The 144179-nt window shown below is 40.7% G+C and overlaps 5 protein-coding genes across 10 annotated transcripts in view; 2 read left to right on the top strand and 3 right to left on the bottom strand.

Annotated features, from left to right (window-relative positions):
- Positions 1-5237, top strand: part of asap3 (ArfGAP with SH3 domain, ankyrin repeat and PH domain 3) — a 21773-nt gene extending 16536 nt beyond the window's left edge. Inside the window, exons 18-26 of one of the 2 annotated variants that reach the window (XM_034231734.1) lie at positions 485-570; positions 678-793; positions 884-951; positions 1725-1832; positions 2107-2323; positions 2661-2928; positions 3123-3327; positions 3481-3608; positions 3926-5237. In XM_034231734.1, the coding sequence (XP_034087625.1) occupies positions 485-570; positions 678-793; positions 884-951; positions 1725-1832; positions 2107-2323; positions 2661-2928; positions 3123-3327; positions 3481-3608; positions 3926-3938 (1209 nt within the window). In that variant the 3' untranslated portion in view covers positions 3939-5237. Of the gene's footprint in view, positions 1-484; positions 571-677; positions 794-883; positions 952-1724; positions 1833-2106; positions 2324-2660; positions 2929-3122; positions 3328-3480; positions 3613-3925 lie in introns of both variants that reach the window. The other variant, XM_034231733.1, reaches the window with a different exon arrangement.
- A 24057-nt stretch (positions 5238-29294) lies between these two features.
- rps6ka1 (ribosomal protein S6 kinase a, polypeptide 1) lies at positions 29295-79427 on the bottom strand. 3 transcript variants are annotated; one of them, XM_034231718.1, is made up of 22 exons: positions 78798-79427; positions 71466-71510; positions 38495-38611; positions 38322-38403; positions 37268-37348; positions 37046-37125; positions 36786-36892; positions 35785-35822; positions 35161-35303; positions 34963-35033; positions 34742-34830; positions 34582-34646; positions 34161-34263; positions 33766-33890; positions 33301-33426; positions 33070-33159; positions 32684-32842; positions 32386-32547; positions 32173-32249; positions 31957-32074; positions 31716-31853; positions 29295-31014 (listed from the first exon to the last, which is right to left on the bottom strand). In XM_034231718.1, exons 1-22 carry the CDS (start codon positions 78858-78860, stop codon positions 30892-30894), a joined length of 2202 nt encoding a protein of 733 aa, XP_034087609.1. In that variant the 5' UTR covers positions 78861-79427; the 3' UTR covers positions 29295-30891. The 3 variants fall into 3 exon arrangements, with proteins under 3 accessions (XP_034087609.1, XP_034087610.1, XP_034087608.1); XM_034231719.1 differs by lacking the exons at positions 71466-71510; positions 78798-79427 and adding exons at positions 42358-42411; positions 43519-43690; XM_034231717.1 differs by lacking the exons at positions 71466-71510; positions 78798-79427 and adding an exon at positions 41012-41435.
- A 6555-nt stretch (positions 79428-85982) lies between these two features.
- Positions 85983-123774, top strand: cnksr1 (connector enhancer of kinase suppressor of Ras 1). Of its 2 annotated transcripts, none has more exons than XM_034231751.1 (21): positions 85983-86215; positions 87416-87573; positions 94691-94893; positions 95290-95374; positions 105253-105294; positions 105418-105537; positions 107803-107862; positions 113162-113230; positions 113430-113555; positions 116032-116153; positions 117264-117409; positions 118078-118238; positions 118366-118399; positions 118882-119057; positions 119285-119358; positions 119745-119816; positions 120328-120398; positions 120942-121003; positions 121098-121188; positions 121453-121637; positions 122327-123774. In XM_034231751.1, exons 1-21 carry the CDS (start codon positions 86164-86166, stop codon positions 122759-122761), a joined length of 2544 nt encoding a protein of 847 aa, XP_034087642.1. In that variant the 5' UTR covers positions 85983-86163; the 3' UTR covers positions 122762-123774. The 2 variants fall into 2 exon arrangements, with proteins under 2 accessions (XP_034087642.1, XP_034087643.1); XM_034231752.1 differs by having other exon boundaries at positions 121456-121637; positions 122327-122761.
- A 1988-nt stretch (positions 123775-125762) lies between these two features.
- Positions 125763-130287, bottom strand: si:dkey-221l4.11 (claudin-23). Its single transcript, XM_034231754.1, has 3 exons — positions 130010-130287; positions 127821-127873; positions 125763-127484 (listed from the first exon to the last, which is right to left on the bottom strand). Exon 3 carries the CDS (start codon positions 127324-127326, stop codon positions 126619-126621), a length of 708 nt encoding a protein of 235 aa, XP_034087645.1. The 5' UTR covers positions 127327-127484; positions 127821-127873; positions 130010-130287; the 3' UTR covers positions 125763-126618.
- A 444-nt stretch (positions 130288-130731) lies between these two features.
- Positions 130732-139720, bottom strand: grhl3 (grainyhead-like transcription factor 3). 2 transcript variants are annotated; one of them, XM_034231777.1, is made up of 15 exons: positions 139538-139720; positions 137876-138050; positions 137707-137768; positions 136659-136914; positions 136315-136554; positions 135632-135743; positions 135374-135468; positions 134728-134886; positions 134553-134622; positions 134333-134454; positions 133558-133583; positions 133362-133447; positions 133161-133246; positions 132859-132923; positions 130732-131730 (listed from the first exon to the last, which is right to left on the bottom strand). In XM_034231777.1, exons 1-15 carry the CDS (start codon positions 139552-139554, stop codon positions 131616-131618), a joined length of 1686 nt encoding a protein of 561 aa, XP_034087668.1. In that variant the 5' UTR covers positions 139555-139720; the 3' UTR covers positions 130732-131615. The 2 variants fall into 2 exon arrangements, with proteins under 2 accessions (XP_034087668.1, XP_034087669.1); XM_034231778.1 differs by having other exon boundaries at positions 139529-139704.
- Positions 139721-144179: the final 4459 nt, after the last annotated feature.

Raw genomic sequence — 144179 nt, 5'->3', positions numbered from 1 at the left:
TCTTGTCTTAAATCATATTCTACCCTGCCTGTCATACACTTCCTGCTCACCATAAGGAGTCAGTGTAACACTGCTGACTAACTGTGTGTGTTTGTTTGTGTTGGACGGCCCTCGTTTATTATTTCAGCTTTTAGGTCATAGCTCACGTCTCTTGAGAACAAGTGAGACCAGCTCATTGAATTACGCAGGCACTTCCATGTCTTTCTTCTGCCCCTCCTTTCGCACTTCACATAAACAGATAATGCTTAAAGCTGTAGGCACGCTTTTACTTTTCAAGCACACAGACACAAATTAATTGTTTCAGCTTCAACCTCTGACATTAGCTTCTCTGGTATGCATAACTAAAGCCTTGATTGTCAAAAACAAAAAGCAGCCACTTGAGGCCATGACTGACAGTGAACCTGGCGAAACAGTTTTGATAGATTTAACCTCTTTCAAGGGTCACTCATTTGGCCTCCTATGTGCTCTTTTCTTCCTGTTTAAGGGGATCAAAGAGACAGCTCTCCATCTTGCTGTGCGTCTGGAGGAAAGGAGCTCTCTGGGGCTGGTGGACTTCCTCTGCCAGAACAGGTCAGACACTGACAGTATCCTATCTACTTTGCATTAAGTGGATTAAGCTCTTCATCAGTATTGTTTGACAGTTGGCCATTTCTCAATACTGTATGTTCACTCTACAGCAACTGTCTGGAGAAGAGAACAGCAGAAGGAAACACGGCTCTTCACTACAGCGTTCTGCATCACAAGCCGGAGTCTCTCAAGTTACTGCTCAAAGCAAAGGCAGCGCTACAAACAGGTAACCTTAACTCTGGTTACTCTGTTTATCTTTCACCCAGTCAAATCAATAAAAACGTAAACAATGTATTTATTTTTAAACCTCCCATAGTGAACACTGCCGGAGAGACGGCCCTTGATTTAGCACGGAGGCTGCAGCACGGGCAGTGTGTGGAGCTGGTGAGAACCTACTTTCTTTTTTTTTATACAGTTTTATATTCCAAGAACGCACACAGTCGGAAGGTGCACTCAACTGAGGAATCAAGTTGCAACATTAAAATGCCTACCAGAAAGCCAACTCCAGAAACAAAACAAGACTATTTCAACAGCTGGAAATACTACCTTGAAATAACTCCCCATGCAGCACAGCTCTGCTAAGGACTCACTCCCAGGATAGGGAATCTCATCCTCATCAGGTCCCAGTGTGTATCATTTATAAACTGGTTTTATTTTCTTACCGGCCATCTGCCCTGCTGAATCAGACCTGCGTTGTAATATCCTGTTTGATTATACACAACCTTCGTATACAGCCTTGTTATGGTTAGGGTTATGGGTTGACACGTAAGCAGCTTTAAAATTCCCCCGGTTTACTCATTCGCTAAATTAATAAAAAAATTATGAGATTTTCTTTCTTTTTATATATCTGGAAGCTATAGTTTGCTCTGGATTCAAGAGACCTTTTTTTGTCATTTCATTAAAAACCGGTTTGCTCTTTCGAAATTGTTGTTGATTTTTTTAAACATCTGCTTAACCCAAGGTCACACTGATGATGGTCAGGAGGGAGTTTTCTGTTGATAGATGTTCCCAATATTGCTTAAGGATGTGTGCAACACTGTATGACATGTTTATAATCCTGTGCTTTAAGTCTTCTTCCTTTGTGTTGCTCTCCAAATATCCCACTGCTAATATAGAATTATGAAATACCCCTACATCTGTGTTTGTGTGTGTTTTAGTTGGAGCTGGCACAGAGTGGGAAATTCAACTCTCAGATCCACGTGGAGTTCATGTGGGAGACGCAGTCCCAGGAGTTTTATGACAGCGAGGATGACCTGGATGACAGGGTATAAAACACACACACACACACACACACACACACACACACACACACACACACACACACACACACACACACACACACACACACACACACACACACACACACACACACACACACACACACACACACACATTACTGACTCTGTCTCTCTGCCAAAAAAGCCTTTTTTCGGACCTTTTCCATAGAAATATCCTCCACTAGCAAGGAAAGGCTATATACACATTTCCTTTTTTTACAGTTGAGTGGAAACTAAAAATGAACCTTCTACTTTTTTCCAGGTGAGCCCATTACCCAAAAACCGCTCCCCTGCGCCCTCAACTGGAGGCAGTGGATCTGCTTTTGCCCGCTGGAGTGTGAACGGTGCCAACGGTAACGCTGGGATTAGGCCCTGTCAGACATATGAGAATCTAGACTTCTTATACAAAAGTCCTCCAGCCAACAGCGCCCCCTCTGCACGACCAGCGCCCCCACTGCCTGTTAAATCCATTCAGAGAGGTGAGCTACTGCTGTGGTGTAAATGTTGCTTATCTGCTTTAAAAACAACATCCAAACCGTTCCTGGTTTTGATTTATTAAATTATAGAGTTAAATAAGGTTGCATTCACTTACATTACATTTACGATACGATTTAAGCAGGTGCAAATACTGCCAAAATAAATAATGGTTTGTTCAACCTGTTTCTATGATTGCATCAGTGCCTGCTTACATGAAAGATGATGCCAGCTCAAATAACACATACAGAGTTTATTAAAGGTCATTTTTGTTCGTATTGATCTTATTTTACATTAACAATAATAATAATATTTATTTTACATTGTTCTTCCACTCCACAGGTCGCTCTGACCCCCAGATTTCGGTCACAACACAGGAAGGTAACCCCCTTCCACGACGGTGCTCTAACCCGCCCTCCAAATCCTCCAGTCCTCAGGCACAGGCTAGACACAGTCCTCCTTCTCCGAAAACAGAGAACCAGGGCCAGGGGGCGAGGGCACCCAGGCCTCACAACGGACAGGCAGTGGTGCTCAGGGGGGGCCCACCTGGTGCTGGTGCTCAAGTCAGCATCACACCTACATCCTCGCAGGGTCGCATAGGGCCTGTCAGGTGAGAAAGCACTGCTATGATTGGTCAACAGATTATGTTTAAAAGGGTCTCTGAAAAATACGATTCAAGTTATCTTTTATACCTCAAAGATGAAAACAATGATACAGCTGTGCCTATTTTGGACTGTTGGAAACAACTCTATATGACAGAGGCCTTGTTTGATTTGACATATGCTATGACTCCTCCCCCTCCAGTTCAGAGAAGACCACATCGTACCGTCGGATCAGCAGTGGAGCGGGCAGCCAGGGGAAGTGTAGTGTGATGTCTCCCAGCTGTGTGGGCAGCACAGAGGAGCTGTACTGCAGCTTAGTGGGGAGTAACTCCAGCCTCACCCCAGCTCCTGCTCCACAGGCCTCACCCACCTTGACCTGTGTCCCCCGATCCCGCAGTAACGCTATGGTACAGTCACACAGGAACATCTTTCGATTGCCTTTAGAAGTCCTCCATATTGCAACCTTTTTCTGTGGAGAATCAGAAAAGGCCTGTAACATTTCACAGTTAATATAAATGTACTATTAGCACACTAGAAACTATCTGACATGTCTCCTACAGGTTTCTGGCAGCAGGCCACCTCAGAAGCGTGTCAAGGCTCTCGTGGACTGCAGGGCCGTCAGCTCGGAGCAACTCGCCTTTTTCAAAGATGAGATCATTGTGGTCACAGCCACTAATGACCCCCACTGGTGGGTAAGTGTAACTACAACTTTTGGATTTCATTTTCTCCTCTGGGCAGCAGTGTGAAGGATTCAACAGGAAGTTAAATATATAAGATGGACTTTTCACATGGGCTCACTTCGTAAATATGACTTGACTCGGTTTTTATTATCAGAATCAAATCGGCACCACTTGCATTGTGCATGTCTTGACACATATTGTATGTACAGAAAAACCTCCCCTACTTATTTAAGTTATTATAAATAAGTATTTTTTATATGTATTGTATATTTAGCTTCTAATTTCCTGCTGGGATTAATTAAGTAACCTATTTCTGTCCTAACAGGTTGGCCACATAGAGGGGGACCCATCCAGGGCAGGGACCTTTCCTGTCAACTATGTACACAAACTAACAGACTGAAGGGACGTGGAAGTGTGAGAGAACTGTATGGAAACATGACGGAGGAACTGAACCAGCATGGGATGCTTACTGGGAACTTAACATCATCACACAGTGGATGGAATCTACAGGAGAGGACGCTTTTATTTTCCTGGATTTAACTCAAACTAGAGGTTTTGACTAAACTGAGAATATTTCCACATGCAGATACACTAGCCAAGAGATACCCGAGGATATAAATGGCTCTGTTTTAGGGATTTCTTTTTAACATTTACTCATTCTGGAAACCAATAAGGGAACTAAGGGCTTCAGAGCCCTATGACACTTATTCCAAGGTCAATATTATCCCACTTTTGGTCTGTCCTTGCCTTTTTAAATTGCAGAAAAACCATTAACAGGTACAAATTCATATTTGGCTTGGGTAGAAACTGCCTTTAAATGTCCGTTTTAAATCGTTTTCAAACAATGTAATGCAGATGTTTAAGCTGTCTATACTGATCTAGGATTTGTTACTAGAAGAAAAACGTACCTGCCGGGAGAAACCCCCTTTAAGGCACTTTAAACTCAGAGAGGAGATATCTTCTGAAGAGTTGGCAGGGCTGTAAGTGTGTACCCTGCCAGCTGCTGTAAATAAAGATGTAGCTGCTTTTTGTTCTAAACGGAAACTTTTAAGTCTTTTAACTCGCAGTATAGTGAGACTTTGATTGGAGGTTGAAACCTGCCCAGTGTCTGTTGCAGCCTGCCCTGGGACTCTAAGGGACTCTGTGCCTTTCAGTCTGCGGCCAAACGGCAGGCGTCTGGGCAGAGATCTGAAACTCTAGCCCAGCCATCTTGACTCTGGGCACAGCTCAGAGTGAGAGATCCAGTTTCTCCTGGCTCCAGGCATCTGTCTCTGGAGAACCTGGAATAACGACAGTGTGTTGTAAAAAAGAAAAGACTCTGTGTTCCACCAGGAAATGACTTTTAAAGAGAGCTTGTTAGTAACAGCACCCCGCTGCAGTAATTTGTTCGGTGAACACGTGTGCATCAGAGGATACACACTCGCACACTTTCACTTACTGTACACACACAGGAGCTCTGGGGGAGAACGGAGAGTTTTAACTGCTTCACTTTTTATAGTAGTAACACATACACACATGTAACACATTTCACTAACACAAATTGTTGTACATACTTGTATGAACATGTAATGATGTACAGTATATATATAACCTGTTTTCTTATATGTTGTCCTCTATAAAAGGATTGTTACACATAATGATACTCCCTGCTGGTTATTTGATATCCTCTTATTTAATGTTATGTGTCTTGTCTCTTTATTGGTTAACTAAACGGCTGTCAGAGAGAGGAAAAAAGGGAGTAGACACGGTTGCATTATCAGTGTTCAGATAGGATTGTGTCTTAGCAAACTAATACAAAACATCACAAGAAAGCTGTGTTATCAGATAAATGTGACACTGTTATAGTCGTACATTAGGGTCCGACTATAACTAGTAACTGTCAAATATAAACAATACTAAGTTAAGTCAGTGTATTTGTAAATACACACAAAACATGATAAATGAAGTGCCATACAGTCTCTAAAATAATATCTTCTGTATGTGGAATGAGTAAAGTGGACTTGAGTATTATGACTGACTCAAAGCCAGAGCACTGCTTCAGACCCAGAGGTACAGAGTGCTGAATGCTCAAATAACCTAAATTATTCAGCGAGTGTGGACGCATATAAAACCTCTTCCTAGTAAAGTGCATACGCATACGCACTTGAAAGGCTGGATTGTGCAAAATGTTCCACTAGTCTTTGAGACCTCAAGGTCTTACCAACTTAATACTATCAAACTATCTAATTTAGCTATTCTCTAATAACAAATATCTAACAAAGATATGTTCTTCCCTATGCTTACAAACTGCAAGAAACCTCAAGTTCTGTCTACACTAAAAGAGTAGAGTCTTAGTATCTGTGTGTAGATAAATGCATATACGTGCTCTTTAAAAAAAAAAAAAAAAAAAAGCATTACTCAATGCAAGGGATGAATTAAACAGTCAGACCCTGTGTATATAGGTTTTGACAGTTGCATTTTAACATATTACCACTTCTGGCATCCTTTACACCTTTTTCCTTTCGTCCTTACCTCCCTAAAAGCTTCCTCCTTCCTTTTTCTTGGCAGTCTCCCCTGCAGCTCTGTGTCCTCGCCTCATTTTGTCCCGATCCGGATGTTTCTTCTGATCCCCTGTACCAGAACAAGGATGATAACGTTTCAACCGGTCACCTCTCTAAAAGCCAGGATAACAAATCCTACTCTGCCAACTTAGAATCCTATACACACAAACAATTATACTTTACCATTATGCCTGCCTGTGTGTACTAATGCATACAAGCACTCTAAGACATACTGCATTGCAAATGTATTCATGCCCTAATGCCCTGATCCATTTTATGATTCATGCACACTACACAAACATCCTTTTAATGTAATGTACACGCTGTGGAATATTAATAATCCATGACATGCAGAATAAAGCCTGCACTAATCTTTAGATTCTAACGGCCCCTGGTGGAACAGTATGGCTCGGAAGAATGATCAGCATGTTTACTCTAAAGAGGGTATATGCAGCAATCCTTACTTCAAAGTAAATACCTTTTAAATCCTTCCACCACCTCTAAATAGAATGGGTTTAATCATTAACACATGGCATTGACTTGGGGCAGAGAGCAACCAAGTCCACCAAAACAATTAATGAATTATATTTTTGATATTATCACTTTTCTCTGAAATACTGTGTTTTTTCTTTTATATTCTCGACATAATATAGTATGGCCTTATTTTTCTGATCTTTCCGACATACTATTATGTAACTTTTTTGCGACATAGGCTACTACAGTGGTTCTCAAACTTTTTCTGTCATTCCCTACTTTGAACAGGTGGGCCTTTTCAAGCCCCACCTGTTCTTCATCGCTCCAATAAAATGGTAGGCCAAGCTTAAAATTGTCAAATGTATCGTTCTATAACAGGGGTCTCCAACCTTTTTTAGGACGAGGGCTACTTTCAAAAAATAAAACAAGTCGTGAGCTACTTTTACTCCTCTTTTTTGTTTTTTTGCAGTGTATATATTTAGCACATTTTAACATTATTATATGCTACCTTTAACCTTTGTGTGCTGTTTGGGTCTGTGGGACCCGTTTTCAGTGTTTACTAAAATAAAATGTATGCAATTTAATTATTTTAACCTGCTTTATTTGGTGGTGGACGTCACATCCTCTGGGTCCGGGGGCATGCACCCCCAGGAAGATTTTTTTTAAATGTTGAAGTTAAATGCATCAATCTGGTGCACTTTGAGCTAGGGCTGCTCAATTAATCGTATTTTAATCGCAATTACGATTTTGGCTTGCAACGATTATGAAAACAACATAATCGAAATAAAACGATTTTATTTTTTTTTAAATAGGTTTTTCAGTTGAATTATACTTAAAGTTCAGGGTAATCAACTGTTAAAAACATACTTTTCAAATTATTTTCTTCAATAAATTGATGTTTTTCAAAGTAAATGGTTAATCGTTTTTAATAATCGTGATATCAATTATTGACCCAAATAATCGAGATTATGATTTTTGCCATAATCGAGCAGCCCTACTTTCAGCCCAACATGAATTTATGGATACAGCTCTCAACACTCAGATGAAAGGGAGCTGTATACTTTTCAATAATCCAAACATCTTTAGAATATGATCACAACAAATCATTTAAACTTGTTTATTCTTATCTTATGTTACATAGTTAGCATTCTTTCTTTTTTATTTATGCATATTTGACTAATCCCTCCCCTTTTAAACTTTTTTACTGTCCTATAGTACACATTGGAATGATTTCTTACTTTATTTTTTACAACTTTATTAAATAGATAAAGGTGTGCTCTCTCTCTTGCTCTCTTGCTCTCTTGCTCTCTCTCTCGCTCCACATTGCTTTTCTTCCCGACTGCAACGCTGTTGTGTGTGTCTGTGAGAGCATTTCACGTGTGTATGAGAGATTTTTACCAGTGGCGAGCCTGTCTCTGAGGGCCTAAAATATTCTACAAAATAATATTTAAAAACATTAAAACAAATTATATTTTTCTTTATATATATATTTTTAATATGTTTTTAGTAATATTTGTCATTAGTTTTACCAAAAATAACTTTATTAAATTGTATTTAAAATAACATTTCCAAATAAATCCTTTGAATCTGCCTATTCAGTTTCTGTTTGAATGTGAAGGGTTAAATGAAAGAAGCTCCTCTCTGCGAGTCTGTGAAGACAGGAGCTGATTGGACGTCCAGCTATGAATTCACAGAGGGCCCAGCTATAGTAACTGAACGAGAGAGTAATGTCAAATGACAGTACAATTGACCAATCATATCTTCCCTCTAAATGGGTGGGCTTTATTATCGCGGACTTTATGACAAGTTCCGCCCGCTGTGAAACGTTTCTTGTTTCCATAGCAACAACAAATGTCAACAGCGTAAACTCGCCTTCAAAATAAAAGCATGCCAAATTACACTTAAGACATACAACTGCAACGAAAGTAACAAACACAATGCAATATCCTTTTCAATTTCAAAGAACACAAATTGGGTTATCTACAGGTGTTGTTTTGTGTGGTAGAGGGTCGCTTTCATTGATACGTTTCCCCCACCTGGCGGGTTGTTTTGATATTCCACTAGTGTGAAAAAAAATCCTTTTTTTTTTTTTCGCGACGCACCTATCACATCTCTGTGATACTTTGAGAAACGCTGGGCTACTATGACGTTTTTTTCAAATAATTTCAACTTAGGCTACTGTGATTTTTTTTCCTGATATTTTTGGACATTCTAATTGATACTATGACGTTGTTATCCTTTTTATACACGTTTTCTAGTTTCCAATACGATTATATTTTCAAACATACTTTACTACGTCGCTTGCGCTGATATATTAGACATAATTGACATATTATACAATGACTACACTTTAGCATACAAACTCTTTGAACGCTACATTATTTTTAACACGGTGAACCATCAGATCCTCCTTCGCACTCTCCAAGAACTTGGAGTTTCAGGCTCTGCACTTTCCCTCCTCACCTCATACCTCAAAAACCGTATATAAATGCAATGTAATGTAATGTAATGTAACACCATGAAGTATATCAAGTTTACATGCATCAGGGTCTGTAAACCCTGCATATCAAACATAATACAGGATGTTTTACTTTCTAATACCCTAGATATCCCGATATGCCTTTCTAAAAGCCATCTGCGTAATGCCTTTCATTAAGGGAGCAATAACATCAGCTTAATGCAACTTCACAAATCCTGGCTTGCATTAATGAGCTCTTGGAAGTGGGATATGTTTCCAGTAATTCTGCCTTTTCCATCAGAACACAGGGTTATCTAACCTCCATTTCACAGAATTTAACAGCATCTTGTAACGTCACGTAGCAGTTTCTGCTGAGCGCTGCTTCAATGTGACCCCGATGCTATACCTCTCACGCAACTGCAAAGGATATCATATGTTCAGATCTGGCCTGAAACACTTCATGAAAGCAGTTTTCAGCAGAATGGGAAAGAGGGACATTAGCATACTCAGGATTTTCTGACACATGAAAAAAACCCACAACATTTTAGTAATTTTGTCAATTTATTCTAATAGTTCAGCCTATATTACAAAACCTGATAATAGTCATAATGAAATCTATCATTTCATAATTACTAGTGGTGTACATTGTAGCTCTGTGCTCAAGTAAATTAATCAAGTGGTAGCAAGTTTAAGCGTTAAACATAGCAGAACATTCTTTCACTGTGCAGCAGAAAGCAAAAGCCTTTTAAGAAGTACATTAGAAATGTTTGGAGTCAACTTACTTCCAAAACAGCTGTGTTTGAATTACATTTGAAAAGTCGATTTTCCTTCCTGTGTCAGGGTCTCATAACCGTAAATCTGCCAGAAAGTATTGAAAGTAAAGCTTTGTAATTAGGCTAATAGCTGTTTCGAATCAATTGACTCCAAACATTTGCACACAAGTAACATTTGACATTCATAAAGTAGAATATACAGCTTCCAATCAAAATATATATTATAATAATTAGAGGTAATAAACACCATTTAAGGAAAAATAAAGTTCTGTGCTTATTTCACTACAGCACAAAAACATACCATACCTCACATCACTTAAATGAACACAAAATAAGAACAAAATGATATATTTATAAATAAATAAGCATCAGTTCAAGTCTTATTGGACCTGTGCTTGGCCAGCATGTGAGTCAGTAAAGGGCTGTGAGAGCTGGAATTCTAGTTGGTCGCTGTTTCCAGTTTACTTTGGTTTAAGTGTTAAAATCTCATGTATCAAAAGTCATGTGACCTTAAAAGTCATTTCAATGGCCCAAAAATGAATACAAGAAGATGTATTGCCAACCACAGGTTCAACAAAGATAGATGTGATTATACCGTATATCCAGTGTTAAGGAAAAAATACACTTCAGTTACAATTACATTCATTCTGCAAGTGGGCCCAGAGATCTTTGGGAAACAAAGTGTTATTTTTCATTCATAAAAAACACAAAAGGTGCAGTCGTATATCAGTGGACGAGTTTTTTTTCTTTCTTCTATCCAGATAATGATGTTGAGGTCTGTGATGGTTGTGAGTTTGGCTGTTTACCATCGCCATCACCATCAGTATTATCACTGCCAATGCACAACATCGCATAAGGCTTTTAAAAAGAGATATATAGGCCAGCTGTATATTCAATAATAAGCTATTTACATAGGACCATGAATACATGTTTAAGGCCTATTAGACCCTTTTGTTCTGCACAAGGTCTCTCTAAGCGACTGCCTTGGCTGAATATAGTTTGGTATAGATGTGCACAAAGACGGCAAGCAGTACTTCTCCCCATGGTCGAGTGGAATGCTTATAGTGTTAGTGTTAGTCAACATTCAAAGATAAGGTCATCATGGCTGTCAGAAGTCTGAAAGCTGAAAACATCAACAGAAACTTCTAATATGTTACTCCAGCAATATAGCACTAGACTTCATAGATTCAGTCAGATTTGGATTCTGAGAAGCGCTGTTGCACCCTGAGATCATGGATGTTGGACAACAATGGATTCAAAAATGGTATTCGTGCAGCCCTAAATGTAGGATCCAGAAATACTGGATACTTCATATTTCTGCATACCATCTTCCATTAGACCTCCAATGTTTATGTTAAATAAGACAAAACAAATCTAACCTTAAGCCCAAGCTAAGATTTGTATTTAAGACGTCCCCTACTGAGGACAATTTTCCTTTTTCACAGACTGCCATTTAAACTTAGCTGCCAATAAGCTTGTTGCCCTTATAATCAATATTTGAATTTAAAAACAAATAATACATTAATTTGATTTTAAAAAACAAGTTATCCCGTAAATTCATTCTCTTTGTTTTGCATTATCCTAAATTATTAAACTCTAATTTCACATGCAATGTGTGTCCTCCGCTCATTTTGCCTGCAGGGTCCCTGATACAGCCTGTTCTCAGAGAAATACATTAAGGTCTTCTCCTGCCACCCTTTACAGACAAAGCCGTTTCTAATGCATCTCAAGTGATGCAGTAACATGTCCCAACCATACGTGTTCTTGACTGGAATATCTAAGTAAACCTGATGACTTTGAGGAAACCTAAGCAGTCAAACCATGTGTCTCTCTCGTAAACAACCTTGCTTTGTTCTTCGGTGAGGTCATTTATGAAAGGAGGGCAAACAAAGCACCATCAGGGATTCTGCGTCTGCAAAGATACCTTTTCATTCTTTGAAAAAGCAGCAGTTACAGAAGAATACCAACAAGCACTTACATTCCTCAAATGCTTTTCCCCCAACAAATTCTACGTTGAGATTGAATTCCTTCCTTTCTGCCATAACCTTCAAATTCCAAAAATAGATATCCCTGGAGTATTGGCTGTGGATTGGTGGAGTAGCCGAACACAACAGATACTAAATCATTGCTAATCCGAGGAGAGAACACATTTTAAGATTTAGGCCAAAAAGTAAGTAGGATCTATATGTAGAATGTAGGTCAAACTGCACATGGGACAAAGACACTGCTGCACTACTCTACAATGACTGATTGATGAATCAGATAAACCAAACACACCGAACGACTAGACATTCAAACTCTGAATCAGGACAATATCGTCTAACTTCACTATACGCCACAAAAAAGGCTGATTATCATACCAGTGAAGCTGTTATTGTGCAAACTATAACACTTTACTACACTAATATACTATACAACACAATCAACAAACAGTGATGGCCTATCTTGGCTTTCCTTGCTAATACATGCATGGCTTATCTTCAACCCCTATCATGGAATAAATGATCAGCAAAAAATACAATTTCCTAAATCATTCCGCTGACCTCTAAAGCTGTCTAATATTGTCGTAGTTACAGTGCTCCGCTGGATACATTCTGTATTTTTGTAGAGGAGGATTTAGGATCGAGAGATGAGTGGTTGCTAGGTGACCGGATAAAAAGAGGCCACAGGTGGAATCGTCCCAGCTTGTGTTGCTTGCTTTGCCTCGATGATGCTGCCAAAAACAAGAGTTGTGGTAGAGGGCGAGTGGTCACGGAGAAGCCAAGGCACGTTTTCTACGTCTCAGCCATCTGAATTCCACACTTTGGACATTTTCTCATTTCCCGTCTCTTTACTGCATCCTTGGTTTTATGTAACAGTGCAGCAATCCCTATGAAAGCTTCACCTTTGATTCTCTCTCACCGCCCTTCCCTTCTCTCTTCACTGGAGAGGCAGACTGTTCAGTGCTTTCTCCTGTCTCTTCCCTTTCCCTCTCACCCCCCTCTTCTGATAAGGTTAACATTACATAACAATAGTGTAATCCTGTTTGGCGTTTCATTCATTGCTGCATAACTTAAAAGACATACAGAAGAGCTCCTGTTTCCCACAATGCTGTACCTTTCCCCCGCATCACCTGAAAAATGACTCATCCATGCACCATGGATTCTGTATCAACACACAATCTTTCCTATGCAAGAGCAACAACACATTGAACTGCACGAAGCAAAGCATCTTTGAAAACAAAACGGTAGGCTCCTTACAAGCATTTGTGATTATTTGAGGCACTCTAAAGACCTGGAGGACCAGCCTCAGGATACAAGAGCAGAGAGGTGGAAACTGGAGAGCAGCCGTGTCGATTAAAGATAGCTAAAGATTGGAGGTCTATCCCCCGTTTATGTAAAGCACAATTCTTAAGCAATGGTGGAAAAGCATGTCTCTATTGTCCTATTTGAGCTTCACAGGCCAGGGGAGGCACGTGCGGAGTCCCAGCATGGAGGCGAAAATGATCGTGGGTCGATGTTTCTTGAACTTCAGGCCTTTCTTTAGCCGTTGGGTGTTCTCCACCACGTACAGCTCCCCCTGCTGGGCTGCAGTGGATATCCGCGACACCACCTCCCCGTGAATCACCACCTCCTGCTCCGAGCTCACAAACACCTCCCTGAGCTCCTCCAGCCGGCGCTCCATCTCTCTGATGACGCGTTGGCGCTCCTCGACCTCCAGCAGGCGCCGCCGAGCTGCCTCAAACTCCATGCTGGAGCTGGGGGTGACCAGCTTGGAGGAGGGGGCTGTGGCGGAGGTGGACGGGGGCTCAGAACCATTCAGCAGGGTCACCCTCCTGAAATCTCCCATGGAAATGGAGCGCCTGGTGGCTGGAGAGGCCAGTGCCAGGAGAGCAGAGGCAGATGTAGAAGGTGGCATGGCGAAAGGAGGAAGAGGAGGAGAAGATGATGATGAAGAAGGTGACTCCGGTGGTTGGATATCAGGATGTGGGTCCTTGTTTTGAATTGCTGCTGCCATGTCCTCAGTTGAGTCCTCATCATGCGTGCCTGTGTTTCTTTGTCGTCTCTTCATGGCCACTGTTTATCTCTCTCCACGCTGCTGGCGTCCTGGTTGTTGATGTCTTCCCCCTGTCTTCCTGTGTCAGAGCAGAGAGCAGCGGAGCAGAGAGTGTGTGGATGTGCCGTGATACAGCCTGGGAACAGCTCCATTAATAAGAGATCGGAGCCAGACTAGTGCCGTCCCTGCATCTGAGTGGCTGTGCTGGGGAGGAGCATCATGGCAGCTCATTGGCTGCTGAACTCATGAGCACGTCAGCTGATGATTGGGCAGCAGGCCTCTGTGCTGCTGATGCTGGCAGTCTGTCCTCTCTCTGCTTGGCGGTTTTGCTTCGTCGTCGTTTTCGTCATCTGGTGCTCGGTGAGGCGAGGCAGAATGAGGCAAGACGTGCAGATCTCTCTGTGCTGAGGATCTGCAGTCCTTTTACCTGCACGTCTCTGTATTTCTCACATTCTATTGCTCAAATGGTTGCCCGTAGCAACACCGTCTCAAACACCGCAAAAAGCAGGAGGGAGGGTTGATGCTGTAATTTCTCTCTCTCCTTTATTACCTTGCTGCTCACCCTTTCCTGTATACACATCCCTCCCTCTCTCCCTTCCTCCTCTGACCCATTTGGTAGCTCACAGCCTTCCTGCAAACGATATCTCCCTCTTTAAGTCAGATAAGTTACACAGTAGCATACATGTCCAAAAACGTACAAATAAATACTGAGCAAACACACATGCACATTTAGATTTCCTCTAGAAACAAACATCTATTAACTAAGCAATGCAAGCTGTGGCTAAGAAGCTGTAGGTGGTGAATAAAATGTATTCAAGTGTTTGAATAGTTGAATTCATTCCATGCTGTGGCACAAAACATTTGTACACTCACAAAGTCCTGTGATAACTAATATTTTAGAGCATTTAACATAATAGCTGTTGTAATGTGTGTCAACCTATTTGTTGCTTGTGCCCTGTATGTGAACAGATCATTCTGTCTTCAATTGTTCTTTCACATTTTGTAGAAGTGCTGTAAAATGTTAAACAGAAATCCTGATCTCGTGTTTAACATCTGAATTGTTGATGCAATAATGGGCAGTTTCTACTAACCCTGGAATAAATGATCTCGTAAATTAGTAGTTCTGAAATATCATCATGAAATAATACCTTTATTTTCCTCTTCATGCTATAATATCTAGTCCATTAGCAGCTAAGCTTACCCTCTCCGTCTAGACACATAATGACTGGTTCTGCGGTTGCTTTGCAGAAGGGATATGATAGACGGATGATTGAAGACACAGGATAAGTTTACTCAGATACTGCACACACAGGCACAAATAAAAAGGGTAGCAGTGGGGTGATAAGAAGTGATGTTTTAAATAACTGCTTTCAGCAAGAGTGAATCAAAACAATGAAGCTTTTAGTGGGTCAGAGCTTGTGCTCTGCACTTAGACACATACATATCTAAGCACTTAGCGCTCCACTTTTATCTCAGGCTTGGCATGGCATTAGCAGTAGCAATGACAGCTCTCCCCCTGCTCGTATCTGTACTGATCCACTGATCTCTAGAGAAAAAGGCAAGAAATACAAAGACAGAGAAGCAAAAGCAAGAAAAAAGGGAACGTTGTACTTTATGGTTAAGGAGGAATAAATGATGGGGAAACCCTAAAGACGTTCTTTAGGTCTTCATCATTATGTACTGTTCAGAAAGGCAGAAAATAAGACCCTTGCAAAATGATGAAGACAGCTGTGCTGCTGTGGAGGAGCATGAGACAAAGCTTTAAAGTTAAACAATATAGTATTTTGATTTAGTTAAAACGACCCAGAAAACACATTGACATGCAAGTGTTGCACATTTTCTCTTCTATACAGTCAGGCAATATATGCACCTGCTTGAGTAAGTACAGATGTTAGGGATACAGGCAAGATGCTTCAGTGGAGTAAACATGATGCACATATTTTGAAGATTCTAGTGAGTGCGCAGCATCCCGCAGTTAAAAGCCACTCACTCTATACTGATCCCCACATGGTGCCGCCTGAGCTCCACACACAGATTGCCATGATCATTGGCAGACATCTTGAGCAGCAGGGCTTGGCCTGCCTGCAAATACACGAAAAAAGTGTTTTGCTATGACAAAGTCAAACACATTTACTTTGATACAATCGTCTACATTTACAAGCACTCAAACCGACAAGCACATACAAAACAAGTTGTTTAGTCTGTTTTTTTAGATTGCATAATTAATTTGAGAGTTTCGATGCCTAATCCTTCCAAAATACAATTATCTCCCCTTCAATCTATTCCTCTCTCTTCCTGCTTTAGCTGAAATTGTGATGAAAGCCTGCTCTGAATCTCCAAAACCCTGCACTCTGTTCCAGATTAATTTAATCTGTGTGTGAATTTGGTGTGCACGCACATGAAGGACTGCGAACATCTGTCTTTGTTTTCCATTGTCCAGTTTGGTTAAAACAACTGTGTTTCAGATTTTGAGTTTCACTCAGCTATTTGTCTTAATCAGCTTCTTTTGTGTGTGTTTTTATGTGTACAGTATTTATCTATTGAACTGCATAGCAGGGTTGCAACGTGTCAGTGGTTTAACAAAAAAAAAGATTACATCATCAGGTTTGATGATGTAACACTGCAAAAGTGAGGAATGGAAAACAATTGCAGCTGTTCTGTGCTCACAAATACAAGCAATCAATTCCTTACCAAATATACAATAAAATGAAAATACTATAATGACTAGGATTTTACTAAGGGTCAGGATTAAAGTGATTTTGCTGAGTGTAAAAAATGTTATCAACAGACTAATGTAATCAAATTTCACATGTCGTCATGTCAAATTCATAATAATCAAAAGTACCATAACACAATGACTATTATATTATGATTGTAAAACTATATCAATTTTTTTTTGTAGCAATTAATTAATGTTTGGTAACCTTCATCGCTGGTGCAGCTATTATCATATACATTGCATGTAAGGTAATATATTACATGGATCTATTAACTGGATGACAGGTACACCTGCATTATTTCCTTCCTCTATGGATTGTTCAGTGTGTACGCATGTAGAAAAGCTAAAATGGTGTTTGTGAGCAGGGATAGAATGAATCATGGGTGACCATGGTGGAACCATAAAAATGATACATTGCAGTTGGAGACGTGATGTAGAGAGAGCACGAGGGAGATTAAGTATCAGTCTTAGTTTTTGTGCTTGTATTTTCAATTTAACAGGACCAAAAGGGATGCTATGAGCAGTAAATCACAACTATAACTCACATCAGCCAAAGAAAAACTAAAACACAAAGACCTTCCATTAAAACATTTTGCCATGGAAAGTATCCTGTTCCAGCTCAGTTCAGAAAAAGACTGTATTCACTTTCACACACACGCAAAAATCAGCCTTCATTAGGGCAGAGCGGCTTTGGCTGACAACTGCAGTAAACTGAGGAGGCCGACCGGAGATACAAAGCTGCATTACTCTCTTCAGAGACAGGACGCAGAGGATTGGGATGATGCTAGTTTTCCACCGTTCTGTAATCAATATCAGGAGCCGTGCTCTGCTCCTGCAAGCTGAGTCAGTAGGTGTGTGTGTGTGTGTGTGTGTGTGTGTGTGTGTGTGTATGTGTGTATAAAGCTAAACAGTCCATTGTGTAAAGGAGCAGGAAGTCATTCATTGTAGTGTGAATGATTTTCACGGTGACGTCAAAATAAAGAGAGCAGAGCCCAATGGGACTGGGAATGTGCGTCAGCATATAGATCATTTAAGAATGCATTTCTCTTGAGTGAGAAAACTAGCCACCGAAAAGCAGGACATGCAGTTACTGTGTGACGGTTATGCAAGTGTGTGCTGCGGTGCATACAGAGGAAGAAGAACTGCATGTGTCGATACTACAAGATGATATTGTGAGACATAATTTGCTGCAATGGTTATGGTGTTACAATGTTTGCATGGTGGTGGAATAAGAGAGCACAAGGAGGAGGAGGACATGGCATAAAATGACAGTTAAGATGCTGCAGGCAAGAAGAGACAGATGGTGGTACTTAGGCAGGGACTCATTTAAATACAGATGTTGTACCCTGTCTCTATGTATAAACATAAATCAATACATTTAACATGATACAATGTGCAATAGTCAAGTGAAGCTGTCATTTTGAATATGGCATGTTCATTTTCAATCAGGACGTTACCACACTGTCAACACAATAGTCAAATAAAGAGTAAAGAAAGGTCAGTGGTAGAAGTCATTGTCAGTACTGAGTGGTTGGACAAAAAAGCATTTAGCAAAACCAGCCAGGATTCACTTCACTTTTACATAAAAACAAGCGTGCACTGTATCTCCCTCCAGTGTCCAGATGTGGAAACACACCAAGCCGGGAGCCCACATGTGATAAACAGGCAGTCAGGCACAAAACTGGTTTGCACCATAGACTGTATATATAAATGGACGTAGTGTCCGTGACGTTTGATTGATTGATTGATTGAAAAGTTTATTAACAGCTTGTATATTGGGTACAGTACAGTACAGCTCAAAACATACAATTGTTAAGGGGATGCAGACCAGAGAAAGACTTTCGTCTTGTTTACATCAGGGTCCCCCATTTCCAATTCATCATGTCATTTAAGACATATAAGACATATTTGACATACAGATGGCTTATTTACAATTTACATACAGGTGGTTTTTTTACATACAGATTGCTTGTTTACAATTTTCATTTTAGATTTCGTTCTAATACATCCTAACCGGACATTTAAGACATACCAAGTCTACAGATATACAGTTAGTAACAGAGTCTAAAATGCGAGTATATACATAGATTGGGGGGGGGGAAGCTGTCCATTGAACGACAGGTTGAGATTTGTACCATTACCGGGGCCAGTTTTGCAATGCTCTCCCCCGAAGGTGCTCTTTAAGAGAGGTTTTGAAGGTAAGTATAGTTTTACTTTCCTTTACAGTTGTGGGAAGAGCGTTCCACCTTGATCAAACTGTTTCTCTCCTGATAACAATTGTGCTGCCACAACATATCTGCAAATACCAAGGACCAGGCAGTCTGATGCCAGCCGTTTATTTTTCCATAATTTAAAATATGTATACCCCTCTGCCTAGAACTACCTGGAATATGTTTCAAAATAAGGACAGTGATAGCTGTGACACTAAACACTTAATCTGTGGCCCGCCATCACATTTAACAGAGTTTACGTGTATACTTGATATGGATCAGTCATGTCATGGCCGATACCCGATTCTCTTGATAAATTGAGTATCAGTGCAGATACAGACCCAGTGTATTGCAATTGCAGGTATATTAATCTTTTTTTTCCATTTTGCCAAAATAAAACAAAGTTATCAAGAGAAATGGTGACAACATGCCCTTCATTTAAAAATGGTACACTTAAAATATGTTGGTTCTGCAGACCCTGAACACAACCTGATCCCACTATTCCCCTCCGTAGGCCCTAGAGAACTGCACCAAAAAAAGCAGAAACTAAAGCAGTTTCTTTCCACAAGCCGTCCCTCTGACTGACAGAGTGTCAGTTTATGCCCAATACCCGTGCAAAAGACTATCTGTAAATGATATAGGCAGTTTGCCTGCTCTAAATACAGTTTATGCCGTTATATCCACCTGTATAATACAATATGACATGTAATGGTGTGGAAATGGTGAGGAAATAAATACGCTTCACACTACACAATTAGAAATTGTGTGCATATGCATAATATTTCCCGGACATTTAAACACAGGTGATATGAAACTGCGCCCGTATTGTTATAATGCTCAATTCCGCCTTTCTGTGCCGTCAGCGAGGCATGCAATCCCGATGTTACCGTGTTTTCTTGATGCTTTTTTGTCCGGTAATCCCCTGGGTGGAGAACTTTTTTAACTGGTGATTTAAACGATAATCCGCGGCTGCTTATATGGGATTAGTTTTATATCATAAAGATAAAGCAACACTTTCTCAGAATAAAGCAAAACTATGAGTTTAAAAGAAAAAAACCCTGAGTCAAGCAAAAATAAAATCAATTCCAAAAATAAAACTATAAATTGCAAACAAATCATTTGTGTAATCATGTAAACCATAAGTATTTTGTCTTTGTTTTAACCTTTAACATAGGTTTTTGTTTGCAGTTCTTGTTTCTTCTTTCTCAATGATCAGACTTTTGCTCTCGCTGCAGCACTCTCTTTTCTCCGAACACTGCCCTCTCTTGGTTCACATCATACCTCTCGGACAGAAACCAGTTCATCTACTCCAGGGATGGGCAACTTTGATGGTGGTGGGGGCCACATCATTGATGTACTGGCCACCAGGGGGCCGCAGATTCACTTGGAACACACACACACACAAATTCCATGTGTTGTATGTAATTATTAACAAATATACTAAATCTGACATCTTCATTGACATTATTTTTACAATCAAAGGGAACATCCCCAAAAAATGGGAACATCCTCTAATAAGCTCACTAAACAAATATCAGTTCACAGAAATGTTATTTCATTTTTACAAGTGGCATGTTTGTATTGAACAGCTTATTAAACAGTGGAATACAACTATTTGAAACTATTGGAACGGAAAATGTGTGTGTATTGAGATTAACCATTAGATGACATACACATGAAGTCATGAACACTAACCCAGACATTAGTTGTCTAACTTGAACCTAAAACACTTGTAGCCAGTCTCTGCATTCCCCTTATTCCACAATAATTGGAATGTCCACACAGACACCTGTCAGCCCGCACTCTGCTGTTCCTCAGCACCACTCCCCCTCCCTCCCGCTGAAATTATGAATGAAAAGCGTAGTAATCATAGATAACACGGCAGGGTCCGTGACAGTTCGTTTTCATCTGATTTCAAATAAACAAAGTCTTGGTTTTAAGAATATTAAACTTGTTTCGCCAAATTCAGATGATAAAAACAACTTTTAAGATTGTAAAGGCATAATTAGAGGCAATTTAACGTCACAGCAGGCATAACAACAGCCGGTGTTTCTTGTGAGGGTTTCCCCGGGAAACAAACACAATACACACAAATGCGTCACAGATTATTTCGCGGTATTTGAAATCATCTACACAGCTCGCGACGTAACTAGGAGTATAGTGGACGGTATCAGTACTACAAGTAAACTTTTTTTTGTTTGTTTATAAATTAATCTGAGGGCCGCAAAAAGAGGAGGTGGGGGCCGCATGCGGCCCGCGGGCCGCCATTTGCCCATCCCTGATCTACTCAGAGGTGCTCAGTACGTCGACCGCGGGGCAATGCTGGTAGTCATTCATAAAAAAAAAAATCCAGTTCCGTTAAAATAGACAAAACAGGTTTTGATCCCTCCTCCCTTGGCCTCTCTGCCACTTAATTCAGGAGTTTACTTGATTGACAGAAAAAGCGACCTATCGCTTTTGCTTTCCAGTCTGTTAACCCAGAATGCAAAGCTATACAAAATCAGTCAAGTGCCGGAAAAACTCCATCCATCCATCCATCTTCTCCTGCTTATCCGTGGTCGGGTCGCGGGGGTAGCAGTTCCAGCAGAGAGCCCCAAACTTTCTTTTCCCTGGCGACATCAACCAGCTCTGACTGGGGGATCCCAAGGCGCTCCCAGGCCAGCGAAGAGATATAATCCCTCCACCTGGTCCTAGGTCTACCCCTTGGTCTCTTCCCAGCTGGACGTGCCTGGAACACCTTCCTAGGGAGGCGCCCAGGTGGCATCCTAACTAGGTGCCCGAACCACCTCAACTGGCTCCTTTCGACGCGAAGGAGGAGCGGCTCAACTCCGAGTCCTTCCCTGATGACCGAACTTCTCACCTTACCCCTAAGGGAGACACCAGCCACCCTTCTTTCGGTCATGACTCATCCTTCATGACCATAGGTGAGGGTAGGAACGAAAATGGCCCGGTAGACAGAGAGCTTTGCCTTCTGGCTCAGCTCCCTTTTCGTCACAACGGTGCGGTAAAGCGACTGCAGTACCGCTCCCGCTGCTCCGATTCTCCGGCCCATCTCACGCTCCATTGTTCCCTCACTCGAGAACAAGACCCCGAGATACTTGAACTCCTTCACTTGGGGTAAGGACTCATTCCCTACTTGGAGTGGACAGTCCATCGGTTTCCTGCTGAGGACCATGGCCTCAGATTTGGAGGTGCTGATCCTCATCCCAGCCGCACTCGGTTGCGAACCGATCCAGTGAGTGCTGAAGGTCGCAGACCGATGAAGCCATTAGAACCACATCATCTGCAAAAAGCAGTGGTGCAATCCTTAGTCCACCGAACTGCAGACCCCCTCCCCCATGACTACGCCTCGAAATCCGATCCATGTATATTACAAACAGGATTGGTGACAAAGCGCAGCCCTGGCGGAGGCCAACCCTCACCGGAAATGGGTCCGACTTACTGCCGAGGACCCGGACACAGCTCTCGCTTTGGGAGTACATAGATTGGATGGCCCTGAGTAGAGACCCCCTCACCCCATACTCCCGCAGCACCTCCCACAGTAACTCCCTGGGAACTCGGTCATACGCCTTCTCCAAGTCTACAAAACACATGTAGACCGGATAAGCGTACTCCCAGGCCCCCTCCAGCATCCTTGCGAGAGTAAAAAGCTGATCCGTCGTTCCACGACCAGGACGGAATCCGTATTGTTCCTCCTCAATCTGAGGTTCGACAATCGGCCTGACCCTCCTTTCGAGTACCTTAGAGTAAACTTTCCCGGGGAGGCTGAGTAGTGTGATGCCTCTGTAATTGGCACACACCCTCTGATCCCCCTTTTTAAAAAGGGGAACCACCACCCCGGTCTGCCACTCCTTCGGTACTGTTTCCGACTTCCACGCAACGTTGATGAGACGTGTCAACCATGACAGTCCCTCAACACCCAGAGCCTTCAGCATTTCCGGGCGGATCTCATCCACCCCCGGGGCTTTGCCACTGTGGAGTTGTTTGACGACCTCAGTGACCTCCCCCCGGGAGATTGGTGTTGATCCCCCGTCATACTCCAGCTCTGCCTCTATAGAGGGCGGAGTTGTCGGGTTCAGGAGTTCCTCAAAGTGGCACAAGGCACATGACAGCGATGTCCCTCCGAGTAGCGAGTTGAGAAAGGTCATGTATTATTGCTACACAAATATTAGCTCGCAGTCTTAGTGTCGCCAACTCGTTTCTAACATGCAAAAAGACAAACAAATGCGTCTATGGTCGGTGTATTTTCGACCTTTCCAATCCAGACGAGATCTCTCTCCCCCGTCTGTGTGCGAGGGGGCGGGGCAGTTTACACACACGCGGCTGCTACAAGCAGCAACACACGGCGGGGATGGCGGAGAGAAGCGCTCCAAGGTGTGGTTAAATGTTACCCGTCTTGAGGTGGACAATGCTCCTTGCCAAGAGTTTTTAGCATGTAAGGGCGGTAACACGAGCAATCTATCTAAACATTTAGCAAAAGTGCACCACATTCAGACGGAGGAATGCACCGGGTTCCACTGAGTAACGTTTCCACGTCAGGTGTTATGTATGCTAGCAGCAACACACGGAGTTAACTACATAATACAAACATGGGTTAATGATTAGAGGTAACTGAGTTATTTATTTTGTTAAAGTTTCAGCTATTCTGTTTACAGTTCTGTCATCAGATTATTTAATACGATTTGTTAAAACATTGTTTCTTTTGATGTGAAATATTATTTATTTTATTTAAATAAAAAGCAATGTTAATTTTGTAAACAATTTGTTAATTTAATAATATATGTATTTTTGAATCAAGTATTAATCTTTATTGTCTTCATTGTTAGTTTCCACATGCCTAAAACAACCTCAAGCTAAATCTAAAAGTTGATGGCTAAATAAGAGCGTTTGAGAAATTGTGCAAGGCATACAGTAATAGTCTGAATAGTCGATTAGTCGTTTCATTAATCGAAAGATTAATCGAATATCAAATTAGTCGTTTGTTGCAGCCCTATTATCCCATGTATAAATAAAACGTGTTATTCAGCAACCCTTGCCATTTGGGATTTTATTTTTGGTTGGTAGACCTCGGTGAGCTGGTCATTTCAAAAGTAGCTCACCAGCCCAAAAAGTGTGGGCACCCCTGATCTACATCAATAACTGCAAATCCCCCACCGCTCCCCTCCCCCAAGGTGTCCCCCAAGGTTCAGTTCTCGGCCCCCTCCTCTTCATCCTACCTGCTTCCCCTCGGTCACTTAATCCGCCGTCATGGACTTCAATTTCAGTGCTTTGCCGATGACATCCAGCTTCTCATCTCCACCAAGTCCATCTCCACTGCTACCCACTCCATCCTGACAAACTGCATCACTGAAATAAAATCCTGGCTCCAACTCAATTTCCTGATACTCAACTGCGATAAATCTGAGATAATAATCATTGGACCAAAAAAGCTCACCACACCTATCCATAACTTCACCCTCAACATAGACTGCTTCCCAGTTCAAATCTCCCCTCACATCCGGAACCTAGGCATCATATTTGACCAAACCCTCTCCTACAACAAATACATCAAACAGATCACCAAGACAGCCTTCTTCCACCTCAAAAACATCGCCCGTCTACGTCCATCCCTCTCCCCACTGCTGCAGAAACCCTCATCACCTCCCATCTGGACTATTGCAACAGCCTCCTCTATGGTTCACCCAGTGGCGCCTCCAGAAATCTTTCATAGGGGTGGCCAAATGGGGCCACTGAAAATCTTGGGGTGGCCCACCAAAACCAAGAATGTAATTGTTGTAAAGGTATAGACTAGATTAAAACAATGGCAAAGATAATCACCTACTGATATACTTTGGTTTCTTATACTATTCATCTGAAGTGAATATAATACGGATAGTTAACATTTGACTTCAAACAACATTTAAAATAACCTTGTTTTGTGTTATGCATACATGTGTTAGGTGATTTATTGTTTTGTTTTTTATGCATGCTAGTTGTTCTTTCCTTTTAAAAAGACAAATACAGCTTAATTTAAATAAGTTCCTTTATTGTAAGGCACAAAATGTTCAGCATTCTCAACACATACAATACACAACAGCAACACAACATGTTCTTCAGTTATATTATGTCTCTAGGTTATAAATTGTTTTAGACTGAACAAAGCTGTTTGTGTCATCAAAGATGATTGACATGACTTTATTAAATCAAATTTTAAAACATGACTATTTTATTTCAACAGGACCCAAAAACACAAGGGGTATAAAATGGTAAATACATACTGTGATTGAACACAAAAACACCATCTATTATTGACCTTTATAGCAAATTCAAAACATTATAAATGATACAAAACACCACCTTTAGTATTAGACAGAAAATAGGTGACGAGACATATTTCAATTTTTTTTAGATTAGGCCACTGTGGTGAGAGTAATACATATGGCTTGTATTCCATTTGTTTTGAAAATGTATATTTATACTTTATAAACAAACTGGTTACCCTTTTTTTAAATTAGCATACAGAACATTATGAAAACAAACTTGAGTAATGGTCGGCTCATAACCTCAGAACACAGAAGAGGAAAAACTGCATAGATTCTCGTTTCATTTTGAAGGAGCTGCAGACCTAAAGTGTGTAGAAGACTTAAATGATTACAAAGGTCACAATCACATTAATAAAACTGTATTTAGGTTTTAGTTTCACTTTTACAAAACAGAGTTCCACATGTACTTTCTAGCATGTATGGCCATCTCCTCACTAGCCCTATATGCTGCTCCCCTGCCAGCTCTGTCTCTCCTTTACTCATCTTCTTCTTAAAATAAGAAGAGATACGATACGATACGATATTACTTTATTGTCAGATCAAGTCTGAAATTTGACTTGCGTCACAGCAGCTCCATGTCCAACATCAACAGACAAATACACAAATACATGAAACACAAACATTTAACATAACAGCACAATCAGTGAGAGAAAAACATGCTCAAAGAGCCTTCAGCGTGCATTTGGTCTGGGATTTAGCTCTGTATTTACTGTGAGGACTGACTGATGCACAAAGGAGTGCTTCAGTCTGACTTTATTGAATCGTGGGACCCTGTATCTCCGATTAGATGGTAGCAGTTCATATTTACTGTTCAGAACATGGTTTGGGTCGGAGATGATGTTGTTGGACAGCCTCACTAGGTTGTTATGATAGGCTGAGTCAAAGAGTCTCTGACAGGGTTGACCAACAATCTTTGAGCAGATCTTTAACAGGTGGAGTAGTTTTGATTTTAACGCTGCTGACAGACATTTGTACCAGGTAGTATTGCAGTACTGTAGAATGGACATGATCACAGATGTAAAGAACAACAGAAGAATTTCTCTGCTCGCGCCAAAAGACGGCGGAGAAAATAAATTCTTTGTTTTTGTCCTTTTGCACAGATAACCAATGTGATCCTTCCATGACAGCAGATGGTCAATAATTACACCCAGGTATTTGTATGAAACTCCCTGCTTGATCTCATCTGTATGGATGATAATGGGGACTTTATGGGAGTCAGATGGTGAGCCAAAAATGATTTCCTCAGTTTTCTTGGTGTTGATCTCAAGAGCATTGTTATCAGTCCACTCGACCACCTGATTTACAGCCTGTTGGTGCAGCTCAGGGTCGTCTGTGTTACTGAGCAGAGATATTATTGCAGTATCATCAGAGTACTTAATGATGAATTGATTTGGTGTGTTGGTACGACAATCATCAGTGTAGAGAGTAAAGAGCACAGCTGAACTCACGCAGCCCTGGGGGGCCCCTACATTGGTTGTGATGGCAGATGACAGGGTTTTGTTAACCTTCACAAGTTGCTCTCTACTGGTGAGGAAAGCAGCATACCAGTAAATCAGGTATGGATTTACTTCCATTTTGGCCATTTTTGACACCAAGATGTCTGCTTGTATTGTGTTGAATGCTGATGAGAAGTCTAGGAAGAGGGCTCTTGCATAAGTGTTACGTTTGTCTAAATGTTTAGTGATGATGTGAACCAAAGTGGCCACAGCATCTTCCGTACCGCACCCTTGTTTATAGGCAAATTGGTATGGATCAAATTTGTCTTGTGTTGTACTGATAAGGAATCGGAGCAGAATTCTTTCTAGTGATTTCATAATCACTGATGTGAGGGCTATTGGTCTGTAGTCCTTATGTTCTTTTGGGCATGGAATTTTGGGCAGCGGTTTGATGTGGGAAGTTTTCTATGACAGAGGGATGGTGTGCGTGTCAATGGAAGCCTGAAAGATGGGTTGCCACACTGGAGCCAGCTCAGTAGCAAAGTTTTTCAGCAGAAAACCGCTGCACCCATCTGGCCCAGCCGCTTTCTTGGTGTTAGTGCACTGAAATGTTTTTCTGACCTCTTCGACACTGATGGTAATTGTGTCAGAGGAAGTAGGTATTATGGTTTCGAGCATTTCAGTGCACTTTGCAGAATTATCCAGTGACTCGAAACGGGTAAAGAACGTGTTTAGTTCGTTAGCAAAACAAAATTCATTTTCTGTCACAATGGGTTTAGCTGAGGGTGACATTCCTGTCATGGTTTTCATGGTGTCCCATACTTTTTGGGGGTTTTTGGCTTTAAAAGCATTTTCCAAAAGCTCTCTGTGTGCCAGTTTTGATTCCCTGAATTTGACTTTCAGTTCTTGCTCTGTCTGTTTAAGTGCTCCATAGTCTTTGTTTTTGAAAGCTATTTTCCTGGTATTTATAACGGTTTTAATGTCCTTGGTCACATAAGATTTATTATTTGGATAGATTTGTATTTCTTTAGTGGGAACAACTAGTTCAACTAGTAGATGTCTGTTGACTTTCTTTTCATTTTCTGCAAATTGACATTACACACAGCAGTGATTAATAGTAGCCTACGCATTACACCAGCCCAGCATACCGACATCAGCTAACGTTAGCTTAGCAAGCTAAACTAACGCTAACTAGGATAGCTGCCAAAGTGTGTTTACAGACGAATTATACCTGAAGTCAAGCCAGCCTTTACTGAGCCCCGAGCCTGTTTTCTCGTTTTAATGCCATTGAACACACATTTTGATCAGAATAACAGCTCTTCCCACAACTGTAAAGGAAAGTAAAACTATACTTACCTTCAAAACCTCTCTTAAAGAGCACCTTCGGGGGAGAGCATTGCAAAACTGGCCCCGGTAATGGTACAAATCTCAACCTGTCGTACAATGGACAGCTCCCCCCCCCCCCCATCTATGTAGCCTATATACTCGCATTTTAGACTCTGTTACTAACTGTATATCTGTAGACTTGGTATGTCTTAAATGTCCGGTTAGGATGTATTAGAACGAAATCTAAAATGAAAATTGTAAACAAGCAATCTGTATGTAAAAAACCACCTGTATGTAAATTGTAAATAAGCCATCTGTATGTTAAATATGTCTTAAATGATATGATGAATTGGAAATGGGGGGACCCTGATGTAAACAAGACGAAAGTCTTTCTCTGGTCTGCATCCCCTTAACAATTGTATGTTTTGAGCTGTACTGTACTGTACCCAATATACAAGCTGTTAATAAACTTTTCAATCAATCAATCAATCAATCAATGGTTACCATATCTCCGTTTTTTGCTACCTAAAGCTAACACACTAAAGCCTAAGTGTTGTGGGGCTTAACAGGCAACGAACGTATACGACTTACTTATGATTTTTGTCAAGTCAGTAGAAAGAAACGTTTTGCTGCAACCTGCTGCTGTCTGTGCGAATCTCAGAGTGGTGCGCACGAGTATCAGAGTGTTACCATGGTAGCAGAGGGAGAGGGAGGGGCTGCAGTATGAGTGTTGGAAGCTCAAATCAAGCGACTCGCTGGCTGTGTATTTGTTGTTAAATATCAGATAAACTACTACGCATACGTGACTGGCGAGGCGGTGTGTGTGGTGGGAGGGCCAACAAATATATCAGGGTGGCCATGGCCCCCCCCTGCTGGCGCCACTGGGTTCACCTGCAAAAATCCTCAACAAACTTCAATACATCCAGAACTCCGCCGCCCGTCTACTTACCCACACCCGAATCCGTGACCACATCAAGCTCCACTGGCTCCCCATCCCCCAGAGAATTTAGTACAAAATCCTCCTAATGACATACAAAGCCTTCCATAACCTGGCCCCATCCTACCTAACTGACCTCCTCCACAGACACACTCTCACTCGCTCTGCTACTGCCAACCTCCTGTCCCTCCCCACCCGGACCAACCTCAAGTCCTGGGGCGGCAGAGCCTTCTCCGTTGCTGCACCCACCCTCTGGAACTCATTGCCCCAATCCATCAGAGATTCTTCCTACCTCACAGCATTCAAAACCCACCTGTTCAACACTGCATTCAACCACTGACCCCCCCCCCTATTTTCTGTTTTGTTTCTCATAAATTCTCTGTCAAAGCGTCTTTGAGTTTCCTGAAAAGCGCTATACAAGTCTCATGTATTATTATTATTATTATTATTATAATAAGGCACTACTAAAACAGAATAGAGACAGTTTGTTGTAACAACTGAATTTTTAATATTTGTAAGATATAAAAATCTTCATCTTTATCATACAATAACATCTTACCATAAATGTAATCAAAGATGGGATACATTTGCCACCAAACAAGAATTATAATATAACTTTGATCCCTTTTGAGGTAAGACAGCTGGTTCGTAGATTAAGCCACACACGTCTTCCCTTCTACACATGTAGCCCACAGGCTGTTGAGTTTGTTCTTCATGTGTTTATCATGTAAGACACTCTGCCTCACCTGTAGGTCCAGGCACAGAGCTGAAAGCGGTACCTGTCCTGTGAAACCACTTACAATGAGACACATTAACCCTTCTTTAGGATGTCTCAAAATGAGCATCAATACAATGAAAACAAGTTATATAATGTACAGAAACGTGCATGAAAGACACACGACTGCTGAAGGTCTGTGTGGTATGAGCAACCAGTGATTTGACTTTTTATAAGAGGGAGGCTGTGTTGGAGTGCTCAAATAAAGAAAAAGTCAGCCTTTCTACCCTTTCACATCCCAAAACAGAAGGAAAGACCTGTATGGCATTAAGTGCACAGACTGATGTGCTCAGCATGTCTATCACTATTTTTAATAACCTCTTTCTATGGGCGAAAAACAAAAGAAACAATCAACAACAAAAGCAGCCAATACAGGAAACAACATTCAATATGCTTGATCCAAGAAACACAGTGAAAACAAAAGACAGGAAAAAAAGCAAATATAGAATTTGAACATGCCACATTGTTCCTTGGGCAAGTTTTCTTTCACAGAAAGCCACCAATTTTACTAGTTTTTGTAGTAATAAAATGAATAGACATCTCAAATGGTTGCCAGCGGGTTGACCGAGCAGAGAAAACAAGAAAGTCACATATCATCATCACGTCACCGGACCATGCACATGACCCTGCAGCATCTCACAGAATACACACACACGCTCCCACACACACTGCAAGTCATGCAACTGACACACACGCACGCTCTCTGTAAAACAAAGTACAAGCATATATTGACACTAACCAAAACATCAGCATTTGACATTTCTCAGAATCCACATATTCTGGCTGTACCAAAGCCAAAGAGGCATTTATGGCGGAAATGTTTAATATTCATGGTAATAATGCTCTTTCAAAAACATTTAACAGCAGTTGGACAGTACTGTGGTTTTGTGCTGTCGGCACAGGTTGATTTGGCAGCACACCCGGTAATATAAAGCTCATTAACTTTACAAAAAGAACAGGAAGACAGACAACAAAACAGGCAGACAGGCGTGCAGCAAGCTGGATGTCAACCAATCACAGCAATGATGAGGAGAGAAAACTTTCATTGTCATCTCTAGTCATGCACAAACACACTCACTCGCACATACACACACTCATCACTTATACATCTGCCAAAAACCTGCAGCCAGGTTTTTTTTTTTTTAACCCTCATCGCCCCCATCAGAACAAGGAGGATGATAGCAAGTGTTCCTTGGCTGGTAGAGGTGGGTGGACACTTGAGTCCCCGTGCAAATTGACTGGGTGGTTGTAGCCAGGAGGTGCAGTTTGGTCAGTCTCCAATGAGCCGATTGGATGTTTAGAGTCTCTACAGGGAGGTGGAGGGAAGCTTCTTGACGCGCCTCTGAGCTAGGAAGGAGCTCTCGATGGGCTTCAGCTCTGGAGTTGGTTGAGACTTCTTCAGGGCAGAGTAGGTGGCCGCCATCGCACCCTGTAGAATAACAGCAGCATGGTAATTCAACAGGCAACAAACCAAAATGTGTGCATGAAAAAGAAAGCTTGTTTGGCGACAATTGCAGTCATTTTATGAAAACATTTAAAAAAGGGAAAAACCACAATATAATTTCTATGATGGATTTACATTTTTTGTGAAGACAGACAACAGAAATGACAGTGGTATTGCAAAATAGCACTAGTAGCTCAACATCTGTGTCCGTTGTTATACAATATTTAGATCACTTTGTATTTTGTACAGCATTTTTAGGAAACAATAAATGTTTTACATTATTTATTATCTACCAATATTCAATGTAAACCTGTGAACCTAACTCTAAACTAAAAGTCAACATTAATTAAAATATTCCTCAGCAAAAAGCATATCTATATTACTTCATAGTTACTGCCACACATTGTCGATCAGTTGAATAAACGTGAATTTAAAAAAAGCATGAATTTGAGAGTGATGTTTTCTTTTTGTGCCATTTTTGCACGTTCACAATATTAACCTGATGGGGATCTTTTTTAAGACAATTCTGCATTGGGCTCTTAGTGGTAAAAACAAAACTCTATGGGGTATCTTTAATTCTGAAATATTTAACCGTGAAACATTGTTATACTGTATCATGTAGGAAAAGAAAATATCCAATCAGTTCTCTGTAACTGATATGTTTTTGATAGAAAACGTCTTGTTACCTTGACCAGTTTGGGGTCGTGATGAGGGAGCTGGCTGTTGGGCAGTTTGTCTCTCTGGATAATCCAGGGATGTTTGAGGACCTGCTGAGCAGTCAGTCTCTGATGCGGGTCCACATGAAGCATCTTCGACACAAGATCCTAGAAGCAGCACAGAATACATTTAAAACATGTTGACAGAAGGAAACTGGATTCCTCTGAGGAACTTGAGCAAAGCAGCCATCTGTCAGGTTTGGAGTTTCACCTTGGCAGCTTCAGACACTGTGTCCCAGTTGCCTCCAACTAGACTGAAGTGACCGTTTCCTATTCTGTTCAGGATCTCATTTGGGGTGTCCTCAGGTCCGTTGGCAAATGGAGTAAAGCTGTCAAGAAAAGGATAAAAATGACAAAGTGAGTATTAAGGGTAGTGATATAGAAAAATGAGTTCAAATAAAAAAGAGCTTTGAGTGTTGGTATTCACCCGGCCAGCATGGTGTACAGTAAGACTCCGAGACTCCAGATGTCACACCCTTCATCATAGCCCTGACGTTTCAACACCTGGAATGACACACATTGCCTTTCAATTCAACACAGTTCAAGGTCTTTAGTTTTATCCAGGTCTGAGCAAATGTAGGCAAAAGCTGTGCAGCTTTTGCCTATTCTGACCCAGAGAAAAAAGGAGGACTCAACTTACCTCAGGAGCTACAAAGTTAGCAGTGTAGCACGGGGTCATGAGCAGGCCGTTGTTGGCACGCAGTTGCTTAGCGAATCCAAAGTCACAGATCCTGATAGAATCTGGATTCCCCGACTCATCAACATAGAGGATATTGCTAGGCTTCAGGTCTCTGTGCACCACCTGGAGGAACAAAATAAAAGTAAATTAAGTGAATAGTTCAGTAGTAAAACAGATAACAAGAGCAAGCCAAGTATAGAAAAAACTGAATACAGTGAAATTATTTATATTATGAGTATTTTCTGGTTGTCCTCCTTACCCCCTGGGAGTGTAAGTACTCCACAGTCTTGGTGATGGTGTGAAGCACAGAGCTGGCCTCTCTCTCTGAGAAGAACTTCTGTTTGAGGATGCGATCCAGCAGCTCTCCTCCACGCATCAGCTCTGTCACCATGAACACCTGCTTACCGTTGTCGTACACCTGAGACAGAGACACACACATTATCATATCACCATCTGTGACATTGGGCATCGTTTTTTGGCTTTCATTGATAGAAATGTCCATAATAACCATTCAGGAAACTAATAATCTGAACCTTCCTTTGGCTCTGTTTTTAGGCTTTAGAAAATCAAGCCTGACACTGAATCACAGGTCATATCAGATTTCACACCAACATGTTTAATATAAGTGCATTTCTTCATACTTACATCCTTCAGTGTTATGATGTTAGGGTGCTGCCCATATCGAAGCAGAATCTCAATCTCCTCAGAGGGGTCTGTACTGGTCTTTTCAATCATCTGTCAATCACAATATATTCTTAATATTACAGTTTTATACAGTATAATATAAAATACAGCCATGATGGTTATGCGTGTAATTGTAACCGTCATCTTGGTTGTATGTCACAGGAATCTTTTTCTAAATATACACCACCCTACCTTAACAGCGTATTCTGTGTTGGTGGCTTTGTGGATACAGCGTTTACAGACAGAGAAGGACCCCATGCCGATGTCTTCCTTCAACACGTAGCCGTCGCTGAACAGCAGGTTCTTTCCGTGTAATTGCTGCAGAGGAAGAAGGGCGATGTTAAAAAAAAGCGTGTTGTGCTGAGAGAGTTTATGAGGCAGAAGTCGTACACCTATATTTTTTCAAAATGTTCTAGCACACAGAGTTAACAGCTGTTCCTTTCACGCATGAAACAGGATCTGTACCTGTTTTTAGGTATCTGACATTTCCTTCCCCTCTCTGTCTTACATAGACCTTGTACTTTTGTGTGTTTCCCCTCTTTCTTTAGATAGCTGTAGTTTGTGTATTCAGTGATAAATCCAACACAGTAAAAGAAAGGACATCTCTTGTTTAAACTGGATCTCGTAGTTCAGAATGTAGAATGTATTTATTCTGACCTGGACCACTGGGTGAGGCTTGACTGGCTCCGCAGACCCTTCCTCGTCCAACAAAGGCGACGCAATGAAGCTAAAGCCTCTGAAAAGCTGGTGAGCTCCGGCACTGGGGGGCACACCGGGGGAGTCTGGAAGATTATAAGGAATGTCAAGGATGGAAAAGAGAAATATGTGCCTTTTTAAGAAATGCCATGTTTTAATATGTTATTTCAAGAAGATCATACTTCCTAGCTTGTGCATTTATTTACAAACACTCCTATAATAAAGTGTGATCGCATCTTAATGGAGCTGTAACCACAATAATCATCTTGCATTGACAGGAAAAATATTACATTTTCAATTAACTTCTTTCAGGGTGAAGAAAAAAAACAGGTTAACATGCAGCTTGGATTTCTGACCTTTAGGGGTACGGGAGGTGAACTCAGAGTCAAAGTAGAAGGTGTCGTCGGGACGCGCCACTGCTGGTCTGAACGGGGGTTTTAATTCTCGCCTGAAGAGTTTCTAAAAAGGAATAAAATACTTTCAATCACACAATATACTTTAAATTCCACCCCAAAAGTTGTTTTTCCTAAATGAAAACCATCTAATTGTTCTTTTGGTACTTGTGGATTATCTGTTGCCACTGTTTTTTTCAGACTCTCTAAATACGCAATTTTTTAGAGAGGGTTAGAGATAGTATATTGTTGTGAAAATGGCGACATGATAACACACATCTGTATTTGTGCAAAAGTTGGAAATTCTATTAAAAAGTGGCGACAGATAAGTACCGCACTTTTTACTCTGCACAATAAATTATATTGTTGACCTTCTCTCACTTACGTTCCAGTCGATGGTGGAGAAGAAACCATGCCGTTTGATCTCCTCTGCACCATCAGCACAAGATCCTGTCAAGAAACACCAATGACACATATATGAGGAAACAGAGCTGGAGTGCTTATTTTGCCATTTGTGAAATAACTGTTCAGTAGTTGGTACTAACCCATTCTGTTGGAAGGGTTCCTCTTGAACAAAGCCCTGAGTAGAGACTGAGCCTCTGCACTGAGGAACTGAGGCATTCCCAGGCGCGCCCTGCAGGGACAGACAGACGGCAGGTAGCTCCATTTATTCACCTTATATCAAGAGGTTTTTTTTCTTAAATCGCAACAAGATATGACAACTGGCTTCTGTGTTGAAATGCTCCTCCACCATGAGGATACTCACTTCAGAATCAGGCTCATAGTTTCTTTGCGGTCCTTTCCTTGAAATGGCAGCGATCCAGTCAACATCTCAAACTGGGAGAGAGAACAATAAACTGTAATCATGTACATGTACATATATGTGAAGTAGAAGATGTATTAAAGGAGTATGTATGATATAGAAACACAATTAATATAATTTGAAATAGTGTTTCCTGCTTACCATAAGTACTCCAAATGACCACCAGTCGGCACTCTGGTCGTGTCCCTGCCTGTTCACAACCTCAGGTGCCATGTACTCTACAGTACCACAGAAGGAATACGCTTTCTTCTCATGATCAATGGCTTCTTTACACAGGCCGAAATCTGGAAAACACACCACAAGATACAGTCAGCAGGTCAATGTGCTGTATCAGTGTAGCACCCTACTGTAGAGTGCTTTCTGTTATCATGAATGATTTCCATATAATCTAACATGACCAAAGTGTATCTTTTGCCACTTGTTTTACAGCACTTTCAACTAGTTGGTTAAAATATAATAAAAACTATTTTACAACGCTTTATCTGGTCTGCACTGCCTCTCTATGATACAGTAACCTTCAGTTCAGTGGTGGCAGGACCCGGAAGTCAATAAATGGCGTTGATTATGGACGATTATAGAGATAGATAAAGCAGATAAAGTGTAATAATTAACTTCGGGAACATGTACACGCCCATATGCAGATATCTGGAGTCGGTAAGATAAGGCTGTCACCCCAGTGTGAGTAATGAGGGTCAACAAGGTAGAGGTGTGTCTGGTAGAGTTGGTGTCTGTGAGTGTATCGGCAGAAAGGAGCAGGAGACTCACCTGTGAGTTTGATATGTCCCTCCTCATCCAGGAGAATGCTAAACAACAATATCAATTGTTAGAATCATGAATGTATCGGAAGAGTGTGAACATTTAAATATTTTACTCATTTAAAAAACACATTGCACATTCTGCTGTAATGAGTATGTAACACAATAATCAGCTTTCAACTTAAAGGCACCTTATTGACTCTTTGATCACTAGTGTGAGGAAAATTGCAGAGGTTGGGGAATGCATATCTACAACCAATGGCAGTAAACATAAACAGTGGCCATGCAACAATAAAGAGAGGACCGCAGACTGAAATACAATGCAGGGTTCAAAAGTTAACAAAGCTTTGCAAATGATTAATGAGTTTGCACTCATAGGCCTAAGGGAAACAAACAAAGCATTTTGGAGAGGAATGGTAATTCAAAATGTTTAGAGTGAAAAACTCCACTGGGTACTTTTTTATAGCAATATAGCAAAATAACTTATCATGCAAAAGAAAGGCTCTGATTTATTTCCAAGAACCGAATAAATAACTCTTAGAATAAAAGTATCTGCAGGGAGCACTCTAGCAGTGATGACAGCTTTTTCTACGAGACCATAGGCTTACATCTCTGTATACATAAATTGTCAAGGTTTTTTTAGGACAAGATTTTGCTTGGAAAATGTAAAACTGTGCCAATTTTCAAGAATGTTCTTACTGATGGCAGATAATAGTAGTATTGAAATGAAGGCTCAATGACGCTGCAGCTGAAGTCTTAAATGGTAGACAGTAAGTACATTTACTGAAATACTGTACTCCTATGCAATTTAGAGATATATTTGATGCCAATACTTTATAACTTTTACTTAACAACATTTTCAAAGACCTCAGCCTTTTAACAGAGAATGTCTGCATCGTGGCCTAACAACTTTTAATAACAATGATGATCTGAGTACTTTGTCCACTTCTGCACACATGCATTTGTCGCACTATCTTTTTGTGTGTCTAGTATGTCAATTTGTTCTCTTACTTTTCAGGTTTGAGGTCCCTGTAAATGATGCCCAGGCTATGGAGGTGGTCCAGTCCTAACGCCAGCTCCGCTAGATAAAACTTCACATCCTCCTCTGTGAACATCACCTGAGAGGCATGAGACACAGAAAAAGAGAGAATTAAACAATGATTTAAAAGTGCAAGATAATGGAGGGGAAAAAAAGATAAACATTTGTCATCAAATAAGATAAATGACTGACAGAGCCAGCAAACAACCACAATCCAATGAATCACTCTCACCTCTTTGGAGAGTCTGGTGAAGAGATCTCCTCCTCTGAGAAAGTCCAGGATCAGGTACAACTTGCCTTCAGTCTGGAATGCTACAAATAAAAGATACAACATTTACTGGGAAATCAGCAAGCTAACAAGAAGATTTCTGGAATCTTAAACAATAAGATAGTAAGAAAACAGTCTCCAGGTTCCTTAAAACATTTTGGTAATGAAATCTCCAGGCAGACTCACCATAGTGCAGTTTGACAACAAATGGGTGGTTGACGTCAGCTAGGATGTCTCTCTCCATCTTAGTTCTCACACGGTCTCTCACTGAAGGATAAATGGAGGTGCAGAGTTTAGTGTGATTATAAACTTTATTATTAAAAAGTTGGCTGACAAAGCCCTCAAGCATTTGTACTATATTGTCTAGTGTGGTTGAACAAGTTGGTGGTTTCTAGTTGGCTGCCCAATAATGGATCAATTCTTTGCCGATTTAAAATCATAGAGGATGTCGGACCATGCAGAGTTTTAGTTTGAGGCTCTGTCAAAGCTGTCAACTCGGTTCTGATTGATGAGGAAAGTGAAACCATTAGTCATATGCTACAACATGGTAAATGCTCATGCCAAGGAAAATGAAACTACTTTTAGGGGACTGTGTGAATAAAGCTGATGTTTATGAAAAATAATGAGACCACCTGGGTGCATAAGTAGAAAAAACGTAAAACCTGCGGTAACCTCACTACAAAACTAAGACAACTACCGTCTCACTTCTACTGCATGTGGTTCTCTATGAGTGACAGGAAAAGATACACCCTTTTATAAGAAACAGACAGAGGGTACTGCAACTTCAAAACAAGTAATGAGTTTACCACAAAAGCTAAAGAGAAAGCAATCATACATAAACTAAACAAGGTGATGTTATATAAGGGGATTAAATACAGGGCTGCAACACATTGTTTTCATTATCCATATCAGCATAGAGTTAAATATGCTCATCACAATGTCCTGAATCTTAAAGTACTGTCTCGAAATCTGCAAAAAATGTTTGAGAAGAATTTGAAACTAGCAATAATCAAACTAGTTGTAGATACATTCTCTAACACCATCTTTAATCCAGGCAATGATGGGGAACATATCAGCTGCAGAGCAACTCTACTGCATGTTGTAGACTAAACTTAGGTTTTCAAAGGTAAAGCTGGGGTCAGGAATTTCAAGCTTTTTGTGTTTATTAGTACACTTTGACTAACCAAGTCAGCCTTTTAAACCATCCTCTGTGATTGAACACTTTTTAAGGCTAATGTACCTTTCAGCGTGGCTTTCTTGAGGACCTTCATGGCGTAGAGCTGGTTGGCATCGGGGGCGGTCACCTTTCGCACCAGGAACACCTGCAACAAAACAACACTCGGTTATATTAAATAAGAGGTTGAGTGCATATTAAAATTGTCCGACTAAGAGAGCGAAAGAGACAAGATTTACCTTGCCAAACGATCCCTGTCCCAACACTTTGAGCAGTTCAAACTGAGAAGCATCAGCCTTCTCTGATCCCTCCTTGACCACATGGGTAATGTTGATCTCTTTGATATCTCCATCTTCCTGCAGAGTGCAAAGCAGAGGGGAAACGTTTAATAAACCAGTCAGTATTCACAAACAATGGCTAAAACAGTGTGTTTGTAAGGATTGTGTGAAAAGAACATGTCAGAGATTGTTTGCAGAGCCAAAAGAGAAGTTACAGTATGTCGTAGGATATTGTCTTCTACTGTAAATAACACTATCAAAATAAAATGCTTCATAAAGAGGAAGCACGGTAAGAAGTGAGATGTACGTATTGTGTGCGAACGAGTGATAACACCCAGTGTTTCGGAACAATGTATTGCTTTTTTAAAGTAGTTTCTGGAAATGATGGGGACTCGCATATCACAAACAACTGACAGTGCACATTTCAGACGTAATGTAATGTAAAATGCCTCCAGTGGTTCATGTTTATGTTTCAGGGATTGAAAACAAGTTGTATAACCTCAAGAAACTTCTCGGGTATTTACAGGGTGGAGCACTGCCACTGCTGCCACTCCAACACAAAAACACATAACGCTGACCAGGGGGGTATACTACGAAGCAGGATTTTCGCTTAGCCGGCTAAATTCAGGGAAAACTCCGGCTTTCCGGTCCTACGAAGCTGGTTCTCTTTTTAGCAGGCTAGATCTCCATGGTAACTTATGCTTAGCGGCTAACCTGGTCAGGACCAGGTTAGGTTGCAGGCTAAGAGCTCAACTCAGTGAAAGCACTGCCTGCTGACCAATCAGAGCTCAGTGTGCGGAGTTTAAAGCGATCAAGTCATATTGCAGGAGAAAGGAAATACAGAAAAGCTGCCGTCGCAGGAAAGACGGCCGGCAAAAATCACCGACTGTGTGAACGTGAACATTAATAGAATATCACCTCCCATCTTCAGAGCAATTTGACTATTATAACATTAGCGTTAAGAAAGCTTACTTAAATATCTGCCACAACATAAGTAACCGGATCAAAGTAACATTAAGTACAGTCCGCATATCACTTCATAATGTATCATATATTTCCTTATCTGAGTCAGCTGAGCCTTATCTGGCTGTGCAACACTCACAGTGTCACATACTGTATGCAGAAGTATTATTTTAAGCAACACATTAAGTTGACAAAACACTCGAGACAAATGTAATTAAAGTCAGATCGTGTTTTAGACGGGGTAGTGATATCATAAACCTGTTAATGTATGCATTCAAACACTTTTTCTTTTACCAGCTGTATTCACCTTGCAGGTGCAGCTATGTGGCTTTGATCCTGGATAAAGTGTTTAAGTCATGGATGTTTAAAGTTTAACTTCTTCATATGTCTAATATTTTAGTTGACTTTTCATTCAGGAAGTATGACACTGCGCTGTCAGTATGCTTCTCCATGTTTGTGATTGGTCGAATGCTCCAGATACCACCCCTTTCATGTGAACGCGCACCTAACTAGATAGGACACGGCTGGCTTGAGCGATCCACTTGATAACCCGCGTTGTAGGACCGCTTAGCGAGAGCGCGTATGTTTTGGATTAGGCCAACCGGCTAACTCAAACATATCCAGGTTAGGTTGAACCAGCTTCGTAGTACAGGCCCCTGGTGTCAATCTCACCCTCAATTCACTTCAGAAAAACAACAAAGACTGGGTGTTGTTATGAGAGCAGAGAACAGAAAGGTTTCTCACACTGTGACCACTACAACAAGGCAACACTGTAGTTACCTGCAGGGAGAATATTAAAATGTAACTGAGTGGTCGTGGAGTAACTATTCCTTCTCCTGAAGCCTCACAGCTACTTGCAGAGAAACATTTCAAAATCTGGAACAAGAAAGTAGGACATCTTGCCTGTTCCACCACTTATTATCCATGCAATGCACACCATATGAAATGCATGTCAAATACCATAAACACTTTTTAGCCTGTAGTAAGTTGTGTACAATATAATTGATCAGGTTAAAATAACACATATTTGCTAGATTCCCCTTCTCCAGTTTCCCATGAGCAATGTGAAAACATAATTTCTGGTTCTGGGAAAAGCGTTATTTACAGTTTTCTGAACATGTATAGATAAAAACAGTGATCAACTCACCCAGAAATACAAATAACACAGAAAATAGTCATAAGTTGCCACACTGAAGAACCTACAAATAAAAAAGGGACTGACAAATCCTAACATTCTAAAGTTTTAACAATTCACTGTAAGCAGGCGAAACCACAGGCCACCATAGGATTTTATTTGACAACAGGAAACCAGAGTTGGTTTTTGAACATGCAAGCTCTCAGCTGCACCTTGTTTCTAAACCACCACAGAACAACAAGCACTGATCCTCGTTTGCACTTTGCAGCTTTAATACATCCCTCTTCCACCCTCGTTCATTTAAAAATGACATTAACAACTCTCTTGAGACGAGTACTTAGAGTTAATCAAGATGCCAACACAAGTAGGTATCACTTTACCGTCCAGTGGTTCCTCTCTGCAGGTAAAGAGTCAGGGCTGTTGCCTGGTGCAGCTGTTGATCTGTTACAGGTCGGAGGGCTGCCAGCCAAGGCTTTGTTCTTTTTGGAAAGGTGGAAGGTCAGAAAGCGGCTCAGGTAGGCGAACTTGCTCTTGTCCTTTTCCATCTCAGCATTGCCAAAACCTCTGCATCATCTTCCTACCCATTTCCACTAACTGTCTAACTAACTGTCACATTTGATTAGCTCTGTGTACATTAAGTGCACATGAAAAAATCTATTTCCTCAGAAGCAGCCTTCTGCTCAAGTATAATCAACTCTTCATCTTCTCTGTTATTATCTCTACTGTCCTCCCTCTCTCCATTGCTCTGTGCTGGTCTGATGAGCCCTGTGTGTCCTCAGTGAGTGACTGCAGCTGCAGTGAACTGGAACCAAAACAGGCAGGAAGGAAGAGCCTGCTCTTATTCTCACAGTCCTGCACCCAAAAAGTCTCCCCACACACACACACATCTGCGGGTAAGCGAGAGAGATAGCATTTTAGGTAAAGAGAGAGAGGAAGAGAGTGGATTTAAAATTGAAACAATAGAGAAACAAGATAAAGAATATGGAAATATGGTTGTGTCTTTCTGCTGCACAAAGCGATGTTACAGTGTCATTAACTGTGAATCTGTGTTGATTTAACCCGGCTCTATGTGATCATGACGTACGACTTTGCTGCCTTCTTGGACACTTCACCATTGTAAATAGATTTTAACACAACTGTTTTTTTGTGGTGAATACCTTTTACTCAAAGCTACATGCTTTTACCCACAATTCAACAGAGTAGAAGCTAGAGGAAAGACTATGAGCTTTCACCTCTATGTGTTAGGACGATTCAGACGACTCACTGCCTGCGGATGAGAGATATTTTCCGGTCTGTGGAAAGACATGTCCCTCTCTTCCCTCTCATGTAGTCCAGTCCTGCTTATCCTGCCCCTTAAAAAAAAGCTTGCACTAGTCCTTAAGTGCCCTCTCATTTACTTTTCCCCCCCCCCAAATATTTCACTTTATTGCGCTTTGTGCAGAAAATACCACTTGAACAACAGAGAATAAGCTGCTGGATAGTGCATCCAGTGCGTCAACCTCTCTCTTAACCAAACAGTATCATAATCGAGCTGTTAGCAGAGCTACGTCACTGAAAACTAAGAGGGTGGCTTGAACATTTTGGAATTGAAGTTTCAGAGGGCGGAGACAAAAAAGGCAAACGTGTTTCAGCCTGAAGTGGATAACATGTTACTAGCTTGCTTAGCAGAAGAGGAGCTGCAGATTGAATATAAAGCAGCTGTACAGGAGATATGACCAGAACTTACCTGATTTCTAATATTGGCAAAGTCCCTCTCTTTCCAGGTGATATGAGAATCTTTCTGGGAGGGGAGGATTGTTGTGTTGGAGGTTAACAAACGTAGGTTACAAAAATAAGTGCTTTAAGTACATTTAAATATAAAAACAAACTATAGATAATACAGATTTACTTGACTTGAGTGCACAAGTATTCTTGAAGGCATCACATTCAAAACAAACATTCACACAAGAGGTTAGAAACGGGTCAGATGGTGATGGTTGCCACACAAGTGACGGGAAGCTTCTCTCCACTCTTAGTTCTCACTTCCTCTTTTCTTGAACTGAATCTCGCTTCCTTCCTTCTCGATCATTGAAACATGTATCTGCTAGCAGTAACTGCTGCTCAGATACGCTTTAAATATCCACAATGTTATCTGACTGATCACGATTGAAAAGGTACTAGGAATATCTCAAATGTAGAAGTGATTAAATGAGCTAGTGAAGACCCTCTAGGCTTATTTTACAGTTTAAAAAGTAATTGAACATAGTGCAAAAGGTCCTTTTCTGCTTTAAACAGATTTGTATTTGGACGTTTGCATTTAATTTTGTCTATATGATTATTTAGTGCAACAACGCACAGGATAAACACTAACTGTCTGAAACAGAAAGTGTTTTTATGGATTAGCACTGCTTTGTTAATTGATAGCACATGTAGAATACAAGGAAATAAGTTTAGGTTACAATGTGCCGTCAAACGTAACTATTTACAAGGTGTTTCAGGGTTAGAGGAGGTGAAGGATAAATACATCCTCCTGCATCAACTTGCACTTCACAGCTGATAAGATGGCCACACACACACACACACACACACACACACACACACACACACACACACACACACACACACACACACACACACACACACACACACACACACACACACACACACACACACACACACACACACACACACACACACACACACACACACACACACACACCACACACACACACACACACACACACACACACACACACACACACACACACACACACACACACACACACACACACACACACACACACACACACACACACACACACAAAACCCCCCCCCCCCCCGGCACCACCCACACACACAAAGACTAGAGGTTAATGACAAACAAACACGAACTCAAGCTGCCACTTGCCTCTCTTGTGCGGGTTTTGGTGTGAAATATGAGCCTCCACATGTCCAGATCTTTCCATGTCACTAGTGTCAGTAGATGTGTGACACTCACGGTTAAACAAATTAACAGCCTCTGTGTCTCAGTTAGCCAACACCTTCTGTATGCAATACCACAATGACTGATACAATTTGCACGCACAGAAATAGGAAGTTAAGTAAAGTTATGAAAATGGATATGAGCAGCAGACAGAGTGGTTTTGGATGGATATGGGATGATATGAACTTAGAGCTGCAGGCTCTTGTAAAGCATATTCTCATTGGGAATCAAACGCAGCTTTGGCTGGGGGGGGTTGGTAAAGACACTGTGGCAGTAACAGTTCCAGACAAGTCTACTCAACTACTTTAGGCATGTGTATGTGATGTTGAATAAAAGAGAGCTTCACTTTGTATTAGGCATTCTTTCTGATGACACAATCCTCTGTTGGAAACAACAGGAGTTCCCAGAGAACAGGAGGAAATTGATTGCATGCTAAAATAATGCTCGTCAAGAATCAGAGACTTCAGAGAGAATGAAAATCCAGTTTGAAGATTGAAAATTACTCGGGACTCGGTTCTGGCTAAATAAAAACATTGGTTGCCATTAAAGTAAGAGCTTGCGTTGCAACTCCAATAACTTGGGTATTTTTGACAGCTCCAAAGAAGATGTAGCTGCCTTGTGACAGACAGATGTGGTGTAATGGTATTTGATAAACACAAGGGGCCAGTACAGGTCTACAGCCAGGCCAGCGCTCCAAAAAAGGGGCCCTGAGATAGGAGCTATAGCCAAGTAAGGGCATGTTAACCATGTTAGCCCACGCCTCCTCCAGAACACACTGTTGGGTTTGACATTAATTACAGCATGATGGACAAAAAGAGGGACAGAGGGGGAGCATGCAGGGGTTTGAAACCTGTCCAAACACAGCAAAGGCTGCACAGGTTCAGACATTTAACTAACATGCTTTGTCAAAGTAAAGCAGTACACCATGGCCCTCACCAGCTTTCTATGACCCTAATGTTTAGAAGACTAGATGTGAAAAAAGTGAAATGCATACATAAAGAGGGAGGGAGGAAGCGCTGTATATTGGCATGAAGCGTAGAAAGAAAAAAATCTCATTCGGGCTGCGAGCCAGCTGAAAAAGACAAGACAATTACAGTGCTTGTCTCACTGTAGCCTCTCCTTTTTCCTGGAAAATGAGACCAGAGGAGCACCTGGAAGTTTTCAAGAGCATGACAGCTCAGAGGTGGAGAAAAAGTGAGAAAGTCCAGAGTGGAGACAGCAAAAATGACTAGTGAACATGGAGGAGACAGTAGTTTACACAATCCATCCAACAAACCAACCAACCACCCGTGTCTCAGTCTCATTACTATGAAAACAAATATCCTACACTAGACTTTGTCCGTCCGAGTGCACACACACAGACACAGGAAAAATACAGTACAAAAGGTACTCTGAAGTCCTACCTCCTCCAGAATGACACTTACTTTGTTCTCACCAGACCTCACTAATGGACTCATGCTTATTAACATTTAGAACCGCAGACTGCTTAAAAAACAAATGCAGATTAAAGCACCTTTTTTCGAAGGGATGGCCTGGTTGCCCTTTACCTTATTTTCTCTCTCCATCCATCTCCAACCCTTGGATGCACTCCAACAATCATTTATAACCGTTTTACTATCCATTTTACACTAAACAGGTCACCCTTGGAAAAGAGATCTTTTGATCTCAAGGGGCTTTCACCTGGTTAAATAAAGGCTACAAACAAACAAACACCCTAGAGAGTAATGTATAAGAGACAATAACAGAATCGTTTGAGATCTTTTAGGTTGTGAGAGATGATGAACATTTTAGAAACAGGTAGCTTGAACAGAGAAATTAGTGTCTACAGCTCTGTATGCAGAGATGTGAGAATGTTGAGCTTATTAAAAAAGGGTTCGTGTATGTGATTGTCCATACAAATGCGTCTTTGTGCGCATGTGTGCAGTCAGGCACGGATATCTGTCAGGGAGAGGCAGGAATGTCTCTTTGTTTTTGTCTGGAACTCTGTCCTCTCTACCCCTTTATTAACTCTGAAGGCAGGTACCAAAGAAACTGGCCACATTTCAGAGGGCAGAGCTAACTCCTTCGGATAGTTTATTTCCTGTCAGCCACAGATGACAAGTTCCTAAAGGAAGAGATGGAGGGAGGGAAGGAAGGAAGGAAGGAGTGGGTAGAAGCAGTGCTGCAGATGGACATTTAACCATTCCCAGAGCAATCCTAAGACATCATGGTGCCTTAATAGTAGCTTAGTGTGGGGCAGAAAGAACGAGAACTGATTTAAAGGCCATCATAAAAGAAGAGACCAATGGAGAACAAAGAAAGTTCAGGTCAAGATTCAGGCTGGCTAAGACCTGTAGTACTCATCCCTCACTACTTAAGGTGATTATCTGTGTATTAGCCACAGATGAGATGAGAGAAGCTTCAACTAAATGTATATTACATTGTATTAAAATGACAAGTGTGACTTGAGTATAAGAGACACTTGGACAATGAGCAATCAGTTCTCCTTTTAGTACATTACATCACAACAACAGAATATATATTCTTAAAGAGTATATAGTTTGGTGGGATGAAGTGGAGTTGATGTGGTGGTAGACATGCAGTTACATTAAATCATGTGGATAATAAACTGCTTTTGTAGTTGGAAGAATTCTGCTCGCCAATTTCATAGGGATTAAACCCAAAATATTGGCATTCCTACCTCTCACAGTCACCATCTATCTCAGCTGAGGTGCCCTTTTAACCAGTAGAAACTGATTTCTGGTAGCTCATTCTGTACACTACAATACGTCACCTTAATCCAGCATGTTGGTGTTAGTTTATTAGGAAGAAAGCGTCTGCATTTTGACAATATTGAAAACCATACATTCGGTATTTCTAAATACCCTCGTATTCCAAGCACATTGATACGGCCTGAGCCTAGAGGTAACATGTGTTGATATTTGACCCTTTGGTGGATTGGAGGGCAGGGCTGTGATTAATACCCATCCTTGTTTAGAAGACCATCTATTTACAATCATAGCATCGATGCACTACAACCACACAAAGTCAAAATACATCATGATTTGTTTAAGAAAAACACTTGATTCACAAAATATTACTACACTGACCAAGCTGACACTGATCATTGAATGACACCAGCAAATGTTTAGTGAGTAGGAGATTTGATATCAAATGTTATAGACAAAGTTATGAGGAAGTGACAGGATTAGCATGGATGCTACAGGAAATCCTTTGCTGGTATCTGTACTATTAATATCACTAGCAAAGATAGCGGTAAGATGATAGGCTGTTCAGCGCCAAGCCACAGGCTGTAACGGACTTTTGTAATATCCACAGCAGCAGCGATGGTCAATAAATAAATAAGTACAAGAGGGACAAAAATGGCATGAGGGGGTAAAAGGGAACAAAAGAGAGAGGGACGAGGGATGAGGGAGAGGAAGAGAAGAAAGAGTGGGTGCTGGTAATATAAACAATGATGTCATCATAGTTAAAGCTGAGCTGGCTGACTGCAGTGAAAATGTAGAGCACTCTACATCACCATGCATGGAATACAGAGCAAGACCTGCATTTACACAGAGTACAACCCATAACCCAGAAAACAAACACATCACATGAGCAATTCTCTTTCCGTCACCCATCTCTAATTTCTCCATCATCATGTAACCTTTCCCACTCACACAGCTCTAACTCCTCACACCAGCCAATAATAGCAGCTTCATATCTCGGTCAATACTTCCTGCTTCCTCCTTCTCGTGGTTCTTCGCTTTCCTTAAATATCGACCAAAGCTCTTGCCAAATGCCCCCACTCACAAACACAGGTGGGCATAAATCAAAACACTGGCGTAGGCCTTTTTCCTGACTTGTTGTCTTTAACACTATTCACAACCAGACTTTTTTATATATTAACTCCACTGACTGCAACACTTGAGATGAAGACATTTGTGGCAAATATTTAACCAACCAGGCAGCCAAGCCTTAATTATTCTCCACTGAAACCAGATAAGTGGAACTAACCCCTCCTGTTCTTCACACTTCACCATTAAAAGGCAAACATGTAACCGTCTAATCAGTGCTGTAAAAGTTGTTTTGGTTTGTTATTGGTGCTAGATCCCGATGTAATATGCATTTTAGGGAGTACAATAGATTGGAATTGATAAACATGAACATGTAAAAGTTAACTCCATGTTTTAAGCATGTTTAACCACCATCTCCCAAGGGAAATATCTGGCTTCATTAGCTGCCAAATGCTCAACTATGTTCACCAGCAAGTCATTATCTGTGTCTATCACTATAACAGGGTTATTCAAAGCTTGTTATCCCCACACAACTGCCTGCTGGGGCTTCAATAAGGTGGTGTGACAGCTGATAAGTGAAGTTGGGGACCGTCAAACTACAACGATGAGCAGAGGGAGTTAAAATGTGGCTGCTGCTAAAGAGAGTTCAGAAGTGAAAAATGACTTGTCCACTCGCCAAAGCTGCCGGAAATATGACAGATGCGGCCAGCAGGGACAACAAGTATTTGGCTGGTGAAAACTTGGAGCCCTGCTTTTGGTCATGGCCAACTCTGTTAAAACAAATGTTAATAAAATCCATCCTGAAGCCCAGAAAGGGTCAACTCATTGTTAACATTCAGGTGCCAGTAATACACAGAGATGCCAAAATAGGAATGGCTTCATCTAGGAGGAAAACAGATCCATGTAGTTTTCAGTTGTCAATAAATGTACTATGAAAAACATTGTTGTTGATGAAACGTTGCATTTCCTGTTCTGCATATGACACTGTTGCCATGGTAACCAATGCTAAAGGTTAAATGCTCTGGGGCAATGCTAAAAACTGCTGAGAGAGAGAAACAGATCTAGGGAGATGGATAGAGAGCGAAAAGAAGGCAAAGGTTTTATTAAATCAAGAGAGAAGAAGAAAGGGCAGATAAGAGATAACACCATCAGTATCCATATTAATGAAAACTTTAAAAGATGAGTAACTGCTTGGTACATTTTCCTTAAATCGACCCTGAGAGGGAGAAGCGGGAAACTATGGCAACTGTGTCTGTCTCCAACTCCAAGCATCCTTTTTGCAAGAAAAGAGATGATACAAGAAGCAAGGCCATACACTCAGAAAGCAATTTTCTGATCGGAAGCGTTTGAGACGATGCTTTGAAGTACAGCTACAAGCCGTGTAGGTGTGTGTGATAAGATATATGAATGAATATCCCTTACAAGAGGACCGCTGATGAGTGAGTGTTTGTTTTGCCCCTGTGTGTACTGTATATGTGCTATCATAAACCTTTTTCTTCCTGGCGGCACAAGTCGCAATCAGGGTTTAGCAACGGCAAGGACACAGTAACCATGACAACTAGGCCCATAGCAGCCATGAATGGATGGAGGAGTGCATGAAGTGAATAGATGGATGGATCATAAGTCGGAGGGGCATCTGGTTCAAGTCTGCTAGGTTTGTAGTCTGTTCCTGCATGATAAAGCACTCTGATATTTGGACTGGAAGTGCACAGTCCCGCCGCATTCATTCACAAAATCCCTCTTTGGTTTTGTCCTATGAGCGTTTCAGTCATAAATCTACATCAGACTGGCATAACATTACATTACATTACATTACATTTAGCTGACGCTTTTATCCAAAGCGACTTACAATAAGTACATTCGACCAGGAAGACACAACCTTGAAGAAAACAGAATCATATAAGTACATCAGGTTTCATAGAGCCAAACATTTCAAGTGCTACTCAACTGGCTTTAGGTAAGCCAGTCCTTTATTAGTATAAAAGTGCTTCGTTAATAGTTCTAACGCTCGAAGTGGAGTCGAAAGAGATGAGTTTTCAGTTTGCGCCGGAAGATGTGCAAGCTATCTGCCGTCCTGATGTCAATGGGGAGCTCATTCCACCATCTTGGAGCCAGGACAGCAAACCCACGTGTTTTCGCCGATGGGAACTTGGGTCCCCCTCGCAGCGAGGGCGCAACGAGTCGTTTGGCTGATGCAGAGCGTAGTGCACGCGCTGGGGTGTACGGTTTAACCATGTCCTGGATGTAGGAAGGGCCAGATCCATTCGCAGCATGGTAAGCAAGTACCAGTGTCTTGAAGTGGATTCTAGCAGTTACCGGAAGCCAGTGAAGGGAGCGGAGGAGCGGAGTGGTGTGGGAGAATTTAGGAAGGTTGAAGACCAGACGAGCCGCTGCATTCTGGATGAGCTGCAGAGGTAGGATGGCACATGCAGGTAGACCAGCCAGGAGGGAGTTGCAGTAGTCTAGGCGTGAGATGACGAGAGCCTGGACCAGAGTCGCTTTCTGAGTCAGCTGGGGACGTATCTTCCTGATGTTGTAAAGCGTGTATCTGCAGCAACGGGCATAACACACTATTACACACATTATATGGTACTGTGAAAAAATATTGATATCTAACGTAGATATTTTTTTTGTCATTTCAACCATCAATCTATACTGGTATAACGACAGTGCTCACCAAGTTTACTGCTGAGATTAACTAATACTCGATTCTTTAGCACAATTTTGATATTTGAATGCCATCTTATAACATTATATTAGCCAATTAATTCTTCTTCTTCTTTTTTTCAAACACTTTTGACCCAGATACACTGTGAGCCAAACATTGAAGGATGAACTTCACAAGAGGACAATCATTCAGGTTATAACCAGTTTCTCAGGTTAGCCTGATGCCTTATGCTCCTTGGTGAAATAAGCTAAAACAAAACAAAGCTTTACAACATATTTGTGCTTCATCTTCCCTCATTACTCCCACCATGCCAGCAACAACAAGTTAGTCACAAGATAATCGGTACATCCTCACAATTAGCTACTCAATCTGCATTTGCTGAGTGTGAACAATTTTTTCGAGGAGTTAGGGAATATAACATAACTAGAGAATGCAATTCCTGAAGAAATTGCTAGTGGGAATGCTTTATGCTGAAAAGCTGACGCTGAATTGCTATGCTGAAATGTGTAAGAAGAAAGTGAAGAATTTAGATTGAAATGATACATGAACACTGGGGGCTTGAATGTGTGATGAGAGAAGAAAAGAAAGTGAAAAGGCTTAGACAAGCAGCAGAATATTTTAACTGCAAACTTTTGAACTAACTTGATGGCGAATGATCTGTCGCCAGGCCAACGGCATTTGACGACATCCCATAATACGCTTAGATGCGTTGATGGCTGCATTGTACCAAACCTGTCAATGTGACATCATCGTGTTCCATGACACAGGTGTTTATATTTGAGCTAACGACGACAGCTGTGTGTCACCAATAATGTATAAAATAGGTGGAACATGTTGAAGTCAGTATGAAGTCTCCATCAGACAGAAAATAATAGGCTCAGACAGTCTGTTAAACTCCAGTGACCACCGTTAGCTCAAACACGAACACCTGTGTGTTATGACCAGTGTTGGGTGTAACGCGTTACAAAAGTAATGGAGTTACAGTAATATATTACTTTTTGCTGTAACGAAGTAATGTAACGCATTACTTATGAAATGTGGGTAATATATTACCCGTTACAATGCCCAGTAACGCAGTTACAACACATTTCAACCCGAAATTAAATGGTGTTTTGTTTTTTAAGAATGTACTAACATAGCGAGACATTCCGACACCAGACAAATTGTGCGGGTAGATTAGTAAACCTGGTGTGTTTACCCTTCAGGCTTCGCGTCGGGATCTTCGGGGCAGTTGAATGTTATGCACCCTCTATTCAAAAAAGAGAATGGAGCGAAAAATACAAACAACAAATTGTGTCATGTGCGCGTGACCTGCTCCGCTGCGCGTGCATCATTTCCAAAGTGCTTCCACAGCAGTGACACACATCTGTGGATAATCATTTATACGAAAATGGTTAAAGCAACCATCACTAAACGCCAGCAACACTGCATCTACTGCAGACAGTAGCAACGGGTCAGATGGGGACATCACGTTACCCTCCGTTGTGGACACTAGCTTACTCCCGCCTGACTCACCGCCCTCGCCCCCGGAGCAGCAGTCTTCGTCGCCGAAACTACGCCGCCCCTCTGCGGCCCGCAGGTGCCAGGATACCACGGCAAAACAGAGCCTGTCCAGGTATATCTAAACAAGTACCCGCCTGTACATTGGGGTTAGGCGGTCATTTTGCAGCTCGTGGTATACAAATAGACAATGGCTAGAATATTCATGTGAAAATAGTGTCATATTCTGCCATGCCTGTAGAAATGTTGGGTCAAAAATAATGCATACAATAGCACAGATGCCTTCACCACGAATGGCTACAAAAAGATCTCATATCCCAAGCTTATCAACGAGCTAATGTTGCAGCTGAAATGTTCTCCAGGTCACAAAGTCATGATGATGTGATACCAGTTTTCAAGCACAGTAAATATTCTCTTCCCAGAGTATATGATGGGACCAAGGTGATGATTTAGTACATGGTTTTAATAATACTTTTGCTTTTCAATGTTTGCATTTCAAACCATGAGCTGGTTTAAATAATATTTGCCTTGATTTACAATATCTTCTCATTTGTTTTATCAGTACAGCTTTGAAGCTTTTGTGCTTTTCTTTGCCATAGTCCATTTTGGACTATATGAAATATTTCAGGATTGCACTTTTAACTCACTTGAAATGTTCTCACTTGCTTGGTTTCAAAACATAACAAATGCCATTATCTGTTCATTGGGGACCATCAATGCTATTTTTCATTGCTGTTGCCGGCCACTATTGCTCATGTAAACCTACTACTGCTGCGCCCCCTGTAATCTCAGAGGCACCCCGAGTCATTTTGTTCTGGAACCGGGCCTGTACATGGCCATATACTAAACACACTACAGAGCCCATTCCGTGTCCTGTTATTGTTTACTTCCTCTCTGCCTTCTTCTGGTGATTTATCTGACGTCCAGCGCTCCGTCTTTTAACCTCTTTTCCTTTCTCTTTCTTGATCCTCCTTAGCAACCTTCATTATAGTCCTTGACAGTGGTCTGTACTACTGTATTAACAACGTGTCACATGTTAAGAAGTTACAATCAGAATTGAGTATTCAACTAAGCCGTGTAATACAAGTTGTTAGTAGCCTTAAGGGCCTACACAGTTGTTATGCTATACCACATTGCCCTTCACTGGATGTATAATGAGCTGCACTAAACCACATTTTAGCATTTAAAATACCTAGCCATTCTTTGCAGTTATTTTGGTGAAAGTAACTCAAAAGTAACTAAAGTAGTGTAACTCATTACATTTCAGAGACAGTAATATTGTAATGTAACTTATTACTTTCAAAAGAGAGTAATAAGTAATATGTAATATATTACATTTTGGAAGTAACTTGCCCAACACTGCTCATGACATCATTGTGTCCCATGACACAGGTGTTTATATTTGAGCTAACGAGGTGTGCAGAGATCAAAGGTTTCCATTGTTCTGAATGAGAGATAAACCTCTTACATGTGAACGTTTTGTCAAAGAACCGTAACAGATATCTGTGAAATTTCAAAACGTGAAGCATGTCAAGGAAGTTGAGTATCTGAAGTGTAATTGTTGTGTACTTTCAGGTTAATAATGTGGCCTTTTTGGCAGTTTAACTAAAGGTGTGCGGCTGCTACCGTGAGGAAATATCAGCCTGAAATTACAATGGGCTTTAATGGAGGCATGTTGAAAGTTTTTGTCACTTCATACCCTAAAGAGTCAAGAGGCATTTTGTTTAATTATTTTTTGCTTGATTATTTGTAATTTTTCAAGCTACGAGATGTTTTCCTACGTTAGTCATGAAAAATTATGTCTCAGGAATGTAGGGTTTGGGAATTATGGCAGTTTAAAAAAAAATATATGAAGGCAAATTTCAAACTGTCCTCCACTCTAACATCACGCACTCTACCTTAACGAGCTGCACAATGTTAAAGTTAAAATGTTAAAAATGTGATGAATTATGGGCTATATCTCTGGAATTATGAAAGTTATGAATGAAAAAAGTAATAGCCATCAATTCCCGACCGAGCTGAACGTTTTGATGTTTGAACGGAGTTTCTGCGATGTGGAATGTGGGAGAAGAAGAGGGCCAAAATAACAGGCGGAATAATAAAGAATTTTGTGCGTAGAAGAACAGATAGTGAAGATAGTAAACAATGGTCCGTACTGTATGTGTTAGAAAATCCAAACATCAGTGTCAAGACCACAAACAGAGTGGTATTATAAAAACCATCCATAGAGAAATGTTTGGGATCCCCGTATAAATGAATTTAACTGTTGGCATGTTTACAATCTGTTTGCTTTTCTCATTGTTCGTCTTTCTTGCCATGTTGGTCTTCGTTTGAGCAATGTTGCTGTGTGTCCAGATTCAAGCCTCGACTTTGCAGAGTACAAAGTTATCATGAAAAATATACATTTTGGCCAAAAGCACCAACAATATGCCTTTATAACCCTGAATCTACATTTAATGATTGCTTGCAGCACAATAGATGATATTGAGCTAGTCAGAAATCTCTTAATGGACAAAAACAAAGATGGTTTAGCATCCCATGCAAACAGAGACACGGAGGTGAATCTGTGGTTGATGGGCAAGAGGAAGGAGCAACAAAGGTTATATTGAGTACAGCAGACTCCAAAGATTTAAAGCCCTGTTGTAGCACAAAGGCAGGCTGGGTAATTGGGCTGTAAACCATCCGTGTGTGTGTGTGTGTGTACTGTATGTGTGTGTATGTGTGTGTGTGTGTTAACCAGTACATCAGGTCACCTAAACTGCCATTGCCATTAACGTTCGTTTCTGGTGATGACAAACTCAGATTAGAGGATATCCACTTGACAGTCACTTCAATCAAACACACACACACCACACTCTACAAAGACACAATGAAACCTCACAAACAATCAGTGATTTACTTCCTCCAAGCACAACTGCACACACACACACCTCCAGGGTCAACAGAGGCAATCATATAATAAGGTCTGTTAGCTACTGCAAAGAATAAGTAGCCTTTTTAATTTGCTAGATTAACAAATGAAATGTAATGTAATACCTCAGTTTTCAGTCCGTGAAAAATGACCTCAAGACAACAACGTTTTTAATATGCTAGATTAACTTGCCGCATAAACACAACTCTATGACTCACACCTAAAAACCCATGAATCATGGTGTGGTTGCACTTTGTTTGTATCTGCCCGCATGTGGATAAACCTAAGTAATGGGATAGTTTTTTTTTTATTGAACCATAAGAGAGTGTGTGAGTTTGTGTGTGTGCCAGAGCAAAGTCCATCTAGCTTTGGTAATGAATATGATTTTCCATCCGACACTAACTGACTAACTTGCCATGCAGAAATAGGAAAACTAAAAGTCGTTTATACATAACTGGCAAACCAAATGCGGCTCAGACTATTCACCTAAAGCTATTCAGTCAGGAATCACAATGCCAAACATATTTTTTGCAAGACATTGTATGACCTTGCAGAAACAACATTCAGGATGTGACAAGAGTCGATCAGTCTGGCTTGATTTAAGGCTGTCCTCGCTTTTAAGTCTCTATACTTCACAAGAAAAATAGTTGAAAAGTTTGGTGCAGAAACTTTAAAGAACAAAAGCGAACAGGGTAGAACGGGCCAAGGACACATGCTTAATATATCGTTAAATAACCGGGCTTATCTGGACTACGAGACATGATGATGTATTGGACTTTAAGGAGGCGCAGTATGATGGAAGATAAGAGGGGAGAGGAAGAGAAGAAGAGGATGCTGCACTTGAATGTACTGAGTAAAATGATGGGGGGCAGTGAGAGGGAGAGCATGGAAGAGGGCATCTTCAAGCCTCAGTGCCTTTTCTCATTTAGGAGGTGTGTGTATGTGTGTGCGTCTATGTGCGTAAGTGTGTACGTCATCAGGGTTTCCTCCCTAACGTCACTGTAAGTCCTGCTGGGACACCAGAGTCCTCTCAATGCGGCACTTTGACACAATCCACGCGGCTGTTTCCACTTCATGTAACCGCTATGATTTAATCATCTGATAAAACAAGAATTAATGGATATAAATTGCAAGTCTGGTTGTTCCTCGTCAGCAAAATAATACAATTAGTCAGCCATCACTGCTGCCGAAACGGACACACTCAATCCCATTGTCATGTGTGATGGAAGTATATTGAGAGGCAGAGGTGGGAAAAAATTACACCATAAACCAAATGGAAAAGAAAAAGAGACACAGTGGGTGTTTCTCAATGTCGAAGAAGGCTCCTCCAGAGCCACTATTTCAAGGATGCTACGTCATCGAGTCCCGCCAAAGGACTGTTCCAATGTCCAGGATCCTTGGAATTCTACCGAGGCCGGCGTCCTTCGTTGCAATTTTTTTTGAGGCTGCACATGTGTATCCTCTGCGGTCTTAAAATCCCCACAATGCTTTGCGCACGGACAAATTTCCAAAATCTTTGGCGGACATCGCGCTCCATTTAAGGCGGGGCCTCGCATATGACGCACACCTGCACACCTGTTGGCCTGTTCCACCATTCTTCGTTTTCCGAGGCTAGGAAGGATTCTTGCCTCACTTCTGAAGGACCTGACTCGGAAGACATGTCCTACCAACGAAGCGTCCTCGACATTGAGAAACACCCAGTGGATGTATTAAGGTCAAGTGTCAACGCACACGTTGGTAGACTCAACATTTCAGGTCGTCATGATTGAAATGACATGTTGTCATTGCCATTTTTGGCAGCAGGTTGATGTGTTAAAGCAATGTCATATTTTCTAAGGCTAAAAAATAAGGTGGCAACTAAAGTGCTGTAGCTGAGTTTAATATGAATCTGTTCATTATTTTCTTGATTGTCAATTAGTCTTCAGATTTCCTGTTTCTCTTTTTGAAAAACAGGCCGAAACAAAAACATATTCAGTTGCCCAAAATGTAACATGGACTTTGTGTTATGGCATTTTTTGTATCGACATCATGGATTATTAAAATAGCCGCACAATAATTTCCTGTCAATGTACTTGAATCAACTCCTACTTTCAGGTCTTGTTCATATACATTTCATAAAGATCACCAAAGAAGTGTTTTTTGTTGTCTAAAGATTGATATATTATAATGTACATAATAGTCATACAAATGGTGATGCGACAAAATGATCAAAGGAACATGAACATATTCAATATAGAATAAAATGTGTATTTACAGTATAGAGAATTCCAATTAAAAAGAGACTTGTGTTTTGAAAAAAAATGGCTTTTCCTACAGAATGGAAATATAGTCAGCTAGTTGTCAATTATGCTTTTACTAAAATCACAATTTAGACCAAATCATTGCCTATCACTTACGAGGCTTTTCAGCAGTTTAAATGTCTTCTGCTGCTGCACAGATGCTGTGAGGAAGGACCGTAATTCACTTCAGGGGAGGCGGTACACTTCAGATAAACAGTACCTCTCTATGCAAAACATCCTTCTACATTTAAGAGAGAAACGTCCATTTTGGTTGGGTTTTAATTTCATGGGTGATAGATTTTGCATAGGCCCTGTTAAACACGTTTATACCAGTTGCTGCACAAAGAGAAAGTCTTCATGCGCTTAACTCACAAATAAAGCACTTAGTCCATGGATTAGGTATGAATGAGGAGTAAATATTCAAACAAATAAAGCACATTGACTCATCAATCCTTCATTCATAATCGTGTCTATTTAAACTCTCTTTCCTCATACACATTACTTGTTTTGAAGGACAGGACACTTTAAATCCTGGCTCCTCTTCTTTAGAAAGCATTTGGCAGCTTTTAAAAACACACAAAGACTATCTCTTTAAATGTAATATTGAATTTCAGGATGTGGTTCTTTTGTGCGGTACAAAGTTGGCAGAACTTCAGGGAGAACTATAGAACAGCTTGACGGTTCACAAAAAGATGGCACTCGGCTTCAACAAACACTTTTATCCTTACTTTTCACCCCGTATGTCAAGTCCTAGTGCTCTTGTTATAACTTGATGTATATATATTTAACATGCCAACAGATGCATTAAGTCTGCTCTCAAGCATGAAAGTGATACAGTATTAAGTGTAATTAATACAGTACTTCACTCAGATTGCTATCATCACATTTATAACAGCCATTACCCTCTTCATTAGTGCCGGTTTCTTGCCGTAGTGGCATAAGATCCTTAATTAGTTTAAGCAGATCTTTTTTTTTACAACTCTGAAAGAAACTACCTAATTTAAACAAGAAACTTGAATAAATACCAAACAGTTGATCGAAGATGATTTCCCATCAATATAAAATATGTTACAGAATTACGACCCGTTTAACATCTTAACTTAAATAAGGATGCAAATAAATCTAAACAATAGTGTTTTGAAGTACTGTACATGGGATTTATTGTTTTGTTTTTGACTGGGTTATGAGTTGGGTATTGTTGAATTGCTGTAATAGTATCGACTACAACATTTATGGTATCCTCCTGACACCCCTAATTATATCATACGTCATCTTAAAAAAAACAACATTTTTCAGATACTGTTGTGATACAGTAAACTGAGGACAAATCTCCATTTGGTATGTAAGGGTACGTTAGATATTTTTATGTATAGTACAATACCAGAAACAGCATAGTATCATTATGCTTTTCAGCCTCATAATATATAGCTGTGCATAATCACTGTATGTAATAAAACACTGGCTGCTTAGTTCTGGGACCTTGCCAACAAGATGACAGAAAGCATAAATCTCTTGGGATCGTATTGATTTTCTGACCTAAAAAAACCCCACAGAAGGACACAGTATGAGGTTTCCAATTTCAATGCAATTTCCGTCCTAAGAGCATCACTATAATTTGTTTTGGAGGCAGAGGTTAGCATAGAGCGATCTTAACCCTTTCTAGTGACGAGAAATACAACAACTGTGAATTATTTCTTCAACAGACAACCCTGAGGGTGTTCTCTCTGCTGCGTGTTCACTTTATCCAGCCTGACACAATCCGGTAACTCCTGTGACCTCAAATGACATCGGGGTCTATTAACCTGTAATCTCCTCAAGACCTCTGCTCATAATGTGACAGATTTCCAACAAAGAGGTGAAAAATAGAGAGAGAGGGTCCCCATGGGTCACTCCGATAGGACCAATCTTATTTGTAGGTGCCCAATCTGCACAATTACTCTCTGCTAGATAGATGGGCCACGATGAATACTGACATATAAGTGAAAATCAGGTTTAATAAAAGGTGTGTTGTCAAGCATGTATGGTTAATTATTAGCGTATGCACCAAGTTTATGTACATGTTTTATATGGACATATAAGGGAAATATATAGGAAGTCGAAAACAGCAGGAATGCCATGTAAACTGGGTTTATTGCTATGCAAACACCAACATTTATAGTCAGTATATAGTGATAAAACTGCAAACGCCATACTCTTTAAACAGTTATTAATAACAATTGTGATTTAAATGTAATCGTTTATTTGAACCGGGACAGTGCACATCGATTTTATATTTTGTAAATTCTGTAACTTGCTGCTGTTATACCATCAAACTATGTGCAATATATACATTATTATATACATATGCCATTAATAACTGTAATATATACCTGGCTGCTAAATCCTAAGAACTGTTACAGGATTTGTATTTTGAAAAGTTTAATTTCTTTATTATATTTTTTATTATATCATAACTTAGTACTTTTTTTAACATATGTAACATTAAGCTGTCTGTGGCTCTTTCCTGCTGTAACGATGCAAATGTCCCCTCTGTGGGACTAATAAAGGTATTCTGATTCTAATTCCGAACACTTTAAAACAAAACAATGCTTACAAGCGCAAATGAGCCGGATTTTAGCTTTAAGCTAATTTCCATCCAAAAAGTATGTGAACCCTTTGGATTCTCCGTTGTGTGTTCCTTCCAAACAACTCAACTTTGGTTTCATCTGTCCACAGAATATTTTGCCAGTAGTGCTGTGGAACATCCAGGTGCTCTTTTGCAAACTTCAAACGTGCAGCAATGTTTTTTCTGGACAGCAGTGGCTTCCTCCGTGGTGTCCTCCCATGAACTCCATTCTTGTTCAGTGTTTTACGTATCGTAAATTCGTCAACAGAGATGTTAGCATGTGCCAGAGATTTCTTTAAGTCTCTAGCTGACACTCTAGGATTCTTCTTCACCTCATTGAGCATTCTGCACTGTGCTCTTGCAGTCATCTTTACAGGACGGCCACTCCTAGGGAGAGTAGCAACAGTGCTGAACTTTCTCCATTCATAGACAATTTGTCTTACCGTGGACTGATGAACATCAAGGCTTTTAGAGATACTGTTGTAACCCTTTCCAGCTTTATGCAAGTCAACAATTCTTAATCGTAGGTCTTCTGAGAGCTCTTTTGTGCGAGGCATGGTTCACATCTGGCAATGCTTCTTAAGAATAGCTCATTCAAAACTGGTGTGTATTTGTTATAGGGCAGGGCAGCTTTAACCAACACCTCCAATCTCGTCTCATTGATTGGACTCCAGGTTGGCTGACTCCTGACTCCAATTAGCTCTTGAAGAAGTCTTTAGTCTAGGGGTTCACATACTTGTTCCACCCTGCACTGTGAATGTTTACATGGTGTGTTCAATAAAAACATGAAAACATATAATTGTTTGTGTGGTATTAGTTTAAGCAGACTGTGTTTGTCTATTGGTGTGACTTAGATGAAGATCAGAACACATTTTATGACCAACTTATGCAGAAATCCAGGTCATTCCAAAGGGTTCACATACTTTTTCTTGCAACTGTATATACAGTACATAGCAAAAATAAATACATGACATGCAGAAAGAGCATGAGCAGCATACAAGCATTTACCACATGGCAGTACAATGTAGCAGCTATGGTAGCTGTATGTCAGCCCTTGGGTGTATCCTTTATGAACAGCTCTGCGGTCATTAGCTGGTTGCTAATGACACAACCAGGAAATGAAGGTAGATGCTGAGGTATGATGGTTATAGTGCATACACCCAAAGGAGGAAAGGGTTACAAAGAAAAGAGCAATATGTTCTGACCACTTTGAGGGCAGCACATAATCCTCTCATTTCCTGCAAATCCAGTCATTTCAGAGAACTGCTAACCATCTGAGTCATGTTAGAGCGGGAAGTAGGAAGACTAACGCATTTAGGAGCGAGAAAATGATGAGCAGTCCAACAAAAACAAACATTTATACAATGTGTGTGTGGCTGAAAGCTGGGTCCTAGGTGTCCTGTCATAATGCCTGATCGAATACAATGCCCTCAAACTTCTGATTGATCTAATGAAAGAGCTGCCAACGAACAATGCTATAAAAACACAAACCCTAGAGCTCACGCCCGGCTGCTTACTATTCTTACTGGCTGTCAGAGAGTGTTACAGTGTGCACTTGTACCACATTGTGATGCGTATAATCTCAGTCTCTGAACTTGTTTTATTACAATGTCAAGTTGACATTTCTATTTCCCACACTACTGCACCCTGTACAATCAAAGTCACATTTCCTGTGCCCACAGAAAAGATTTACACAGCTCACTGCTTGACAAAAAACAGATCCAAACAGCTGCAATATGTTGGGGTTCATTTTGGCTACAGGAAGTATAGCTTAGGACATGGCATATTTGATCAGGACACACGTGCGCTAAGAGACTCACACACAAACACCCAAAGCATGTGCATGGACTACACAACACAATAAAACATTAAGTGCATGTTAGACTATACCCGGAGGTAATATAATCAGACAGCTCTATTCTCTTTACATCTAACCCCGTCTCCCCTGTCAACCCCTCCCTCTAACCCTTCCAGAGGAATGTGAAGCGTTTAGCTCCGTGGAGCTCCGAGGCGTGTCCAAACCTTGTTAATACAGGCTTCTGCTCACTGGGGATCACAGCCAAGCAGATGCCGGAATTATGCATTACTCCCCTGGTAAGATTTCATGATCTTTTTAAAGATGGTGGTTGAGTTTTCTAAGAAGTGTTGGATACATCCGAGATCTGAAAATGTGGGATGATGCTGTGCCAAGCTGGAAAAAGCAATAGAGCGCGTTCAGCTTGAAGTACAGTTTAATAGTCGTCCTCTGTCCTCATAATCCTACCTTCAATAAAGTTTTATATATGTTTATTTAACCTTTGATATGCTTGTCCTCTGGGCATGCATGCCATTTAAGAGCCATATCCTGTTACACTGTGATTCACATCAGACAGACACCCAAATCTTTAATTCATGATCACCTATTGGACAACTTAAATGACTAGAGTTACTCGCATATGGATGTTTTCAAGGTATGGAGGAAGCAGAAATGGGATAGAGTAAGCGATATTATAGAGAAAGAGATAAAGTCAAATTTTCTGATCAATTATTTTACTCAGGACTGATACTCTGAAATAAAACTGATGGGAGAATCACAGGTTTGGTGATGTCATCGCAGAGTTTGCAAACAATTCCTGGCATTTACTGGAACTTGGCAAGCAGGAACAGCAGATGGTTGAGGAGTATAGTACCAGAGAGTGTCAGGTTATTTATTAAACACAAACTAAATGGATTTATGTGTTGCTTTTTGCAATCATCAGCTATCTGGCCCTCCATGTAGGCTGACAAAAACACACATTTGATTCAACACATCGTCCCTGGTGTGTATATGAGTTACTGCAGGAGCTTGGGGAAAATAATCACACACCTCAACAGCAAAACTGCCCTATGCACTGTCCTCACATAAATCTTACTTTTAGTCGGCTAAACCCAAAGGGGCAATGCAGTAAAGCGGCTTCAAAACGATAGGATGTCATTCAGAGGTAGCCCCTGCAGGGATGCCAGCCAAGAGGAAAGCAGAGAGGAGAGCGACTGAAGGAGGTACAGCGGAATAGAGAAACAGACTGAGAAGGTAGAAAATAAACAAATCAGATTTTCTTTCTTTGTCGTTCTGCCCTCGGGCCATCGGAGTAAACATCAGTACATTTAGCAGATTAAAAGCCCTCAAAGTCATATCATACAGTATGCCAAATAAAGACGGTGTTTCCCATAACTCTGAGACGAGAGCAGACAAGCAGGAAGTAATCCCTGAATTAGAATAATTCCCTTTCATGAGACATTCTGTGTCTACTCTACTGTAGGCTATTTTTATTATATGTACAGCACTTTGGCTCGACCAAAAATCGTTTATAAATGTGCTATATAAATAAAACTTGATTTGATTTGATTCTGCACAATAAGAGTATAGGCTTTTTTGCTGAGTGATAAAAATAGAACATTGATACAAAGAGCTGACACGTGGATTCTTCTGTACATTTAATTAATAATAATAATTCCTTACATTTATTATAGCGCTTTATCAATGACTCAAAGCGCTTTACATATACACACATTACACATATATGATACATGCAATGGTCAGATACTGTGGACAATACCCACAGGAGCAAGCATTTGTTGAGCTACAGCTAGCTGCAGGTGAGCTTAGCTTAGCACAAAGCCTAAAAACAAGGGGGACTACAGTAGCTTGCCTGGTTCTGTCCAAAGCTTACACAATCTGCCTACTGATACCTATAATAATATATAGCTAATTAATCAACATGCAATATCTTGTTTTCCTAATCCATACAAAATCAGAAGCAAGTTTGCGGTCTACGGGACCTGCTAGCTGTTAGTAACTGTTTCCAGGCTTTACGCACACATCTAATCAGTAGCAAATTAGTGCATTTCATAGTTTTTCCTCACTATTTCTTTAAAATAAATGTCAAAATAAATGTACTGGGTTTCCTTTTATCCACCATTGGTTGATCCATAATTGATTGGCTGTCAAAGGTAAGAGACTGGAATAGCCTTATGTCTACCTCGTCCTTTTTGCACCCAATTACTTTTCTAGCTTTTCCAGCCATCATTTATAGCCTACGTCTAAGACAACTTTTAACCGTCTTAATTAGTTACATTGGCAGTAACCACGACTACTCATGAAGAAGCAGCGAATTGGACTTGTTTACCTCTCATAAATCCAAGCCTCATGCACAAAAGCACAAACTGGATGTTCCAGCAGCAGCTGCTACAGCAGTGTTGTGCACGGCTAACACCTCACTAATGTGACCTCTAAAGCATCATCTTCAAGTTCATCTTAAAATAGGATGGTAATCACGTGCGCCAAATGACAATGAAACACAAAGCTTTTAAGCTGAAGTGGTTGATACAACAACAGATTGTAACAATGTGTTTAATCATTCAGCCCTTTAGGATTTCTAGGTTAAACACTGACAGATAAGGAACTGAGTGCTTTACCTCTCTGGAATAGGTATATATATATATATATATATATATATGTATGTATGTATGTATGTGTGTGTGTGTGTGTGTGTGTGTGTGTGTGTGTGTGTGGGTGTGTGTGGGTGTGTGTGGGTGTGTGTGTATTTAGAGAGTATGTGGGAGGTGGTGGGTAACACCACATGAATCAAATGCAAGGTCATGTTTGTAGAAGCAAGCAAGAGCAGTTGCCATGCCTACAACATGCATGTGCACACAGAGAGACTTATGGTTGCACAAAGACCTGCCGCAAGGCTTTTGAGCCTGACTCGCCAACCCTACTCTGCTCTACGGTAGCCCAGAGGTCAAAACAGCTTGTCATATAAACTGCAATCCTTGCCTACACGCTCACCACTGGTAAATATTTAATCAGTCCTGGAAACACTCAACACCAAGGCAGCGCTTAGCCCTCCTTCTGATTAACACACACTTGAACAGGAAGGCAAAGATGCACTGCCCTGTGGAAGCCTGTGTCTTGATCCACGGATATACAGAGATTAGCCAGAGGTAAGTTGGATCAAGATTCACAGAGAGCTACAGTGTGTGTGTCTGCAACTTCCTCTTTTTTGGTTTCCTTTCTTCAGTCAAAAAGCACTGAACTGTTTGACTGTGTTTGTGTGCACTGACTGGAGGGAGAACTATCCTAGTACCGTTTTCTCTCCTCTCTGTACTCCAAACCTGCAGTCCTCCTATGCAGTTTGCCCCCTCTCCCCTCCCGCTCCTGACACGCTCTTTACAATTCCCTCGTCTCCCCCCTCCGTTGTGCCCTCCCGTCACTCGGTCAGTAAAGCGTGAATACACCTCGCTCAGCACCTTGCTGCAGTAAAAAAGTCATTATCTACATTAGGGAGTACAAAAAATGTCAGTGACATCAATGGAAAACACATTACGTCTCCGCCTTCTGCCTGCAGGCTGGTTGGGCTGGTCATGTTTATGTGTGGGAATCAAACCAGCAGAAGCACACAAACACACACAAAGCAAAACTGCATACTGTGCATATTATTGACCACATACTGATCTATTGTTAACACCACTCCGTCAAGGTTGAATGACGCTGTAGTTTTTGTGACATTCAATTTAAGAAGTTTTGAATATGCAACCCTCACCTTCGTGTTTGACAAGGCAATCTCACTCCCACAGGTGCAACGACTTGGCAAGTTTCTGTCATTTTTCAAGCGAATGTGACACCCAGTTGTTGGTTCCAGCTTCTCAAATGTAACGATGTGCTCATCTTACAAAACTGTGTTCGAGACACAAGCACTTTGAATAGAGATTTAGACATTCTATTGACTTAACGGTTAAGGAGAAAATAATTGTCAGATTTATTCATAATGAATATATTCCTAACTTGCAGCTCTACTCACAACAAGATCCATTAAGTAGCTATAATAAAGCTTTCAATCATACCTTCATCAGCATAGAGAATTTGCTGAATAATCAGGGAACTTAAAATGATCTTTAATACTGTTATACTTTACTCTTTATAAGGCATCATTAAAAAGGCCACCTTAAGTTAACCTCATCCCGAGATGCTTTTTTAATTCACCTAATGTTGTCTAGAAAGGTAATCGTGTAGTAAAAAGTGTGTAGTATTTATTTTAATAATTAGAGGAAATCGTAAAAAACCCAAAGAAACCTTTGAAACCTCATCAGTCCATATGCTCCGGTTGTTCCAAACAGTGATATTTTAGACAATGAAAAGGATAAAATAGAAATGCTCAACAGTGAGAAAGACTCACATTTTGCCAAAACCATTGCCGTCCTAATCCTCATGCACGACCACACTGAGCCCAGAAACTGTGACGTCCCTCTGATACATCCAGGGACACTTTTTGTCAAGACGGCTTTGGTTTGCTCCTTCATATATGATTATAATGAATAGTGGCTGCCGTGTGCTCCCCTAACAACTTCAAAAATCATGTTCTCAGTGTGTGTCCTCCATTTACAGGTACATAGGACATTTTGGATGATCTAATTACAATCCTGTTTTCCTTTTGTCAGGCTGGCTGTCAGCTGCTCTGGTGTGAAACCATGACAACCAATCTACCTTTGGGAATATTACAATCACTTTAGGCCAGAGAATAATAGCTAAAAGATAGAATAAAAAGTACAAAATATACTATCTGTAACAATATGTATTAAAGTATCAGGCCTGAAAGACCTCTTCTTGTCATTGTTAACCAAGCATATATATTATTATGGTTATTATCTTAAATTAAAGATGCATAATTGGGTTAAGTATAAAAAGTTCAATATCATCTGAATCGTAACTATGGCCAGTCAGGAACTTCTTAAAGTGGTTGCCAAGTTTTGATTGCCATATTTAAAAAATGCCTATAAATATTTTCTTAATCACTGCCAAATGTTCTCAGTCTTAGTTTAACATATGATATGTCTGTATGAATTTGTCATTGGTTTGAAGTGCGCATGGCTCAGTTAAAAATAGAGTTGGTCAGTCCTAGCAAGAATTAGGATTTCGCAACATTTCATCAAAATGTAATGACAGTTAGTGGGTTGTTTGCTAATTTCCCACCCCATTTTCTATCAAATCAGAACAAAGCACACCTACACACATTGCTGATAAAGAAGATACAATGAGTTTAAGAGGGTTATATAAATTCTTAATAATTCATGACAGAGGATGTTTTTCTTCCCAAAAGTCTCTTCTCATCTCTGTCACAAGTCATTCATTTAGACCAACTAACTGACTCAGCTTCACTAACAAAGCAAAAACACAATTAACAAGAGAGACTATTGTCACTTCATTTAGAAGGCAGGCACGTATTTGGCTGGGTTAATTACAACAGGGCTGAATGAATCACCTCCTGCGAGCCTCATCAGGTCTGTAGTCAGTCAGATTTGAGCAGATGCTAATCTGGAGTTGAATTGATGAGCAACAGCAGCTCTGTGCCTCCTCTGATTTTCTCTTCCTTTTATCAGCTCAATGTAAATGATCTGCTTCCTTGAAAGAGGAAACTTGTCTCCTATCTGATGGTGGTGTATTTTTAAACTCTGAAACGTCTACTTCTGTTTCTTCGGGGTTGGCTGTCTTGAGTTTTTTCACTACCCACACATGAATTATTCTCTAATGTTGTTGAAAAGGGATTGTTAAATCCACACTTATCATCCTAATAAGATCAATTCTGCTAGAGAAAATCAATCAGAAGTCCTTATTGGATTACTAACAAATCAAGTATTTAATGTAAAAAGTAAATGTCAAACTTCCTGAGGAGTCAAAGTCAATGTTGCAAATATCTCAAAAAAGACAATATTCCATTGATAATTATGTTAAAAAACTGAGAAAACCAGCAAATATTAACAATGGAAAGGTTGTAACAAGATATCTATTGCTGTTTTGCTTAAGAAACACATTTTTTAAAAACTGTTGCTATCAGCACCCTGATTGAATATCACTCCAAGAATTTCAAAATAATGTTTTTGGCCTGATTCATGTTATCAAGTAAGGTGACTTTTGCCTCCTTGGCGGACACATTTTCACTTCCCTGCAGTCACGTGGTAGACAGCCGGAGTCTCTCACTCTGTCTCAGATATATGTCTCTGCCTTCCTGTACTGTAGCACATATATCTTGAATACTGTCTTATCCATTGTTTTAGTTTTTTGGAACAAATCTGTCTCCCTGGTATCCTCAAGGGCATGGAGGTTGATGTGATTTGTTGATAGAAATAGGCCCATTTCCACACTTTTGTGAGAGCAGACCACTGCAAGGCAGGCTTATTGCCAGAGAGAAAATTGCTGGGTAATATCATTGCACTGTGATGAGACGGATCAGATGATTGTCCTCTCGGGTTACCGTTTCTGCTGGCTGATCACATCAATTCAATACACATAACAAGAGGCAATTTGCTGCCAACCGCTACTGCAAAATCTAAGTTATTCTCAAGTTTTTATCTCTTTTAAAAAATTGCACAGATATGATGAGCCAAACAGAGAAATAAGTAATAAAATGGAGAAATAGTTAATGAAGTCGTTTAACTTCTAATACAGGACTTTTACTAGTGCTGAGGATTTACAATTTCTCAGTTTTATTCCAAGGTGAATTAAATGTCTTTACATTTTGGGCAAAAAAAGTAGCAAACATATTGTGCTCTGAGGCATTGGTTTCAAAAATGTTTGAGTGGTGATTATAAATAAATATCTCCCTTTAAACCTTCTGACAAGTGCGAAGAGTAAGTATTCGGGCTGTGCGATTATGGCAAAAATCATAATCACGAATATTTTGGTTAATGATTGATATCACGGTTATTAAATACGATTATTCATTGACTTTGAAAATATCCATTTATTGAACTTTAAAATAAATACAAATAATAATTTGAACAGTATTTTTTTAACTGTTGATTACCCTGAACGTATAATTCAACTGAAAAACCAATACAAAAATAAATAATACATTTAAATAAATAATATCAAAATAATATATACCAATAAACAAGATCAACAAATATTTTGGAGCGCACTTCCGCAAGCTACTAAACATATATTAATATGATAAATAAAAATAAATTAGACCAAAATAAATGATATAAAATATGTTACAGTGCACTGTCACAACCTAGCAAAGCAAAAATAATCGTTTTTTCGATTATGTTGTTTTCGTAATTGTGGCAGGCAAAAATCGTAATTGCGATTAAAATACGATTAATTGCACAGCCCTAGTAAGTATCTTAATATTATTTTTAGAAACTTCAGGAAAATGTAGTTTGTTCTTATTTCTTCTTACTATAATCATTTAACAAAACCCCTTTTGTTAATCATCTAATTAGGCTCAATGACATAAAACAAAAAATAATAATCTCCTGTATGAATGATGACCCTTAGTTAAAGCCCTAGGCAGCTTTCTACATTGTTTCATTCCATTTGTTTGTGTTGTCTATCATAAAGCAGATGACAAAAGAGTCTAAAGAAGAAAGACAGGGTCACTGAGTTGACCATGTGAACAGTAGTCTGACATGGTGCCAACCTACTGCCTCAGGTTAATGGCTCAGTGAAACCATGGGAGGACAAAGGTGGCACTACAAACCAAGTAATACGCTTTTGAGTGTTCACCTTTTTCTACAGCATGTAAAAAGCCAGAGAGAAAGATAGAAGTGTCAAAAACCAGAAGATGGCTCATTAGTGGTGCAACACACACACACACACACACACACACACACACACACACACACACACACACACACACACACACACACACACACACACACACACACACACACACACACACACACACACACACACACAACACACACACACACACACACACACACACACACACACACACACACCACACACACACACACACACACACACACACACACACACACACACACACACACACACACACACACACACACACACACACACACACACACACAGCTGAGGACAATCAATTCACTGTTTTGAAGCCCATTTCAGGTTCAAACGTTAGAAAGGGCAGGCACTCTGTCCCTCCCTTCAATCGTTACCTCTCTCCCCTCTCTCCCCCTCAGTTCCCCCCATTAGGTCTGCTGGAGCCAGGTAACTCCCATGGCTAGAGTAGATAACAGCCGCCATTATCAAATTCCCAGCATTTAAACAGCAGCTCGGCATCGATCACCGTATAGCGCACGGTTACAACTGCTTCGCCCGCATGGTGCCACAACGGTCTGGTGATCCGATGCATCACTGTGCCAGACTTTTCTTTCTTTTTTTAGACTTGTTCTCATTGAATGCATGTCAAAATGCATCATCATATTATGCTCCCTTGCTCCATCTATCCTTTTGTTTGTGAAACATGAGCTAGCTCTCTTGTAGAATCACAGGCACTAAATCCCTAAACCCCTTTTGAAGGTCATCTTAATTAACAAGATTACACAACCAATCAGATTGCTGCGATAGTCCTCAATCAATTAGCTAAACATGTAACGCATGTCATTACAGCGCTAACCAGGCCTGTGCGATGATTGAATATAATCGACTTTTAGCAGAGCCATATTGTGAAGATATGATTAGGGATGTACAAATCCAATATTCTTGTATCAGCGCCAATACTGACCCTAGCATCCGGACTAAAACCACCAGACTCGGACAGTTTCATCCCACAGGCAATAAGACTGTTAAACACCTGAACAGTTGAAACAACATCCCTAATATTCATCTGGCTGCTACTTAAAAATTATTTTAAAATTATTTATCTATATATCCTATTTCAATAACTTGCATATAGACTCTTATTGCACTATTTCACTTTCTTTAAACAATTTTTCTTTTTGTATTACTATTTACTTGCACTATATTTTTTCTGTTTATCTGTGTTTTGTGTTGCTCTGTTGGAGAAGCCTGTGACACAAGATTTTCATCGGCATAACTACACTGTAGCTATGTTCGTATGAGTCATGTTCATATTTACTCTTATACATTTGAAGTCAAATAAAGAACCTTGAACCTATTCAGCGGATCGGTTATCTGCCATGATGTGACCAATTTCTTTTTCACATTTATCATGACAAGCTGCTAACTCTGTTTTTATTGACAGTGTCCAGCATTATATTATCCTACACAAAAAGGATCCTATAGACCTCACATTGCACAGGGGACTTTTTCGGGAAAATTGGTTTTAAAATAAAATAAAAAATGGTACTGAAAAAATTACCATTACAAGGATATCAAAATTGGTATAGAGTTAATGCTGTTAAACAATAAGTAATACAAACTCATATAAGCAATGGAAGTACTTTGTTTTTAACATTGATTTTTGCTTTCATTAGGCATTTAATATATGTTTAGACATTGATACTGTGATATTGATCTCAACCATACTGTCGATTCTCCTAAGTCATCAGAAATCAGATATTAATGGCTTTGATCAACAAAGTGTGCCGACTCCTTTTACTGAAACACTTATTTCTCATCCAGCGCACTCAACTCTCTCTCAGTCACCACACATTGTTCTGAGCTGGAAGAAAGGAGGACCTCGCTCTTCAGATTCTATCACCCTACAGAGGGAGGGCAGATACAATTTAAAAAAAAAGAGGCTAAGCGAGAAGGTAGAGTTCCTTGTCCTCTGTTACATGGCGGGACAGTAATGGTCTACAGGAGGAAGCAGGATCCCGTTTCAGAGCAGGACAATAAAGCCCAGAGGCCAGCCAGGAGGCAGGAAAGGGCTGACTCGGTGATTTTCAGTGTGTGTTTTTGTATTTGCAAGCTTGCGTGTATTTTCCTCTGTATGTTAACAGGACAGCTGAGGACATGCAGAACACTATGGCCCCGTCATATTGACCCAGACACATTACTATACACAGTGGCTGTCGCTCGATCAGCCTTACTGAGACAGGAGTCAACACATTAAACTCCAGCCAGCTAATTGCCCTCTGAGGGCTATCGATTCATCTGCTAAATGAATAACTATACGCACAGATTAGCGCAAACATGTGCATGACGTCTTTCTTTTTCTTCCTTTGGCAGTGATGACTCAAAATGAAGATCACACACAAATTTGCCCTTTAATGGAATGTTGCCTTCTGCTGCTTTCCTCCATAGAAAAGCACAACAGCCAAAGAATGCTATGCGGTGCGTCTTCGATGTAATGTATTGCATGTTACGCTGTTGAATATTGAGTCACATTTGTCTGTCTGAGTGTGTGTCTTCTGTGAGTATGTGTGTTCCAGAGATGCCATGTACCTTGACAGCAGGCGTGACTCCATCCTCAGCAGTGCTCTGCCCATTCTGTTGAGAAAGCAAATGTGAGAAACAGTCAGAGTGTGTGACAGAGACAATATCACGTGTGTGTGTGTGTGAGACACACAGAAAGAGCGAGAGAGAGATACAAGAGAATATTTGCAAGACTGTGTGGGTGGTCCACTGTTTCCAGCACTTTGCTCTTCTGCTGGCAAACCTAATAATCTAAGGCCGACACACAAATGCACATCGTTCCCCAGTAGGTACGGCTTGCAAAACAAAGGGTAATCATTGTTATTTGTAAAACAAAGGCCGGCTAAAGGCTATTTTAGAAAACCAACATGTTATTATATGGTAGAAATGGGTGGCTAACTTTGATTTTATGTTACAGAATTAGATGTGTATATGGTTCTGTTGCACACACAGCCAGATAGGACAAGGAAAATGGTAAGCAGAAGAAAGTGGTGATTTTGTTAGATATGATATAATTGTTTAAAAGTAGGGGCCATCATGATGACAATTTGATTCACAATAAGTAAGGTGGGAGTAATCGTGTGGGGAATGGATTGTAGTAATTTACACTTGGGACAAAGGAAAGGTTTGTTTTCCCTCTGGACTCCTGGCCATTTAGCCAAAGAGATTGCTTCTTTGTGTAAACTGTTTAAACTAAGATAGGATCCAGGAAAGCAGCCCTGAAACCATCCAAACAACCTATTAAAAGTCAAATGCAATTTTTGGTTCAATGTTTCAAATCATGACTTGTATTATCAGCATTAGCATAGTACCTATTTACAAACAATACCAAAAAAAATAGAAATTCATATTTACTCTTATACATCTGAAATATACTTGGGGGGGTGGTGGTAGTGGGGGGGTGGTGGTAGTGGGGGGGGGGGGGGGGGGGGTTGAGGTGACGTGCAACAACATTAACATCAACCTTTCTGTTGGTCGCTTGTTAGCAGTCCCTTCACGCGATGGCAGAGCGAACAGGTACAGGCAGGGCCTATAATGATAGCCCTATAGTTTAAATCTACTACCCACACATCAACATATGGAAATGGATACTATTTAAAAAATAAATGTATTTAGGAACCTATCCATGTGATTTTTAGTGGAGGTCGACCTCAAATCCTCTAGGGGGGTCCAGGGGCATGCCCCCCCGGTAAGATTTTATTTTGGAGTTAAATGCATCAATCTGGTGCATTTTGAGGGGAAAATAAAGAGACTAGATCTATGGAAACACCTATATTAAACAGAACTACACATTTCAATAATCATAAAATCATGGCCATAACCAATAACATACCATTTCCAATATGAAAAAAACACTGAAACTTGTTTATTAATTTATTTTTGGTTCATTTATAGTTGGGAGTGTGTCTGTGCTCCTGAATCAGCCTCTCCTGTCTCCCTCCTCTCCCCCTGCTCCTCTTTGAGGCAGCAGCAAAGACTAGTTTTCTCTCAACAAGTTTTAAAAGTGTATCTTACCTTTTTTCACCTAGTTAACTTTTTATTTATTTATTCATGCATATTTTACTAATCACATCACATTTCATTTAGCTGACGCTTTTATCCAAAGCGACTTATAATGACCGATTACAGGGACATTCTCTCTGGAGTAACTAAGGGCTAAGTGCCTTACTCAAGGGCACACTAGTGGTGGTGTTCCTGGCGGGATTTGAACTCACAGCCTTCCGATCTTCAGCCCACCTCACTATCCATTAGACCAATCACTACCCTCTCAAATGGAAATATGTGTTTACATAAATGGTGACCACACCGTTTGAGACCCACTGAGAACTTAGACTAAGTTAACTATCTAAACACTCAGAGAGTCCTTTACCTCACCTGAGCTGAGGTTCTCCCGAGCTTGAATGACACACAGAGACCAATCAAGGGCTTTGATTTATGATCTGTATGACAGTGGCCATGTCGGCAGTCCACATCATGTGGACAGCCAGTCACCCTGTGTGAGGCAGGCCACTTAACAGGCCAGAAGGAGGCGAGATCAGAGCAAGGGAGCGAGGGATCATTGTCCACAAGTTAATCGATCGCAGATGACGTCGTGGTCAATGACGAATAAAATAAATAAATACCTAAATGGGTCGCGAAATATACTTGGGCGGCCGTTAATATACCTGGACGGCCCGCCCAAGTATAGTCTATGTGTGGGAAACCCTGACTACGATACAATATCCTTAAACACACAGTCTGACTAATCCCTGTTAATAGTACATTGACCTTAACATGAACATAAATATATTGGATGACAACTGATCCCTAACAATTGTCAAATAAATCAAAGTCAAATGATCTGGCCAAGTGTGAGAACATCGTAAAAAACTACCAAACCCCTTTTTCTGTTTTCACTTTGTTTTCCCATTATAGAGGGGCGACCCTGATGTTCACTTCCTTCCTCCAAGCCCTTTTCCCTCAAGACTGCACAAAATATAACAGGCAGTCCACACAATGACAAGCAGTGGCCATAACAATCAAACACAAAACAGAAGGCTATACAGCAGTGCAAGACATAAAGGAAGCCCAGGCAATGACAAGGAAGCGGCTTTGATAAGCTCGTGTATACTCAAAAGGGGAAAACCTCGCTCGGGCAGTTTTATAAACAAATAGTTCATCTGGTTGGACTTTAATCATGATCTCAAGAGAGGTAATTACATTTGGGAAAACTGTGCCAGCAATAAAAGCTATAATGTGAGGTGACAGGAGAAATGGAAACAATTAAGCGGCCAAGTGCATTTCGAAGTCATGCACAGATGTGTCTTAGGTGTAGTCATTTCAAAGGAGAGGAAGCCCAGGTTGTAACAATGGGCCTTGCAGATCAATTCAATCTCAAATCGAAATCTTCCCAAATCAGTCCACATAATTACTCTTCCCTTCCTCTCTACTTATATGCCATCAGTCAGGGGTGTGTGATAGCCTTTCTTTAACTCAGTGCTGTGAAGCCAATGGTGTGAATCTTAAATGTGTAAGTGACACTGTCTGAGTGTCTGTGTGTGTGGTCAACAATTCATTCCCGGCGTTACTGCTCAACACATTTCAACCTCATTAGCTTTGCATGGTTGACCCAAGTGGCCCAGTTAATGGTGCTTTCGCTCCCTTGGGCTTCCTGAATGAGAGCACAGGCATGCACAGCCCCATACATATCAAGACGAATCAGTTAATAAACAACCGTGACTTAGAAAACAACCCAAGAAGTGCATGAACTATACTGTGCAGATACACGTATAGAAATAAGCGATACAATATGCACACAATTTACTGGAAGACATTTCAGGCCACAAGCATGCTGTAAAAAGATGTATAGACCAACGTATTAAACCTGACAGAGCCAGACGGAAAACCTTTTAATTTCTCACAGGACTCCTATATGATTAGGTAAGGTAAACAATCTCAGAGCGCTGACGCTGTGTGTGTGTGTTTGATAGATAAATCTGTGTTTTAACAGCATGATTAGAGCAGCAATGCCGTTGTAACTAGGCAACTAAGAAATACAATAACCATTCCTTTGTCTGTGCATGTACTATCTGTGTACACTTCTTGTAATCTCACCCGCCAGTGAGAACTGACAGCAGGTCAATGCCAGAAAATAAACGAGCGGTATTTCTAGCAGTCTAGTTTAATATCTGCAAAAAGGCTCGTTCCCAACATAGGCAAACCCACCGGTTAACTTTTAACTCTGAAGTTCAAAAGAAAGACTTTTTTTTTTATCAGGGCTGCCATCAGGCAAAGGTTTTTGTTATCACATGCCCACTCAGCCCTGCTCCACTCCCACAGCTCTGCTCAGGTGTTCAACACGTCACACCCAGATTAGCTGCAGCTAAACCTTTACCTGCATGCACGCACACAAAAGAGAAAAAGCACAAATGTGAACTACACAGCTTGCACACACTCACATAGGTACTAAAGTGTGCACTGCTGACCACGCCTGGTTTGCAAACATGGCACACATTCCTTATGTCAACCCTACTTTCTCCTCTACAAGGCTTGTTACCTAATAGCCGAAAAATGAAAAGCAATCTTTCTCCTCTGCCATCAAGGCGTGTACAATCCTGCTCCTAACGTCTTGGCTTGTGCTGTCTCTCTTTGAGGCAACTTTTTCCTTTTAGTTGGCTAGGTCTCTTCTCTTCTGACAATAGATGTATATGACTTTAAGCCACAATTGGTGGACTTGGGTCTAGATACCAATCGATTGAAAATGTTATACGGCTGAGATTTCACATAGAATTTCAAGTTGAAAAGCTAAGTGGCCAGTTCAGTTCAAAGCGATAAAAAGAGAGGCTGAAAGGAAAAATAATGCATTAGGAATTAATATAATAGAAAAAATTCATCAGTGGCCATCAAACACAATCAAATTGAACAAAACACAGGTTGTGGACAGAGACAAGCTAAAAAGGTATCATCAAGATACAAAAACAAGCAGAAATCAAAGATGAAGTTCAAGTGTTTGCTTTGTTTGTTTACCCATCTATGCTCTTATCAAAGCCACTAGAATCCTTTCACAGAAACAATCATTTGACCTCACAGAACAATGGTTGTTAGTCTACTGCTGCCTCAATGGTGAGTCAGTTTGTGTCAATGTGCGTTATTGGTGCTTTCTATAGGTTTCACAAAAGTCCCTCGATAACAAAACAAAAAAATCAGATCAGGAGCGCTAGACCAGCATCCTCAACCGCCATCTATTGTAGGTAATACACTGACTATGGATAAACATAGGGTACTGGTCCACTTTTAAAACATTTAAACTTTCCATTTACAGGATTTGGATCCATTAATATTTTGGAGGAAATCTGAAACAACTAAACACTGACAGAAGCATGATTCAGATATTTTGCAGGAACTTTACTAACGTGCATGACCAATGCAGGTGGTAGTGACTCAACTGGGACAGGATGGTGATGATTTGTTGAAGTGCTTTTATCAGAAATTATTCACTGAGAAGTTAATTCATAACAGATATGGTTTGATGATGAATAAAAGGGCTCGATCCATCTAATTTGAATAGCTCTATTCATTGAACGCTTGTTTTGCACCAGATTCAACTACAAAAGCCACTATATTAAATGTTCCCTTCATGACACCTTTCAAACAAAAGCACTTGCACAAAGAGTGATTGGGAAACAAACCCATCAGCTGCCAAAACACAACAACACACTTTCTGTTTGAATAAATGCAGAAGAGAATGGTTTCTTTGATGGATTATGTATCTTCTGTCCTTTATTTTCCAAATCTGCCAAAAGTTTGTCTCAGTGTCTGTCCCATCTGTCTGTATGACAAGCAGACCCTCGGCTGTGCCACCCGCTTGACTCTCCCAACATGTTCGCTAGCACGCCTCCAGACTCAGTCGCGCTCTCTCTGCTCAATCAATCTGAGCCCTGAGCCGTCTCTCTCCGCCATCAGGAACCCAAGGGTGCAGCTGGCTGGTAGGTTGGTGACAGAGATAAATGGCACAGATCCCACATTGACTGGCTGTGACTGGTGCATTCAAATCAATTACAGATACTGGATTTTGGTGGACATGGGCAGCCAAAAGTAATCCCTCCTTATAATATATATATATATATATATAGGCTGATAACTATACTCTATCTTTAGCAATGAGCTCACACACTGGTTACCAAAGATGTGTGACCATTACACATTCCCAAGGCAGGGTATTTCTTACAGTAATAAACCTGCACTCTTCACAGCTCCGCAACACCATCTGTTCAGCTGTTATACGTTACTCAGCCAACTCATATGCTGAAGAATTCTGTAAATAGTAGAGTTTGTGAACAAAAAAACTGAACAACAGTGTTGTAAAACTGCTTCTTTCTGCACTATTTGAAGGTTGACTCATTCATTATAAAAGCACTGGTAATAACATCGGACTGATCTTCAATTAACTGTGTTTGCAAGAGCACAATAAAGAATATATTGCAAGTTCCCCAATAGTGGAAGTGCTCCACTGATTAATTGCATAGCGTAATGAGTACTTGTCTTTCATGAATTAGGCCTCACATGTTATGAGAAAACTCAGTTTTTATTACATTCTTGGAAATGATTTCCTCAGCTTCGTCATCAAACCAGAGAGGTTATCGAGACAGAGAGATGGGAAAATAAGCCTAATTTATAATCAGACTGATCTCTTGTACAGCTGATTGAGGACAATGTGATTGTGTGCTGAGCTGCTTATCAGTGAGATCAGACATACAAAACATTGCCATGACAGCTCGCTTCACCTGCTTTGTCTAATGACTAATTCAATTGAGGATTTCCTTAGCTGACCCTACGGATATTGTATTCGAAACGAGGAAAACGGATTATATTGGAAACCTGTGTAGCCAAATGTGAAACCGATTGCATCTGCGCAGCCACTATCTGCTCATCATTACCATCATTTGATAGATGCATATTCACTAAGCAACCAGCCTGTTCAAGAGCCAATTGAAGAGTTCATGAATAATAATGCCATCAGAATAAAAGGGGTCTGGATACACAAGCATCACACATCTCTATTGCTTCCCTTACCCTAAAAGCTCTGGAAAACATTCAATCTTTCCATGCTCAACAGTGTCATCCTCTACCTGTTGTCTAGTATTCAGACACAAAGCAGTGTTTCACCTCTGCTGAGGATACACACACTGCCACAGCATGAGACTGGTGGCACAAGAGTGGGTGTTAAAGAAACTGTACATCTTTAGAATAAGAACAAGGAAAAAGAGTAATTCTGCAACACATTACTTTCACTTAAAGTAGACATAGCAAACGAAGAGCTTGCATGTACCCATTTTTTAAGTTTGTGATACATGTGTGAGAATACTTTTGAGATTTCCTTTAGTTCACACATAGGTTGTTTTTCTCTCTGCTGATGGAGCTTTAAGATGGAGTTGGGCTAAAGCTCCAGTGAAAGCCCACACATTTAAGTATTTCAGAATTTAACTCTGTAATCTACTTTGGGTGCCAATAGAAAACTCTTACATGAAGAGGTTACAATTAAACTTTCCCTAAGATAGTCAGGACTGCCAGTAAAAAAGAGGAAAGTCTCCAAAGTGTGGGATTCAAGTGTAATGGACAAACTATTTATGGGATCATGTCTTGCATTTCTAATGTAAAACCCTTAACATACATTATTAATTATGAATTGAGTCTATTTCCCCCAGCTAAGTATGAAGGCTATAGTTTGAATAACTTTTTCCAGAAAGTGGCAACACCTTGAATCGAGGGCTAAGGTGCTCACACCTTGTGCGCCATTTTACCTGAACCAATCAAACTCAATTGAATAAACTGGTCAAACAATGCATGCAAAAAATAGCGTCGACATATTTCACCTCTCATTACCTCCGTTTCGAGCTGCACTAGTTCCATGGTGGGCCATGGCTCCGCGATCTGAGCGAGAGGCATTTTCGCAGGATTCTCAGTTTCCCAGTGGCAATTCGGTCGGTGCCGCGCTCCTGTCAACTGCAGTGTTCACCAAGAAGCTCCTTCCTCAGGTCGAAAGTCCAGGTGGAGTGGGGTTATCAGCACTTTGCTCTCTGATTTGAAAAGGAGGCGAGCATGCAGACGCTGCACGCGCAACCAAGTCTTTACAAACAATTGTAATCCCTGGGTTTGACTCCGGTGGCTGCTGGCCACTTGTTTGTATCTATCGAAAGTGATAATCCAGTTGAAAACACCATGAACCAAACAAATACCCTCTTGTCCGTTCAGGTACGCGCGTTGGCTACACTCAGGATTTTTGGTTTGACAAGCGGGAGAGCAAAGCCAGGCTGCAGTGCGGTCCGGATAGACCCGTGCGGGAGGCTCGTGCCACCTGAAGGAATTAACCAGAGTCCGTGCTGTTTTGGCAAATCGACACCGTATCAGATCTTCACGGCTTCCTCCCCTTGTGATTTCTCCCAGGTCCCAACAGTGTGCGATGCGATGCGCGCAGAGACCTCAGTGTGGCTCTGTAGTACGAGCAGACTCCAACTCGAGCTGTGATTGGCAGACTCCTGCAGGATTTTAGCCAGCCCCCTCTTCTACTAGATCCGCCTAGGTCTGATCGTGCCATCATCTGGTGGAGAGATGAACTGCAAATACGTAATGCAGACAGGAGCTTGCTATTAATGAAAGGCCTGATTTCTCTCATAGGCTACTTGTGATACATTGATTGAAAATTGTGATATTTTGACGTTTGCCTTTCCCAAACTACAATACTTTTCTTCAATATACAAATAGTGCACAGTAAGTGTAGACCTACACCACCACTTCCTCTAGGTCTAAAAACAACACACATTGTTGCAAATAATTACATAATAGATTACACAAGAAATAACATGTCTAGTATCCGGGTCGTGACCAGTGCTGTTATTCTGTTCGGACATCACATTGATGAAGCACACTTTTCATTGACAAGAACTCTTTTAATGGTCCTTGAAGTATTCAGTGATATAATACAGCCCTCCACTCTCCCAACACTTCTCTGCTTCATTCACTGCCGAGTGGATTTTTCCTAGCTTCGGTTACTATTGGCAACTGCAGAGCATCAAACCACCGTGGATGGGAAGGACACAATTTTTAATTCAAATTAGGCTAATGTAGGCATTGCACGTCATGAAATCATAAAATAACAATTAATCAGTATGATGTTGGGACCTGTCTTTTGGTGGATTTGTTGGTAAACGACTTTAAACACAAAATAAAGCTGCATTGAGGAAGCCTATTTATTCTAAAACCTACTGTACACATACCAGTCTGAGCTCTGTGACAGGTTAAACAATTCTGAACTGGAGACGAAAACCTTTTACTATCTTTTATAATTGCATATCATGTTCTTGACGCGTCTGTGGCTTTTGGACTTTGCTTCCAAGCTGTTAACATGCAACACCTTGTCTTTTGCACCTATCCATGCATCCGTTTCTAAATAGGACATGTCAGTATTCCGGCACATATAACATGCTTACAGTACATGATTCATATTTTTGAAGTGATGCTACAGATTTATTTTAATGCCTGCTTGTTGGCACCTTTTACTCCACATTTCCATTTCAAAATGGAAGGAGAAGAAAGTCAATATATAGGGAGAGAGCTGTTAAGGTGCACATGCAGCCAATTCATTTTCTGACAAATCCATACCACCAAAGGGTTGGAAGCAGGCTGGGAAGTAAGATTACAACACGGCGGGGGAGGGTTATTCATCACTCTAACATTGTATGTAATATTCAAAGTCACTGCCCTCCCAAAGCTCACATGAACCATTGATTTGTCTGGATGATGGATAAGCAGCTGCTAAGGGATCACTCATAGCATCTCATAATGCTATACTACTGTTTGTTGTTCAGTGTAGCTGTGTGGAGGACCATGCTTGTTTTCTTTTGGATTGAGGCCCGGGAATGGGAGGGTAATCTCTTTTATACCCTCTTGATGATCTCCAAAAATCAATACATTGAATAGGATGAGGCCATGAGGAAACAGACCCCCATCAGAACCACTTTGACATGTTGACCTTGTAGCTGCTGGGTCATTGCTATTTTGACTGCAGGGAATCTCGTCTTCATGATGCATCAGTGACATCACAGCAGGCGACAGCGGTGACTCAGAGGTGTCTCCCGTCCAGCGACAGAGACTCCAGGGATACCCTACCCCCCACCTTCGGATCGACAAGAAGCATCATGGGTAATATGACTCAGTCCTGCTTGCATGCACGTGCAATGGAGCAAAACTCCATCCTGAAATGCTAGTGTATTAACGCAGGAGCGAAGTGTGATGGGCTGTTACCAAAAAGATGGCATAGATTTCGTCCCCAAAGTGACAAACTGCAATTAGATACACTGATGTAAAGATGACAGCGCTGTTTAACCTCATTTTCAGTTTGAGTTGAAACCACAGAGGTGGATGAGACAGAGAGAGATGTACAGTATTAAAATGGAAATGCATGCATACTCCAGTCCTAAAGTGGCACTCTGTTCTGAGACAGCTTCTTCAAATTATTCTGTTCATTTATTACTGCTGCTTTCTCTGATTTATGCCTTTTCTTTTACTTCATTCAGTCCCACTGCCAGACTTGTGTATACTTTAAAATGAGTTCATATTGTGCATCTTTGTTGTTGTGTTTATGTATTGCTTTTGATTTATGTGTCTCGTTTTCTTTTACTATTTGTTTCTGTCTTTCAAATGTGATACATAACCGTAATAGTATTATTTTCTTACTCACTGACTGCATTTACTAAATCAGAATCTGAAATTTGGTGAGAGCAGGTTAATTTACATAAAACACATTCTCCCTGTGTGTTTCGGCCCCTTCAATAGTAACAACTCAGAGGTACGCACCATATTTTCAAGAGGAAACACAATGTATTTTGATGTGTGTTTGGTAGAATTACTTCAATAGAGCTACAAATCTTTCTGATAATTAGTCTGCATTACTTTTCCTTTCCCAACCTCCATTATAAGGATGAGTCAACCTGAATTGCATCTAAAGTAGATTACAGTGGTTAATGCTTCAAACGTTTAGTTAATCCAAGGGATTATTTGTTTATGCAAATCAGTCCACAGGAATTGACTTAAAGACAATCCATTATTACATCATAACCCTTGTGGTGCAGATACTGTAAATATGGCATGGTAAAACTAATTGACGTGGTATTTTCTGCTACAATACTGTATTTACAGTTCATGCAATCTCAGTATTCAGTATACATCTAAGGCTGTGGAAGTGTCAGGTTTCCACAACATTGCTTTTAGACCTTTGATAATAATTATTCCAATCTTAGCTGAGCTTGATGAGCTCATGTCTGCAGTGCAGGGATCAACGCCATCCGTGGGGGTGCAGCACAGAACAAATTAATTAGCTGCTCAACGGTGGGGCAGGGGTAATTATCCAATCCCTGCTGACTGGCTATTCAAAACTGTCTCTGTGCTGTACAGAGATGATGAAGAAATAGCGTTCAAATGTTAGTAGAATTATCATTCGTCAGAGAAACGGACTGGAAGGGGGATTTTAATATCATTCCTACTGGTAAAGAAGAACGGAGAAGCACTTTAGTTTGACTCTTTCTCTGCTTAGTGGTGGAGTACGATCTTGTTTCAGCTCCAGATGCATAACAGACTACTGACTGCATGATCTTACGACTGTAGTGATAGGTGTGGTGTACAGGAACAGCATGTTGAGGCTTGAATTTGTAGCTCTGGTATTTGGGCAGGGCACATGGTCCTAACAGAGAACCACATCTGAGGCCAGGCTTAGCAAAAACAAGCTACAGCAAGGCAGCACTGTGTCTTTCACTGAGGAATAGATAGCTATTGTAAAGAATTACAAAGGTCTACACACATAAGCAGACTGTTTATTTTGTGTTATTCATTATCTGGAAAAAAATGAGAGCAGCAAAAAACTTGATACAATATTGTGCCACAAAGGTGTGGCTATAAAAATGCAAATCGAAAACACTTATGAAAAGATTACACTACTGATAAACACAGTTTTCAGTTTCTGTTGAAACCACAAAAGTGGAGGAGACAGAGTGATGTTAAGAACGCAGAGGGACAAACAATGATTCATACCATAGGTAGTCGTCCTCTTCTCTCTAGAGACATACAGCCGTAAACAGTGCTATTAAAATGGAAATGGATGCATACTCCAGATGGCAGCCTGTTGAAACCGCATCTTGACATTAATCTGTCCTTTTATTACTGATGCTTTCTCTGATTTCTTCCTTTTATCTTACTTTATTAAGCATTTTCACACTGGCATAAACAAGTGTTCTTTTAATCTATGTTTATTATGCATCTTCGTTTCTTTATTCCTGGCAAAGGTGGAATATGTACTCAGATCTTGTACTTAAGTAGAAGTAGAAGTACCAGAGAATACTCTGTTACCAGTAAAAGTCCTTTATTCAAAATGTTACTCAAGTGAAAGTAGAAAAGCATCAGCATCAAAATATACATAAAGTACCAACAGTTAAAGTAATAATCATGCAGATTGGCCCATTTCAGAATAATAATATCATATGTTTTGATATAATTATTGATGCATTAAAGTGTTGTCAAAGCTGGTAAAGGTGCAGCTAGTTTTAATAACTTTGTATACTGCAGGGTAGCTACTTAAGCCAAGTTAAACTAAAGTCTTATTTAAGGGTTGATTCAATTGTTTATCATTAATATCTGCAAAGTAACTAAAGGTACTTTGTTAATGTCGTGGAGTAAAAGTACAATATTAACCTCTGAATTGTAGTGGGGTAGAAGTACAAAGTAGCATAAAATGGAATTACTCAAGTAAAGTACAATAACTTAAGTACAGTACTTGAGTAAATCTACTCAGTTACTTTACACCACTGATTCCTCGTCTGTGAATCTCTGAGGATTTCAGCACCAACAAGCAACAGTAACACATCACTGTATTACTGCATTTCACTGAAGAATGGACCGGGCCATTGTAAAGAGTTTCTAACATTAAAAGTCAATATGCACATGAGCAAAAGTTTTGGTTTTGGGAAAGGTGGGAAAATAAGGGAAAAAAAGGAGAAAAACATGTATCAATATTGTCACCGGGAAAAAACAACTGTAGACCCAAGTGCAGTGAAGTGCTGGAGACTTGAGCAAAAATTGGCACGATTTTGCAATCCATTGATTTTCCACTATAAATCATAGGCTCAATTTTGCCAGACCAGTGAAGCGATCTGATACATTCAATTCCTTTCAGCAGAGAACATCTTGACGCAACAGAAAATCAAAAGCTATTCAGGGAGAATTCACAAAGACCCAAACCCATTTTCACTTATGCATGACTGATGGTAAAATGATTAGGCACATACTGTTTAAAACTGCGTTTCTATCATATTCAAAGTCAAACCACCTATATGTTAAGCAGCTATAAATTAAGAAACGTTTTCACACAAACCACTCTTCTGCAAGGCCTGACATATTCCAGGCCTTTTGTATGCAGCACAGATATCGTCTTAATAATTAAAAATTGTCATAAAGAATAAATGCATGGTAACACTGAGCCATTTCGTCAACTGTCATATATATTTGACTTTTTCCCTTCCTCTGTCCCTTCCCTTGTTCAAAGAGAATAACAGCAGGGGGTGCCAGATATCGGAGGGCAGTTCTTTGATGAATACAGCCTTTTCATCAGGAGTTGCCCTTTCCTTGTAGGGAAACATTCAACTATGGATTAGTTGGAGACTGTTGTGTAATTTATACTATGACATATTAACAACAATTCCCAAGTGAAGCTCAAAGCATTGATTATTTCACAGAAAACCCTCAAGAGCTAAACTTGATGTCATAAGCATGAATGGAACAATCACTGCTTCTAAGTTGTTGAAAAGTAACATTTTGATCATATACGCACACTAGTTGGAGAGTATTTTTATGACCTAGACTGTATGACTCTCTTTGAAGATTAAAGACATGGAATTTTATGGAGGGATAATAGGAACTTTGAACTCCAGGGACAGTGATTGTTTGGATTATTATGCAGTGCTTGTGGAGAATACATAATAATGTGTTCAGAAGGAAAGCTGTCTATACGACAAACCCTATCATTTACTCTATTTAGCCATTTATTCGGTTTTATAGGTAAATTATTCAAGAATTCCTCCATATTCAGAATCAAGTTTATTGCCAGGTACGTTAACACATACAAATAATTTGCTTTGGCATCCGGTGATGCAAACATAAACAATCTAAGAAAACAAGTTGCAATAGTAGGTAAAAAAAAGAAATATATAAGGATAATAAAATCATGAAATGAAAGTATTTTTAAGAAACAATTTAGCATAAAAAAAAGAATATTAAAGACAATTATTTACACCAAATGTAAATGTAAATATACAAAGAACCTTGAATAGGTTAGCATGCTTTGGTATAAACATTGATACTTAAAAAAACTCAGCAGGCAGAAATGTTCATACGATATTTGTTTTCCTTTAAGTATTGGAACACAGAGCTCAGCAAAGTGTAAAGGACAAAATAGAAAAACATTTCCGAGAGCAGCCTTACCAGCAAAGAGGATTATGTCTGGTCTGGAGAACATGTTATATATTACCTTAAGTCTTGTGACAAGTCATGCACCATAAGGCTTAGACTTTGCATCAGAAATTCCATGTATTTTTCTTGTATGGGATCATTCATAACTGAGTTGGGTAGGCTGTACTTTCACATTCATACAAATACATATGTAGTAGTTTCACTAGAATGGAGTCAAATGCAACCATAACACGTAATAAGACCACAGGGCTAAAGTGGACTTTTTGTATTAAAGTGTCATTAAACAGTAGTATTGCAGGGTTATTGTAGTGGAATATATAATGCTGTACAGGTGTTGCTGCTACCTGTGTTCCCTCCAAATGTAAGGCTTTGGGCCTTGCGCATTTCCATTGCGCATGACGTGATTATGCATGAAAGTAAAACAATGAGTTATGAATCCTTAAAGCTGCAGCACCTTTCTACTCCTCCAGGTAAGGAGAGGGTGGGGGGTTAGGAGGGGGTGGGGGGTTGGGAGGGAGGGGAGGGAGGGGTCTTCGCTCCTCGTCAAGCCTGACAGTTCCGCACTATTGGCTGACAGCAGGGGGGGACTCTTACCTGTACCTGTGGGAGGGAGTGCCATTCGTCATCGTCCGACTCCAAATCAGGATCAACTTTTTCTTCTTCCAGCAGCCCAAAGAGGTAGAAGTCTGCCAGGACGGCTTGGAAGTGAACGAACGACTGCTGCAGGACTCCGAGCATGGAGCCTATAACGTCGTGGAGCGAGGAGAGAGTCGGCGAGTGGCTCCAAGGTGAGGAACATACTGCGGCGGGGTGTTTGTGGGTTGTTTTTAACGCCTTGATCGCCTTTGGCTCGGACGGTTAAGTCAGAAATAGAAGCGTCACGCAAATCCTCTTGTAAGTGAAAGGTGGAGGTGGAATGAGGAAGTGGCCTGACCTGAGAGAGAAGCCACAGGAGTGTTGATCTGATCAACAACTCAGGTGGTTTTAGTAGAAACAGTGGACATGGTTATGGGACGTGCTGATGGTTTTTGTATTCTAGCCCAGGGGGTTATAATTAGATAATCTAATGCTCCCATGCTGTTTTATATGAACACTGTATTACTACTAGAATATATATTACATATTATGGACCTTGAGTCTGGAATAAAGATTGGAAAATATCGGCCTACAGTAAAGGTCTGCAATTATCACCTATGCTGGAACGTAACTATGCAAATAAACTCAATTAGGTAGCTTTGAGGTACATGTTGAGTATTTTTGTTGTTTAGCTATACTTTTAAATTGCAGACGATAATATTGAACTTTTTACTTGCAAAACATATAATCAGTGTATAGCCTACAATATAATGCATAACACACACAGAAAAATGTTTCCACATGGACCAACTGCAACATTAATGCTTTATTATGTCAATAATAATTAACCATAAATATACCTGACAGGGGCCATTTTGGAACTTTTTAGTACTTTTACTTCTGATACTTTAAACATATTATGTTGCTCGTGCTTTTTACATATGTAGGCTACACTACTCAATTTATGGTTAGTACTGTACAATGAGTATCTGTAAAGTGCAGGATTGCCATTTTTGATTGGGTAAATAATTTGAATACTTCTTTCGCTGCTGGCTATACATGTCATAACACAGCCAATTGGTGCTTTTATTTGTAACATCAAAAACCTACAGTTAAGATGATGCATTCATTATTATTTCATCAGCATATAGGTAGTACACTTCACAAGTTAATTCTATATGCCAGTTTTCACAGACGCATCTTAACTGTTTTCAAACACGCTCAACATGTGGAGCATGTCTTCATATCTAACTCAGGATACAAACCCTCTGATACATCTGTTTGTCCGTGTTCCCTCTGCATGCCTCTGCCTGTACACACGTGACTTTATGACTGTGTGGTTTTAATTTATACGTGTGCGCTGCATGTCATTTAAGCCCTAAAGTGTGTCTACTTTTGTGTCCTGCTGCCAGGTCTGAATGCTCCCCTGCATCAGTACCCGATCTCCGAATGGCATTTGTCGGGTTTGGATCTGCTCCAGCTGACTTGTCAGGACTTGGAAAAGTTGGGAGTATATAAGATTGGACACCAGGAGCTAATACTGGAGGCTGTGGAGAAACTCTGCTCTCTGGTGAGTCAAAATCGTGTGTGTGTGTGTGTGTGTGTGTGTGTGTGTGTGTGTGTGTGTGTGTGTGTGTGTGTGTGTGTGTGTGTGTGTGTGTGTGTGTGTGTGTGTGTGTGGTGTGTGTGTGTGTGTGTGTGTGTGTGTGTGTGTGTGTGTGTGTGTGTGTGTGTGTGTGTGTGTGTGTGTGTGTGTGTGTGTGTGTGTGTGTGTGTGTGTGTGTGTGTGTGTGTGTGTGTGTGTGTGTGTGTGTGTGTGGCATGTGTAGCATGTGTGGCATGTGTAGCATGTGTAGCATGTGTAGCATGTGTAGCATGTGTAGCATGTGTAGCATGTGTAGCATGTGTATCTACTGCTGTGGATATGTTGTAAACGTATTTAGTGAGGTGGGATGTGCTCTGGATATTTACCTTGCAGTCATCTTCTGGTCTAGCTGTGGTGTCTTGTTTGTTCTGATATTAGTACAGAGTGTTTTTTCCTTCCATCATCACACTGTTTAAAGACCCTGCTCTTGTTTGCACAGTGGATACAGCAGTTATTGGACAATCTGTTGCAAACCCAGCCAGAATACACAACTCCTCCTATTGCCATAAAAGTTCTGCTTCAGTGAAGTACTCTCAGAGCCCTTAGCAACATGCAGCACTTTTGAGTGCATTGCTTCCCTTTGCACTCCCCTTTTATATCAAAATTGCTCTAGTCGTGCAAATCATATTAAAATAGTTAATTTAGTTTTCAAGCTTACATCAAAGGACTTGTCATGTTATAACTGCAACCACAGCATATAATATTCAAAACTTGGGAGTTAATAGTCTTCTAAATAAAAAACCACTTCCTCTTTGATTTTCTCTCCTGTGTTTTCTGCTGTCTTGTTAATTGTCCTCCCTGTCCAATTTAGAAAGGGAGGTTAAGGATTCTTAAACAGTTGTATTGGTGCGTGGGGGGGGGGGGGGGGGCGGACAGTATCAGGCCAGGTTCCAGATCTGATGCTGTAACAGTCTGTGAACATGAGGCTAAAGCTCAAGCTGCTTAAACTGCTTGTTGTTGAATTGTTGAAGTTACTGTTATACTGATTAGAATAGTCATGGACAGTTTAAAGTGAAGTCTCTGAATGAATGTATGTATTCAAATAACTGCATTTGTTTGAAATGATTTTTTGTAAAGTAAAATGAGATTAGAACCCATACACAGATGTCCAGTCTGAATCTTTATTTCAGTGTGTATGTGTACAACCATCAGACGCTCCCATTGAACAGATCAAACACATTCAAGTACACGGTTACATAATTGACTACAATGTCGGCGAGGCCATGAAAAATTCACGGGCACTCGATGGTGGAGGATTGTTCCGGCTGGTTGATGTGCAACAACAAAGCCTGACCGGTACGAACCTCTTGACCACCGATGAGTCGGTCACGACAATAACCCGCTTCTCCTCCTGTGGTTGTAAAGAGTCATGTCTCCCACAGCTGGTCAGAAAACTGTGATGACAGGCGTAGAGAGAGAAGCTTTGTGTTCTTCTGTTTACATTATCTCGTTCCACCGTGTGTTGTGGAAGCTTTTGTTCATTTATATTTTATTATACTCTACTGAGTTTTAGATCTGCACTCATCAGGATAACAAACACATTATAACGCCCTACTTTACAGCAACAAAACTGCAGCTTATTTTGGGATATCAAGCTTAAAACATTTACTAAATTATACTTAACAGGTCAAGTATCCAACTTACTGTTACTGTTTATAATATGGTACCTTTACATTTTCTGGGTGTATTAGACCATTGTGGGAAGTGTTGCAAAACAATTGTTCTGTGGCAATGTGTCTTTTTTTACCTTGAGTTATCAAATATTTGATATGCCAAAACAAATATTACTGTATGTTTTCCTCAATATACCACTATATATAGATTAAAGGTGGGGTAGGTAATTTTGGAGAAACCAGCTCGAGATCACTAGAAGGGTCATTCCAGAATTGGAGGACAATTTAGACACCAACATTTTTGAAAAATGAACCTTTTATTTTATAATTTTATTAATGTATTTAGGAAAAACAGATAATAAACCATCAAAAAAAGTGATTTGCCCAGCTAGGCATCACATGTATATTTTCCAATGAAGAATTACCCCTGTTACTCTAATTATAGTAACAGGGTTGAAAATCAATGCTAATTTGAGCTTTAACCTCAGGAATTATTGCTAGATGTAGCATGTAATGCTACTTTCAAGGCAAGGACAAACCTGGATATCTAATGCAAGAAAGATAACTTTGAAATTAATATGCTTTATTCTGATAATATCAGTAACAGGGTTGAGTGGGTCAGAGTGCCGCACTCTTTTAAGACTGAAAAGATTGTAAAAATATGAAAAATAAAAGAGAGGACTTAGTTTTGGTCTACCCATGGCACTAGCACATGGCTTGCTGAAGTGTTTTCACTTCCTGTGCCAATCTTAAAAGGTTTGGGTAACAGGGTTGAACGCATGTTGAGTGACACACCTTCTGTGCAAAATTACTGTTATTTAAAATATGTTTATGATTTAGCAAGTTTATTTTACCATTACTAAGACTAAGATTGGTTCAAAAGACCTCATGAAAGACGATACAAGAAGTGAGGATACCCGGCCCGGAGGAAGCCCGGGGTCCCCTTCTGGAGCCAGGCCCAGAAGGAGGACTCGTCGGCGAGCGTCTGGTGGCCGGGCTTGCCACGGAGCCCGGCCGGGCCCAGCCCGAAAAGGCAACGTGGGCAACACCTCCGCTTCTCCGTCCCGCGGGCCCACCACCTACGGGAAACATCAATGGGGGTCGGGTGCGCTGCCAGAAGGGTGGCAGTGAAAGCGGAGGGTCTCGACGGACCAGACCCGGGCGACAGAAGCTGGCTTTGGGGACGTGGAACGTCACCTCTCTGGGGGGGAAGGAGCCGGAGCTTGTGCGGGAGGTGGAGCGTTACCAGTTGGATCTGGTTGGGCTCACCTCTACGCACAGCGTCGGCTCTGGAACCTTACTTCTGGATAGGGGTTGGACTCTATTCTTCTCCGGAGTTGCTCAAGGTGTGAGGCGCCGGGCGGGTGTGGGGATACTCACAAGTCCCCGGTTAGGTGCTTCGTTGTTGGAGTTTACCCCAGTGGACGAGAGGGTCGCCTCCCTACGCCTGCGGGTTATGGGGGGGAAAACTCTGACTGTTGTGTGTGCTTATGCACCCAACAGCAGTTCAGAGTATACGGCCTTCTTGGAGACCCTGGAAAGAGTCCTGTATGGGGCTCCTGAAGGGGACTCTTTAATCTTGCTGGGAGACTTCAACGCACATGTGGGCAATGATGGAGACACTTGGAGGGGCGTGATTGGGAGGAACGGCCCCCCTGATCTGAACCGGAGTGGTGGTTTGTTACTGGACTTCTGTGCTAGTCATGGATTGGCCATAACAAACACCATGTTCGAACATAAGGATGCTCATAAGTGTACGTGGTACCAGAGCACCCTAGGCAGAAGGTCCATGATCGATTTCGTTATCGTATCATCGGACCTGAGGCCGTATGTTTTGGACACTCGGGTAAAGAGAGGGGCGGAGTTGTCAACTGATCACCATCTGGTGGTGAGTTGGGTCGAGTGGCGAGGGAAGCCTCTGGATAGACCTGGTAAGCCCAAACGTGTAGTTCGGGTGAACTGGGAACGTCTGGAGGAGGCCCAAGTTCAGGAGGCCTTCAACTCACACCTCCGGCGGAGCTTTTCGGGCATTCCTGTGGAGGTTGGGGACATTGAACCAGAGTGGTCGGTGTTCAAAGCCTCTATTGCCGAAGCCGCGGCGGGGAGCTGTGGTCTCAAGGTCCTAGGTGCCTCAAGGGGCGGTAACCCTCGAACCTCCTGGTGGACACCGGTGGTCAGGGAAGCCGTCCGACTGAAGAAGGAGGCCTTCAGGGATTTGTTATCCCGGGGGACTCCCGAGGCAGTTGCAAGGTACCGACAGGCCCGAAGGGCAGCAGCTTCATCCGTGGCCGAGGCAAAGCAGCGGGTGTGGGAGAAGTTCGGAGAAGACATGGAGAAGGACTTTCGGGCGGCACCAAAGTTGTTCTGGAAAACTGTCCGACACCTCAGGAGGGGGAAGCAGGGAACCATCCAAGCTGTGTACAGTAAGGATGGGACGTTGTTGACCTCAACTGATGGAGTGTTGGGGCGTTGGAAGGAACACTTTGAGGAACTCCTAAACCCGACAACTCCGCCCTCTATGTTAGAGGCAGAGCTGGAGTATGACGGGGGATCAACACCAATCTCCCGGGGGGAGGTCACTGAGGTCGTCAAACAACTCCACAGTGGCAAGGCCCCGGGGGTGGATGAGATCCGCCCGGAAATGCTGAAGGCTCTGGGTGTTGAGGGACTGTCATGGTTGACACGTCTCATCAACGTTGCGTGGAAGTCGGAAACAGTACCGAAGGAGTGGCAGACCGGGGTGGTGGTTCCCCTATTTAAAAAGGGGGATCAGAGGGTGTGTGCCAATTACAGAGGCATCACACTACTCAGCCTCCCCGGGAAAGTTTACTCTAAGGTACTCGAAAGGAGGGTCAGGCCGATTGTCGAACCTCAGATTGAGGAGGAACAATGCGGATTCCGTCCTGGTCGTGGAACGACGGATCAGCTTTTTACTCTCGCAAGGATCCTGGAGGGGGCCTGGGAGTACGCTTATCCGGTCTACATGTGTTTTGTAGACTTGGAGAAGGCGTATGACCGAGTTCCCAGGGAGTTACTGTGGGAGGTGCTGCGGGAGTATGGGGTGAGGGGGGTCTCTACTCAGGGCCATCCAATCTCTGTACTCCCAAAGCGAGAGCTGTGTCCGGGTCCTCGGCAGTAAGTCGGACCCATTTCCGGTGAGGGTTGGCCTCCGCCAGGGCTGCGCTTTGTCACCAATCCTGTTTGTAATATACATGGATCGGATTTCGAGGCGTAGTCATGGGGGAGGGGGGTCTGCAGTTCGGTGGACTAAGGATTGCACCACTGCTTTTTGCAGATGATGTGGTTCTAATGGCTTCATCGGTCTGCGACCTTCAGCACTCACTGGATCGGTTCGCAACCGAGTGTGAAGCGGCTGGGATGAGGATCAGCACCTCCAAATCTGAGGCCATGGTTCTCAGCAGGAAACCGATGGACTGTCCACTCCAGGTAGGGAATGAGTCCTTACCCCAAGTGAAGGAGTTCAAGTATCTCGGGGTCTTGTTCTCGAGTGAGGGAACAATGGAGCGTGAGATGGGCCGGAGAATCGGAGCAGCGGGAGCGGTACTGCAGTCGCTTTAACCGCACCGTTGTGACGAAAAGGGAGCTGAGCCAGAAGGCAAAGCTCTCGGTCTTCCGGGCCATTTTCGTTCCTACCCTCACCTATGGTCATGAAGGATGGGTCATGACCGAAAGAACGAGATCGCGGATACAAGCGGCCGAGATGGGTTTTCTCCGCAGGGTGGCTGGTGTCTCCCTTAGGGATAAGGTGAGAAGTTCGGTCATCAGGGAGGGACTCGGAGTTGAGCCGCTCCTCCTTCGCGTCGAAAGGAGCCAGTTGAGGTGGTTCGGGCACCTAGTTAGGATGCCACCTGGGCGCCTCCCTAGGGAGGTGTTCCAGGCACGTCCAGCTGGGAGGAGACCAAGGGGTAGACCTAGGACCAGGTGGAGGGATTATATCTCTTCGCTGGCCTGGGAGCGCCTTGGGATCCCCCAGTCAGAGCTGGTTGATGTCGCCAGGGAAAAGAAAGTTTGGGGCTCTCTGCTGGAACTGCTACCCCCGCGACCCGATCACGGATAAGCGGGAGAAGATGGATGGATGGATTTTACCATTACAAGAGACATATATCAATAGAATAATACCAAAAAAAGTAAAAAAAATCCCTATTTTAAATGTTATATTTGACATGCAAGTTGGTCACCAAGAAGCGGGGACAAGAGAAAAATGCCATTTTAGGGGATGTTCGAGAGCTATTTGATAATTTAAATAATATTTTGAAACTACTTTTTCTACAACTTTATATATATTTTGTCTCAAGACAAGTATGTTTAACACAACAAGTGCATGTTTTAGCATTTTGGGCATGGATTATTAGATTTTTTATATGGGGGACATGAAATGTCCTCCAATTCTGGAATGACCCAGAATTTGAAAATACACATCCCGAAGAAATCTGCCACTTCCTTACAGAGCCCCTCCTCCAACACACACGAACGCGCATATGACCAATGAGGGCACGAGATAAGTTTGTGCACAGATGGAAGGCTGACAGGCAGGAAGGCCATCCAGTTATTTTAGCCGGGCCGGCTAAAATGATTGGTCGTGCTTTTTACAGTACTACGGCTTCCACAGATGACATTTTTTTATGGATTTTTTGTCAAAGCACTTAAGATATTCATTGCTATCGGGATGTTAACAAAAAGTGTATCTCGAGACGGTTTCTCAAACTTACCTACCCCACCTTTAATTCAGAAGTGTACTTTAGAGGGGTTACAGGAAAAGCGATGTTGCAATCATATCTCAAAAACACTTGACCCCTGCATGCTGTGAAGTGTTGGAGGAGAGGAACTAATGTTTCCATCATCCCAGATTATGTATGACATTGTGGGAGTATTCCAGGAGTGGAAAAAACCTTTAACCATCCACTTGTGTGTTTGGTAAGGTAAGGTACGTTTATTTATATAGCACATTTTCTGACACAGAGGCAATTCAAAGTGCTTTACATCATCATTAACACTTAATAAGAAGACAACAGAAAGGAACATAATAAATTAACATAATGGAATAACAGATTCATAAAAACCATGCACAAAAGAGATACAGAATAGTTTAAAAACAACATTGTAAATATGGTAGTTGCTAAAAACAAGTTAAAATACTTCTGGGTAGGCAGCTGAACAAAGTAGTGTTTTTAGCCTTGACTTAAGAGAACTCAGCGTTGGTGAAGACCTCAGGTTTTCTGGAAGTTTGTTCCATTTGTGGGGAGCATAAAAACTAAAAGCAGCTTCAGCGTGTTTGGTTCTGAGCCCCCGATGATCTCAGAGCTCTGGGTGGCTCGTAACAGAGCAGCATGTCGGACATATATTGGGGTCCCAAACCATTTAATGCTTTATAAGTTAGCAATAAAATGGTGTGTGTGTGTTCTCTCCAGACGTATGGAATGGGCGGTGAGAACCTCCGCAGCCTGACAGAGAAGCTGCGTGCCGTGGCCCACACCCTCCAGATGGGCATCCAGGGCCGCTGGCGCCTCAACAGCTACGATGGCCGCAGCACCACCAAGCTGCCTGCTGTCATTCTGCAGATGGTAGTGGAGCTCATCACATCTGCCAAAGGACTCTTCTCTTTGCTCAACAGGTTGGTAAAGAGGGAGTTATCTAACCGTTATATATACAGCACTCGAAATGCTATTCTTACACAGGAGAGTTTCTCTGCTGTTTATTATGCAAACAGACAGGCTGTAGATTTTGTTACTGAACACAAAAATAATGGCTTTGGGTTAAAATTATTTAGAGGTTTAGTCATTGTATGGAAATGTTTTGGTCTATGCATTGACTTGCTTTTTACCTTTAGCCCAATTATAAATAAGATACCTCTTCCTTTAAAGTTTCCCCCCTGTTTTCTGTCTCTGTTATTCTTATTCTAAGATGTCATTGTTCCTTTCATTTAACAGTGTGACATCAAATCTTTGTTCTTGCTTTCAGGAAATCCTCCCTGTCTCTAACCAGACTTATTTGAAATGTGTTTGGCCAGGTATCAGTTTTCCCAGCTCAGTGGATGCACCTCCACCAAGAACATATTCAACTACTGCAGAGAGCTGGGAGAGATTGTCCACAAGGTTGGTCCATTCATGCCTTTAATTGATTATTCACAACACTCTTCTTGTGTGACTTATAATGACATTAACACTTACAATCTGTCCATCAAATGGCTGCCTTTACGTTATAATTAAATGGCCAGTTTAGGAAATGCACATTTGTTCATGAGAACATAAGGTGTTTATCTTAAGAGGAACCACACATAAATAACCTTGTTTCTAGTTGTGTTGTCATGCACACTAAACTTCCAAAGAGGAAGTACTACCTATTGTTTGATTACTTTTTTAAATCACCCCCCGAAAAGCAGCAAGAATACCAGAAGCACCAACATACTCCCTGGTCCTCAGCTAAGCCTGAGTAATGAATTCTTTATCTTTACATTCCTGGCATTTTTGTAGTCGGCTGTACCTTGAAGAAGCTGAGGTTGGAAGGATTACCACAGAGGAGGGCTGCATTCTGTTTGTGTTTACCTCTTCATGGAAATGTGTGAAATAAATGGAGGGAGAGTCGGTGTTCATAAACAAAACAAGGGTGAAAAGTGATTTATAAGTAGTAGAAAAGTACAGGCCTGAATATGTTCTAGTGCCTAGGGGGAGGCGGGAGGCAGGGAAGGGCAGAGCGGGAAGCAAAGGGGAAGGCAGAGAAAGGAGGAGGAGACTGAAAGAGGGATTGCACCGACTTTTTAAATGACTTCTGGGGGAGTGTTGCTGGATGACCAACAGAGCAACAGACGGCGAGAGACTATTAAGGACACTACAGTGACTCCAGGGATAAAAAACAACCTGACAGAAGTGAAGAAGACAAAAAGATGAACAGAAGGAGAGATAATTAAAGAGGTAAGGAGGCAGTCGGGAGCTGTGGGCGAAAGAGAAGTGTCAGTATTTAGAGCAGTTTATATTTAATCCTCTATAGCCAGCTTTGGACGCCTATCCCGCACGACAGGTAAAGTTCTCAGCTCTTTGATTGGATAACCCCCCGCAAGGTGACGCTTCTGATTTAGCCGCTTTTTCCCTTAGCTTAAAATGACTTAACACAACTAAGTATATTTCTTGCCTGATGGTTTTTAGTAAAAGTTTTGTAAAATAAAGAATAATTTGGATAGCTCTGTTGTTTAAGGGGTTGATAATAATGTGAGGGATCATTCAAACATCATATGATATCTATTATAACCGTATGGATGGTTTGAACCAGTCAGCATGTGATAAAGGAGAGTTGTGGTTTTTGTGTCGGTGTACAGTAACTTTATTCTTATTGACCAGGGGGAGGAAGGAAGTATGGGTTTCAAACATATTGAGCCTGTTGACTCTGATAGGATGTTTTTGTCACGGCGAAATGATTCAGATTTCAGCCTGCTGACTGTTGTTTTCATTCATAGTCTCCTTGGCACTCGTCAGTCCCTCTCAAAGGTTGAGCATTGTTTGGTAATGTCTTGCTCAATTCCTGTTTTTGAACTTTGGTGCTGTGTTTCTGTATATATATATATATATATATATATATATATATATATATATATATATATATATATATGTGTGTGTGTGTGTGTAGGTGTTTTAAAGGTAAGAATGACTGTCCATTAAGATGTAGAGAGAGTTGTTCCCAGTTTCAATTAGTTTTGGCATGTCGATCACACATTTTGTAAACTTTCAACTGTCTTCTCTCTGTTAAGCATACAGGTTTTAAATGAAACCTAAACATTACCTTCACAAAACATAACTGGAGATACAATCTGCATTGTAGCTGTGTCATTCATTCAGCTAAAGGTCGGTTTTGGACAGTGAACAAGCCCTCATACCTGTTCAACAAGACAAGAGAAAATGAAAGTTCAAATAATGTTGGTTCAGCTGTCATCATAGCATTATTAACCTGCGGTTACAGGCCGGAGAACACATGTAGCATGCACTTTATAACTGTATGACATTACATAAGCATATGTGTGTGTCCTTATATCATCAGCATTGTATGGTTGACCATTGCTAAAACACATTAGTATAGTCATGGCTTCTCAAAATGTGCTCCTGGCTAATTGAGGCCGGTGTCATGTCCCCGCTTCTGTGACGTCTTTGACTTGCTGTCAGGAGCCTGTGGCTTCTTCATGAAGTCCTTTTCTGTAGAACTGCTTCCGCAGAAGCTACACCACATCCTTCAAACCAATGAAAGGGCTTTTATTCCCAGTGTGTCTGTGTGTGTTCTCGCACCCCGAGGGTGATCAAGGTCAGTAGTCAGCTGGTGATTTTGTGATCCCACTGTGAGGTTGTTGTCATTGTTTTGCAATACGCACACACTCAGTCTGCTTAGAACCAGCCGAGCAGCAAGCAAAGTCCAGGAGACCGGGCGGAACAGAGAGAGGGCTACACTGTGAACTTGGATTTGAGAGCAAACAATGTATTTCGAAGCATTTCATTAAGGTATGTGAGTTTCTTTCGTGATTTAAACAAAAAAGGAAAAGGAGAACATTTGTTGCAAAATCTTACCTTTTAAAAATGTCTTTGACATGAAAACCTTCACCTGAAAATACAACTTCAAGTGACTTCAATGTTCAACTCACAATTACAGAACTAGGAGCACCTGAAACAGTGATTCTTTGTTTAAAAGTGGACATGTTGATTATGTAATGAAAAACAATGGACATACTGTTGTCCAATATGCAATTAGCAACATAGTTCTGCTATTTGAGGACTTGTTTAAAAGTCCAGGGTGAATAATAAGAGGCTTGACAATAGATGGGAGAGATATTAAAGGGACTACTTCAAACTGAATCTGACAAATGAAGAAAGAGGCCTCATCTATGTAAATTGTCAGAAGTGCATAACTTATTATTATATATGCTGCTGAAAAACATTGCAAACGCAAAATTCAATGGTGAGAGGAATGCTAAGGCAAGGACAACAACATGGACAGGGTAGAAAGATTTGGACGGAAACACAAGGAGCAGATGTAAAATGAATCTTCTGTAATGTCTCCCAGTCTTTTTATAGCAAGTGTGTGACCTGGTGGCAAATACAAAATATCCACTGGTGCACGATCAAGTATGTAAACATGCACCGGAGACAGAACATGATGGGGCTTGTCTTGACAAGGCTTTTGATTCATTAGAAAAGCAAAGGAAATCTGTTTCAATTGGGTCTAGAACATTCTGGGTTATTACTTCTCTGTGTGTTTTGTGCATCAGTTTCAGCCTTTTTGTATATGTGTGTCCATGCATGCCTTTGTGCATTCTTGTTGTCTGCTTTTTTCCGAGTGTTACACCCACATAATAGCTTGTCTTTGTTTCCTAGACAACTATAGAGAGAGAACAGCTTTCAGGCACTGAGCGCTGCTGTAAAGTTAGCTCACCACCTGATCGAGCCACACACGGCCTTCACAGCACGACACAAGACTTTATTATCAAGTGAAGTAGACGTACGTTAGCTACTGTAGCTGTACAGATGAAGGCAATGTGTTAAACACTTTTCACCCTTTATGACAGTGTTGCAAAGCACAGCTGTTGTCATTTACCAAAAAAGGGATCTGAAAGGTTCTTTTCTCAGAAACCTATAATAATAACATGAATCTTAGTACAGCACATTCTGCACGGCTTTGTCTGCCATTCATTGATAGGGTGTGTTACTGTTGTGGCTAATAAATAACTACTGTTGCTACAATGTGATGGAGTAAAAGGTCAGATTTGAAAGTCATTCTCTGGTATGAACTAGTCGTTCTGTGGTATGAACATGTGTCCTGTTGTTTTGGCGCAGTTGCTCAAGAAGGTCCATATCATTAAATCATTGTTTTTTCTTTATTGATCATACTGTAAGAATAGGTTGTTACGAATGCCGTATTTGAATGAGGGTTGTTTGAACACCCAGAGCTGCAGATGTTTAAATGTGATATGACCTTGTAACCCTTTCTTGTCTTTAGTTATGGGAGAAGTTAAAGTGGTTTATCTCTAGAGGCTGTTTGGATGGATTTGACCGTTTATTCATCTTCTGTTGCAAAACCTGAGGGGTTCTTCAAGAACAACAGCAGTTTTTTCTTTCGAGTGACATATTTTAGTTAATATTTTATCGACTGAGAAATGAATAGAAGGAAGTGTGAACATGCTGCAGGCTGTCAGGGACTAAACATGTCCAACCCACAGCTCCTCTTCTCACATCCTCATCTCTTTTATTCTCCGCTGGTGTCCCTGCCTTAGCAATGAAACACTTTGACCTACATGCAAAGGCATCAAATGCTTCATATCAATGCGTGTGTGGAAATGGTATATGTACTGTAAAACTGATGGATATACAAAGCGTTTTTTAATACTTGTTACTTCATACTTGATGTTAAAGGGATAGTGGAAATGGAACCTCAAATAGTTTCGTTTTAACTTATATACAAGCATAATTACGTACCAAAACAATCACACCTGATTAAAAAAATATAATAATTGCCTTACGCATGTTAGAAGCACTTTATTGCAGCTTCCCCGAAGTTTTTTAGAAACGAAATGTTCGACTCAGCCAAACCGGAAGTGACGAAAACTTAGGAAGACGATACGATAACAAACCATGGCGTCTATGCAGAATGAACGTGGAAGGGCAAATATACCAGACAAAGAAGAAGGATTGTACGAGGTATCCAGTGATGATAGCGAGTCAGAAACATCCTCTCGGCTTTCCTACGAAAATGTCGTTTTAGGAACTGAATCTGAATCCGGTTCAGTAAGCGACGATGGTGACAATATTGAGCCAGACGATGGACCATTACGTCCTTATTTGTTCGAGCCCGAGCCCGAGGTGATGGTTCACGGCATGGGCAATGGCGAGGATGACCAGGACCGGGCGCCAGATGATGCACCCCTACGCACAAATAATCTTGACTGGTAGGTCCCTAAGCATAGCTCATGCATCTTAAGATCACCTGTAGCCTTTACAAATATTAATCATTGTTAACCAGTTAAGCCCGAAGGTCCCCCCAGTGGACCCCTCCCACAGTTTTTTTTCTCTCACATGTCTCAGGGCTTCTTAACATTTATGAAACTATTAATGTTTCATACCCTTTTAAAGGTAAGAAACTCCGCTAACTGACAATAAGAACAATTGTTAGCTAGAAAAAACACGAGTAATACCAAGCCTTTGAATTAGCATTGAGCGAAACAATGCTAACTAATGCTAACGCTTTTTTACACACAACACACGGTAGAAATGCCTTTATTACTATCTTAACTGCACAAACAAGATATACGATTTAAAGCTGAGACTCCACAGATTCCACACATGTAATGTCATCACTGTAAGACCTCGAATTCCTGGAGCTATCAGCCAGAAAAGAGAAAGTAAACAACATCCGGTTCCAAAAATATTACAATAATTACGTCTTACCTTTTTTGATTTGTAATTGATTAATTACATGAATAAATTGAAATGAATGGTATACTAGCATGATATACAGCTAGAGCCAATCGGTATTTTGACGTAGTAGGGTCCTAATTCTAGGCTAGCCAGGCTGCCTGTCAAGTGTAGGCTGTACTCACAGTACTGTTAGTCTATCATGTCTATATGATGACTGTAGTGTACACATTCAACACTGTGTACCGGATAAATGGCGTTGTACAAAATGGTACAGGCTAATGATGCATTAAATCAACAAGAAAACATAATAAAATACTCACTTCTTATGTATTCCACTTTCAATTTGAGCTAGAGACAGAGGAATCTCGAAACAATCGTCAGTAAAATGACGGGAGCACACGACTGCCGAATTACTCGTCAGCTTCAGCTCCGTGAAGTTTGCCCGTGTTATCTGAACACATTTCACCCACTGACGACGAATGGCTGGGTTTCTTGGAAACGCATGCGTCGATACGCCATTCTCTGCATTTGCTGTCGCACTACAGCCATACAAAACACATCTATTCACCATAATAAAGGTCGGCTATTCACATGCAAATGATATTGAATGTCCGCCATTGTTTGTGCCCGTCTTCCTATGCTCTCGTCATCACCCGAAGATTCCCGACGATTCCCGAAGTATTTCGTTTCATTGAGAGGGCACAGTCAAATTGAAAATAAAATGAAACTAGGCGCATGAAATTAAAAAAAATTGTTTATTATGCTTATTTTTAATAAAAATACATAAGTTAAACCCAAAATTCGCGGATTTCCACTATCCCTTTAATACACTTGTGAAATAGGTTCAATTCAATCAGAAAGGGATTAGGGTTGAATGTATTTGTGGTTGTGAGTGTATGTTTCATGGCAGAAGTATACCTGTCGCACAACTCACAATCTCAATGTGTCATTTCCTTTTAAAAAGAAATGCAGAACAGGTTGTGATGTTATGGGGAAGCTTCAAGCAGCTCGAAATACAATTGAAAAGCACAGATGTGGATATTGCCTAAAAAGCAATTGAGAGATGCTGGAAATAAGGAGGTGTTACTAATGAGGCGAAAGTATAAATGATGAAGTGTGCAGTAGGAAGTGCCAACAAGATTTGAAACTCTCTGTTGCCACTCAGCTACTAAATCACACTTAGTAGAGGATCTGGCAAAGTACTGAGATTTTCTGTTCTTGGATTAAACCACTGTTTCAGTATTTGTAACAATTTAAACAGTGAATCCTGCTGACATGTAGCGTAACATTACTTGCTTAACTTGCTTTGCCATAGTTGAACAACAATCATTTTTATTCCCCTAATGCAGGGGTCTGCAACCTTTTTGACCAAAAGAGCCATTTTGCTCCTTTTTCCAAAACATTTTTTTGTCTAGAGCCGCAAAACATATTTCATAGTTTTTTATTGTTATATCAGACAAAAACTACAGTTTTTTTGCATTTATTAGGCTATTTATTACATGATATAAAACTGTTAACCTCTAATAAGAAACAAAGAACTCTTGGGAGGCTGTGGCTCAGTGGTTAGTGTGCTGGACTTCGAATCACAGGGTAGCAAGTTCGAGTCCCACTGCGTCAGCATGTCGTTGTGTCCCTGGGCAAGACACTTCACCCCAAATTGCTCCTGTGGAGATTGTCCACAGAACTGAATGTATGTTAGTCGCTTTGGATAAAAGCGTCTAGCAAATTACATGTAATAAGGAGAATTAAAAATAATACACAGGCCTACTTTAAAATAAATTAAACACAGCACATGGAGAGTCCTCTGCACATTTGAAGGAAAAAAAAAAATTATTAAAATGGGCCCACTTTGAAATAAATAAAACCTATAGCTGCACCCTAAAAAGGGTTAAAGGTGGGGTAGGTAAGTTTCAGAAACCGGCTCGAGTGCACGAACATTTGAAAGTACACAGCCGAAAAGAATCCGCCCCTTCCTTCAGACTTCCTTACAGAGCACCTCCTCCAACACACATGAACGCGCACATGACGTCAGCAGACTGGTGAAAGTGGCCGCCTGCTGCTGCAATGCACGCCCATTGACGGCACGAGATACATTTGTGCGTGCACGAGATGGAAGGCTGACAGACAGGACAGCAATCCAATCCGTTTAGCCGGGCCGGCTAAACGGATTGGTTGTACTTTTTACAGTATTACGGCTTCCACAGATGACATTTTTTAATGGATTTTTTGTCAAAGCACTTAAGATATTCATTGCTATCGGGATGTTAAGAGCATTCCATGGAATATAACAACAAGTGTATCTCGAGCCGGTTTCTCAAACTTACCTACCCCACCTTTAAAGGTAGGGTAGAATGGAGAAACCAGCTCGAGTGCGCTAGAATTTGAAAGTACACAACCGGAAAAAATATGCCTCTTCCTTCAGACTTTCTTAGAGTCCCTCCTCCAACACACACGAACGCGCACATGACCAATGAGGGCACGAGATAAGTTTGTGCACAGAAGGCTGACAGGCAGGTAGGCCATCCAGTTACTTTAGCCGGGCCGGCTCAGATGATTGGTCGTGCTTTTTACGTTTTTTTATGGATTTAATAAAAATTTAATATATTCATTGCTATCGGGACGTTAAGAGCATTCCATGGAATATAACAAAAAGTGTTTTCTGAAATAAATTACATACCCGATTGAATTATGACTGAAGATCGTCAGCTGTCTTCCTCTCCCGTGTTGTTCCTCGATACGTAAAGGCTGCACCACCGTTGACAACTTCTCTCTACATATCAAACATACCGGTAAACCAGCATCGTTTGCTGTGAAAGCATATAACTCTGTCCACACAGAATTAAATTATGTGTTCCTCCGGTACTTGTCTTTGATTTATCCATAGTTCGCTCATCGAGCCGGGGGTCAGGTTATTTGCCTCCAAGAAAAGGCGCTCTGGAGCCAGAGCAGAGGGCTCAAGGGAGCCAGAGCAGAGGGCTCAAGGGAGCCAGAGCAGAGGGCTTAAAGGGCCGCATGCGGCCTGTGGGCCGCGGGTTGCCGACCCCTGCCCTAATGTATTATCCATTGGACGGATTGCAATTAAATATTTCTCAGACATCGATGGTCCTTATAGGATTTAGCATCAAGCACTACCATAAGGTTAACATGTAGACTAACGTTAAATGTGTAAACAACTATCGGACAAATTGCTCTAAAATGTTGTACAATGTTTAATGTTCCCTCTATGATGAACTTTAATAACTCTGGTGTATGACCAAATGCCTCGGCTTTACTTTTTTTAATGCTGCTAATTAGCAAATGTAAGCATGCTTGCATCAGTAATAGCAATTGTCATTGCGAGCATGTTAGCATGGGGACATTAGCATTTAGGTTGAGCATTACTGTGACCCACAGCAACCACACAGAGTTGCTAGCAGGGCAGTGGATTCTTCTTATAATTCTTTCTTGCAATTTCGTCTATGGCATTATGTGGCACAAACACTGTGGTGTAAATAAATATATAAATCGGGTTCTGCATATCTCAAGTAGTCACACTCAAAAGCAAAACAAACACCAAGCGGCCAGTTGAAGTGACCAGCAGTCATGACATCAACTTCTCCAAGTCCTCCCCCCCCTCCCCTTGTCACAGCCTTTAATTAGCCCAGAAATCCAACCGTGTTCTCTGTTGATCCCTCGTTACATACAGGGATTAGTTTCCCCTTACAATCCTTTATGTAACTCATCATATCATCAGGCCTTGCAAATAAGCCTAATATGAAACCTGATGTACTTATATGATTCTGTTTTCTTCAAGGTTGTGTCTTCCTGGTCGAATGTACTTATTGTAAGTCGCTTTGGATAAAAGCGTCAGCTAAATGCAATGTAATGTAATAAGCTTAAGCAATAATGGTATTTGGCCTTAGTCTATTCAAATATTAGGCTATTCTTCGCTGTGTAAACATCTACCCTCTTCCTTTTTTACCCTTCATCTTAAGACAAGATAAGATAAGAGGTACTTTTATTGATCCTAAATTCAAAACCTCCCCCTCATTTATTTGGTTCCCAGGCCCAGTCATAGTCATAGTGCCTTTAGGAGCATCTTTCACTCAACCACAGATTAGGCTGTTTAGTTTCACTGATTCTAGTAACTGTGAAATTGACCACAGGAAGTGTGTTTTACATGTGTGCTTGTGGGGATTATTTTCAGCCCTCGGGTAATGTGGACATTACACTCCGCAAAATCAATTGCCCTCTTGCTGTACTGCAAATTTCATAGAATAGCTAGTGTTTAAGTGCTTAATTTAGTGTTTAAGTGCTTAATTTCATTTTGTTTACAATTAAGATAAAAGCGTCTAACAAGTAACATGTAATTATACAAAAGCGCTTCTATGATATCCAGTAAAATACCAGTGAAGATCTGAAGTAATGACTCATTTTCCTATGGATACCCTTTGGCCTTTCACTTCCTGACTCATGCTGTGAAGAGGAAATAGGACATGAGTTTTGAGTCAGACTGTCCCATTTCCACAAATCAATTACAGCTGGGGTGTCATTTTGGTATGCTGTTTAGATGGAACTAATGCCATGTTGTTTCAATCATCGTATAGGATACCACTGTCTATGAAAAGGAGAAGGACATCATATCTGAAGTGAGTATTTGTGTAATTTTGCGGACTAAACTACATTTATAGTTATTTCAGTTTCCTTTTTATTTTGTGAACGATTGAATGAGATATCTTGATGATAGATGGTGTTTCTTTTGTATTCTCTAGTGCCGTCAGTTGGTGTCGGTGTGTGATGAGATCCTGAGTTCGAGCCCTGAGAATCTTCTTACCCATAGTGCTCAGCTGGAGAGTGTGGACCTAGTGCCTGTGTCACCTGGTGATCATCTGGTAAAGCCTCTTTTCTCTAAATAACTGACCTTTTGTTTTTGATAAATGTGGACGTCTTGGGGCAACACTTGATCAAAGTTTTATTCATGGAATTTTCACATTTCTTGAGGCATTTGTTCCCTTTGCCACCCTTTTTATTTCTGACACTAACTCTACTTTTTACAGCATTACAGTAACTTTACCAAATATAAGAATTATAACAATTTACTCTCATGCTTTTGATTATAATTGATATATTTGATATACTTCACAACCAAAGATGTGAAATATTCCCTCGTCCCTTCTCAACTGGAAAAACGTGTTGATTCACGATTTTTATTTTTATCTGACGGTAATGTTATGTTTTTTTAGTTTCAGACTTACTTTATCTTATAACCTGCAATACTGTGATATGTATTTATTCAACTTTTCAAAATGAATCAAGAAAATAATCATGGATGTAATCAATAAGGAAAGCTTCAACAAGATATCTTTTTAATCCGCTAATTAATCTCAGAAGTCAGAGCAGCGACACTTATAGGAGTCTAACACAGGACAGGAATTCTTGATTGATTGATTGATTGATAATCCTTAATACATTTGTAAAATTGATAATGATAATCAGCAATCAGATATCTTTCCTGGTCTCCTCTGGGTGTTTCTTTTTGGTTCGCCTCATCTGTGCAGCATCTGACCATCTCATCATTGCCAGGGTTTTAAAAATCCTGTGACCATGTTATCACTTTAGCCGCTTCTTGAAAATTAACACATACAAATTGTTCTTATCTTCTTTTACTCTCTCTATCATTTTCAGTATTCATTTTCTGCCTTCATCTCTGCCTGAAGTCTTCCATTATCGTTTGGATTCACTCATCTCTTCTTTCACCTAACTCAAGGTTCTCCCTCCCGCCTCTCCCCTTGTCTTAATGCTTTAGCCATCAGTCAGTACATTCAGTAAAGCAATTATAACTCTCCTCTCTGCCTGTTATTTGCATAATCTAGTGTGCTTTTAGTTTATTTTTAAGTATGCATTTGTCCAATTTTTTTACCCCTTTGTGTGCTCAGCCCATTAGGTAAAAATCTCCCATGTTAGATGATAATAGCAGTCCAATTTCCTGGTGCTCGCTCTCGCTCGATTGGCCTTCATAATCATCCCCAGAGTGTTGTCTTGAAAGCAGATTTGTCAGCTCTCCTTCCTCACCTAGCCAAGCTTCATGTAGTTTGCGTCTATGGATACGTAATTGCGTGTGTCTCTGGGTGGTTGCAGGTGTGTGAACGGAGCAGGTTGTAGCTAAACTGTTGGGAGAACTTCTTCACAATTTGTATTTAGTGGAAGAAAGTAATTTCAATAAATGGGCTCAACTTCTAGCAACAAAACATGATGATCCTTGGCTGAGAGAGTGGATTTGATTGAAACACATCAGAGTTGTATGAAAACATGTTTAAAGTAATAGGACTAAAGACGGAAGAAAAGAGCAGTAAGGCCAGAATAATCATAATTCACTGAATGTAGAAAACATGACCCATAAGTGCATCATTCATAAAGTAAATGGGAATCTAAAAGTAAACGCTTGCATTGTGTACATGCAGTGATAGATATGAGTAACACATAGAATCCCAGCCAATTTCCTTGTGCATTGCATGTAAATGTTGTGATTTAAAGCAGAGGAAGTCATGGTTTTATTCCTTTTTTTAATGTACAGCATTGGTATAAGCTTCTCCTATTAGGACATATCGCATATATCACAACTGTGTTTTACAACACTGTATTACAGCAGCTTCCACTTAGGGCATATTTGCCTTTAAATTGTTTATATCCTGCAGTATAAATGATAAATACAGAGGTTTAGTTTAACCAGATCTGTATGTTATCTCTTACTTATCTTAAAAGGACCTGGATTCTTTCAGCAAATGGGTTGATTTATAATGATAAACAAAATGTACTAGTCTATTTAAGGGATGGGAGGAAATAATGTTTTTGTCTCTGCTTGTCTGTTGCCATGTGATACATATTGATTATGTGATCTGGGCTTTCTGGGGTGTGACAAGTTGGCTTATGACTCAAAATAATCAATCAATAAAGGCTGATGGGTAATTACAGGCTGAACCATCAATACATCTGGAGACACACATCAATAGCCCCAAAGCCTCCATCAGAGATGACAGTAACAAGATATATCTAGGTTTATGTGTCCATTTTGGTGACTCCTTTGACTCTGTGCGACATTTTGTATCAAAGTTGATGGTTTCACTGAAATTTGATTTCTCTGTTTTTCTCTCTCATAGGGTATTGAGATAACATCCACCAGCTCCAGTAACCACTTCGTGACCGGGACTGCTGCAGAGGTCAGACTCTCATTTACTTTCTCTGTAGACTCAGCCCACAAATCCACATGAAGGGTTAACCATCTCTGTGCTCTTAACCAATCCACTGCTACTCCTAAACTCCAGATCAAAAGGTTATCTTCAACTATGATTTGTGTCTTTGCAAGAGCCATGTGGCTTGAGGTTACGACCAAACAGTTTCACATTATTTTATTCCTGAACCGGTTCTGTCTTGTTTAAAAAGTGCTCCGACTTGTCCGATCCTGAAGGAGATAACACTTGTAATACTCGCTCACTCCTAAAGGAGAGTGAAGATCTGCTTTTGCACTTTTTCTGATTCTCTGATCTAGACGAAACTGGAAGTATATGTTCAGTTGTGAGAGTGTAAAGAAGTTAAATTATCAGTTTTCCCATTTCTGGCTACACATCAACTCTTTTCTATGTTTGTGACAATAACATGTCATTTATTGGGTTTAGTAGTCATGTTTTTTCTGCTCTGACTTCTGCTATGCATACTCAAAGTATAAACTATTTTAATTTGGAAGCATGAGCTCTGGACTAAGCAGAAATCTTGGAAATCCCCTTGCAAGTACTTTTGTGTGACCCATTATTTTTAGCTGTTGGCTTATCTTTCTTTGCATCACTGCTTTGAAATGAAAAGCAATCTGAGCCCTCGTGCTGCTGGCATTTATAAATATCAACTTGAGGCTGCTTGTTATTAATGCTGCGGACTGCGTGTAAACACAAAACATCTTTCAGTATATGAGAGTTGCATGTGTATTGTGGCACTATTTTACTCTTATTAAAGTTAAAGATGGAGATAAACTGCAATAGAACACATTTTTCCCCTTATTTTAATTTGTTTATATGCCATTTGATTCAAGTAGACGATGAGACAAGTGACCTCTGAATATTTGTATAGTCACATTTATAGTAGCTTATCGTTAAACTGAATACAACTAGGAAAAGAACATCTTCCCATAGAAGGAGCAGAGTTACACAACCTTCTAAGAGAGCTGAAGATCTGTTAGATAAAGAAAGCTTGTGTAATAAGCTCTGGAGCGATACAAAGATGGAGCAGTGTTTGTTTGGCAGAATAAGGAGGGCTTGTAAAAAGAGTGCGAGGGCAGTTCTCCTTTGAGACAGTGAGACGGAGATGTTATTTTTCCATGATGTCAACAGCAGAGTACCCTCGACTCCTAGCTACTGAACTTGCATCAGAACAGCGGACTGCTAAGGAGGGACGTGACCACTGGCCACACACACACACACACACACACACACACACACACACACACACACACACACACACACACACACACACACACACACACACACACACACACACACACACACACACACACACACACACACACACACACACACACACACACACACACACACACACACACACACACACAGTACAGCCTCAGTGCATTACCTCTGTGCTGCCTCCCACAGAGAAACACCGAACAATTATACAATCAACCGGGGTCCTGTTACTGTAAGGTTTCCACTGAGCCAGTTCAGTGGATCACCTTAGGATTCATGTCTTATTTCTCATTAGCGTGGGTGATATAAGTTTATAGACTTTAAAGTACCATGGAAGCTATTCCTTTTATTACTTGCAGTTGTATTAAATAACTGTAAGCTATATTTTAAACAGAATATTATGCTTTTTCTTGATTTGTCAGGTTTCTCCTTACAATTAACCAAGCACAGACATTTACAAAAGGATACATAGGCAAGGGCAAGGCAAGGCAAGTTTATTTATATAGCACTTTCCAACACAAGGCAATTCAAAGTGCTTTACAAAAAACGAAAGACATTAAGAAAATGGCATTTAAAATCAGTCATTAAAAAGAAAAGCTAATAAAATAAACATTAAAAGAAAAAATACATGGATAAAAGTTACAGTGCAGTCTAAGATATGAATAGTTCAATTAAAAGCAGCGACAAAAAGAAAAGTCTTCAGCCTGGATTTAAAAGTAGTAAGAGTTGCAGCGGACCTGCAGGTTTCTGGGAGTTTGTTCCAGATATTTGGAGCATAATAACTGAACGCTGCTTTACCATGTTTAGTTCTGACTCTGGGGACAGAAAGCTGACCAGTCCCTGAAGACCTGAGAGATCTGGATGGTTCATAATTTAGCAGGAGGTCAGAAATGTATTTTGGGCCTAAACCATTCAGTGCAGCAGTATTTTGAAATCTATTCTTTGACACACAGGAAGCCAGTGTAAAGACTTCAGAACTGGAGTGATGTGATCCACTTTCTTAGTGTTAGTGAGGACTCGAGCAGCAGCGTTCTGAATTAGCTGCAGCTTCCTAATAGATTTTTTAGTGAGACCTGTGAAGACACCATTGCAGTAGTCGAGTCTACTGAAGATAAAAGCATGGACAAGTTTTTCCAAATCCTGCTTTGACATTAGTCTTTTAATCCTAGATATATTCTTTAGGTGATAGTAGGCTGATTTAGTAACAGTTTTAATGTGACTGTTGAAACTCAGGTCAGAGTCCATGACTACACCTAGATTTCTGGCTTTATCTGTTGTTTTGAACATTGCACACTGAAGCTCAGCGCTAACTTTTATACGTTCTGCCTTGGCTCCAAAAACCATTACCTCAGTTTTATCTTTGTTTAATTGGAGAAAGTTCTGACACATCCAGTCATTGATTTGTTCAATGCACTTACTCAGTGTTTGAATTGGAGCATAGTCTCCTGGTGAAATTGTTACGTAAATTTGTGTGTCATCTGCATAGCTATGGTAACTTATTTTGTTGTTCGTCATTATCTAAGCCAGTGGTAGCATGTAGATGTTAAAGAGAAGAGGCCCCAAGATGGAGCCTTGAGGAACCCCACATGTCATATTTGTCAACTCAGATGTGTATTTACCTATAGAAACAAAGTTGTTTCTGTCCTTTAAGTAGGATTCAAACCAATTCAGAACTGTTTCCGAAAGTCCCACCCAGTTCTCCAGTCGGTCTAGTAATATGCTGTGGTCAACAGTGTCAAACGCAGCACTGAGATCTAATAATACTAACACTGAAGTTCTGCCACTGTCTGTGTTTAAGTGGATGTCATTAAAGACCTTTACAAGAGCAGTCTCAGTGCTGTGGTTTGGACGAAAGCCTGATTGGAACACATCAAAACAGTTATTTAAATGCAAGAAATTACTCAACTGTTGAAAAACAACTTTTTCAATGATTTTACCTAGAAATGGGAGGTTTGATATGGGCCTGTAATTGTTCATTACTGAAGCATCTAGATTATTCTTTTTTAAGAGCGGTTTAATGACTGCAGTTTTCAGGGCCTGTGGAAAAATACTTGAGTGAAGAGATTTGTTTACTATATGAAGTAGATCTGAGGCCATGCAAGGCAAAACATCTTTGAAAAATCCTGTTGGAATAATATCAAGGCAGCAGGAGGAGGATTTCAGAAGTTGAATAATGTCCTCTAGGTTTTTATCATTAATCTGATGGAATTGTGTCATGATGTCTGAATTGATGTTAAGTGGAGATGGGGACAACACATTTGCTGTTCCTGATGCAGAGGCACTGACTGCTTGTCTGATTTTCTGAATTTTGTCAGTGAAGAAGGAGGCAAAATCATTGCACGCCCTGGTGGATAGAAATTCAGAGGCTACTGACACTGGGGGGTTAGTTAGTCTGTCGACGGTAGCAAACAAGGCACGTGCGTTGTTTTTGTTTTTGGTAATGATGTCAGAGAAGAACGATTGTCGTGCGTTTTTCAATTCCAAATTATAAAGGCCAAGTCTCTCTTTATAGATTTCAAAGTGAACCTGGAGATTTGTTTTTCGCCACCTGCGTTCAGCTTTTCGACATTCTCTTTTTTCTGTTTTCACGGTCATGGCCTTTCTCCATGGAGATATTTTCTTGCCAGACACTTCCTTTACCTTAGTTGGAGCAATGGCATCTATAACATTTTTAATTTTTGAATTAAAATGATCTACTAGCTCATTTACTGAGATGTTGGCAGGGGCAAGTGTGGAAGAGAAATTCTGAGTAAACATTTCCCTAGTATTTTCAGTTAAATATCGCTTTGTGGTTACCTCTTTTTGAACATTTTTGTGAACAGAAATAGAGCTCTCAAAGAAAACACAGGAATGGTCAGAGAGTGCAACATCAGTCACCACAACCTTAGAGATATTCAGACCCTTTGAGATAATTAAGTCCAGAGTGTGCCCCTTATTGTGCGTGGGCTCCGTCACATGCTGAGTCAGTCCATAGCTATCAAGAACACAAAACAGTTCTTTAGCCCCTCTGTCCTGGGGGTTGTCAACATGGATGTTAAAATCACCAACAATGACTAGACGGTCAAAGTCAATACACACTATAGACAGCAGTTCAGTAAAGTCATCAAAAAAGCTTGCACAGTATTTGGGTGGTCTATAGATATTTAGGAACAGAGCTCGAGAGGAGCATTTCAGCTGAAGGGCCACATATTCAAAAGAATCAAAGTTTCCATACGATGTCTTCCTGCATTGAAGGGAATCATTGAACAGAATAGCAACTCCACCCCCTTTCTTATGCATTCTTTCCTGACTCATAAAACTAAAGTTGGGAGGGGTTGATTCGATAAGAACAGCTGCACTGTTATTTTGTTCAATCCAAGTTTCTGTTAAAAACATAAAATCGAGATTGTGCTCAGTGATTAAATCATTGATTAAAAATGTTTTTCCTGCCAAAGACCTGACATTTAATAAAGCTAGTTTAAGTTTGTTAAACACACTATCAGTAATGTTTTTTGTAACAAGCTGTGGCTGACATGGAATCACTGCTAAATTAGATACACTCACACAAACGTTTGAGCGCTTCCTGTTTCTATGATTCACCGCTCTTAATCTATTACCTATCAACACAGATATCGGCAAAGCTACTGGCAGGCATACAATGATAACGTTTTTTATTTAAGGGTCCTGCATTGTAACTTGCTTTACTGTAACATTTTGTAATTTATGATAAACTACCATGTCATAAGAACAACTATGACATTTATTTTTCATTTTTGGAAATGTCAGCATACACAAATTTGTCCATGATGTATGAAAACAAATACATACATCAAAATGATATAGTGTTAGAAGAGTTGATAAACATGCCCTCATACAGTAGTTACAAAAAGAGTGTTCGACATCCAATAATGTCACAGCAATGCACAGTACAGCACTTCACTTAATCTGTATGTCCTCACTCATTGCAAGTCACTGTGGATATTAGCACAAGTTGTTGTTAAATAAACAAATTCAGCTGGATTTTTGTTATTTTGATTTCTTATTTCTGTTGATTTCCCTTCTATTGCAGTCTTCAGATGATGCCTATTTGAAGATTTTGGCCGGAGATGAGGTGATTCAAGTCAACGACCAGATAGTGGTGAGTTCAACAATACATACAGTATTCATACAGAAGGCTGTAAATACATTATGTTTCACTGCTCCATTGAGTTGCATATCCTCTCAGTCTTATGTCTAAGCTACAAAGTAAATGAGACATCCCTGTAATAATAGATGTTCCTGCTAAAAGATCCCGTGTCTCATTCAATAACCTTCAAAGTGTAATAATGCTCCGTCAGGTGGGCTGGAGCAGAGCTAACCTTGTGAAGAAGCTGCAGGAGAATCCCAGCGGAGTGACTCTGGTCCTGAAGAAGATTCCCGGGTCAGTGCGACGCAGAAACCCAATCCGGCTCTCCTCCAGACAGGTCAGGTATCATTAGCAAATGAAAAGTGTGAATGTGCTGTATTTATTATATAGGAAACTGTAATCCGCCGCAGTACAGTCCAGGAAATAAAAAATGGATGTGTTGCTAGTACCCAGAGGATGACTATCATCATGTTAGAAGTGTATTTTCCGAAACAAATGGATAGATTTTCATCATCATTGCTTTAGAAATTCATGGTCCAAATAGTAAGATTTGTACACAAGTAATATCAAATAATTCACAATCTCAAGTGCAGATTGAATAACTTGCAAAAGCTGTAGAAAATTAAAATGTAATTGATGTAATCATTCTCTAAAACAAGAGAAGACATAACGTAATACATTAACAGAATATCTTTATAATTAATTAACAGTTTAAGTTATAACATCATTGTGCTAGTAAAGTATCTTCACTTCAAACGCCATTTTGACACAACACGAGGGAAACTGTGCATAAAATCACTGTATACCAGGATGAACAATTACTCACCCCACACATTTCTCAAGCATGATATTCTTCTTGTTACTCACACTTTGCCTCATGAGCTTGTGGGCCTGAAAACTTCATTTTGAAATTGTGCAATCAAGTTTGTGAAACCATTAGAAGGAGCCCCATGACAACAGTGTTATGTTTCACACGTACAATTGACATATTCTGCCACTTAGTCTCCGTTTAGGATGATTACACCCAGGTTCAAACGTCCTATCATCCTTCAGAAATGGTCCTATTCACACATTTTGTGTCCGGGGAACCCGAAGCTCATCACGACAATCCCCTCGTCGATTTCCGTTCAACACTCACTCACTATGGCGACTGTCAATCAATCAATCAATCTTTATTTATATAGCCCAATATAACAAATGTTATATTTGTCTCAGTGGACTTCACAGTTTGTACAGAATATCAGTATGACAATACGACACCTTCTGTCCTTAGACCCTCACATCGTACAAGGAAAAACTTCCAGAGAAAACCCCACAGTTTAAAAGGGAAATGGGAGAAACCTCAGGGAGAGCAACAGAGGAGGGATCCCTCTCCCAGGACGGACAGACGTGCAATAGATGCCATGTGTAAATCGAAGAGATAATACATTTTACAGCGTAGGTAGACTAAATGTTTGGAAAGACCAAATGTTTGGAAATGCATGTGTCTATAATAAGAAGATGAATCCACAAGGATGTCAACAGTCCTGTGGGAGCCATCAGGGAAGTAGTATGATGAGAGTCAGGCAGGACCACAGTGATAGGTTCAGCCACGACTCGAAGTCCAGGACTCAAATCCAGGACTCAGGATAGAGGATCCAGGACACAGGATCCAGGACTCAGCACTAAGGATCCAGGACTCATGATCCAGTACTCCGGATCCAGGACTCAGGATGCAGGATCCAGAACACAGGATCAGCCACGACTCAGGATCCCGGCGTAGATAGACACCAAAATGAAATTTGGGGGAAGCTGGGTTATTCGGAACATGAGAGTACACAGGTACAGACAGAGAGAAGGAGTCAGGTGTCCCCCGACAGTCTAAGCCTATAGCAGCAAAACTAACGTGTCTACATACATGCACTCCCTTAGGATAGGTTGAGGGAAAGGGGTAGCAAGTAAGAAGTAAGGAACACAACGTGTCAGCGTACATGGACTCCCTTAGGATAGGTTGAAGGAAAGGAGTAGCAAGCAACCCTTTTCCGAACTCTGGTTAGTACGCGTGCTGCAGCATTTTGAATTAGCTGAATCAACTTACCTGACTTTTTGGTACACCCTGATAATAAAGAGTTACAATAATCCAGCCTTGAAGTAACAAATGCATGGACTAGTTTCTCTGCATCGTTTTGAGGCAAGATATGCCTAACTTTTGCAATGTTACGTAGATGGAAGTAGGCGGTCCTTTAGATTGATTTTATGTGGGCGTTAAAGGATAAATCCTGATCAAATATAACACCAAGGTTCCTTACAGTCTCACTGGAGGCCAAATTAATGCCATCCATAGTTAGTATATCTTTAGATAATTTGTTTCGTAGATTCTTTGGGCCGAGTACAATAACTTCAGTTTTGGCCGTGTTTAACGTAAACAAATGTAAGGTCATCCACACTGAACTACATATTGAATCTGAGATGTGCACAGTGTGCATTTCACACCCCCTTGTGACTATTACCATGTCAATCTCAGATCTAGCTGCAGCCTTAGGGTGAGAAAACGCACATAGGGAGATGTGATTCAGCTCCTTATTGCCCTTGCTAGATGCCCTGCTTTAAGCAAAAGTTTCACAGACTGTATGTGTATGTGTTTGTGTGTGTGTGTGTTTGTGTCTGTGTGTTTTCTCATCTCCCAAACCACAGAGTGAGTGGATGGAGACCTGAGGAGAAAGCTGCTATTACAATCCACATGACATCCGCCTCCTTACCCTCCACTAACTCCTGAATAAACACAGTTTAGAGAGCCCACTCATAGATTTGTATGTATGCTCATTTCTTTCCAGAAGGAGGAAGAGGAGAAGGAAGAGAGGTCAGAAGGGGAAGAGGAAGAGGACGAGGACGAGGAGAACCCGAGGCACTCCATCTTTGAGAGGGTTGCAGCCTCCGTCAGGTCCCTGTCTTTTAGGTGAGAGCTACATTAGCTGTCACTCTATTTGTTCTTTTTATATCTCTTGTTGCCTACATGGACCAAAGTGGATTTCAATAGCTTTTTAAAGGAGGCCTAGCTGCCTAAATAACTACCAAACTGGAGAACAAGTGGAAGCTAAATAAATTGCAGAGAATCCATTCAAGGCTTCCTTTAAAGTTGCCAAGAATAATTGAACAAGGCACTTACACAGACTTTCCACAATCAAACCTTGACAACACTAACAAAGAGGCCTGGAATTAATGATATGGGTTGATAAAGTATACAGCTCCACTGTAATTGAATGGCACTCAGAGAGGGGCGTGTCAGATCTTAAACACAGAATAAAGTAAATGGACATAAGACCATACATGAACAAAATATGCCAAATGAAAAGTGGATGAAATGATTGCTTTGACGCTTTCTTTCCTGCTGTACCTAGAGTCTCTCATCCAAAATACATTCTTCTTTAGTTTCCCTATAATCCATAAAATCGAGTCTGTTTCTAGATGTAATAACCGTAAATCTCAGAGCTGATTGGACTCTAGTTTGGTTCACTAAACTACCAAGGATTTACCCAATAGAGCTGAACCTCCCTCAAGCCCTTTTGACCTCATTCATCTGCCAGGACCTGGTACGTTTTTCAATGAGGTCACACTGCAAACGCTATAAATTCCACCATCAAACACACCCTCAACCCACGGCTGACTGGAAATGAGAGAACAGGGAAAGATAAACTGATAGACGAATAGATGAGGGACTTTTGGAGAGATAAAGGAATAAAGAAGCAGGCTAAAAAAAAGGGAGGATAGAGAGTGATGGAGAGGCAAAAGGAGACAGTGTGAGCTGATGGAGAGCAGGCGTACTCAGACAAATGGAGGGAGTAGGCGGGGATGTTGCATTAAGGTTATATATCATCCTGTCACATCCTGATACACTTTAACTCCAGTCTAGGGAAAGAAAAACAACTTTAGACTACTGACATAAAGCACAGAGCCATATTTCACCTTTATAAAAGGCAACACAGGCACATCTCTGACAAAGCTTTTAAGAGGCACCTTAATGCACTGTAATGTCTGTGAGTGGTTTTCCATGTGTTTTCCATTGCAGGAAAGCCATTCATGGGCCAGAGGTCCTTCAGCAGCCTGCGGGACAGGAGGAATCAGAGCTGTCCTCTGACAGTCAGCTGGATGGGACTCTGAATCTCCCTTCATATCAAAGCCACCAGGGAGGGCTGTCACCACAGTCCGCCTCAGGTAAGAAACATAGGAGAGCGTACAGGATATGAAATGGAACATAAACAGAGTGTTTTTTTAGAGACTGGTGTTCTTTGGTAAAGAGATATGAAAGAATCTACTGCTTAAGCCTTCTCAATATATGAAAGAACGCTAAATAATGTAAAGAAGGACAACCAAAACACACCGTCTGCAGGTCACGATGATAAAGCCTTCATACTTTTGCTATAAAAACGCCATTTGGAAAATACTTTTCGCTCTGAGATCTCAGTGTAAGCAGTGTAGACGCCGGCGGTTGATACAAGTATGATTTTCTTAGTTTTGTAGCCTCGGATTGTAGGTGCTTTTCAATATTTTAATAAACTGAACTGAATTTGCATTTACGGTGACATTAAAAGGATTTCAAACTGTGACCTAAAAGGGGTTGGATGTCAACAAAACACAAAAATCTCTCCTAATGGAAAAGCAGTCGGAGTAATACTGAGTGGGATGTCTTACCTTCCGTTTGTACAGTGCACACCAATAACATTTGTCGCCTAGATACAAGGAAGTCAGTTGTACTAAATACTTCTTAATGTGGATCGCTGACTGATGTCACATATTTATGTTAGTATGATGGTGTGTTAAATAGTTTTTCTGTCACTTGACTGTAAACACAAATAGTAGAATTGACTCTGTGTGTTCCTCAGGGGATTTTGAGAGTTTAAGGCTCTCCCCAAGACCAAGACGAGACCGGTCTCTGTCACCCAGAAGTCCTTCTCCCCTTGTGTTATTCAGAAGTTCTTCACCTCTGGCAGTCGACCAGGAAACAGCCAGCATCAGTTCCTGCCCTGAAATGGTGGGACACACGGTAAGAGAGAAAAGAAGAATACATTCAAACCTATTCTGCTAGACATTTTAAACATGTTGAGACCCATTATGGATGTTCTTTAACCTACCTTTGAATTAAACACCGAATATACTCTGCTTTCTTTCAGGGCCATAAGGACACAAACAAGACTTCAACAAAAGGTGAAAGTTGAATCTGTTATACTATATGAATTTAAGTTTAAATCAATACCAAAACTAGGTTGCACTGAATTGAAGACAGCAGAGGGTTCACAGCAATTCAATGTCAAAGCAAAGGCAAGCATAGTCCTTTAAGAGCAGCATATGAAAACATATATTTTTTAAAGATTCTAGAAAATGTTAACTCGGGATTAAAGGATCTATCCGCAGGACTTAACATGGACACAATGGACATGGTTCTACTAAAATAAGCCATGCTGATAAGAAAAAGAAAGAGGAATATCAACAAGTTGGAGTGCTATTTTTAGAATGAACATAGTTATTGAAAAAAAGGATAACATGAAGGGTATCATGACACACTGTTCCTTTGTTGCATACTTCTGGTGCTCTCTGTAATGCAAGAGACCTTTTTATAGTTTGTAAAAAAGAAAGGAAAATAAATCTTCCTGCTTTTTCTCTTATCCCTACTCTTTTGGCCTCCTCAGGATTGACGACGGCTATGAGTCGGCGCCGTGTGTCCTGCCGCGAGCTGGGCCGTCCCGACTGCGACGGCTGGCTGTGGAAGAAGAGACGAGAGGGCAGCGTCTTCATCGCCCAGAAGTGGCAGCGCTTCTGGTTCATCCTCAAGGGGCCGTGTCTTTATTGGTACAACACCCAACAGGTGGGAGTAAAACCATGACAATAGTTAATCTAACCGGAACCAATTCAAACAAGTTGTACCGTTGAAACAAAGAGCATCCAAGATCATTTCAATATTGTTTTTGGTATTGTGTTGTATAATGATTCAATCAACAGTATAGATTTTATTAATAATATATTAGTTTTATTTTCTTTAGCCAATCTTACATATAACTTTACGAGTTGTGTGTTTGTATGTGTTTTCTGCAGGATGAGAAGGCAGAGGGTCTTGTCAATATAGCCAGCTACAGCATAGAGAGCGCTGGAGAGCACAAGAGAAAATAGTAAGTATGAACGTAATAAAAGATCCTTTTGACAGCCATAAATAGGTCAAGTTTTTTACTTTGTTGATATTATGAAGGATATGGTGCAGTAATCAAAAAGTATTTAAATCTTTTTAGCACCACTGGGTAGGTAGGAAACAAAAAAGTAATTGTTTCTGTGCACAATAGATGTTCTGTTCAGGCTTTATCGATTTACGTAATGCAGTTAACCGTATAGATGCTTTTTTCTTTCTATTTTCAAAATGAACCTTTACATAAAAGTGCCTGTTTTATCTGAATCTGTATTCATGGAGATAATTTGATTATGTGTCTGTGTTTTTTTTCTCTGTGAGCTTCATGTCTCTGCCTCCCTCACTCTCTGCCTCTCTGTTCTCTCTTCCCATTAGCGTGTTTAAAATGTGCCACCAGAGGTTTCACAACTTCTTCTTTGCTGCTGAAAATGTCACGGACATGAGCAAGTAAGTTGGATTAATGTTAAACAAAAGCGTTGTCTATTATTCTCTTTTTTTTGTCTTTAACCTAAACAAATCAAATCAAATCAAGTTTTATTTATATAGCACATTTATAAACGATTTTTGGTCGAGCCAAAGTGCTGTACATATAATAAAAATAGCCTACAGTAGAGACACTTTACAGCAAATACAACAGCACAGATTGTTCAGAATATCAGTATGAGAAAAACGACACCCTCTATCCTTAGAGAACAGATGAACAGAGAGGCAGTATGTAACCTCCATTAGTAGATCTCTTAAATGCCCTGCTCTAATTGCATCTTTATAATGTTTGACTAACTCCCAAAATGGTCTTAATTAATGGTGTTGTGAGGAAGGTAAAGGTGTTAAATCAGTCTCTAGGTGCTGGTCTGCACTGCCCCCTACAGTTTGTTTTGAGCCCGAAGCATTACTGAAACATAAATTGTATTTGCTTTGTCTGTTTTGATAAAGCGTGTCTTCTCCTTTTTGCCTTTAGGTGGATCAACTATCTGATCACATCCATACACAGGCACAAGAAGTTTCACACGGGCCCAGACAGTGAAGAAGGTTAGGAAACATTCATATTTCTTTACTTGTGTTTGAACTTTAGAAACGCTTCTAGTCGTGTTACTCTCCCAAAATGTCTTGCAATTCCTTTGGTGCGTATACAATCTATTTTGCCTGACTTGCAATTTGGGGTTTTCTAAATAAATGATGAGGTGTCCTTTTATTTTGGTGCCAGAATAATGGGCATGATTATTGGGTCTCCTGCTCCAAAACCATTATCTCCAACATCTTGACACCTCAATCATATCATAGTCATTCATGAGAGAAAATATACATATCAGAAGAATCCATTTTTTAAATCTTTGTGGCCCTAGAATGTAGGATTACATTATCTTTAACAAGCAGAGTTAATTGGGAACCTACTGTTTTATTATTTTATTTGAGTGTAACTAGCCAATTAAAAATGATCAGAAAGGTTGACTGTGATGACATTCTTTCACTTTTGTTGACACATTTATCCGAAAACCTTATGCTCTAATACACTATGATATAAAGTGTTGTGGTTGTTTAAGTAATGCAACAACTGTGTTTATTTGTGAACAGAATGTTACAGTGAGACTGAATCAGAAAGCGAGACATCACCGTCGCCTCGTAGAAGAAACAAGGTCGGTACAGTTGAAGTCAACACATGCATAAACACACAACACACACTATTTGAAGAAGCATTCAGATTATTTGATGTCTTATTGTGTGTCTCAGAAAGTGCAGTCCCACACTCTGCCTCGCCCCAAGGGGAAGACGAACAAGGTGCCATTAGTCAGTGCTGTGACAGGGGGCAGCAAAGGAACAGGTTTGACTTCTCAGCTCTTTCTTTCTCTCTCATTGAATGATCTCTTGAATAAGTGAAGGCTGCGTCACTCTGATAGATGTTTTAATAATGTAAGTGGAAAACTCATTTTCATCATGACTTGTTTTCTTGACTTTACCCTGAGGATGTTTGTGCCGAATCAACCGTCAACAACACCAAACCCCAGTGCGATATTTTGGATTTAATTAACATTTTCATATCTCTCCTTCCATTCTCATTCCCTTTCTCTGTGTTCGTCCCTGTGAGAAGGAGGACCAGTGGATGAGATGGGCATGATGCTAAACAACATAAAGGAAGGAGGGGTCTCTCTGATTGGCAAAGAGCAGCCATTCACACACGACCACTTCAGGAAATCGTTTATTCGACGCAACAAGAACCCCATCATCAATGAGAAGGCGCACACGCTCAGAGCACTTCAGAGCACTCTTAAGGTGAGCTCAAAAGCCATCGGCGAGTGTCTCCACTTACACTTCAAACATAATATATATATATTGAAATGTATTGACAATAATACAATACAGATACAGCTAATTTAGCATTTCCCCATTAGAAATAACTGTGTGACTGGAGGATAAGGAAATAAGAGTGATCCGAAAACATTTTTTCAGCTTGAAGTGTTTTATTTACTCACATTTTTTTCCCAGTGGTTGAACAACATTTTTTTTTTTTTTTTTAAATCAAACTGCATAAACACTTCAGTTCAAGTAAAAGTCCTGGAATCAAACTTTTTAGTATATTTTTGTAACTTTGTTTAAAGTATGTAAGTATCCATCAACATCTTGATGGAGTAGGAAAATTAAAAGTACCAAAAATGCAAAGTGTCTCCTTTAACTGTGTTATTTTTACAAAATATTATATAACATTACTCTGACATTGTACAATCATTAATTCACAAGAAAACAATCTAATAAACTCTTGCACTCCAACCTAACTTACCATGAGGATTGGGTGGGGAAATCTGTATCTTTTAGTAGGATTTGCTGTAAACCTATATTAACTTTCCTTTTCTGTCTCCTATCAATGACATTCTTGTACAGGAGGTCTGTTGTGCTCAGGTAGTGAGAATCTGGATCTTTGTGTTTATATGTGCATGGTCACTCAAACCTCTTTCCCTCTACAGGCCAAAGAGGTGGAGCTGCTGCACATCAACAAGCTGTTAGAGGAGTCAGATATGTCAGCTTCAATGTATCGTCAGTGGAAGGAGAACAACGAGGAACTGGTGAAAGAAATCGAGAGACTGGCCGCACACAAGTCCAGCGAAGGAGCTGAGGGCACAACAGAGCAGGACACGCCCATTGAGGACGTTGCCTTGGAAACTGTCGATAAGGAAACAGCCTCCTCGGAGACAGAGGGCGCGTACAGACTGAGCCTCAGCGACGGGGAGCAGCTCGTAGACGCCGAAACGTCTGATGTTCTCCTGGAGATCCCACTGGGTTCTCCCAGCCCCAGTTCAGTGTTAGAACTCTCTCTGGGATCGCTGCAGGATTCAATAAACGAAAAGCTGAGTGAAATGGTGGAGAGCGGAGAAGCCGCCGAGAACTACTTCTACATTTAACCCCACGCTTGAACAGTCACATCACTGTAAAGTTGCTATGTTTACTAGAATCAGACAAATGGACGAGGTTTTTCATGCAACAGTTCAGAGAGATTTGACTGTGTCTTATGCTGACGTTAGGAATTGGTCAAAATTGCCAATAAATCAGCACTTTAATCAAGCACGTCAGTGAAATGCATCAGTGCAGATTTGGACTTGCTCACAACAAACAAATATGTCAAGTTTACAACAGAGAAAATGAACAATTTGCCAAGTGTCAATCAGTATGTATTTATGCGATTCTACAGCCGTCTCGTTCTCCTAGTGATAGAAAGTAGAACTTTCTTAAAATTCAATGAGAATTTGTAATATAAGTCATGACTCTTGTAATGTGATATGTAAATACAGTTTTACTATAAATACTGTATGTATTTGTTTATTGACAGTACCTTAATAAAAGGTATCCATTTTAAACATTTTGCACAGAACATTTGCTTCAGAAATACCCTTGCTGTAGCCACTTGTTGCTTAAGATGATATTTTTGTCTCTGTCATTTGATCAACCTTCTTTCCCATATGAGAACAAAGTGCACTTCACCACATATGTGTAAAGACACACAGTATGAACCATATACTAGAGCAGCTTGACAGCTCTGGATCTGTGTCTTTATTGCCAAGGGCTGCCACAAATGCAGCAAAACAAGTAAAGACTCCTCAATCGCTGAGAGGCCTATTCACTGTAGCATCGATCAACCTAATAAAAAGGGAGCAATGATGACCACTGAAATCTGTTGCGAAGTTTGTGTTGTGGTTATCAGGATAACTGAATGGTAAATGACTGACACACCTTGATAAAGCATGTGTGTGGTTCCCTATGTATGTGATTAAGTGCAAGACAGAGAACATTATAAAGTGCATTTATGTGTATGTCCATGAACATTTGTTTACTGTGCATTCAACAATTATTCAGAGATTCTTCACACTTGTTGCAGCCTATTGCTAACATTATTAAAATACTGCTTGTTCCTCTTCAATCTACACTCAATGCTTCATGACAAAGTGATAAAGGGATTTTTCATTTTGTTTGCAGCAAGTTTTTCCCAGAAAAACATTGAAATGTTACTTTTTAGACATTTAGATCTTTATCTCTGTACTGGAGGAGTATGGTTTCTCCAAACTATGGAGACCACTGTGAACTTGGGAACCTTTAATGCAGCTCGTCTTTTTTCCAGCCTTCCCCAGATCTGTGTCTGGACCAGTCTATGGTCTGGACATGATCCCTACATACAGGTGGGTGTGTGCTTTTCTAAATCATGTCCAATCAGTTAAATTATCCACAGGTGGACTTCACTCAAGAAGACGTGATGATCAAGAGAATCTGGAAGCCCCTGTGATAAAAAAGTATAAAAGTGTCTTTAATACATATGATTCACCAATAGGGTTTATTGGAGATTGTTCCATTATTTTAACAATTTTCTCAAGAAGTTGCAACTTAATATAATGTAAAAGTAAAGGGGTCTGAATTATTTCTTATTGGAATGTGTTTTTAGGATATTCAAACACAAATTATGCAAAAAAACACAGAACTTAAATGAAAAAAGTTTGTTTTACTGAATGAGTGGAATGTTCTTTCTTACTGTATGGTTTAATCCCTTTTCTTTTCAGTGCATGACTCCAGTCCCTGCCTACATTAAGTGTCCTTTGTTTTCTCAACTAGTGAACATAATTGCCTTATAATTGTGCAACATGCATGTTGAACGTCTGGTCTGCATTAGATTGCTCATTGTTACTCACTTGCTAAATGGTGTTGATTTATGCCCCGGCCACACGAGGACGAAAACGGCTAAACGCATAGGATTAACGCAAAGGCAATCGCAAAAAAGCTTCCGTCCACACGCAATAGTCATCCGGATAGTGTCTGTCCACACGAGACAGCTCCGTTTAGCTCCAACCGCTGGAGAAGCTGCAGTACATATGCAGGAGCCTGTACGTGGCGCTGTAACTTTCTCCACAAAAGCAGCGAAGAAGCATGGTTGTCATGGTTGCCCTTCTGTTTATTCTCCGCGGTGGGGGCCGAGGGAACCAGGCAGAGTTTTTCACCAGTCAACGTGTATTAAAGTTTAAATCTTCCGACAAAATTATAAAAGTGCCAGTCAAAGGTCTTCTTTGTTATTTATTGAGCTTTAAAACAAATGAATAACGAATCTATATATTATAATAATAAAATAGCCTACACGGAGCCTCTCTTTTCCCTCCCTCTCTTCGGACAGCGCCAGTGTCTGTTTCATGCAGCAGCTGATCCAGTAATGAGTGACCCGGCCGACAGTAAAAATAAACATATTTATATCTAGTTTAGGTAGTTTGAGAGGTAATTAAAATAGCTAAGGGTGATGATCGGACTTGAAGTGTGTGTTTTACTCCGTTCACCACCGCATCACAGCGGGAGGAGCTGCAGGTGAGCAGAGCTGCGTGTCTCCGTCCTGTCAGATTAGACTTCACTCGTGTATAGGTCCATATCGAGAGAAAGATAAATAATCTGAATTCAGTGTGCAGTTTACTTTGACGCGGGGGTGAGCAGCAGAGGTGGGGAGAGGCGGGGCTATTGCCTCATCATTATCAGAAAATGATCGTATAGGGCGTACACACGGAGCCGTTGGACCCCCCAGAGCGTTGCGTATGCCGTTCTATCCACCTTGGGACCCGTTATCGTTTACGCAGTCGTTTAGTGCCGTATTCGGTCGTCCTCGTGTGGCCGAACGGTTTATATGACACTAAACAGTAACGCAAACGACCGTTTTCGTCCTCGTGTGGCCGGGGCATAAGTGCCCATCAGCTCGTGATGTGTTCACATAATGGGGCTCTTTCTGATGATTCACTGAAGTCACCTTATCCGCTGTGCATGAGGTGACCTTTTACCTGTTAGCTTTGTGTGGGGATGTTTTGTTTTTTTAAATGTATTTCCCTTAATCTGCTTTTACTCTTGATGGCAAGTAAAAAAAGTGGGAGGCAGCACACAGTAATATTTAGGTTTTTAATGTTTTATTCAATGTGGAATACACCACGTATGAACACACTGTGACAAGTTAACACCAATACAAACAACAAACAACACCCTGGTGTACATCCTCCTTCTCCTCAAACACTGTTTGGACTCCTCAATGTTTGTGTTATCAAGACAGTAATATCACATTCCCTAGAAGGGTCCTTTGTGGATGTATTTTACAAAGATTTACTCTGGAAGGCTGATAAATCTACATATTATTTGTGATGTTCTTAAAGTCTACCTGACTTCTAAAATATGTATTTTTGAAGATTGTTCTCTACAGTCCAATTAACTACATTTGTCAGAAAAACAGGGGATTTTCATCAATGTGACTTACTACAAAGTACAGATAAAACAAGCGTTCAAAGTTTACAATGTCTAAAACACGTTTAATCAATTGTCTTTATTCAAAGCCTTAACATTATCTAAGCAGCATTTCATTTATCACAAATATGTCACATTTACATGTAAAAACATCTTGCTAACAGTACAAAAGCGTGGCTACAATGTAAAATACGGCACAAAGATAACTCAGTCATGTTTTCACTACAGTGAAAGGCAGCAGAAAACTTGAGCTTTTTTGTTTTTTGTAACATTATGTGTGATTGTGTTTCTGTCTACATCACGAGGCAATTACATCCGTCTTGCTCATATCTGACATTCAAGTCCATTATGGAGCAGTCATTTCCACAGTCATTTTGAATTGACTCATTTTGTTAGTTGGCAGATGTATCAGCTGATGAGTTTGAATTGACTTTATTAAGTTCACACCTGTCCAGATTTGGTCATTTTCACCCATATGATCTTTAGGTCATTTATGTGTGAGGTTCATACTCTAACAACTGACTTCGTATACCTCCGTGTCATGCTTGGTGATCTCGGGACATGATCGGCATGCAGGACAGACTGTCAGCTCCGGGCAGGCTGGGCAGGTGGGATATCTTGCTCGTTTGAAGCTGAACATCAGAGCAATGCCTCCCACCACCTGTAAACAAGACCCCAACCACCCAAAGTAGAGCGAGCCCGCCGGACGCAGGATGAGGTGGGGGAACCTGGGGTAGTTGATCCCCAGTCTTGCCAGATTGTGGGTGTACACCCCGAGCGCAGTGAGGCTCAGCAGCCCGGCCGTCACCACCAGGAGACCCCCTGTAGCTGCTACACCTCTCATGGGAATATCTGTCCAGCACCGGACCCCGATACACGCCAGGACGATGCCGGTGCCGCACAGGAACAACGAGCTCAGGATCAAACCTTGTGCCAGGCGAACCCTCGGGTCCCTCTGGTACGGACCCGACACAGGCCAGCACTGCTTCAGCTCCGAGTGCTCCACCTGCACGCAGCTCTCCCAGAGGCCATCAGAGCGCAGCAGCAGCAGAGCTTCCACTGCCCCAGACCTGACCCCCACCCCTTGACCTTTGACTCCTGTCATGCCCAGACGAGCCTGTCCCTCTCTCCACTGAGGGGTGATGGCCGCAGTGAACACCAGGACCAATCCCAAAGGGGCGAAGACAATCCCCATCACCATGGAGGCTGGAGTATGCATCGCAACCCTGATTAGCACAGATCTGAGGTCATGTAATTAATTATTCAGGATTAAATATTCCCGCTGTAACTGCACTCAGTCTAGATTATTTTCCAAAGTTAGAGGAGAGTGGATTCTGCTTGTGTCTGTGTCGTTGGTCCCCTTAGAGAAGTGCAAATCTGTTCAGAAAGGATAAGATAACAACATGTTGATGATAACGAAGACACAATCTCTTCTGTTATTTATTGGAGTGTTTCAAAAAAATGTCCTTGACCAGACACTGCCAGACAAATAACTGTAAAACTGAAATATTTCTCTCACAAAATATATAATTCAGCTTTTAACAGTGCAATGATCCCCCCTGTTTCCCTACATGTTCCCTGTTACGGTTTCTTTAGAATATTTTATAAATTGTAAGGTGCTTTGAAATGCGTCTCTAAATAGAAAGAATTATTATTATTATTATTAATGATCGGAACAATAAAAGTCCAAAGAAGTGGAAGATAACACCTTACCTCTTCGTCAAAACTCTCCCCTCTTTTGGCTGCTGACTCTTCATTGTGACCGTCTGAGTGAAAGGGAAGAGATCATCGGAGAGTGTCAGGTGGAAGTGATGGAGAAGACAGGTAGAGGTTTAAGACACAAAATATGTGTGAAGCGGAGCAGAGACGAAAACATCAGCATCTGGAGGAAGCAGAAGGAGGTTGGGCTTCGCTGGACAGGAGAAATAATGAACGGTTGCCGCTGTCTCTGTTGCTAGGTTACAGTAACAAGGCCAGTCACACCATGACAGTGTGGCTCTATTTATCATAATACCTATTCAACTCATCTCTATACAATTCATGATTGCCTTGAGTACGCAGACGAAGGCAGACTTGACATTAAAGCATGTGTTTTTTTCTGAATCTGTGTGTGTTGTTTTGTTCTCAAAGCCTGACTGAATTGATGTCCAGCTATTACCTTCTAATCATTGTTTCCAGGTTAGTAATCATGTCCAGCCAGCGTCTGAATGCAGAATGAGTGCATGGTGTCTCTGACTGGAGACAAACAATGCCCTCTGGGACGGAGACAGAACAACTTGAGTGTGTGACGCACATGCACACAGCCACAATCAATGATCTCTGTCAAACAAACACACACACATCATTGATAGTGTGATAATGCCCATAATGTAAATAAACCTCTATTTCCCTGTCACAGTCACAACATCTTTATTTAAACCAAAACCCAGACGTGGTAAGGAAATAAAGGAAGGATAAATAATATTTTCTTACATTTCTTTTTTATTTCAACCCTAAAATATAGCCATTATTACTTGTAAGTCATTGAAAAGAAATACGTTTTTGAATAAAAACGTAAGTGTAATAGGTAGTAATAATAATAATAATAATTCCTTACATTTATTATAGCGCTTTTCCAGATGCTCAAAGCGCTTTACAAATACACATTACACACATATCATACATGTAACGGTCATGTACTGTGGACAATACCCACAGGAGCAAATTCAGTAGAAGTGTCTTGCCCAAGGACACAATGGCTTTGCAGAGAAGCGGCGGCGGTTTTCGAACTGGTGAGTAAGTAAATAACTATAACGTACAGTAAATATCCCTTTATATACTTTGTATACATATATATACACTTCATTATACTGCCTTGATGAAGTGTACCTTTTATCTACTGAAGGATACACTCACAAACTGCTGAGTTGTAATGACTGGAATATTTGACACCAGAGGATCATGTGCTTTCCACAAAAAAAAGTCACTTCCTTATAGTTATAAAAAAAAGTAAGACATTAAAGAAATCCTACTGGATACAGAATTGGCGCAGACACTGTACTGAATAAATAATTTAGAAGATTAAAAAAAGAAACCATTTGATTCATGAGTTTGAACCGTTTTTGTATTTAGAATCGAATATTGGCAAGACATATAATAAATAATCTGTTTAAGTAAAGGAATGGTGTAGGGATAATGGGGGAAAACGCCAATTTGTAAGCCAGATATCAGCTTGTATTTGTTTGGTGCACTATGGAGAGGATGTTGAGCTGAATTATAACATTCAATCTCATTGATGGTTAGATATTTCACTTCTGGAAATGTCACTGGAGAGTGGATGACATATAAACCGATCAATCACATTTCAAGGTACAGTGGGAAATGCAATTTATTTTAATTATGAAAAATTCAAAGACAATCAAGCTTGTATCAGTTTTAGAATAGACATACATGATTAAATGAGCCATACCAGAATATATATATACCACAATAAATGAAAATACCAAAGGATGCTGCAAAAATCTAGGAGAGTTTAAATGTCAACCTTGTAATAAGATTGATTGCATTATTTCCTCGTGTGCTACTAGAATGTATTGACTTTAGATGACACGCATGAGGATTGAAGACTTGACCCAGCAGTCAAGACATCCTCTCTGTTTCCACTTTGTATCACTACGCAGAATAATCATTGTTATCATCTTATCACCTAAACGCATTGACTTCACCAGAGGTTGTTGTTGCAGAGCTGGTGAGAGGGGAGCTATAAAAACATCTGCAGGGTGGCACAACATCGCAGAAGCTGGTCATGAATTGAAAATGATGAATATGCTGGAGGGTTATTAATAGCAACACTTTCTCTCATGCAGGCACATTTGAATGCAAACACACATACAGACGCAGTCCATGCACTGGCAGCCACTTACCATTCAGGAGGGGATGTTGGGGTATCTCACTGCAGATCGCTAGCTGCCTCCCTGCTCTCCTCTGAATGGCTAACATGTTTCTCTCTCAGGCAGCAGATGGTGCAACCACCTCTTCATTATTCTCACTCTCTCTTCCTCCTCATTTGTCCTCGCTTCAGCAGTCTCCCCACACGTCTCTGCCTTTGTTTGTCTGTCCCTGCTTTTGTCCGCTTGCATTGCTGCCTCCCGGGTCGTCTGCCTCTCTGTCTCAGGTTCTGTGTGTGTGTGTGTGTGTGTGTGTGTCTATTCTACTTGCTGGAGGATGTCTGTTGTATCTTGGACAGAGTGCCTCGATGCTTTTCCCTGCCAGTGTTACCAAATAGGGAGAGCTTTTCTGCATATGCCAACACTTCAACATACGAGTGTGTTTCCCTTTTTTGCGGCACACAAAGCTGTGACAAAACAAAGGATGTCATTTGTTTGTGTGTTCATCTCATCTCAGCAAACTGACCCATACATACACCTCCTTCAGATGCTTTTCTTTACTCTGCAGAGTGCTTGTTGCATATTTCAAATGAGTACTTCACATAAAAAGAGAAGATTATTTTAATTGTGGACACACACACACACAAACGAGAAGTGCCCCTTATCCTTAGTTTGTCATAGTGAATATTGATTTTGGCTGTGAATTGCTAGCTTTCCATCAGATATGTGTGCATAATAGAAATTAGTCAGACCCAAAATGTATTATGCATTTTCTTTATTTTCTTTAAAAAAGAGGCAAGATGTGACTAATACAACCAGCACTGCAATTGTACAACAATGAAATATTACAGGGATACATGCACGATTTGAAATGATGCATAACGTATAAGGGAAAAACTTTTAACACGCACACAGAAACACACATACTACGAGTATAGTATCAGGGGTTTTGGGGGATTTAAAACCGTTTAGGAAACCTCTGCGGTTGCACCATACAGGCAGGAAATGTCCACAACCTAGGACTAATTGATGGCCGATGCTAACTTTTGTGTGGTTTTATGGGTGGAAATGTCTGACTAGAGGTTCTGAATTAAACCCAATGTCGGGCCATTTTAGTCATGAAACTAACAGGAACCTACACGAAGATACTTATGGCAGTGAAAAAACCTCATTAGTAGGTTGTGGGTGAGGAAACGCACCATTGGCTCTTGTGGAAGAAATGATGGATACAATAAAAGCAGCAAGAATAGCAACCTCTGAAAATACACTGTACACAAATCATGTACAGAGGTCTGTAAAAAAAATTGAAATACATAGCAACTTGTAGAAAATGGATTGCGACATGCTTTGGCTAGTTCATAAAACACTGTCATATTAAAATCTATATACAATATATGTACAAGCTGTTTATAATAATTTCTCTTACGTTACAAACAACAACATAATGGGGCGAGTAGTGGTATTTACAACATCGAGAAACGTATTGACGTTTTCAACAAAAATTGGAGAAACTGGAGTCTTTTTAGCCCAGTTGGTTTCAGAAGTCCTCAGCTTAAATTGTCTTTTACTGAGCAGTGCTATTAGAGATGGTTTCAACTGGCAGCTGTGATATTTAACATCCTTCAATGGAGCCAGCTGGCTCTCATACTTCAACGAGGGTGATCTGGAACTGACCGCCGACATCTGACATCTCAATGAGGAAGGCCGACTGGTTGGTGTAGTGTTGGATGATGTTGTCATCCATGTGGACAAAAATTCTAAAAGAAAACGACAAGCAAAAAGAAAAAGGTCAGTTCAGTGATCGCTATCTCAGTTGGAGAACAGTGTGCCAAAACAACAAGATAATTTGTCTTCTTTAAAACTAGCATGTCAAAAATGTGACCTGCCTTACTTTTTTACTCAAGTGTGACATAAACAGGTCACAAGGGTTCTAGTTGTTGGTGAAAGACAATATGATTTGTTGGGAGGAAACGTCTCGTACAAAAACAAAGTGGTAGTATCTCCTGCATCAGTAGTAAATCAGGTCACTCTCTTCCTCCTTCCCAGCACCATCATAACCTTTAAGTCTTTAATGACTGAACTAACCAGAGGCTTGTGCATTTTGCTTGCAGGGACAGACAGGACTGATTGAAGACAAGAGCAAAAGGGGAGGGAGGGAGCTGCGGGGAGAATGTAACCCAACCTGTTAGCCTAGCTGCTCCCCCTGCAGTGATAGCTGCCAGCAGCAAGCATGAAGCCGCAGGAAAATAACCTAAAAGGTGTTTCAGTCTCTCTCAGGAGGTCCTATTTACATCTCAAGAAATCACCCCTGATCTCCTTTGTTATTTTACAGGAGGTGAGCCAGACTTATCCGTTTGAGTGCACTGACGGCGTGAGATAAAGCCAATGTATTATTTGAAAATGTTGTAAATAACACGTGCTGCTTTTGATGATCCTTTTTAGTAGTTCTTTTTGTGGTAACCTTTTCTGTACTTCTGCAGTGCCACCCTTTTTTTTTTTTTTTAAATGTCTGGCTGATGGCTGATGAGTTTAAAATAAGATCACAACTTGATGGACAACCTTCTATTGGTAACTGGAAGCCTTCAGCATTATCTCTTTCAACACCAAAATACTTCCTGATGTTCCGATTAGATGATGTTATGAAAACATAAATACAAAGTACAACAATTGCCTCATGACTCATCTGCAGGGCTTTTCAAATCTTTTCATCCTCCCTTAGTCATTCGTCTTCTTTCCGAGGAGCTGCAATTAACACATTCCAGGAGGCCGAGCCAACTAACCTACCTACCCAGTCTGTCCACATGCGCTTCCATAGAGCAGGACCAGATTACAAACACAAACTAATCCCTGAATGTATGCTCATTGTCTGTCAAAAAGACACTCACCCTCTCTTGCATTTTTTGTAGATTTTCCCAATGGTGTCTATTTGCATACCGTACTTTTCTGAAACCTGAGGAAGGAGACAACAGTTAGCATGAGCTCCCACTGAAAGAAAGATGACGTACTTGACAGGTAACAACAGTAAATCTTGACAGTAAAGTTAATCCTATGCGGGGAAGTAATGCGTTAGTTGGAAGACAACAACAGAGACGAGGTAAAGGTGCTGTTTATCTCCAGCTCAGAAATGTGCTCAGATAATAATAATAATAATTCAGGAATTTGTTTTAAGTCAGTGTTTGTTACTTACAGCTTCTCGGAGGCCCAGCAGTGTTGGTGCTTTGAGCATGAGCGCATCGAACACCTCTTCAGCGCATGTCCTCACGTACAGAAGAACTATTGGAAATCAGGAAAAGGAACAAACCGTTTAGCTTGAAAGACAAGGAAACCTAATTTGGTCATAATTGATGGCACCTTTTTCGTTTTCTAAGCGTTTTAGTTTGCTATGTACCTCTTTGCGAGTCTTCTTTGCGGGCTTGCTTGGTGGGTGGAGAGCTGTTCTGGTCTCTGTCTGAATACGATCTCTTCATAGAACTCCTAAAAACAAACAAAAGACGTTCACATTAGACTAAAAGCCACAATGTGTGCATTTGTAAATAACTGGTTGTGATAGCTGTTCATTTTGCATTGTTGTTCACTTTGCTTACCTTTCATTCTCATCCATTGGTGGAGCCTGGAGAGACAAAGAGAAGCAGACAGGAGACAAGAGATCTGATTAGAGACCAGTCACCTTTCCCACCATTGTCAGTGCGCAATATCTAGATGGAGGAATGTTATCTCTCCAAGACTGAATTTCCCATAACCCTTAACAGAACTACATAAGCGTGGACACTGATGGAGAGACACAGATAGGACCGTCCTACGCTTAATAGTGTTCTGTCTTAGCCACAGACTGTGGAGCATTGCATCACATCGTTATTTTGTAATTCATTTTTTCATTCAGTTTCCCTCACTGTTAATCAGGCGAGTTGTGTTTAAATGACATATATTGCTTTCCCTCTACTGTACACACACATCAGTATAGACCCCATAGTGTGGGAAAACTGACCTGTCTGAACAGCTCCTTACTGTTATTGTAAGTGTGTGTGCACATGTGAGAAAAAAAACAGGGACTATAAGGGTGGCTCACACTGTATGTTAGGTGTCTGATGCACCAGGTGTGTGTGTTTGTGTGTGTAAGCCCCCATAGCTTAATCCCAGTGTCAGCAGCTGTAGCGACTTGCAGTTGTGCCTGGTTTCGACTCCAATTAGCTCATCTGATGTAAAGTCTGTCTTTTTCCCCTCCCAGCCCACTTTTCCCACTACATACTTTCCCACGTTTTTTTCCCCTGCCTCTCCCGTGCCTGCAGGGATACAGGGGTCGGGAACATGATTCACTCAACACAGAGGGAGGGGATATACATTAGTGAGAGGAGGACCTACCATGCGCTGTATGCTGGAGAGGTGTGTTTCTGGAATGAAGAGGACTGGCTGGGTGATGTGGTCTTCCAGGGTTTGGAAGAAGGTGCATTCGCTGCCCATGGAGCTGCTCACTAAAGACTTGTCTGGAAACAAATGGAAGAAGTTAGAATACACTCTCTTGAAATGCTTGTTTACTGTAGGGAATTATCTTTAAGATGCACTGTCTTATTGCAACACTCACTGTTAGAATCTTTCTGTCCCCTCCTTTTGCTTCTCTTCCTCTCCTCATCACGCATCTTTCTCTCCGCACCCTGAGGACACACAATCACATGGTTACAAATATGACTCCACACAATATGTTGTTTTTTGTGTGTGTTAAAGAAGGTGTTTGAAGTGAAATGCCCAAAGCGACATACCTTATCACAGAAAATCTTGACCTGGCAGGCGGCTCTGTGTAGGAGCTGGTTGGTTCCCGAGCTGAAGTCGTACGTGTCGATCTGGATGTGTAGAGGCTGGCCTTTCACACCTTTCTGAGCGGAGAAGTCTGTGCTTAGGGAGTTGATGCCAATGAACACCTGTGGAGATAGGAGGAGGTTTTTTTATTATTAGATAGAGTTAAGAATACCAAAGAAAACTGCAGAAAAAAAGGGTGTGCAGTAGTTGTCTTTTCCCGTCATCTATTATTTCACCGTCTTATTTTTCCCCTTTTTTATTCAAACAGTCTATATACTCTTTATCATCACATTTTCTGCCTATAATTTCCCCTCTTCCTGCTTCTTTCCACCTGCAGCAGGTTTGGTGGCCCCGCCCCAGCGCCTTTGGGCCAGAAGAACTCGAATAAGCCGCAGTGGCTTTTGCGGCAGTGGTGACAGGAGCCTCAGGGCCAAACACATTTCTGGGATTCCTCCCCTCCCTCCTCAGCCACTCCTTCTCCTCTCCACCTCCCTTCTCAACCTTTTCTTTTAAATCCTCCACCTGTTCCTTCCCTCTTCAGAGAACTGGCCTTGCGGTGCCAAGTTATATGAAAAACATCTATGCATACCTGTGTGTGTGTGTGTTTACCTTGGCTTCTTCATTGGGGTTCCAAACAAAGGAGATAGCATTGAATGCCACCTCCTCTATGTTGCTAACGCCGTCGAACACTTCTTTGTAGTCTGCTATAAAAGAAAACGAAAACATTTTGAGTATTTTTTTACGTCTTAAATAAACTTTTTTCCTGGTGTCTAATCAGATAATGTAATAGGATATTCTTGTGTAACACATGACAGAAAACTGCCGGTGCACAGTGAGTTTGCATGTTTTCGTGTGTGAGGAACATACCGATGTCAATGACCCTCTGCTTGGCTGTCGGCTGACGTGCGTGCCAGTGATTCCAAAAGCGGAGCTGCATTTCTGGGCTTTTGTCGTTGTCAAACACAGCCATCACAACAGTCTGAAGTGGAGAAAAGAAGGTGACAGAAAACAGTGTTATTCTTTCACCTGCTTATATTTCTTCAAGAAATCTCCTTTTATATTCATTATTCACTCCGAATCCCTCTTTTCTCCCACATTGTCATCAGTTGTTTGCAGTGAGCGGGTGTGCTTTTGTGTATATATGTATATGTCCTCTCTAAGTCACCTGACAAAGAAAAGTGTTGTCACCTATGTATTAAACCCACACCACACCTTCCACCCCCTCATCCTCGTCCACTCCTCTTTTTTACCACTCTCCTAAGGAGCTGTTGATTCGCTGCACTCTGGCCTCATTACACCAGCGCAGGAATAGATTATACAGGGCAGAGCACTTGTCATTTTAATGGAACCACCCCGGTGAGCAGGGTGTCAGCAGGGAATTAGTCACAGAGGAGCCAACTCCAAGGGAGGGACAGATATTTGGGAAGGGTTGCCTTGGTGGCACGCAAATAATTCACCATGTTTTTATGTAACTTAGACGTAGGAAAAAAACAACATCTCAGGATTATCATTTCTAAAATTAAAATAAATGATGTGTTTCTGTGACTCACCTTGACTTTAGTGGCGGTGAGGCCGGCGCTGCTGTCCACTCCTGAGAGAGTAATGGGGTAAAACTGTCCCTTGTTCAGGTAGACCATGGGCAGTTCACTGGATTTGTAAGAAGAAGCGATGGGAGCTCCTAAGGTGAACTGGAAGTCACTCCTGAACCTCTCCCGTGGGGAATCAGTGTAGGAGCCGGAGTAAACCGGGCTGGGCTGATCTTCAGTAAAGGGGTCGCTGTAGGGAAGAGTCTGAAATGCACAAAAGGATATTTTTTGAATGAAAGGGAAAAAGGAGAGAAGGAATTGCCAAATAAAAGAGGGAAGTATTCACTTCCACTTGAGGATAAAATTACCTCAGCGTTGGGGTCGGGGAAAGCACCGGTCAGCAGAGAATCGAAGATGATGTTGAGTTCCTGTTTGTCGTAAGTGTCCGACACTACGCTGGTCAGGGTGGCGTAGGTGTCTGAGGTGGTGGGAACAGAGAGGGGCATGGAGACGTTCTGCTTGGATCCCAAAACATCTTGGTGATGGCTCAAGGTTCCACTCTCAGAGAGGATCTTCATTACGTTGGCGGACCCATCCAATGAAACAAGATCATTGGTTAGACTCCTGGCGGGGACGAAGAAAGAAGAGGAAGGAGAAGATTAATTACAACAGGGAAGCAGCTTTTGAGAGGTCAGCATGACTATTGGTAATACTTCACCCAGGTACCAAGAAAGCAAAGAAACAAACAGCCTTAAAGTGACGAACAGTGGTGTGTGTTAAACTTTACAGAAGCCTGCAGACAGCCTGTGCAAACGTTCTGCACACACAGCTACTGCAAGGTAAACTCGCAGAAAAGACGCGGTTGGAGTCGGGGTGGGTTCTATTTGTCTCTTAATCCATCTTTTTTTCTTCTCTGTGTTTGAGTTTCTCTGTACAACATGTTTGAGGGGACAACACTGCGCCCCAACAATGGCCATTTCTCACCCACTGAACAAGGAATGGAGGGCTCAGTGAGGACAGAGGAAGGAAACAACCATTTGTCTGCCTGTTGTGAAACTCTTTAAGCAAAGCAGAGATGATGATAGAGAGAGGATGGATGGATGGAAGGGCTGGAGAGGTAGACAATAATCCCCCTCACTCTGTTTGACTTGGGGATTACCCACTCACCTGTTTATGGCCTCCCAAAGCCCTGCCTTTCTCTTTCTACACTCTCTCTAATACATTGTAATCAGTGACAACAGGGGTTGGAATAATAGTTATAGTTATATAAATAAATAATATAAATAAATGTTAATAGTTTTTTTTTTTTTTTTTTGCAATGAAAGTAATCACTTTACTTGGTAGAAAGTGTGTGTAACAAATTATAAATGCGGTAAAAATGATTTTACAGCACCAGTTTTTGAACTTGTGTCTTACCTCTCTGTTTTGCAGATGTTGCCACCACGATGGCAGGAAACATTCTTATGATCTTTCTGGTTCTGTAAAACAAAATGTATACCATTTACAAAATGGTCCGAGGGCAATAGGATTCATCTTGGGGTAAATGTTGGGTTACGGTTTGCTTATCAATATCAACATTATCTACCTTGCACTGTTCATAAAGCATGGTTAAGGCTGTGAGGTCGTCTCCTGGGTGGAGTCTGGGTTTGGTGTGGTTCTGCTCGGCCACTGGGCTCTCCAGGTAGGGCCAGGAGTCCATGGGGTAGTTATTGTAACGGTTATAGTTGAAGTTCTCGCTCTGAAAGACCAGTCCCAGAGTCCTGCAGAGGGGGAAAAAAAGATTTGAGAATGATTGATTAGATTGACAGTTTGACTTACAAATCATAATTGACTGTAAAAGTGGTAAAAACGTATAATTATCTTGAGGTCCTTAAGGACATTTTTTTAAATTAAAATGTTTATTTGACATGCAGGGTTGACAGAGAGAAAGTTAGCAAGAGTTTAACAGCAGTACCTGAGCCTCGGGGCACTGCACATACTTGCCCCTGAGCATGGAGGGTTTCGATTGCAAAACCACAGAGCTGAGTAACATCCCTCAAAAGCAGTGTTGTAAATGAGGTTTAAAAAAACATGGGCCACCCACTAGCAGCCCTCTTAACCCCTCAAACACACACACACACACACACACCTAGTGTTTTGTAGTTTCTTGTTTTGTGAAAGGGAAAAAAAACTACATTCTTGAATCCTTCATAAGCTCTCTTATTTGCAAATAACTCAAATGAGATGACAAGTGTCTTACCAAGTAAATAAATACCCACCAGTGCTGGGCTTTCCAAATGACTTGCAAAAGAAATAAGAGGGGATTCAGAGGATTGGGTTTGTTTGGAAAGACTCGCAGTGACATCAGATTGTAAATATCCTGCCTACCGGGATAATCCCCCTTTGGAGTTTGTCTGTAGTAGCTAATGAACAAATAGCTGCAGTTTACTCTGGATAAACAGCTAATTAAATGTGCTGACAGGACAGAAAGCCCACAGGTGTTCACAACCACAACTGAACCACAGTTTACAGAGAAATCCAGAGGTTTCTCACAAGGATTAGCTTGAAGACCCCACCTGGAAGTGAAACTAGAAACACTGTGTTCAAGCATCGAATACTGTAGATTTTAACATTTGTTATGAAGCCAGATTATATGTTTTTGTCAGTTTACTTGATAGTTCAACTACAGATACTAAACCAAACTCATACACCTGCTCTAAGATGCACCTGTCTCTCCCTTTCACACTCAGCCTCAGTAAATACCACACAACTCCTTTAGTTACTCTCCATTTCCCCCTAAAACCAGCCGGGTGCAGAGGTTTTTAAACAGACAGAGAGGGGGGCTCGTGTCTAGGATTTCTCCATTATGTAATACAATGCAATACATGCTGTCATTGCCCTCTGTCTGTGTCCAACACCCCAAGAGGAGATTCTCATTTCCCGTTGTCCTTTTGTGCTCCGTGGCCCCTTAGGTTAATGACAACACAAGCCGAAACAGACCCACTACAACCACATACCCCATGTGTGTGTGTGTGTGTTAGAATTATCCATATCATTTTACGCTGCAAAACACCCCTTTCTTAAAACTGGGAACTTTCACATGGGGTTCTCATTGCAAACAGGAGGAGGGGGGGACAGAAACCCCCATGAACTATATTTTACTGTATAACACAAAGTCTATCAGAATGACTTAATCTTGTGGACAAAAATAACTTGAAATGCACTTATTTTAAGAAGAAATATTAAAATAAATCCTCACATAACTTACTCAGTCTCTTTGGTCATGTCTCCAATCCAAGTCAGTAGAAATAGGTTCCTTTAGTTTCTACTCTTTGCTGTTTGTGTGAGATCTCCTCCCTCTAAGTCAGTGAGTCTATCAGTCAAGCTGAGAAGAGCACTGACACGCAGATGAGTCAAGTGTTGTGATTTCCTCTGGCCGGGGATTCAGATTTATTTCATGCAAGCAGTGAGTTTCCCTCTCTTCTGTGATTGGCTGAGAGAGTGAAACAGGTGTCTGATGGGACAGGTGTAGGATAATTAACTCTTCACAGGCTGGAGAGAAACTGGCTTGCATGTGTATGAGTGTGTGCAGCCAAGAGAACACTTTGCAAGACAATCCGAGGCAGGAGGGTTTTGAATCTCATTAGGTGCAGAATAAATTAGTGAGATTGGGGATCCAAGAGGTGTGAAATGTTTGGTACAGTAATGACTCTGATAGAGGCAGGAGAGTCCTGGAACTCAGCTTTAACATGTTAATACTTTTTCAGTATCATTTTTCACTCTCCCCCTTATTTACATTTCATGCACTGGTTTTGGTTTCTTTATTTACTACGGATCAAAGATGCAAAAATGCAGTGAATGCTTAAGAGAGGCGGGCTGTTTCGGCTAGAGGTGGGATTCTTCAACCAAAATAAAGTGAAAAAGTTACAATAATTGAATATTTTGTGCATTAAAATCTAAGACAACAAATAATTAATCATCAAGATATTTCTTGAATATAGATTAATGCAGCCACTGTCAATTATGTAACTGTATTACAAATAGCTCTCCCTGTACACATATCATCACTCATTGACAAAGGCACAACCCTCATGGCCAACATTTAAAAAGTACATTTCATGTGAATGTTAAGAAGCTTAATGGACATAGGTAGGAATGAGTGCTTATAGCGGTTCAGCCTGCTCTTGGGAACCCTGATGTTAAAGCCTTCTCTTGAATTTCTATCATCAGTTGGTAACTTTTATTACCATTGGTAATCATTATTTGTAGCATTTCATTTCTAGTTCTCAGTATTAAATAAACCCAAAAATATATAGTGAAAAAAAACACATTTTAAAATTGGTGAAATATGACTGTGCTCATTTATAAAGTTACTATATGCTTAAAAAGTGAAAGTACAATATAAACATACTCCATTACAAGTAAAAGTCATGAATGGAAATTGTCCTAAAGTTGAAGTAAAGACGTATTATTTTGGGTTTTGTTTCACAGATTTTATAATATATATTATTGTTATTGATGCATTTGCATCACTTCATCAACATTTGAAATGTAGTAGTGCAATATATGCAGTTGAAGAAAAGTTTAATTAAATGGTGATAGACTTTTTAATCTATTACAATAATGACATTACATTTAATTAATTTAAATTAAATTACAATTTATTGTATTATTTCTACTTTATATGAATGAACACATGTAGTGGAGTTAGAAGTACAATATTAATTTAATATGTTATATTAGAAAACAAGCCTTTGAAATGAGTGGAGACTTATGACTACAAGATGAAATGTTAACTTTCAATTTAACACACACACACACACACACACACACACACACACACACACACACACACACACACACACACACACACACACACACACACACACACACACACACACACACACACACACACACACACACCACACACACACACACACACACACACACACACACACACACACACACACACACACACACACACACACACACACAGTAATGCCAGCGCAAACAAAACTTAGGAATCCAAAAGAAGAAGTGAAGCTCATAAGGTCCCCATGTCATTCAGGGATATAATCTTCCACCCACACGCTGATGCACAAACACACACACACACAGTACATTTGTAATTGCATGTAGCTGTTTATCTGTTCGTGTACGTGTGTGTGTGTTGTGCACTTCTTGCGGCCGGCACCTGAGGGAATCTGGCGTGGTAACACAAGGGTGCGTGCTGTGCAGCTTGCCCACACACACCCTCATAAATATAACACACACATACACAAAACCCCAAAGGGCAAGTTGGCACTGAATCAGAAGAGTATACAAGAAAGAAGTTTGACTTTCTGTGAGACGGCACACCTTTTATTTCATTATTTGCAGGTACAACATGTCCGTCCACAATTATAATGAGTTGAAGTAATTCAAACGCGTCTACTGCTCTTTCTAAATGTTCTTCCTAACCTCAGTTTTTACTTTTCATCCGCTCGTTGAGGGTGTGAACGGTTTCTCACCTGTGGTTTCTTTCTCTTTCATGCTGTCTTTCCTATATGTTCTCGATCCGTCCCTCATTAGTGTTTGTGACATTAACACATCAAAAATGTCAAACGCTTCTATTCTTTCTCAAGTCTCTCAGTTACTCTCTCTGCAATTCACTCACAGGACTAATCCTAGAAGGCCCTCAGGGACAACCATTAAAACAGATGTGTTCTGAAACAAAAGTTACTATATTCTTAGAAAAATAAAGTTATTTAAAATGTGTAAAAGAAAATGTTTACAGAAGCAGCAACTGCAAAAAACATTACTGTTAAAATAAGAACGTTTTTGATTAATGTTACATCACAAAATAACCCTAAAAAGATAAAATCATGAATAAGACAATAAGACATATTTAAGACATTTTATGATGAAGAAATGTAAATGTAAAATGGTGCTGTAATCACCAGAGTATTTCCAAAAAGTTTATTAAAATGTAATTTGGAAATTCAACATTTTTACACATGTGCGCATAGGGAATTAAGTCTCTAATAATTAATTCATGATAAATACATATTTGTTCAGGTTTATATTGAGCATGTATTTCTTTTCAAAAAGGCTACTGCTTTCTTTATAATTTAATATCAATACAGAGTTATTTTCTGTGTAACTTCAAAGCAAATGATCGGAAAGTTATGAACCGGTAAAAAGAAAAGCGTCACCAGATTTGATTTTGTTTGTTTGTAGCCTTTATTTAACCAGGTGAAAATCCCATTGAGATCAACGATCTCTATTTCAAGGGAGACCTGCATGGGGTTTGAACACTAACTCATGCTGACAATTTGAGAACATGGTTTCTTTATTTATTTTACATAAAGATCGATTAGGATTATCTTTGAGCTCCTTCATGCCGGATTGTGTAAAAAGTGTAAACGGCCCTATTGAGATCTCTGGTTGGATCTGACAGGGTGGGAACGATGGGGAAGTGGAAGATGGATGGATGTGACGAGATGTTCAAACGACTTCCTTTAATGCCTTGAAACTCACTCTTTCTAGTCAGAAACCTGGGCCCAAGTGTCCCGATGCTTTGGTGTGTCTGTTTGTGTGCGTGTGCATGTGAGCACCTAGCCATGCATGGTCGCATACAAACAGAGATCAGCGCTGGCTCTACGCACGACTGCTGCTGAGAAGAAGCTCTCTCATCACCTCTCTCCTCCCACTCTTTTTCCTGTCTCCCATTGACTCTTCCTTTCACACACTTTTCCTGCTTCTCCTTTCCCCTATGACTGTTTGACCACTAAATGGTATCCTCACTGCTTGAAAACATTTTCTTCAAGGCTTAAACCCTTAACCTTAATATCATGCAAATTTAAACTCTTAAACGCCAGTGAATAAGTCACCAGGTCAAGAAAATAAAAGCAGATTCTTGTCTCTCTTCTCTAAGGCTGATTCTTCTCATCAACTCCGACACAGCTTACATACCTCTTCAATCTGCTCTAATGCTTCGTTTGTCATGGAGGAATGTGTGCTGAGGATTGACAGAGATATGAGGAGCCCGGGGCTTGTTACTCTCTTTCTGTTCCTCACATTGGGAAAGCACCTGTTACCGTAAAACCCTGACATGTTTATTCTAAGATGCCTCTCCTTTTCCAATAATGTAATTTCTTCCTTTACTACTTTCCATCCTTACCCAATATGCTCGGGAAAAATATTTAGTCTAAGTAGAATTAGTGAATCATTTATGTTGTATTTGATGCAGTTAAAAGTGTCCCTAACATCTTCTGCTTCTGCATTCTTGCATCAGACATGGTTTGGAAATGTTCACACTTTGAAACAAAATAAGTGCTTCTTTATAATACACTTTTGTATAATCTAATACTTTTCTAATGATAACATTTCAAAAAGCTAAGATATTGAACTTGTCAATGCAAATGTTTTATGTTGTTTTACATCATATACCACTTAGGCTCTAACAGAATTACATTTTTTAAAGTGAGTTATTGTTCTTGTTCCTTACCCAGATATACATTTCCCATACTTAGTGCCATTCGCCAACATTAGCATCATTGAGGTCCTTTTAATTTGAAACAGTATTTAGCATATACAGAAGTGAGTTATAAACTTATTCTAAAGTATATCTGAGCAGTTTGAGTACAGTTTTGTCTTAGCAAAGCAATTTTAATGAGATAATGTATTTCCTTATAGCGATAAAAACAAGCACACACACGGAGAGAAGAAGAACATTATCATGCTTCTATTTTCTATTCAACAAGAATCACAACATGTAAGTTATAATATCTATCAGCACATGTCACCTATACAGTATCCATCACAGTAACCGGATATCAACTTAATACATTTACTTCAAGAATGTAGGGCTATTTAAATGTAGTGTTTATATTTTGAGCTCCTTATATACCACAATGTTTCAGAGTAAA

This window comes from Gymnodraco acuticeps, unplaced genomic scaffold, assembly GCF_902827175.1.
Source record: "Gymnodraco acuticeps unplaced genomic scaffold, fGymAcu1.1, whole genome shotgun sequence".
In the NCBI taxonomy this organism is placed as follows: domain Eukaryota; kingdom Metazoa; phylum Chordata; class Actinopteri; order Perciformes; family Bathydraconidae; genus Gymnodraco; species Gymnodraco acuticeps.
Note: the sequence above shows the minus strand (reverse complement) of the source record. Positions and strands in the feature narration are given on the sequence as shown.

Coding starts and splice junctions, on each gene's coding strand:
- si:dkey-221l4.11 (XM_034231754.1), bottom strand. CDS start 127,326: ATGCATACTCCAGCCTCCATGGTGATGGGGATTGTCTTCGCCCCTTTG.
- rps6ka1 (XM_034231717.1), bottom strand. CDS start 41,176: ATGGAAAAGGACAAGAGCAAGTTCGCCTACCTGAGCCGCTTTCTGACC. Junction 37,349..38,321: donor CAAGAAAGCCACGCTGAAAG/GTACATTAGCCT, acceptor TTTATCCTTCAG/TGAGAGACCGTGTGAGAACT. Junction 36,893..37,045: donor TCACCAGACTCTCCAAAGAG/GTGAGAGTGATT, acceptor CATGCCTCTCAG/GTGATGTTCACAGAGGAGGA.
- grhl3 (XM_034231777.1), bottom strand. Junction 135,744..136,314: donor TCACCGCCACTAAAGTCAAG/GTGAGTCACAGA, acceptor TCTCCACTTCAG/ACTGTTGTGATGGCTGTGTT. Junction 132,924..133,160: donor TGCTGGGCCTCCGAGAAGCT/GTAAGTAACAAA, acceptor CTCCTTCCTCAG/GTTTCAGAAAAGTACGGTAT.
- cnksr1 (XM_034231751.1), top strand. CDS start 86,164: ATGGAGCCTATAACGTCGTGGAGCGAGGAGAGAGTCGGCGAGTGGCTC. Junction 117,410..118,077: donor GTCACCACAGTCCGCCTCAG/GTAAGAAACATA, acceptor TGTGTTCCTCAG/GGGATTTTGAGAGTTTAAGG. Junction 118,239..118,365: donor CTGAAATGGTGGGACACACG/GTAAGAGAGAAA, acceptor GCTTTCTTTCAG/GGCCATAAGGACACAAACAA.